At 41.9% G+C, this 121,896-nt stretch overlaps 2 protein-coding genes across 2 annotated transcripts; one reads left to right on the forward strand and one right to left on the reverse strand.

Annotated features, from left to right (window-relative positions):
* The first annotated feature begins 23,692 nt into the window (after positions 1 to 23,692).
* LOC106603007 (alpha-2Db adrenergic receptor-like) lies at positions 23,693 to 25,497 on the forward strand. Its single transcript, XM_014196107.2, has one exon. It carries the CDS (start codon positions 24,086 to 24,088, stop codon positions 25,373 to 25,375), a length of 1,290 nt encoding a protein of 429 aa, XP_014051582.1. The 5' UTR covers positions 23,693 to 24,085; the 3' UTR covers positions 25,376 to 25,497.
* Positions 25,498 to 59,208: 33,711 nt separating this feature from the next.
* Positions 59,209 to 117,903, reverse strand: LOC106602812 (sodium-dependent phosphate transport protein 2A-like). The gene is made up of 9 exons (XM_045716242.1): positions 117,834 to 117,903; positions 111,059 to 111,231; positions 110,795 to 110,898; positions 104,354 to 104,500; positions 99,598 to 99,620; positions 98,380 to 98,496; positions 97,423 to 97,551; positions 96,923 to 97,292; positions 59,209 to 59,497 (listed from the first exon to the last, which is right to left on the reverse strand). The coding sequence occupies exons 1-9, from the start codon at positions 117,901 to 117,903 to the stop codon at positions 59,209 to 59,211; spliced, it is 1,422 nt and encodes a 473-aa protein (XP_045572198.1).
* Positions 117,904 to 121,896: the final 3,993 nt, after the last annotated feature.

The raw sequence follows: 121,896 nt of genomic DNA on the forward strand, positions 1-121,896 counted from the left end.
GAAGCTGCTCTCGCAGGGCTCGAGAGAGAAGAGAGTCAGTCATATTTCCATAAAATGGAAAACAAAGCCTGAAATTACATTTTTTTGTGTGAATTCAATAAAATCTGAGATTAAACCTGAGATTGCAATTACTCAGGAGGAAGATATGGCTGAGAAACGTCAGGTGTAGGGACATGTCTGCAGAAGTCCTTCGAGGACCTGAAGAAAGGGGGTTATAATTTGTGCGAGGAGCACTTTGAAGAGTGTTTTATTCTGATTAAAAGGTACAGCTAATCTTTGTCAATAAAAATAGTTTTCTGGTAAAAATGTATCTTTCAACAGGGTTCAGTCCTCCGAGGCAGTACCTACCAGAATAAATTGCATGAATCCACCCCCTCAATCTGCAACAGATGTACAGCATAGTAGAAAGAGAAGTAAGCCAACTACAAAGTTTGTCGCAATTATAGATGCGTCATTGTTTTAAATCAATACAACAGCTTTAAAGTCTTGAATTTTCTATTTTTGAAGGAGAGGACAGGGAAGCAGATGTAGGAGTTTTAGATGAGAAAGACAGAGAGAACAAGAGAGTGAAGGAGAGCGTAGACCCAGCTCGATGCAGAAGATGCCGACTTTAGTTCAGGTGGCCTGCAGGAGATGGTTTGTCAGGTGACAGAGGTGGCAGTAGGCTTCCTCACAAGCATACAGGAGGGGGCTCAGTTGACAGAGGTAGCGGAGGGAGGCTTCCTCACGAGCATACAGGAAGCAGCATGTAGCAGAGATGTCATGCAGTAGGAGGCCATCATCCAATTTGAAGGTGGTCTATAGTAAAACAATAATAAGCCTACAGGGATTAATTGCACAGACACTGAAAGAAAAATATTAAAGCTAATCTCATAAAGATGTTACTTTAAGAGAATGCAGCGCCTGGAAAAGAAGCTGTCAAAAATCACACAAAAAAAACCAGACAAATGCAAAGCAAGACTAAAACCCATGAAAACCAAGTACGTAGTCATTTTATAGATTGCAATAACACATATGTTGACTTCTAATAGACAACATTAGGATTGATTATACAATTATATGGTGATTTCATCATCATGCATCTATCCATTTTGTAATTTGTAGAACAAAACAAGATTCAATGTTGGAGGCCATAGAGTCACTACCTCCACCTCTAATGGACTTCTTCAAACTACAGTGCAGATAAATAGAGGGTGGAGATTCTCTGTTGAGATAAAAACAACTTGGAGTACAGCTGTACCACCACAGTCCTTCCACTTACAGATTTCTGCGAAATAATTGTATCCTGCCATCCCTAAGTACCTTTGCCGCACCAATGGTTTCTTTTCTGTAAGAATAAATATAGCATTTTGCTCTTACAAAATGATTAATTTGTTGGACTGCATGTTTTCAGAAATTATCTAAAAGGTGGTATTAATTATTTTATTTTGAAGCCCGGATTCCTCGACTATTATCGAGAAGATGGAACTCCTGGTCAGAATTATGAAAGAAACGTGTCCCTAATGTTTGACGAAATGGCAATAAAAAAAAACATATAGATTTCAATCACGTTAAACATCAGCGGCTTAACCGTCAAGGGCGATGTTGCCAATCAGGCAATGGTTGTTATGGTTAGGTGTGTCACATCGAAATGGAAACAGGTAATTATGTGACTGAGCTATCAGACATTTACTGTTTAACTTTCCTAAAATTCCACTCCCTAATAAGACTTAAATTTACTTAACCCCTGCCTTGTTTACGTCTTCCACGCAGGCACTTAGCTATTCCCTGGCTAAATCTGCAACGCCAGCCCAAGAGACTGCTGATATTGTGGCTGAGGCAAGAAAGACTAAAAAGCAAAGAACTGACTGTAAGTAACAATGTCTATATACAGTGGCAAGAAAAAGTATGTGAACCCTTTGGAATGACCTGGATTTCTGCATAAATTCATCATCAAATTTGATCTGATCTTCATCTAAGTCACAATAGACAAACAGTCTTCTTAAACTAATAACACACCAGCAAGTATATGTTTGTCTTTATTGAACACACTGTGTAAACATTCACAGTGCAGGGTGGGAAAAGTATGCAAATCATTGGATTTAATAACTGGTTGACCCTCCTTTGGCAGCAATAACCTCAACCAAATGTTTTCTGTAGTTGCGGATCAGACCTGCACAATGATCAGGAGGAATTTTGGACCATTTTGCTTTACAAAACTGTTTCAGCTCAGTAATATTCTTGGGATGTCTGGTGTGAACCGCTTCCTTGAGGTCCTGCTGCAGCATCTCAATTGGTTGATTCTCCTGCAAAATGTCTTGATAAACTTGGGAATTCATTTTTCCATTGATGATAGCAAGCTGTCCAGGCCCTGAGGCAGCAAAGCAGCCCCAAACCATGATGCTCCCTCCATCATACTTTATAGTTGGGTTGAGGTTTTGATGTTCGTGTGCTGTGCATTTTTTTCTCCACACATTGTGTTGTGCATTCCTTCCAAACAACTCAACTTCAGTTTAATCTATCCACAGAATATTTTGGCAGAAGTGCTGTGGAACATCCAGGCGCTCTTTTGCGAACTTCAGACATGCAACAATGTTTTATTATTGGACAGCAGTGGCTTCCCATGAACACCATTCTTGTTTAGTGTTTTACGTATCGTAGACTCACCAACAGAGATGTTAGCATGTACCAGGTATTTCCGTATGTCTTTAGCTGACACTCTAGAATTCTTCTTAACCTCATTGAGCATTCTGCACTGTGCTCTTGCAGTCATCTTTGCAGGACGGCCAATCCTAGGGAGAGTAACAACAGTGCTGAACTTTCTCCATTTATATACAATTCGTCTTACCGTGGACTGATGAACATAAAGGCTTTTAGAGATACTTTTGTAATCCTTTGCAGCTTTATGCAAGTCAACAATTCTTAATCTTAGATCTTCTGAGATCTCTTTTGTTCGAGGCATGGTTCATATCAGGCAATGCTTCTTGTCAATAGTAAACTCAGATTTCGTGAGTGTTTTTTATAGGGCAGCTCTAACCAACGTCTCCAATCTCGTCTCATTGATTGGACTCCAGGTTAGCTGACTCCTGACTCCAATTAGCTTTTGGAGAAGTCATTAGCTTAGGGGTTCACATACTTTTTCCAACCTACACTGTGAATGTTTAAATTATGTATTCAGTATAGACAACAAAAATGGAGTATTTTGTGTGTTTAAGCACACTGTCAATGTCTATTGTTGTGACTTAGATGAAGATCAGATCAAAACGTATGGCCAATTTATGCAAAAATCAAGGTAATTCCAGGTACATCCATGTACATACTACCTCAATTGGCCTAACCAACCAGTGGTCCTGCACATTGGCTAACCAGGCTATCTGCATTGTGTCCCGCCACCCTCCACCCGCCAACCCCTCTTTTACGCTACTGCCACTCTGTTCATCATATATGCATAGTCACTTTAACCATATCTACATGTACATACTACTGTACCTCAATCAGCCCGACTAACCAGTGTCTGTTTGTAGCCTCGCTACTTTTATAGCCTCGCTACTATTATTTTTCCCTCTTTTTACTGTTGTTTTTATTTCTTTATTTACCCATTGTTCACCTAATACCTTTTTTTTGCACTATTGGTTAGAGCCTGTAAGTAAGCACCTGTTGTATTCGGTGTACGTGACAAATAAACTTTGATTTGATTTAATTCCAAAGGGTTCACATACTTTTTCTTGCCACTGTACAATAGTCCAGTTTCATCACTACTATATATTTGGAATTTACAGTAATTACTTTAAATGTGATAGGTCATCAATGTGGTGTGTAACCAGTCACCCTGTAATATGAAGTCCATGAAACTCCTTGGAGCAAGTCTAAATGCTGAGGACCACACTGACGGGGCACACTGCATCACAGTTGAAGACCACAGAATCCCCATCATCTTTGATGTTCCCCACTTGGTACATTTTTTTTATATACATAATAATAATAAATGGAAAAAAATATAGGACAAAACACACATCACGACAAGAGAGACGACACACACGACACAAAGAGAGACCTAAGAAAATGCAATCAGTACAGGGTGGATTACACAGTTGAAAACCTTGCACATAGATATCACTATCAAACCAACATAGGCTTTTTCCTTCTAGATCTTGCTGGGATAGAAATCCATGGAGGAGGGCTCTCAGACAAGAGAACAGCTTCAAGCTGGATTTCCTTCAGGAAGCAGTAAGATGGATTGACACATGGGCATTTAAGTAAGTTGATTTAAAATGGACTAGGACCCACTTACAGACACGCTATGCAGAAACCAAGATTATATTACTACTATAATGCAGGACTATTTGGACTCCCATTCTTTCCACTAGACACACTATTTGACCAGTGGAGGCTGCTGAGGGGAGGACGGCTCATAATAATTGCTTGAACGGAGCAAACGGAATGGCATCGAACACACGGAAACCACGCTTTTAATGTATTTGATACCATTTCACTTATTTCGCTCTAACCATTACCACGAGCCCGTCCTCCCCAGATCAACACTGCCGAAGGGGATGCAAATGGTGATTGTTTGAAGAATGTCTTGCACATGAGGTGCAGAAAGAGCCAATCCTTCATGACTGCAAGGCATGCGAGTGGCTGCTGGTCCATATCAGTTCTGAGCATAACTATGCTAAAGGATCTTCTGATGCAACAACCTTTATCAAAAGGAAGCGCTACATTGAGGACGCTAGGCTGGTGGAGCCATCTCAACTGCTGAGGGTGATGGTAACAAAAATGGAGGATATAATTGACCAAAACCTTAACCTGTTGGGGCTAGGGGGCAGTATTTAAAAAACGTACCCGATTTAAACTGGTTACTACTCTTACCCAGAAACAAGAATATGCATATAATTAGTAGATTTGGATAGAAAACTCTAAAGTTTCTAAAACTGTTTGAATGGTGTCTGTGAGTATAACAGAACTCATATGGCAGGCCAAAACCTGAGAAGATTCCATGCAGGAAGTGCCCTGTGACAATTTGTTGTCATTCTAGGGCATCTCTATCAAAAATACAGCATCTCTGCTGTAACGTGACATTTTCTAAGGCTTCCATTGGCTCTCAGAAGGCGCCAGAAAGTGGAATGAGAGCTCTGCAGTCTCTGGGCGAAAAAAAGCTTTTTTTGTGAGTGGTCAGGCAGGGAACACTGACACTGGAGCGCGCATGCACGAGACGACTCCATGTTTTTCTTTCTCTCTTTGAACGAATACAACGTCGCCCGGTTGGAATATTATCGCTATTTTACGAGAAAAATCGCAGAAAAATGGATTTTAAACAGCGTTTGACATGCTTCGAAGTACGGTAATGGAATATTTTGAATTTTTGTCACGAAATGCGCCCGCGCGTCACCCTTCGGATACTGACCTCAACGCACGAACAAAACGGAGCTATTTCAATATAACTATGGATTATTTCGAACCAAAACAACATTTGTTGTTGAAGTAGAAGTCCTGGGAGTGCATTCTGACGAAGAACAGCAAAGGTAATCCAATTTTTCTTATAGTAAATCTGAGTTTGGTGAGGGCCAAACTTGGTGGGTGTCAAATTAGCTAGCCGTGATATCTACTCAGAATATTGCAAAATGTGCTTTCGCCGAAAAGCTATTTTAAAATCTGACATCGCAATTGCATAAAGGAGTTTTGTATCTATAATTCTTAAAATAATTATGTATTTTGTGAATGTTAATCGTGAGTAATTAAGTAAATTCACCGGAAGTTTGCGGTGTGTATGCTAGTTGCTAGTTCTGAACATCACATGCTAATGTAAAAAGCTGGTTTTTGATATAAATATGAACTTGATTGAACAAAACATGCATGTATTGTATAACATAATGTCCTAGGAGTGTCATCTGATGAAGATCAAAGGTTAGTGCTGCATTTAGCTGTGTTTTAGGTTTTTGTGACATATATGCTTGCTTGAAAAATGGCTGTGTGGTTATTTCAGACTATGTACTCTCCTAACATAATCTAATGTTTTGCTTTCGCTGTAAAGCCTTTTTGAAATCGGACAGTGTGGTTAGATTAACGTGAGTCTTATCTTTCAAATGGTGTAAAATAGTCCTATGTTTGAGAACTTTGAATTATGACATTTTGTGGTTTAAAATTTGGCGCTCTGATGTGTCACTGGCTGTTGAATAGTGCGGGACGATTTCGTCCCACCTACCCTAGAGAGGTTTTAACAGTCTCCTGGTAAAAACTTGCACTGTGTCAGGACTAAGAGTCCTCTTACTTAGATCTAGTGCCTTCGCATCCAGGAAGGCCATGTCGAGCATGCCTACCCCCTCATAGAAAAATGTATAAAGAAATACACCATGTGTAGCATGCGAGCGCAGCTTAGAAAAATAAATCGTGAAGTTAACGACCCAAAAACCACAGCACAGCGAAAACTGAAGTGTTTCACCGGATAGTTATTTTTTTAGTAACTGGACTTCCCCCTGTCTCACTATCCTGGTGAAGAGAACAAAACAAACAGAGATCCCAGGTATCATCAACTAGATTCAGCTGCGTGCCAATTTTTTTTTGAGAGGATGGTTGGGTGGCCGGAATATAATTACAAATAATTTGTAGACTGCAAATTGACCGCAAGAAGCCCGAACAGATATAATGTTTGACTAAAATATAATCATAAAAATCTTGCTTACATTTGTATTCGATCAGGTACCTCTATTATGCAGGGGAATTCTTGAACAGATTTCTTAAATAAAAATTACTCGAAGCTAATTTCCTGATGTTTTTCCAGTCTTTTATGTCCAACAAGAAAAATTATGTAATTTAAAAATTGTTTTGACTCAGAAAACTTGGGAGGGCCAAATAAAACTACTCATGGGCCCAATTTGGCCTGCGAGTTGGGGGAACCCTGCTTTGTCCTCACTGTCACTCAGAAACAAATTCCAATGTCCGCCTGCTAATGGTTCTGTTCAAAATAAAACGATTGTAAAATAATTTCGGTTCCAACACCTGGTTCTAGCTCTTTTGAGGTGTAACAATGCAGTACTGCAGAGTGTTCATCCATGTTGTAGCTGTTTCTAACTCTTCGAGTAAACATATACGTCCTGTGCTCTCTCAGATGTGCGGTCCTGAATGATTATCTAGTTAAGCTAGCTACTGTTTGCTATTTTTCTGGCACATGCAGAATCTGCAGAATTTATTACTCTACAGTAGCTAGCTAACATTAATCACCATTTTGCAGAGAAATATATAGTATACTGTATATATCAAGCTAGCTATTATTTCTCTCTTCTTGCCCATGTGAAATTCTAAAATTTATTAAGAGAAGAGTAATGGGTTAGCTATAGTTAACCTCCCTCAATTATATTTTACCAATAATCTCCAGTATTGATCAGCAAACTAATGACAACTGTTTACTAGCTGACTAACGTTAGCTAGTTTCTTGCATGTTCTATCTGCCTTAGCTACCTACAAACAGTAACATTACTTTAACTAACGCCAAACATTTAACGGCCACTACAAAACTTTTTAATATCTAATTTCTATAAAATGTATAACATTAAACTATATAGTTGTAACTTGCTTTTCTATCTTGGTAGTGTTATAAAAGTCTTCAACAATGAATAGTTACTTAACGTTAGCTACATCAAAACAAGTGTTGAAGTCCCTCTTCTCCAAATCTCCAGTCCAACATCTCATTTGAAATTAATTTGAATACGATGACGATTTATTTTATTTACGTTACTAAGCCATCTGACTGACATCTAAGCCATCTGACTGACCAATAAACACGACTTTGAAAAACCCATCTCCACACTTGATCCCACCTACTCGGCTCACTTGCCTCCCATTGGAAACGACAGGATGTGGTCTATCTTATTAGAACATCTTTGATGACAGAATAGCCCAAAATACTTATTTAGACCTGCCCTAGTTGTGTGTGCAATTTGGTGACAATCAAAAAAAGCCCCAAAAAATGTTTGCTTAGCCTCTGGACTATACACGGAAAGATGAGTTTCCCCCTTTTTAATAGGAACAAAGACAAAAGGTCAAGAGCGAAATGGAAAGATTTGCTTTAAAAAGAAACCAGGTAAAGTTAAAATTACTCTTGCTTATTTAACTACAACTTTCTCACTCTCTTTCACTAAAACTTTTTCCATCTGTGTCAAAGATCTTTGTCATATCTCTTTGAACAAAGACATAAGGTCATAGACAATCTGGACCCTCTCTTTCTAAAATTATCTGCTGAAATTGTTGCAACCCCTATTACTAGCCTGTTCAACCTCTCTTTCGTATCGTCTGAGATTCCCAAAGATTGGAACATCACTGGGGACAAGCTTCCTGCCATCCAGGACCTATAAAATTGTCAGACTCCAGTCACCCAAGTCATAGACTGTTTTCTCTGCTACCGCACAGCAAGCAGTACCAGAGTGCCAAGTCTAGGACCAAAAGGCTCCTTAACAGCTTCTACCACCAAGTCATAAGACTGCTGAACAGTTTATCAAATGTACACTGCTGCTATTCACTGTTTATTATCTATGCATAGTCACTTCTCCCCTACCTACATGTACAAATTACCTCAACTAACCTGTACCCCCACACACTGACTCGGTACCGGTACCCCCTGTATATAGCCTCGTTGTTATGTTATTGTGTATTTTTTACTTTAGTTTATTTGGTAAATATTTTGTTAACTCTTCTTGAACTGCTCTGTTGGTTAAGGGCTTGTAAGTAAGCATTTCACAGTAAGGTCTACACTAGTTGTATTCAGCGCATGTGACAAATAAAGTTTGATTTGTTTTGATTTGATAAGCATGCTGAAAGTCTGTTAATTTGTTTACAGAGAAATAGCACTGTATTTGGTCAAATACATTTTTTTCCAACAGTTTGCTAAGAGCTGGTGTTAAGCTGATAGGTTTGCTGTTAGAACCAGTAAAGCCTGCTTTACCACTCTTGGGTAGTGGAATGACTTTGGCTTCCCTCCAGGCCTAAAGACAAACACTTTCCTCTAGGCTCAGATTAAATATATGACAGATAGGAGCAACTATAGAGTCAGCTACCATCCCCAGTAGCTTTTCATCTAAGTTGTCAATGCCAGGAGGTTTGTCATTATCGATCGATAAGAATACGTTTTCCACCTCTCCCAAATTCTAACTTACAATGCTTTTCTTTCATAATTGTTTAAAATGCATGATTATGATGGCTCACAATAATTGGCAACATGAAATGTTATGATTTATAAGCCATCTGATTTGATGAAAAATGGAGTTGAATTTGCTTTTCCCCCCATAATTTTATTTGAAGTACTTCAAATATCATTGGTATTGGCTTCATAACACTATTTTTTTATTTTTGTTGAGTTTAGTCACATCATTTCTCAATTTGCAGTAAGTGTGCTCTGGCAGCTTTGTGTTGCGGGGTTGAAGCTACGAACCCATAGGCTTGGCATTTTCATCCTTTCGGGATGGAGGGTGAACAATGAGCCTGTCATGGAGGATTTCAGGAATGTCGTGCTCTGGCAGCTTTTATGGATGGGATAAGTTCTTTCCTCTTCTGGAGCACAGCTTCAGGATAGACCTCATTGAGGAAGATGCACGTTCCTCTCAAGTTTATTTAATTACTTTTTTTATTGAATATTAAAACATAAAATCTACTGGCAGTGAAGCGGCTCAACACTTACATTCAGTCATCTAACAGACGCCCATCCAGAGAGACCCACAGAAGCAACCAGGGTCAATGCCATGCTCAAGGTCAAAAACAGGAACCCGAACTATCAGCCACTGGCCCAAGCTCCCAACCGCCAGGCCACCAGTCCTCCAAGATCCCCTCCACAGTTCCCCGTGAGCCACCCCCACACCACGTTCCCATCCCCCAATGCACCAACAAAATTGGTGCATTGGGGGAACTGTGGACCAAAACAACATGGCAAGAAACAAAAGACATCAAGGACAACAATAATCATAACAGCAAGGCCAACTGAATATGTTTTGAGTACATGCATGGCACTATTTACATTGAATGAGTGTCTGTACATGCAAATGTACAAACAGCTGCAAGGCATTAGCCTCAGGCAAACAGGCATTAACTGTAAAAATGTTGCCCCTCAGTGTCATTCAAACTTACTTTTTGTTTTTTTAACTTTGAGCGTCGCTCCACGCCCACTTGTCTCCAATTCCAACCCTCAGCCCATCCCACCGGTCTCATCTTGTGTCATGATACATCTCTGAACCTGAGACCAGAAACAGGCTACCTGAAAGGAGAAAACTGAAACAAGTGGTCTATTGATTTTGTATCCTCACAACAAAATCTGCAGAAGTACAATGATTATATGCCCCAAATATTAAACATTTTGTTGGAGTTTATTCCTTCACACAGTAAGGGGCTGGACAGAACCAAAGCAAAGAAAGTAAAAGTTAAGGAGCCCCCTCTCCTACCTTAACTACAACTTGCCTGACTAGCACCACCTGGCGTACTAACCAAAATACAGTGGACAGTGTGCCCAGGTCTTACCTAGTGTGCATAGACAGAGTACATACTACGGGTATATGTATGCCCGCAGGCCTCTTGCCTAAGCACTTCCAAGGTGCCTTTCCCTTCTCCCCTGGGAACAAAAACAGAATAATACTAACATAATAAGAACAATTTCAGTCATCAAAACACAGTCCTTGTGACAAATGCATACCTCAGCAGGACCGGCTACAAAATACTTCACAACAACCAGGACATATCAATAAGCTCCCTGTCTTAACAAAGGAACACTCGCTTTTATACAGCTGGAGAAGGAGTCTGTAATTACAAACAGCTGTATCCCCTGACGAGAGGGCGGGGTCAGCTCCAATCTGTCATGGGGCCGACCAATCAGCTGCTTGGGGGAATCCAGGAAGCCATTTCCTGAAATGCATACACATACATACAAACCCACAACAACATAGAAACTGGGGAACGTAACAGTGTCAATAATTCTGTACAATAATTTTAGCTGAAAAGCACAAAGTCTTTCATCTTGCAGCTTTTTATATATCAACTCGTACACCCTGTAGCATGGAATCGGTACATCAAATATCTCTTCCCAACTATTTTGCAATCTGTATGGCACAGCTGTCAACATCCTGGTCCTCAAATGAAACTGGCATACTTACCTATTTATGCTATTTTTATTCCTCCTCCAGTTTGGATCCTTTAAATTGGGTAGACAGACCAGTTCCCTGCTGCCACCTGCCTCCATTTTTGGGGTAATGCTGTAATCAATTCGTTGTAATCTTGGATTGAGCAGACCTTCCAATACAATTCTGATAACTCCATGAAAGACATAACTCTACCATTCCAATTTACAATATAATTTAAAAACAAAATACCCTTTTCAAACATATTTTCCATAAATACAGGTATTTTATCAACCAGCACATTCGAGTTCAACCATAATAATTATTATATCTTTTCAGGGGGATAAAATTGTAACCAGCTCTGCAATACTTGTTTGAAAAAGATACTTTGAAAAAGGTTTCATTTTCAATTAATTGAGAATGAGACATGGCAATCTGCACAAAAGCAAAAAGGCAATTTTTAAACATTGGATGAGCTTTTCTTAGTAATCTACTTGAGAACCATTTAGGATTCAAGTAAAACTTTTGTATAAGTGAAGCTTTTAGAGAGGTTTAGTGCTTTTATATTTAATAATCTCAACACACATATAGATAGATATGCACGATGTATCTTGTCTGGTTTAGCATCCCAGATAAAGCAAAATATTTTTTGCTCATATGATTTGAAATTCAAAAGGCACTCGCACATCTATCTTTGTTGCAGGTGCATGGTAACAAATCAAATCAAAATCAAACAGTTGAATAAGATGAGAAAAAAGAAGAAACCTGCACACTGCTCTTGCTAGTATTACTGCTCTTTATTAAGCTTTATGTATCGGCCTCAAGGCCTTCGTCAGAGCTTTTGTGAGTGTTCACAACCTGCAACCCTATGTAGACACTGCTCCACCCACATCCGTTCAATGCATCCAATGGGGTTGGAGTCGAGGGAAAATAAGCAAGTGTTACCAAATATAACAATGTTCATTTCGTAAGTATTCTAAAAGTGTGTACATAATGTATCAAACAAGACTAAACCTCAATGAGGAAAGTTGAGTGAAGTTCAATCTTGTGCTTCTCTCTGTGGGCTGATATTTCTTCTGTGTGGCAGTCCTGGGGCAGCTGCAGGCAGTCTCGGAGCTACTGAGCGCCAACCCACACGCGCAGCTTAGAGGGAACATTGCTCCCTATTCTTATGTAGCAACATTTTGAAATTGTGTTTTTTACATTAGATAAAATCAAAGACTCAGAGCTTTAAAATGGTATATCATACACTTCAGTTGAGGAACAATGGGAAAGTAATTCTGCTTTTAAAGTTGATAAAGTTTTGAATGTTTTGGTACGGTAACTGGAGAGCTCTTCTTTGTCTACACCTATTCACATTGTTCACATCTACTTAAGCTGTAGCCCCACCCATCTCTTTAAGGATTCACATGAGGCCATGTACTAAACAACCAAAGATTTTAAGACTAAAGGCTGGTTTATACTACAGATGTGTTTGTAAATTTAATCAGAGTGTTTTCTGGGTGTTCGTTAACTCAAGAGGGTTCTCTGATTGTCCGTTCATAAATTCAGAGAGTTTCGCTTTCGGAGCGTTTAGAGTGCACACTGGATGCTCTGGCCGAGGACTAGGGTTGACTCGAGCATTCTGACCTAATAACAGCAGTCAAGCACCCAAGCTACCTGGCTAACATTAGCTAGCTTGCTAGCTACTTTGAGACACAAATGAGAGAACAGCTCACTCTAACCATTTTACTCACCCTAGCAGAGCTGGTTAGGCTGTTTTATGTTATCCAGAGCGTTGGTGACTGCAACTGTGCTGTTGGCAACAATTTAATTAGACTTTTTTGCCAACATTTACTGACACTGGCATTCGTAAATTTGTCAGTTATTCTGCGCTCTACGAGCTATGTCTATCGACAGTTGTCGCAGTGACATCATTACCATTCTATTGAAAGCGTTAGTTGCATAGTGAAATATTTTGTTTAGACACGTAGCTAGCTAGCTAAACAATTAACCATAATCCCAACTCATAACGTTACTACCCTATTTGAATCTGCAGGTAGCAAACCAACCAGGTTCAATGTTAGCTAGCTATGCAAATTACATACGAATAATATTACATGTAACGTTAGCTAGTGACCCAGCCAGCTAACGTTAGCTAGCTAGCTAACAGTACACTTTAACTTGAAATTAAAACAACTTTCTGACAAAATTAGAAACGTGTAATATCTGAATATGTAGCTAGCTAGACTCTCTTACCCGTATACATGGATGGACACTTCTCCCTCTCTGTCACGGATGCTATGGTTACCCTTAGTTTGAAGATGTAATCCGGAGACCGGTGTTTTATACAACAGCCGTCTGTGTTCTCTTTTCGACTCCGTCTCCATGTTTGCAATCAAACCCCAGATTTTTTCTCCATCTCCTTAGCTATAATACTCTAATTCCACTGATCTCAAAACTCGGTCCTCCAGAAAGTGGAGAGCAACACTTATGCAGTTCTACTACGTGATATCTTTTAAGAAGGCTGCATTAGAAAGGATGACCTACACATACTGACCAGCTCATGTTATAGAAAGAAGAGTGCTACATGGCAGACCAATCCGAACTCATCTCTTGGCTTGTCCAGCCCACTAATTATCTCAGCCAATCATGGCTAGAGGGAAGGTTGCTGGCTTATTCCATGGCTAAACCAACTAGGCTCTTCATTTAACAAATGGCTCTCCTGTGAAGTTTAGACCCTTTGACTTTTTCCACATTTTGTTACGTTAGAGCCTTATTCTAAAATTGATTAAATAGTTTTTCCCCTTCATCAGTCCACACACAAAACTCCATAATGACAAAGCAAAAACTGTTTTTTTGAAATTTGTGAAAATGTATTAAAAATAAATATAAATTGAATCAAATTTACATTAGTATTCAGACCCTTTACTCAGTACTTTGTTGAAGCATCTTTGGCAGCGATTCCAGCCTCGAGTCTTGGGTAGGACGCTACAAGCTTGGCACACCTGTATTTATGGAGTTTCTCCCATTCCACGCTGCAGATCCTCTCAAGCTCTGTCAAGTTGGATGAGGAGCGTCGCTGCAGAGCTATTTTCAGGTTTCTCCAGAGATGTTAGATCGGGTTCAAGTCCGGGCTCTGGCTGGGCCACTCATGGACTTTAAGAAACTTGTCCTGAAGCCACTCCTGTATTGTTTTGGCTGTGTGCTTAGGGTCGTTGTCCAATTGGAAGGTGAAGATTTTGCCCCAGTCTGAGGTCCTGAGCGCCCTAGAGCAGGTTTTCATTAAGAATCTCTCTGTACTTTGCCCCTTTCATCTTTCCCTCAATCCTGACTAGTCTCCAAGTCCCTGCCGCTGAAAAACATTCCAACATTATGATGCTGCCACCACCATGCTTCACTGTAGGGATGGTGCCAGGTTTCCTCCAGACATGACTCTTGGCATTCAGGCCAAAGAGTTCAATCTTGCTTTCATCAGACCAGAGAATCTTGTTTCTCATGGCCTTAGTCCTTTAGGTGCCTTTTGGCAAACTCCAAGCTGGCTGTCTTGTGCCTTTTACCGAGGAGTGGCTTCTGTCTGGCCACTCTACCATAAAGTCCTAATTGGTGGAGTGCTGCAGAGATGGTTGTCCTTCTGGAAGGTTATCCCATCTCCACAGAGAAACTCTGGAGCTCTGTCAGAGTGACCGTTGGGTTCTTGGTCACCTCCATGACAAAGACCCTTCTCCCACGATTGCTCAGTTTGGCCGTGGTTACAAACTTCTTCCATTTAAGAATGATAGAGGCCACTGTGTTCTTGGCGACCTTCAATGCTGCGGACATTTTTTGGTATGCTTCCCCAGATCTGTGCCTCAGCACAACCCTGTCTCGGAGCTCTACAGACAATTCCTTCAACCTCATGGCTTGGTTTTTGCTCTGACATGCGCTGACAACTGTGGGACCTTATATAGATAGGTGTGTGCCTTTCCAAATCATATCCAATCAATTGATTTTACCACAGGTGGACTCCAATCAAGTTGTAGAAACATTTCAAGGATGATCAATGGAAACAGGATGCACCTGAGCTAAATTTTGAGTCTCATAGCAAAGGGTCTCAATACTTATGTAAATAAGGTATTTCCGTTTTTTTTTATAAATGCGCAAACATTTCTAAAAACCTGTTTCCGCTTTGTCATTACGGGATATTGTGGGTAGATTGATGAGGAAAACATTTCATTTAATCAATTTTAGAATAAGGCTGTAACATAACAACATTTGAAAAAAGTCAAAGGGTCTAAATACTTTCTGAATGTACTGTATAGGTCATGCTCTCTTTGAAGTGTAAAATACCATCTTACAACAACAAAAAACACAGGGATTGGCATCTTTAACTTTACCACATGATATCAAGCAGCCAACGTGAGGCACAATGAAGAGCATTTTTAGAAGGAGCAAAGAGAGGATGGGAAGAGAGGAGTGGGATGAGAGTAATCCAGTCGATTGGTAATACTGGCTCCAGCACACACAACATCCCCTTCAGCTCTCTCTGTCTCTGGCTGTTTGATCATCCACATTACAAGAGTAATTACAGGCACACAACTCTGACAGGGACAGCTTGCCTCCACCAGCAGTGCTTTACACGCACAAAGGACATTAACGTCCCTCCCATTCTCTGCACAATCTCCCAGATCCACCATACGTGCCCAACTCATGCAGATAGCATAGGACCCATGCAATCCCCGATAGAATAATCATGATCTATATGAAGAGGCAGTTTTGTTTGAATCTTATTTTGTTTTGTAAAATGATATCTCTCGGTCCTCGAGCTCTGTATAGAAAAGCATTCCTTGACATCCGAATGCGAATGAAATTACCAACAAGGCCAACAATAACCAATATTTGGTCTTTAAAAATTATACAATTCAAGGGCTTTCCAGTTAACACATAACGTTCTGAGAACCACATGTTTCTTAGAGCTTGGTGAGAGCGTGGTTGTTCTATGGTTACTTTGAACACAACCTTCTCACAATTTTCTGTTAATGTTGCAGGATAGTTGCTTGGCTTTAAGACATTCTCAGCACATTTAAGGAACTTCACAATTATAATTTTTTCTTGGTATTTTAGTACTTTAACAGAACATTTTCTAAATGTTCAAAGATGGTTACATTTCATTTCAATTTTGGTAATGTTCTAGGAATGTTCTCCAACTGGTTTGACATTCGGGAATGTTCTCAAATAATTCAGAAAACGTTAAGAAACAACGTTCTTCTGTGGGAATTACAGTACTTCAGCATAATGTTTCCTACAGGTTTCCTAATGGTTCTATTTAAAGTCATGTTCTCAAATTGTTCCGAGAACATTAAGAAACAACGTTCTTCTTTGGGAATTTCAGCATAATGTTTCCCACAAGTTTCCTCATGGTTCTATTTAAAGTCATGTTCTCAAATTGTTCCGAGATCATTAAGAAAACTTTCCATAAAAACCACAAGAAAACTTTTGTAACATTCAGAGAAGGGCACAGCAATGGGTGGGCCTGGGAGTGCATAGGCCCACCCACGTGGGAGCCAGGCCCAGCCAATCGGAATGAGCTTTTCCCAACAAAAGGACTTTATTACAGACAGAAATACTCCTCAACACCCCCCTCCCCTCCTCTGACGATATTGCAGGTGAAGAAGCCGGATGTGGAGGTCCTGGGCTGGTGTGGTTACATGTGGTCTGAAGTTGAGAGGCCGGTTGGACGTACTGCCAAACTCTTATCATAGAGAAATTAACATTAAATTCTCTGACAACAGCTCTGTTGGACATTCCTACAGTCATCATGCCAATTGCACGCTCCTTCAAAACATTGTGTTGTGTGACAAAACTGCACATTTTAGAGTGGCTTTTTATTGTCCCTAGTACAAAATCCACCTGTGTAATGATATTGCTGTTTAATCAGCTCCTTGATATGCCACACCAGTCAGGTGGATGGATTATTTTGACAAAGGAAAAATGCTCACTAACAGGGATGTAAACAAATTTGTGCACAACATTTGAGAGAAATAAGCTTTTTGTGTGTATGGAACATTTCTTGGATCTTTCATGAAACACTTTATATGTTGAGTTCATATTTTTGTTCAGTGTACAGTCTATCTGAATCTAAATGAAATTATACAAATCTAAAAGTAACTTAATGCCATTGCCAACTATGTAAAAATAGTCTACATAAAGCCAACACAGAAAAACATTGCAGCCTGCAGGTAGAAAATATCTTTTTTTTAAATGCTGTAAATCACATTGGCTACGCATGGCCTGTCTGCAACGAACTTGAAATATTTTTAGCAACTATCAACTGGGTTGCCTGAAACTCGAGCGAGAAAACTTGAAATAAAATATATAAAGTATATAAAATATTCTGGGCCCTCAGAGTTTCCCATGCCAGTGACCTCGGGACAGACACAGCTGTAGGCTATTGTAAAAACCGACTTTGTTAACTTGCTGTTTGAGATGAAGAAAAATGACTTTGAGAAACTCCACAGCTCATTAGCGGTGGTGAGTTAAGACAATCAGAAATACTATCAGACATCCCCAAATGGGCACATTTATAGGCCTACATTAGCGAGCAGGCCATGTAGACGAGTCCTACTTCTATATGCATAATCAGGTGCGCATCCTTACTCAACATTGACAGCAGCTTTTCAAACAAAAGATGAATAAATTGACAACTCATAAATGGAAAGAAATAAACAAAAACTTGTTTCTCACCAATGTAGCATAGGTTGTGAGTTCTGCAAAACACATGTCCTCTCCAACTATGAGAACTGTAGTCCTAAATGACTATAATAGTTATACAGGGTGTAAAATGTACTGAACACGACCCTGGACTAGCCTTCCCTGTGGCTCAGTTGGTAGAGCATGGTGTTTGCAATGTCAGGGTTGTGGGTTCGATTCCCACGGGGGTACAGTACAAAAAGAAATGTATGCATTCACTACTGTACAGTCGCTCTGGATAAGAGCGTCTGCTAAATGACTAAAATGTAAATGTAAAATGGACACCTGCGGGTAGATTTTGGCATTGGCAGGTAAAATGTCAATTTCACCAGCCACATTGGCAGGTGGTCTGGGCTCCACAGTGCGAGCACTTCACTCACATTTCTGAATAACAACGTATGATCACATTTATAGCACAGTAAATGCTGCAGTAGCTGTTTCCAAATGATTTCTGCACTTTGTTTCATAGCTGGTAAATAAATCGCACAAAGTCAAAGAACTACAAATCCTATAGCCTATCCTACCTACCTTGAGCTGTAACACTGCCTGGCTAGGGGCTGTGCACAGTGCACGTGAAGAGCTGACTGTCCACAGGCATAACAGTTGGTCTAATTTACTTGAAACAAAAGTCTACTGAAGTGAAACTTTGTCCTTGTGTTTCTTGGCTATTTGCATTGTTTTGTTCACAAGCTAAGTTGTTTTTCAATGGTTGAGTTTCAATTGCTAGAGAAGAGAAGAGAACGCAGCTATTAGTCAGACTCTCAATCTCACAGGCACATGACTTTCAAGTCACATTAACATGGTAACCTGCCGCCTTAAAGGGGCAGGTGAACATTTTTAAAGGTTCAGGTGCAGTGGCTACCCATCATTCAGGTAAGGTGGGGCAGAGCCCCACATGTTTTGAGCCCCACCTGTTTAGCTTAACAAAATCATGAATAAAGCTGCATACAAACATGGTCTCTTTTTTGCTATCTTGAGTAAGGCAGCTCCAAAATACATGTGTTTCAGCCTAGCTTAGTGCTTTCTGTGGTGGTGGTGGGGCAGCCACCACCACAGGGGTTGGTAATGTTCTCTAGTTGCGCAGTGATTGGCTCAGTGTTCTGTCACTCATTGGGACACTATGTCACTGCCAAATCTAAGGGTAGAACTAAAAAATTCAAGCCCCTTGGGTGCTGGCATAGTTACATTAGAAGTGCCCATCCAAAAAGTCTCAAGGTCATTGGTCACAGATAAAATGACTTCAAATCCCGTTATATCAGCTTTGATTGGATTGATCATGTCAACATCATACTTTCAAAATCTTAGCTAGCAAGTTAGCAGTCATCATCATGAATTAAGTCAACAATCTACTGGCAAATCCTTTTCAATCCTTGTCATGTGAAGAAATTATAGATAAAACGTATCGGTGCTCTTGGCCATTGGACATAAACATTACACCTCAAGTTGGAAATCGCAAATTCAACAATGAGTGGTTTGTAAGGAATAAGTGGCTAACTGCAAGCATTGCAAAGCAATCACTAGCCTACTATTCAGTGGAGTGGATGTATGGTCCAAGTCTGGGTTTAAGGGTCTCTTTTCCAAGCTTAAAAGGATAAACATTCAACATTGGCCATGCTGTCAATCCAGCATGACTTCTGCCGCGTTCAAAACAACTGGAAACTCGGAAGTGGGAAATCTCAGACTTCAGTGAGTTCAAAACAACTGGGAACTCGTAACTGGGAAATCTGACTTCAGTGAGTTCAAGACAACTGGGAACTCAGAAAAAAACTAGCTCCGACTGGGAAAATATGTTTTGAACGGTCATCCAACTCGGAATTCCAAGTCGGGAACTCTGGCCTCTTTCTAGAGCTCCGACCCGAAGATCACTAACGTCATGATTTGACCTTGTTTTTTTCCGAGTTCCCAGTTGTCTTGAAAGCACCATAAATCCAGAGAATGCCAGACTTTGATGATAAAGTTTCATGACAAAATCTGCCTACAAAGGACCGCCATGCCACCTTCCCGTTCAAGTGAGCGCAGAACAACAAGATGAGTCCAAAAATGTCTCATATGCTGCTGCATAAATGTAATATGCCAGGAGATATGTATACTGTAGCTAAGAAAGTAATACTAAGTTTATCTTGAGTAGTAAGCTGTTAGTAGCCCATGTGCCTCATCCTAATAATTTGGTCCCTTTTCCCCTCATAATTTAGCCGACTGTTCTGACTTGTACATATTGCCTATAGCCTGTTTTAGAGAAATGTCATCATCGAATATTATAAGAGCTTTCATTGTCTGTTTATGTGCCCCATTTAATTATCCGATGATAATATATTGAATGCATTAACAGAAATTACCGTAACCAAACAAACATTGCAGATTATAACAGTACATGTTGGCTACTGCTGGTGATATATGTAATGGGGAATTGATAGACACAGCAAACAATGCGTACAATTAAGTTATGAAACAATGAATACCTATGAAATGGCGGGAGAGAGCGCATTCTGGAGAGAGACATGCCTTGTTCATCTGAGCCACATTCCCCATTCTCTTGGATTGTATCATCCCTACGGCCTCCTCAACAGATTGGTCCACTAAGACAGGCGCAAATCAGACAGGTGTCTTGTGTGCAATAAAAAAAAATCAATGTTTTCAATAAAGACGCCTTTTGTCATACAGTATTCCATTTAAGGCACCCAGACCTTATAAAAGTTGCACAGTATACCCTTAATCTTGTAATAAATCAAATCTAGTGATACATAGCATTTCTGCCATCCATTGTGACATTGTGGGAGGATAACCAACCTTCCAATTAATGGCAATGCATTTCTTAGCCGCTATCAATGCTAGGTTACTGAGTTTCTTCTGATAACAGCCTCCAGTATCAGCTTTTCCAAGCAAACAAAAACAGGGAGAATCTGTAGACATGCTGAGATAAAAGAACATACTCTTTGCCAGAATTCAGCCAGCGTTCACAAGATCATAACATTTGCAAATATGTCCCCTTTTGTGTTTTACACCTCCAGCAGAATAATTACATTTCTGAGTGCATGATATTCAGTTTAACTGGTATATAGTTAGTTCTATGGATGGTCTTAAACTGCAGTAATTTACGTCTGAGATTATATGAATATGACTGGGTATTCAAACATATCTGTATCCATTCTTCATCATCGATAGTGTCTCCCAGGTCTTCCTAACATTTTTTCTTTGACATGTTTTGTGTCTGTCACGCCCTGATCTGTCTCACCTGTTCTCGTGATTGTCTTCACCTCCTCCACCTCCAGGTGTCGCTTATTTTCCCCAGTGTATTTATCCCTGTGTTTCCTGTCTCTCTGTGCCAGTTCGTCTTGTATGTTTTCAAGTCAATCACCGTGTTTTTTCCGTGCTCCTGTTTTCTATTCTCTTTTTCTAGTCTTCCCGGTTTTGACCCTTGCCTGTTTTTTCTGGATTCCGTACCCGCCTGCCTGACCCTTCTGCCTGCCCTGACATCGAGCCTGTCTGCCACTCTGTACCTCTTGGACTCAGAATCTGGTTTTGACCTTTTGCCTGTCCACGACCATTCTCTTGCCTACTCCTTTTGGATATAAATAAACAACTAAGACTCTAACCATCTGCCTCCTGTGTCTGCATCTGGGTCTCGCCTTGTGCCCTGATAGTGTCATCAGGAAAAGCCTCTATCAACCTTTAATACAGTTTGGAAATCCACTTGAGATTTGTCAGCCTGCCTTAAAATAGTTGAAATCTTTTAAGTTTCTGGCTTGTCCAGTCTTTGCTGCACTGAGAGAATCAAGTGTTGTAGAGTATCTGCAAAGGTTCACCTCAGCGCTGTCACAGACTGGTCTTCCCTGGTTGCCTGACCCTGCTGAGACCCATGTCACCATCTGATCCTGCTCAGACGAGGCATGACAAAGAATTAACTTGGTGTACATATATACGTTATATTATCCAAGAATAGAATCAATGGTTCAATAATTGAAATTATCATTATTCCCAGATCCCAGACTGTAGCAGGTATACCCATCAACTCAAGATGGAACTTGTTATTCAGTCACTGATTGTTATAATAAACTGCAAAAATGCACCTGAGCTCTGTAGACTGGTCTTCACTGGCTGTCTTGACCCTGCTGGGACACCTTTTATCATCTGATTCTGCTAAGACATGATGAGCATAGTGTTGTGTACTGATTGTGCATCATGACAGTGTAGCCTGTAGGGCTGTTCATACCGTATCAGTGTGAAAAGTAGGGAATTACATAGGGACAGATCAATGCTATATTGACTCTAATAAAAACTCACATTGCGCTGACAAAAAATGTCAGAATATTAGTCTTCAATCGTTTGGCTGCTGGTTGTCATCGTTGATTCAGGTCTAGTGTGATTGGGGCAAAAATAATAGCTAAAGTTAGTAAGCTAGCTAGCTGATGTTAGCCAACTTTTGGCTAGCTCCAATGGTACATCAACTGACAAAAACAAACCATGTTAAATGCCTTCTGTTGAAATGAGACAAAAAGGCTACAAAACATTTCCATAGACACAACCACTGTTAGATACTGCTACTTGACAGATAGCTAGAGGCTAGAGCTGATCCGGCTGTGTTAGCTACTAGCTAGTTCATTCTCTTCAGACATAACTTCAGTCGAGAGGGGATGAAATATTACTGTAGCTAACGTTACATGTCAGTTACACTACTAGTTCAGAACTTTTTCTGTTAAGTAAAACAGAAGTTACCTTGCCAGCTACATCAGTCAAATAAAGAGTAGCCGGTTTCTGCTCTGCTTGCTTTTACAGCCTGGAGGAAAGCGCAACACACACAGAGACAGCAGCTACAGAGAGCAGCACCGTGTCTTTCAGAAGCTTTGCCTTCACACAGCCTTTCTGCGCGCTCTGTAGTTTCCGCATGGTCGGTCCTAAAGCACACCGATGCCGCTTTTATTATCACAGTACAATGATAAAACTGGTGGGGACAAAATGCACTTTTAGAATGTGGAGGGGTCATGTCCCCCCGTCTCCAGTGAACATTGTGCCCCTGGTTTTGACATATAAAATGATCAGGTGCTGTTGGTCATCATGTTTCACAGGGATTTACATTAAGGTCTGAAAAGCAAAGTAGCTATTTTCACCTACTTAGAGGGGAGGAACCAGAAAGACCAGACTGGAATTCTTAGCGTTTTTGGTTGTTATCAAGTACTTAAAGAAAGCACCTGTCCAATGGGGCAGCCACCTTTATGTCAATCCCTGAAACAGATGTCATAGTTTGTCAGTTGAGTTTAAGTTGACAGGGATGTATACAATATATTACTGTCATGATGATAATAATACATTAACTGCAAGGCTGTGAGTGTGTGTGTGTGTGTGTGTGTGTGTGTGTGTGTGTGTGTGTGTGTGTGTGTGTGTGTGTGTGTGTGTGTGTGTGTGTGTGTGTGTGTGTGTGACAACAAACTAATCCTTTGAGCCTCCAGGCTTCAGACATGAGATATCAAAAACGTCACCCCCACAGAACCCGTGTCTATTACCAGCCTGCTATTGTATATTACGACTTGACATGTTTATGGACTAAAAGTTAATGCCATTCTAATTAAATGTGGATTTTTAATTGATTCAATACCATGAAACTGCACGCACCCGCGTTTGTCAATTATCGTTATGTTAGCCTAGCCTTATAAAGATAACTAGAACATTGATAGCCTGTCACAGATTGTCAAAAAGTGATGTTGTATTCCTTTGACAATTAATACGATTCAAAAATCATACTAATAATAACAGGCCTATAAATATTCAATGTTTTATTTTTCACCCGTCTTTACTGCCATTATTACATTATTCCAAAGTTTAATCATGTGCATAATTCCGCAGTATCTCTCTCTCTCTCGCTCTCCTTCTCTCGATCTTTCACTCTCTCTGGCTCCCTCTCCCTTTCTCTCTCTGAAATGATACCCCTCTCCACTCCCACACTACTCTAGTAGGGAACACGGTAGGGAACACGGCCAATGCGCATCAACCAGATTAAAGTGGGAACTTCAGGCTGCCATCTGACCCTGGTTTCTTGGAGTGCCGTCGTACTCAAGGGAACCATGCATAACAAACATTAGTCTTTCCTTGCACAAATACAAACTTTAGTGTGGCCAGGAATCGCCGGCAACTTGTGCGCTTGCACTGAAAACAAAACACTGGAAGGATGTTACTTTTCCTGGTAATTTCGTCTGTGATTTCGATTGAACTGTGATGTTTCCACATGATGGGTCATCTGTACAGCGGTTAGATGAAAGTTTACTTTGATCAAACTGCGCAATTTGCGATCCTCGCCCTGTTTATCCCTGATTGGAATGCGAGAGGAGAATGGGGAGGAACAGACTTGTCTATCCAGAATGGATATAACCCCAACAACTTTTGCTGCGCCGAACTCATCAGAGGATATGAATTGCACGAGTGCCCCGAGACCTCCGCCTCACTCCCAGAGCGCGGCCGTCTTCATCGTGCTCATGGTCACTGTTATCATTCTGGTGACGATCGTGGGGAATGTACTGGTTGTGGTGGCCGTTTTCACCAGCCGTGCGCTCCGTGCGCCGCAGAATCTCTTCCTTGTCTCCTTGGCATCGGCAGATATCTTAGTGGCTACCTTGGTCATACCTTTCTCCCTCGCCAACGAGGTCATGGGTTACTGGTACTTTGGGAGCACCTGGTGTGCCTTCTACCTGGCCCTTGACGTCCTCTTCTGCACGTCCTCCATTGTGCACCTCTGCGCCATAAGCCTGGACAGGTACTGGTCTGTAACCAAAGCTGTTAGCTATAACCTGAAGAGGACGCCAAAGCGTATTAAGTGTATGATCACCGTGGTCTGGGTCATATCAGCGGTCATCTCTTTCCCACCCTTGCTTATGACCAAACACGACGAGCACGAGTGTTTGCTCAACAACGAAACATGGTATATTCTCTCGTCTTGCCTGGTCTCATTTTTCGCCCCTGGACTAATCATGATTCTGGTGTATTGTAAAATATATAGAGTGGCCAAGCAGCGCGCATCGACCGTGTTCGCGGCCAAGAACGGGATGGAGAGACAGCCTTTGGAGTCCGAAACTTGCTTTGTGCCCAGGGGGAAATTTGAGGTGGAGAGCCCCAGCAGCCCCAGTTTAGGTGGCCACCCACAGAAAGGAGAGCTGGACGATATAGACCTGGAAGAGACCTGTACCCCCGATAGAAAACCCAAGAAATGCCACTTCTCCAAGAGAGGGAAAGTGGAGGGTGCGAACACGTTCACAAAACAGAGTTGCAGCGCGCCATCGGCTTCGAACTGCAACGCACAGCTCTCTCAGGACCAAAGAACGAGACAGATGTCACTGTCAAAGACAAAACTGGCACAGATGCGTGAAAAGCGCTTTACATTTGTCCTTGCAGTGGTGATGGGGGTGTTTGTACTCTGCTGGTTCCCATTCTTTTTCACATACAGTCTGCACGCAATATGCAGAGATAGTTGCCCGATTCCGGATGCTCTCTTCAATCTGTTTTTCTGGATTGGTTACTGTAACAGTTCAGTAAACCCTATCATTTATACAATATTTAATCGCGATTTTCGGAGATCTTTTAAGAAGATCATATGCCAGACTTCACACACATAACGTTTATTCAATTTCTCCCCCCCGTGTGTGTGTGTGTGTGTGTGTGTGTGTGTGTGTGTGTGTGTGTCTGTCTGTCTGTCTGTCTGTCTGTCTGTCTGTCTGAAGGAATGAATAAAATAGAGAGAGAGGGTGTGAGTGCCTGCTTACGTTCTGTTGCGTTTAATATCTGTCAATTGATTAGCCTACTTAAGAGATGTGTAACACGTGTTTGTAGAATACTGCAATACTATTTATATATATATATATATATATAATCTAATTTTTATGTCTTGTAACATGGACTTCAAATTTGAAGAAGTGAGTTTGTAACCTTCAGATGATGTTTCTGTGTACTTAAATGTATCAGGTTGAAAATCCTAATTGGCATATTTGATAACTTCAAGCAAATATGGTACCAGTATCTGATCTACATATTAGGGAAGCATGAGTCAGCCTGCACTACTATGCTTCTAGGTGTTGTTAATCACATTTCGTAGTGTGCTGTTAATAATACATTAAAGCGTGAGAAGGGCTTACCAAGAAACATTTCCAAAAGGTCTAATTCGAGGTGAAAAGGAGTTGGAGTACTCAACAAAAAAAGCGAGAGATTTATTTTATTTTTGCTCACTTTGGATGCAAGCAGGTGACTGACGTTTCGACATCAAGCTGACATCTTCCTCAGAGTGACCTGATCATTGCACTTAGCTCCTATTTATAGCCTAATGGCCTATTGAGACACAACAATGTAAAAAATAACAATGAGAATATGTTTGAAGTTAAATGGCAAATTATAACACAAAATAATATGAGAAATAGTGTGTCTCGTTAATCATAGGCCATGTCAAAATATACATAGGTGATATTTGCAATGCCTCTAGTTTGTTTTTGTTTACATATGATGTCAGGCTCCCGAGTGGCACAGCCGTCTAAGGCACTGCATCTCAGTGCAGTTCCTGTGATAAATCCCAGGCTGTATCACAACCGGCCGTGATTGGGAGTCCCATAGGGCGGGGCACAATTGGCCCAGCGTCGTCCGGGTTAGGGTATGGCCGGTGTAGGCCGTCATTGTAAATAAGAATCTGTTCTTAACTGACTTGCGTAGTTAAATAAAGGTTAAATAAATAAAAGAAAAAATATCTTGGTGAAAGTTGGACGTGTTCTATGGCGCAGGGAGGAAGGTGAGCCATTGTTGTATATGATATCTGTGGTGCTACAATTAATGAAGCTTTGGATTTTGTATTTACCTGTTCTCTGGTGGTAAAAACTTTAGTATTGGTTGTATTGTCACAATTAACAACAGTAGTCACACTTGTAATTGCCATTGGGCGGGCCTGGGAGCCATAACTGAATAGGCTAGATTGCGCGCACGGCGAAAACAAATGCGAGGAGGCGATGTTGTGAACTCTCAGTAGATTTGAATCACTTTTGAGGATCTTCCAGTGTTTCAATACCATGGATTTTACACAACCAGCAAATGCGCTCCACTGTACTCCCTGGAAAAACACAAAAATGGGGGCCTTTTGTTCTGGTTTCTATAGAGTACCACAATATTAGTCATAATACCCATAAAACCTAGCAGTCAAACAAGGAAATGGTTCCAATCGTTTTTCCACCATTCATTTTCCCCATTGGGCCAGTAACCGAAAGGTTTCTAGATCGAATCCCCGAGCTGACAAGGTAAACATCTGTTGTTCTGCCCCTGAACAAGGCAGTTAACCCACTGTTCCTAGGCCGTCATTGTAAATAAGAATTTGTTCTTAACTGACTTGCCTTGTTAAATAAAAAAATTAAACAGGGGATTTTAGAAACACTTAAAATAAGAGCTGTGTTCTGTGTATGCTTAACCTGGCGTGACATTTTGATAACCATGTTAATCTCTCTAGGACAAGGTGACTTTTATCAATATATTCTCCTATATTTAGCTGCTAATGTGGCTATCATAAAGGACTATAAATGCCATGATGATCTGGATGAGACTGCCGAATTGAGGCAAAGGTAAGAATCTCTGGATTAACTATCTAATGTCAGCTAAATATAGTAATGAATAAATTGTCTACATTTATTTAAATGGACAATTCTGTGAACTGTCGTGTGCAAGTTTTAAATTGACACAATATCTGTTGGCAAAGGTGTCAGCTAGAGATTACGTGCAGGAGCGGGCAGGGATATGTAGTCTTGCATGAAGTCTACTTTGATGCCAATTAGGATTTTGTAATCTGAAAGTCAATAGAGCCGAGTATATTGATAAATCACCTTGTCCGAGAGAGATTTACATTGTTATCAAAACGTCATGCCAGGGTGAGCCTACACGAAACACAAACCTTATTTTAAGTGTTTCTAAAATTCCCATTGGGAAAAATGAATGGTGGAAAAAAGCAATTGGAACCATTTCCCTGTTTGACCGCTAGGTTTTTTGGGTATTATGACACTTCCACTGTGGGGCTCTATTAGAGCCAGTGAGTAAGCTTGACTTTCAGTCTCTCTAGCATGGGTATTGATAGGCCTGTTCATTGACACTCTTATAATAACCGCGTTGCACGAACCTGGTGCGCATATCATTACGTTTGCGTTTGAAATCTAAGTCTGTACTACAGTTACATCGGAGTCTTAGGAATTGACCCACCGGTATACCGGGTGGTTGGTTACTGTCTGGGAATGAAAGTGTATTCCTACTCTGCGGCTTGCAGAAGATAGTAGATTCTCCGACTTCTCTCTGCTGTTAATTTGAAATAAATTAATATAAGAAATTAACTCTGAGACGAGAGCGTCAGTACCGTTCCATACCAGTAGGATGTCGTCTATGTACACTACATGACGAAAAGTATATGGACACCTGCTCGTCAAACATCTCATTCCAAAATCATGTGCATTGATATGGAGTTGGTCCCCCCTTTGCTGCTATAACAGACTCCACTCTGCTGGGAAGGCTTTCCATTAGACGTTGGAACAATGCTGCGGGGACTTGCTTCCATTCAGCCACAAGGCTGAGACAAAAAGGCTGAGACAAAAAGAAGACACAGTTGCTGAATAAATTAAACAGACATTTTTGGACTTCTAAACAAGTATTGATTTAGAACAACAGAGAGTTACTGCAAATCGCAAATAAAATAGGAGCTGCCTTCTCTATTCCAGCACCATTTCAACTACAACATTTCAACATTATCTAATGCTTGCTCGCTAGCCTAACTTCCTTTCATGGACAACGATGCGCCAGGCCAGCTAGTTAACATTAGCATACTGCATCTAGCTACATGTTGAACTTCCATCCTCTTAGGCCAGGGCACAATGTATCAATTTATGATTGGATCAGAATCAGTTATAATCATTGGCCAGTACGGAGAATTAAGTAAAACCACAAGTCCAAATCCCTATCTTCAGCCATGGCTGTTGGCTAATTTAGGAAAGGGACGATTTTAGCTAGTTAGCTAGCCATCGTAGGACAATGACACAACGAGATGCAACAATTCAAGTTTTTTTCTGTCAATGATGTTTGGCTTCTGATGTGTTGTGATTGGTCTGAAGCCAAATCCAAACTGGCTTTCCTTTCGTTGAATGCTACAGGCGGCAACAATGTCATGCTCTATTTGACCAGACAGCATCAGATAAATACACTACACATACTGAGACAGGGGGGCGCTGTTTTGTTTACTCGGATGCTTTCTCCGGTGAGATACATTCAGCTTCTTGCGTATTGAAGGACATTTATGAAATAGAGAGAGACGAAAGATCAATTATTTAGTTTTTTTTTTTCTTGGTACATTTTATTGTGAAGCCTGGCTTCCCTTGGCATCCACAAATACATGCCACTGATTAGTCTTTATGTCAACATTATTGTGTTTTGATGTATTTCTGCTACATTTTAAGACTTTTCTGGCAGATGTTTTTTTGAAGACACCTTTTTCCATCTGTTTATCCAGATATCGAAGCCTATACTTATGCCTAATGTTAAGATGGAAAATGTTTGAAAAAATATATCTATGCCTTCATTTCCCTTATTTGACACCCAATTTGATATGCTCCTATGAACTTCATGTTGGTGCTCATGGGTCATTTTCGATGGAAAATGCCCCTTGGCTAAAGCCATATTGGTCCAATATCATATGTTTTGTCACATCTCTTTGCGAACAAAAATCCTACCCAATAGTTGATCCACAGCTGCCTATTTACACTCTGTATCAATTGTTTGCAATTGCAAATTGAACCCACATAGGATATTTACTAGCATTAATTGCGAAAATTACTTTGCTTCACTTGCAATATTCACAGAGGCAATGTGTCTGACAGTGTTGACCTATAATCTGTTTATTATGAAGCATTCATCCATCCCTTGAAATTTCTCTCTGCATCAAATGACATGAATAAATAAGATGGGCAATGTTATGTCCCTGAACCCCAATGTTTTCACATCTCCTCCATCCATACTCAGACATTCCTGCATTCTCTATTCTCTTTTGAACCAGTCAGCCGGTCAGCCCCCAAGCCAGCTAGCCAGCCTGTCAATAAGCTTTTTACTTCCTGCAATTCAAGGCAGCCGTATAGAGTAAAGCACCACACGATATCAGACAGACAGGAGAGACTGTAACCAGGTGACTTTTTAGGCTCCCAAGGTTTACATTCTGTCTGAAATAACACAGGAAGATCAAATGCTCTCATTTCATTCAATCTGGGTACAGCAATGACGTTTCTTTTGAGAAATATTAAAATGAAGCTCAGGATCAATTTTCCATCTGACATATGATTTATTTAAAAGTGTAGAATAATAAGAACTAGGTTGGTTTGTGGTATGACCCTCTGTAGTGCCCTGTGTTTTGGTTGATCATGACCTTTAATTTAAGACTTCCAGAAATGAGATTTAAAAAAAAATATATATAAATTTTTTTACAGTTGTCTGAGGATGGTGCTAGCCCATCTGACATAAAAAGAAAAGGGGAAAGTGTGATGAAAAGCTTTAAATAAATGTTAAAAATCCAGGTCATGTGACATGATCAACCAAAACACAGAGCCCTAGGTATGTGAACAATTGCTCGCAAGTCTTCAAAACTGTTATTACAAAGCCCCAAAGTCTATTGACGCACTGGTGCGTCAATCTAAGTAACAGAACAAAAGTAATAAAAACGTTGCCCTTCCGCATCTGCTGTGGGAAGTGGCAGAGCTACAGCACTGTTTGTCAGACCAGGAGACATCCCGAAAATCGGTAGAAAGGGGAGACTCTCACAAAAATTATGGTGTTCTCCGTTTTGCTCTACGACCCCCACAAGCCACACGGGACTCATGGAGTAACTTTTGTCTGTAACGTCCGAACCGTTTGGGCTAAAAGTAATATGACCCCAATGTAGAAAAGTGGGACTCATGAACACAATTGTGTTCTCCATTTTGCTCTACGCCCCCCAGAAGTGTCACTGGACTTCTCTTAATGTAATCCATACAAATGAATGGAAGTATGACTAGTTTTGTGCCAACAAAAATAAGGGGTTAAATATGTGTAACAAAATATATTTCCTGACATTTCTTATATCTCCTAGACAGACACTTCAAAGTCTTATTCCTTATGATTTACTTTTAGACTTTTTTTTGCCAATTATGAATGTGTTATTCAATGCGTTTCTATAGTCTATAGTAGTAAAGGCCAGATTCAATATTTCATAAAATAAAATACATTTTAAAAAAGTACCTAAAAGGATCCTAAAATTCTAAATGAAATAGCTAAATGATCCATGGTATGACCTTTTGAAAACAATTCCATATGTAAGTTTAGAACCCCCCCCCCCCAACTCAATTCTGGACCACTGCTTTTTTGTCATTGTTCCCCTGTCCTGTATTCACGGACTGAGTGCAATTAACTATCAGGTAGAACAGAAAACTAGCAGGCTCCGGAGCTCGTAAGGTAAGGCTTGAATACCCCTGATGTATGGTTACCAATACCATGTAGCATAAGGTTCATTTTTAGAACTCATTCTCATTAAACAATTTTAAATAATTACATTGGTTTGGATATATTCTAAAATTAGCTATGTTGTGGGTTGTTAATATAATAATTCATAATTCCCATGTCTTTAAATATCAGATAGAAATTGTTTCCCAGAATACATTAGATCAAACACTGTAGTATTGAAAGGAACAATCTAACATCTCATGACCAAGATAAATACTGTAAAATGGTATGCATATAGTATTAGTGATGTGTATTCATTCTTTGCCTTAATAAGTCGAATATCCTTTTGAGAAAAGATATATCAAATGAAAAGAGGCTTTCATGTTTCATGTCTCAGTTGAATAGTTTTGAATTGCTTTGAATTATACTGAACAAGTATATAAATGCAAAATGTATCAATTTCAAAGATTTTACTGGGTTACAGTTCATATGAGGAAATCAGTCAATTGAAATCATTTAAGTAGGCTCTAATATATGGATTTCGCATGACTGGGAATACAGATATGTATCTGTTGGTCACAGATACCTTAAAAAATAATGGGCGTCACAATGTGCCTCAGGATCTCGTCACTGTATTTTTGTGCATTAAAATTGCCATCGATAAAATGTAATTGTGTTCATTGTTGTCACGTCTACTCCCGCTCTTCCCCTCCGGCATTTGACGTCGCCGGTTTACTAACCACTGGTCCTGCGAACCATCATTAAGCGCACCTGGCTTTCATCATTACGCACACCTGCGCTTCATCATTAAGCACACCTGGATTCCATTACCTTACTCATTACCTCCCCTTTATCCCCTAGGTTCCTTCCACAGGCAGTATTGCTTCTGTTGTTCATGTCTAGACGATACTCCTACGTTGTATCGTTCCATGTTATTTGTTATATTAAACTTACCACCTGCACCTGCTTCTCGACTCCCAGTGTCTATGTTGCAGTTGTCTGTAGCTTATGCCTGCCCATAGCATAACTCCACCGCCACCATGGTGCACTCTGTTCACAATGTTAACATCCGCAAACCGCTCTGCAGTTGTGAGGCCAGTTGGACGTACTGCCAAATTCTCTAAAATGACATTGGAGGCGGCTTATGGTAGAGAAATTAACATTACATTTTCTGGCAACAGCTCTGGTTGACATTCCAGCATTCCACATACCAATTGTACACTCCCTCAAAACTTGAGACATCTGTGGCATTGTGTTGTGTGACAAAACTGTGCACAAATTTTAAGAGAAAGAAGCTTTTTTTGAGTATGGATAATTTCTGGGATCTTTTATTTCAGTTCATGAAACACGGGACCCACATTTTACATGTTGTGTTTATATTTTTATTCAGTGTAAATTCTACTTCCTTCAATTCAAATTCAGTCTAAATTTGCTTCCTGTGGAACATACATATACTTCACAACTATCCAACAACTAATTCAGTGCACTCAACTCAGATACAGTAGCTATAACACTGGCACCACAAACTCTTTGAATACTATGCACCATTCGATGACAGAAAACCTTCAAGCTGTGAATCTACAGACAGTTTTTCATTGCACAGGGCCGGATAGTTCAAAGGGGTTCTACCTGGAAAAACAAAATGACCCGTACAACCGAGAACAGACAAATCTGGTCCTGTCTATGTGTTGTTCTCGTACACCAGGGAAAGGCTGCTTTTTTTTTGTCTCAGCACATTCATTTTTAATTGACAGAATGTTCATCACAAAGCCAGTGTGTGCTTGTTTGTCTGTTTTTGTGAGTTGAATACCTAACCGGTGAGATACAGTACAAAGTTAGCCTTTACGCCACAGCATGCTTGATAATTGTGCAGAGACTCTGTGCTGTCCTCTGAGGATGGTAAGCTAGCTGTGATCCACAAGCCCACTCCATAACACTCCCACTGAATCATCGCTCTCACCGCTCTTAATGATAGAAATGCTTCTCTGTTTACCAGGAAGCAATGGGAGTGGGAGGCTGGCTGCCTGGCTGGGGGCACCAATCAGGTTCATCAAATAGAATTTTAGTGGAGCGAACGGGTACGCACTCTACCTTTTGAAGGTTTTGCTTGCTGGGAAAATAGACAGCATAAGAGACTGATTTCATCACCACCACCACCAGAGAGGGTAAGGGTTACACAAACTATGTTTGACTCACCTTTGAAAACACTTTTTTTTGAGAGAAGGCGAGAGAGCTGAAGATCAGCTTGTTTTTCTCATTTTATTTTCTGCTATTTGATATTATTGGCCTATTCTCTTGCAAATACATAAAAACACTACGTCTTTGTGCCTGATAAGGTTGCACTAGATAGACAAATGCTATGTAAAATCCTGCTTACTGTAGGTCCAAGTGACTCATCACTACTAACCATTATGCATTTTCATTTGGAATCATAAAATGCTTCTGAATGCTTTATGATAATATACAGTATGCCCCCAACAAAAGTGTTACCTAGACTCACACTCCAATGCAGGGCATAATGATTTAGCTGTAATTGTGATTTTTTTGGGCTGACTGATGCTTAATATTTGTTAAATGTAACAGCATGTGACATGTACAGATGTTGGATCTTAATTTGGTCCAGTTTGCTACAGCAGGAAAATAATCCTGCAGAAACAGGAAATGTGAATTATGATGTGGATTATAATTAATGGACATTTGTTTATGGGTTGATACATTCTTCTAAATGGAAAATCAGTCTGCTGTTTTTAAGTGCAAATTACAAACTTCAGAAGCCTTTTTAAACCTCAAAAACAACACAAGTTTTAAATGTCCTGCATTGCAGGGAAGTTCTCTTGCAACAGGGAAACATTAATATCCTACATCTGTAGAGGACCATCATGCCCATAGGGGGCACAGGGGCACGTGCCCCAACAGATTTATCCTGTTCAAAAAATACCTATATGAAGCTGTTGTTGTTGTTGTCGTTTCTCTGTAATAGTACTAGCCACCTAGAAATGCTATGAAGTTGGCTTTAGCTAGCCCAGATAGGTTCCAAATCTTCCAACCTCATAACTAGCTACCAATAAGCCATTTCAGGCTTTCAAGTTAGAGTAGCTAACTTGTCTAACTACAGCCAATTGCCAAAACAAAGGAAACATAAAGTGTCTTAAAAGGGCGTTGGGCCACTAAAAGCCAGAACAGCTTCAATGCACTTTGGCATAGATTCTACAAGTGTCTGGAACTCTATTGGAGGGATGCGACACCATTTTTCCACTAGAAATTCCATAATTTGGGGTTTTGTTTTTATCTCCCAGAAGTGTTCAATTGGGTTGAGATCTGGTGACTGAGACCACCATGGCATATGGCTTACATTGTTTTCATTCTCATCAAACCCTTTAGTGACCACTCGTATCCTGTAGATGGGGGCATCGTCATCCTATGGCGGCATAGCCACGGCAGCCAAAATAATGGCCTGGTCAACATTTTTATACATGACCCTAAGCATGATCGATTGTTAATTGCTTAATTAACTCAGGAACCATGTGTGGAAGCAGCTGCTTTGAGTATACACTGTGGGTACAAACAATAAGAACACCTTCCTACTATTGAGTTGCCTTCCTTTTGTAGCTCTTTCCTGCAGTCAATGACCAAAAGCGCCCTCTTTGGCCTCATGGGTGGAATGTTATAAAACAAAATCATAATTTCATAATTAAACGAAAATCCTGTGTTTCTATGTCAAACAGTTTTGTTATATTTCAGTGTTCTGTGATGCATATAAAGTGTAACATTGGGATGCAAACTCAAAATTGAATACATTTCAACTATCTGGTAGAGTGGTACATGTGTCTTCTTTTTTAAAGCCCATAACCATGTGTTGTAGGTGTAAAGGTGCATCCCATTATCATGTGAGTTGTTAAATTATTCCCCAATAAATAATTTTTACATAAATCATATCACGCACTCTGATCTGTGATTTAATTTCAGAGGATCAGCTGACCTTTCAGAAGCAGAAAAGTTCACTTTGGCCCAACCTGACTTAGTTAATACAGAATGGCCTGGCATATCATTGGACTATTAAATCATTAATGAGCCATGTAATGAGAGAGAGAGTGTGTGTGTGTGTAGGAAGGGAGGTCAGATGCCATTGTAACAGTGATTGGTTGGCCCATGGCAGGAAAGTGATGTAAGGTGGAGGAAGCGAGTGAGACAGAACAGGACAGGACTGTGCAGCCTTCATCCATACATAAGCTGAGCTACCAGCCTCTGATGTACGTCAGAGATGGCTCAACTTGGGCAAGAAACTGAGTTAAGCCTTCCTACATTTTAGTCATTTAGCAGACACTCTTATCCAGAGTGACTTACAGCAGCGAGTGCATACATTTTCACATACTGGTCCCTATGGGAATCAAACCCACAACCCTGGCGCTGCATGCACCATGCCCTACCAACTGAATTATACGGGACCGCACCTATGCATGCACACACTGATGTTTAGTAATGTTTGTTAATTTTACTTTGTACAGACAAAACAAAACATGATTAAAAAATGCTGTCACTTTGAATAGATTCCATTCCAACCACACCTTATGTTTTCCTATTCGTTACCCTCTCAAAAACTCTGTGAATTTACGAGACACTCTGACAGTGTACAGTATATTACACTCAGACGGAAAGCAATCTGAAACACAATCTCTCTGTTGCCACGAATTCCCTTTTGGCTGTTAGAAAAGAAAGACAGAGAAGCTGCAAATGGAGTGTGAATATAAGCTTGATTTGGTTACTAAAAGCTGTCTATACTTCCAGACTGCTATGTGAGATGGCAATGCTGTCGGGAATAGTTTGTCTTGCACTGCAGCTCTGACTGTTTCTATTGGGCACCGGACCCCAGAGAGTGTTGACTAATCCTGGATTGTTGTCTCACAGTTACCTTTCTTGTTTAGGGGATATGTTTGGTGTTGGGGTTGGATTGTGCTTCTGAGTCCAATTAGATTGTAATAATTTGTTCATGTCTAAGTGTTCTAAAAAAATTGACAAAAAATACTGACTGTTACAACCCTTTACTCACTCCCTCATGGAAAAAAACACAATATAATTTTCCTCCTTTTCTTCCCTCTATCGAACAATTAGAGAATAGAGAGATGCCCATGATATAACCTGTCTTAGATACTGTGCTTTTGAAAAGGTTACAACTGTCATCTGCACTGTTTCACAAGTCCTCTATCTGTGGATGTAACTTCAGGGGCCACCAGGCAGGAAGCCATACATACAAAGATAAATGTGAGTCACAAAAACCCATTTGTTGGAGTAACACAGGTACACAGTCCCAGTCAAAAGTTTGGACACACTTACTCATTCAAGGGTTTTTCTTTATTTGTACTAATTTCTACATTAAGTAATAATAGTGAAGACATCAAAACTATGAAATAACAAATATCATGTAGGAACCGAAAAAAGTGTTAAACAAATCAAAATATATTTTATATGTTAGATTCTTCAAAGTAGCCACCCTTTGCCTTGATGGCAGCTTTGCACACCCTTGAATGAGTAGGTGTGTCCAAACTTTTGACTGGTACTGTATAAAAACACAATCAAAGGGAGCTAGGGATGTACCTTAGGGAAGGGCTGGACAACATTCAAGGTGTCTTTCAACCTCAACAATACAAATCTGCAACCAATCTACCAAGGAGCACAAAACAAGTAGCGAGGTACCAGCAGAAAGTGTAGTCTCATCATGTTAAAGGCATGCCTATCAGTCCCTAGCTGCTCCTCAGACGAGCACATTTACACACCCAGCTGTGGAACCTAATCGCCCCCACCAATACAGAGCTAGTGTCCAGCTGGGTCTAGTACGAAATGACATGCTGTCAGAGTGGAGGGCTGCTACAGAGGCATCTGGAGGAACTGAACTTCCCTCCACCACAACTCAGACCCAGTTTAGGAGTGGAAAACTAAGAGATGCTTGAGAGGCAGTTCAAATACAACAAATGGGGGGGAGGGGGGGGGGGGCCAATGTAAATAATCCGGTGGCTATTTGGTTAACATTTCAGCAGTCTTATGGCTTGGGGGTATAAGCTGTTAAGGAGCCTTTTGGTCCTATAGCAGCAAGAAGCATAGGAAGATGTGAATAAAAAATATTTTAATAACAAATGTTGGTGTACTCAGTGTGCATATGTTGATGCATGAATTCCAAATGTCAAATACACTACCGGTCAAATGTTTAAGAACACCAACTCATTCAAGGGTTTTCTTTCTTTTTACTATTTTCTACATTGTAGAATAATAGTGAAAACATCAGACTATGAAATAACACATATCATGTGATGTAGTAACCAAAAAAGTGTTAAACATATCAAAATATATTTTACATTTGAGATTCTTCAAATAGCCACCCTTTGCCTTGATGACAGCTTTGCACACTCTTGGCATTCTCTCAACCAGCTTCACCTGGAATGCTTTTCCAGCAGTCTTGAAGGAGTTCCCACATCTGCTGAGCACTTGTTGGCTGCTTTTCCTTCACTCTGCGGTCTGACTCATCCCAAGCCATCTCAATTTGATTGATGTCGGGGGATTGTGAAGGCCAGGTCATCTGATGCATCACTCCATCACTCTCCTTCTTGGTAAAATAGCCCTTACACAGTCTGGAGGTGTGCTGGGTCATTGTCCTGTTGAAAAACAAATGATAGTCCCACTAAGCCCAAACCAGATGGGATGGCGTACCGCTGCAGAATGCTGTGGAAGCTATGCTGGTTAAGTGTGCCTTGAATTCTAAATAAATCACAGAGAGTGTCACCAGCAAAGCGCCCCACACCATAACACCTCCTCTTCCATGCTTTACGGTGGGAAATACACATGCGGAGATCATCCGTTCACCCACACCGCGTCTCACAAAAACACGGTGGTTGGAACCAAAAAGTTCAAATTTGGACTCCAGACCAAAGGACACATTTCCACCAGTCTAATGTCCATTGCTCGTGTTTCTTGGCCCAAGCAAGTCCCTTCTTCTTATCTTCTTCTTATTTGTGCCCTTAAGTAGTAGTTTCTTTGCGACAACTCAACCATGAAGGCCTGATTCACACAGTCTCCACTGAACAGTTGATGTTGAGATGTATCTGTTACTTGAACAATGTGAAGCAGTTATTTGGGCTGCAATTTCTGAGGCTGGTAACTCTAATGAACTTATTCTCTGCCCTTCCCTCAATATAATGTTTGAACCATTTACCTCTTTCTTCATTTCCCCCAGAGAATTTCACCAGATCCATAAATCTCCTCTCTGTCTCCCACGTCTGAAAACATTAACTATACAAAGAGCCTGTGCCACCGTTAATCTTAAGTCTCTCCCTCTCCCTCACCCTGTATCTTTCTCTCTCTCTCTCTCTATTCTCTCTCTCTATTTCTCTCCCTCTCTTTCTTTCTCTCTCTGCGAGCTTAGTTCTCTCAGGCCACACATGAATGCAGTTGATCTTGATATAATATTCCCTGTTATTCTGGCAATGACCCAGAATAAAAAGGCCAACAAAACAAACAGACTCTCACCTAATGATACAGTGTACATGGAAACTTGATCTGCAGTGTACCGGACAGCATTTCCTGACCTAGTTTCTGGATGATACATTTTTTGCCTGAAGCATATAGAAAATCCAACACTCAAATGTTATCAGTGAAGCAGATAAAACAACAATGCATTCACAACATGCATTCAAAATGTATTCAACTGTGCACTCATAACACATCACACAACACATGACACAACACATGACATGCACTCAGAACACATGACACATGACAAAGAATGCCCATGGTGTCTCTAAGGACTATGCTTGCAGAACGCACACATTTTCAAACAAAGCAACAACTTTTCTGACATTATGAGAATATCTAGGCTCTCTTTAAATTGGGTCTAGTCTCAGTCCCGGTCCATTTGATTTGAGTCACACGCTACTGTGCCTTACAATGTCAGTTTTAAAGGCTTCATTTCCATCTCAGTTTGATTAAATCACAGTACAGTTCCCAAAACACAAAATCTGTCCAGTTGTGCTGACATTCATAAAATGTTTGTATTAGGGTGCAGAGAGAGGATATCTATGTTCTCTATTATTTCTTCACCAATTATCTTCATATACCATACAGTTGGGATGTTTAGACTTTTATTTTCCCTATGGACTTGGTTTCAGAAATCATGTTAAATTATTGCCTGATAGATTGTGGTGAAGGGCACATAGACGTGCATACGTACTAAGACATACATAGCCATAGATAGAATCATAATGCAAGGATTTAGTGAAAAGGGAAATCGACTGGAAACATGAGGATCCTGGTGGTGCAGCAGACTAAGTAACCTACAGGGCTGGAAGATTGCAGGTTCAAATCTATGTTTGGACAATACCCTAATAAATATTGAAGATTGAAATGCCATTTATTTAAAAGTTTGTCAATTTCATATAAAATGTAAAGGTATTCGTATGTTCCAAAGAACATAAAGTATGTTACAGTGCACATTGATAATAGAAGTACATCGCAGCAATGTTTTCAGAACTACTGAAGTATGTTTTTAAAACATTTTTGGAACATCATGTCATAACATTAAGGAAAACTTTATGAGAGTGTTTCTTGTTTGAGGTTATAGGTGTTTGTAGTCATATCTCCATCAACATTAATTGAATGTCCAGGAATGTTTTCTCAGAACAACTTCAATTGATCCAACATTTTATTGCTGAGGTAGGTTCAGGGAATGTTATTGGAACAATTATGTCATAGCATCACATTATAATTATATGAGAGTCTTGCGGGAATGTTCTCAGCATGTTGTGTTGGGTGTTTTGGATGACGTCTTCACGAAAATTGGCAGAACATTCCTGAAATGTTTTCACAGAACCAATTTAATTGAATCCAGACATAATTGCCCGAAGTATGTTCAGGGAACGTTTTTGGAACATCATGTCATAACGTCACACTATAACTTTATGAGACCATGGTAGGAATATTCCCTGCTTGTTGTTATGGGTGTTTTTAATAATATAACCATCAACATTAGTAGAATATTCCTGTAATCTTTCCTCAGAACCACTTCTATGACTCCAACATTTTGTTGTGGCAGTTTGTTCTAAGAACATTACCTGAACATTGTGTAATTACATTCCCTGACAACCTTAGGAGAATCTTAGGAGAATGCTCTGCCGTTGTTGTTTTGAACAACATTTTAGTGAATGTTAGGAGAACATTCCAAGGATATTACATTTTAAACATTTTCTTATAAGAAATAGTTGGTAATCAAAAACATTTGAATGTTTGTGGGATGGTATCATCCTGATGTTAGCTCAAACCAGAATTAGAACTCAATGGGAATGTTAGCTAATATTCTGGGAATGTTCCCGGTTTGCTGGGTCCAGAGATGGGCAGTATTTCTGTTACTTCTGAGTATGTTAAATATGTATTTCAATTACTTCTGAGTATTTTGTCATTTGTATTACACTGGGCTGAACTACACTTCAATGTATTTTGTAGCAAGATACTTTCAGAGCTGTAATTAGCTTCTTTTTTTTTAAAATAATTTTCTATACCCTTTTTTATAGCGGTTGTGCCACCATTTAAACATGCATTGGAATATTAAGTCTGAAGGCACTATGGTGTGATAAGAGCATCTGCTAAATGAACTAAATATAAATGTATGTGTAAAAAGTAGCAATTGCAAAGCATGCTGAGTATTATTCGAATGAACTCCATCCCGGAACAAGGCCAATAATAATACCGAGTGTGCTTTGCCGTTCATTTTGGCATGTTCATTTTCACATATCAAGTTTCAGGTTGTAATGTCACATGCACAAGTACAGTAAAATGCCTTTCTTGAAAACGTACATTTTGGTAATTTAGTAAACACTCTTTTCCAGAGTGACTTACATTACAGTCAGTGTATTCAACTAAGGTAAATAAACAACAACATATCACAGTCATAGGAAGTAAAACATTTCCGTGACCATTGTTGAGAATGTTGTTGCTGTTCGGACCGGCTACTTGCAAATATATTTTTGTTAAATACATTTCAAAATACACGTTTTTTGTAGTTTATTTTGATACATTGATCTTTATGGTATTTTATAATTTGGTATTTTATAATTTGCCCAGGCCTGGTTGGGTCATTACTAAGACATTATAATTAGAAAGTGAAATGTCTCATTCTGCTATCATCAATAAAAGCAAAGCCCAACAATATATACAGTGAGGGAAAAATTATTTGATCCCCTGCTGATTTTGTACGTTTGCCCACTGACAAAGAAATGATCAGTCTATAATTTTAATGGTAGGTTTATTTGAACAGTGAGAGACAGAATAACAACTAAAAAATCCAGAAAAACGCATGTCAAAAATGTTATAAAAGGATTTGCATTTTCATGAGGGAAATAAGAATTTGACCCCTCTGCAAAACATGACTTAGTACTTGGTGGCAAAACCCTTGTTGCCAATCACAGAGGTCAGACATTTCTTGTAGTTGGCCACCAGGTTTGCACACATCTCAGGAGGGATTTTGTCCCACTCCTCTTTGCAGATCTTCTCCAAGTCATTAAGGTTTCTGTCACGTCCTGACCCTAGTAAGATGTAATTTTCTATAGTAGAGTAGGGCAGGGCGTGACAGGGGGTGTTTTGAGTTGTTCTATATTTTCTATTTCTTATGTTTAAGTTCTAGTTTGTCTATTTCTATGTTGGGATTGTTTGGGGTTGATCTCTAATTGGAGGCAGCTGATCCTCATTGCCTCTGATTAGAGATCATATTTAAGTAGGGGTTTTTCCTCATTGTTGTTTGTGGGTTATTATCTTTTGAGTAGTGTGTTTTCCTCTCTGCATCACGGTTTGTTGTTTTTTGTATATTCAAGTATTTGGTGTTTTGCAACGTTTCACAATAAATATAAGATGTGGAACTACGAACCCGCTACATTTTGGTCCGATCCTTGGAACAGCCGTGACAGAATCACCCACCACCAAGGGACCAAGCAGCGTGATATGGAGCTATGGACAATTAAGGAGATAAGGAGGAGTATATCTTGGGTTTTGGAGGAGTTAGGGGCAGGAGAGGATCGCCTTCCATGGGAACAGGTGGAGGCAGCAAGAGCAGAGCGGCGACGAGAGGAGGCACGATACCAACGAAGAGGCAAGTGCGAGAGGCAGCCCCAAACTTTTTTTGGGGGGGGGGGAACACGAGGAGTTGGGCAGAGTCAGGGTGGAGTCCTGAGCCAACTTCCCGTGCTTACTGTGGGGAGCAAGTGCCGGGGCAGGCACCGTGTTGTGTGGTGATGCGCACTGTGTCGTCAGGGCGCATTCTCAGGCCGGTGCGATCTGTGCCCGCACCCTGCAGTTGTCGAGTTGAGTTGAGTATCCAGCCAGGGCGGGTTGTGCAAGCCATACGCTCCAGACCTCCAGTGCGCATCCGCGGCCCAGTACGTCCTGTCCCTGCTCCTCGCACTCTCCCTCCAGTGCACCTACATAGCCCAGTACGTCCTGTGCCTGCTCCCCGCAATACTCCTCCAGTGTGCAGCTATAACCCGGTACAGCCAGTGCCTGCTGTGAGCACTCGGCCCTTAGTGCGTCTCCCCTGTCCGGTGAGACCGATTCCTGCTCCTCGCACTCTCCCTCCAGTGCGCCTCCATAGTCCAGTACGTCCTGTGCCTGCTCCTTGCACTCTCCATCCAGTGCGCCTCCATAGTCCAGTACGTCCTGTGCCTGCTCCTCGCACTCTCCATCCAGTGCACCTCCATAGCCCAGTTCATCCTGTGCCTGCTCCCCGCACTATTCCTCCAGTGCGCAGCCATAACCGGTACAGCCAGAGTCTTCAGCGACGGTCTGCAACCCAGAGTCTTCAGTGGCGGTCTGCAACCCAGAGTCTTCAGCAGCGGTCTGCAACCCAGAGCCTTCAGCGGTGGTCTGCAACCCAAAGCCTTCAGCGGCGGCCTTCAGCCCAGAGTCTTCAGCGGCAGTTGGTGGTCCGAAGCCTCCGGCGATGATCAATGGTCTGGTTCCTCCGGACATACAGAAGCGGGGGGATCAGCGGGCGGTGGGGGTACTATGCCCAGAACCAGAGCCGCCGCCATAGACATTAGTCACCCATCCCTTTGTGTTTTGTGGTTGTTTTTTAAATATTTTTTTTTCATTCAGATTCTGCACCTTTGGGGGGGGTACTGTCACGTCCTGACCCTAGTAAGATGTCATTTTCTATAGTAGAGTAGGGCAGGGCGTGACAGGGGGTGTTTTGGGTTGTTCTATGTTTTCTATGTTTAAGTTCTAGTTTGTCTATTTCTATGTTGGGATTGTTTGGGGTTGATCTCTAATTGGAGGCAGCTGATCCTCATTGCCTCTGATTAGAGATCATATTTAAGTAGGGTTTTTCTCATTGTTGTTTATGGGTCATTATCTTTTGAGTAGTGTGTTTTCCTCTCTGCGTCACGGTTTGTTGTTTTTGTATATTCAAGTATTTGGTGTTTTGCAACGTTTCACAATAAATATAAGATGTGGAACTACGAACCCGCTGCATTTTGGTCCGATCCTTGGAACAGCTGTGACAGTTTCGAGGCTGACGTTTGGCAACTCGAACCTTCAGCTCCCTCCACAGATTTTCTATGGGATTAAGGTCTGGAGACTGGCTAGGCAACTCCAGGACCTTAACGTGCTTCTTCTTGATTGATAGGCCGTGTGTTTTGGGTCATTGTCATGCTGGAATACCCATCCACGACCCATTTTCAATGCCCTGGCTGAGGGAAGGAGGTTCTCACCCAAGATTTGACGGTACATGGCCCCGTCCATCGTCCCTTTGATGCGGTGAAGTTGTCCTGTCCCCTTAGCATAAAAACACCCCCAAAGCATGTTTCCACCTCCATGTTTGACGGTGGGGATGGTGTTCTTGGGGTCATAGGCAGCATTCCTCCTCCTCCAAACACGGCGAGTTGAGTTGATGCCAAAGAGCTCCATTTTGGTCTCATCTGACCACAACACTTTCACCCAGTTGTCTTCTGAATCATTCAGATGTTCATTGGCAAACTTCAGACGGGCATGTATATGTGCTTTCTTGAGCAGGGGGACCTTGCGGGCGCTACAGGATTTCAGTCCTTCACGGCGTAGTGTGTTACCAATTGTTTTCTTGGTGACTATGGTCCCAGCTGCCTTGAGATCATTGACAAGATCCTCCCGTGTAGTTCTGGGCTGATTCCTCACCGTTCTCATGATCATTGCAACTCCGCGAGGTGAGATCTTGCATGGAGCCTCAGGTCGAGGGAGATTGACAGTTCTTTTGTGTTTCATCCATTTGCGAATAATCGCACCAAATGTTGTCACCTTCTCACCAAGCTGCTTGGCGATGGTCTTGTAGCCCATTCCAGCCTTGTGTAGGTCTACAATCTTGTCCCTGACATCCTCGGTGAGCTCTTTGGTCTTGGCCATGGTGGAGAGTTTGGAATCTGATTGATTGCTTCTGTGGACAGGTGTCTTTTATACAGGTAACAAGCTGAGATTAGGAGCACTCCCTTTACAACCTCTCTAGGGTATGTGGGACGAAATCGTCCCACCTACTCAACAGCCAGTGGAATCCCGTGGCGCGATATTCAAATACCTTAGAAATGTTATTACTTCAATTTCTCAAACATATGACTATTTTACACCATTTTAAAGACAAGACTCTCGTTAATCTAACCACACTGTCCGATTTCAAAAGGCTTTACAACGAAAGCAAAACATTAGATTATGTCAGCAGAGTACCCAGCCAGAAATAATCAGACACCCATTTTTCAAGCTAGCATATAATGTCACATAAACCCAAACCACAGCTAAATGCAGCACTAACCTTTGATGATCTTCATCAGATGACACTCCTAGGACATTATGTTATACATTACATGCCTGTTTTGTTCAATCAAGTTCATATTTATATCAAAAACCAGATTTTTACATTAGCATGTGACGTTCAGAACTAGCATACCCACCGCAAACTTCCGGTGAATTTACTAAATTACTCACGATAAACGTTATTAATTATTTAAAGAATTATAGATACAGAACTCCTTTATGCAATCGCTATGTCCGATTTTAAAATAGCTTTTTGGCAAAAGCACATTTTGCAATATTCTGAGTAGATAGCTCGCCATCACGGGCTAGCTATTTTGACACCCACCAAGTTTGGCCCTCACCAAACTCCGATTTACTATAAGAAAAATTTGATTACCTTTGCTGTTCTTCGTCAGAATGTACTCTCAGGACTTCTACTTCAATAACAAATGTTGGTTTGGTTCAAAATAATCCATAGTTATGTTCAAATATCCTCTGTTTTGTTCGTGCGTTCAAGACACAATCCGAAGGGTGACGAAGGGTTACGCGCCCGACGCGTTTCGTGACAAATAATTTCTAAATATTCCATCACCGTACTTTGAAGCATGTCAACCGCTGTTTAAAATCAATTTTTATGCGATTTTTCTCGTAAAAAAAGCGATAATATTCTGACCGGGAAACCCTGTTTTCGTTCAAAGACGAAGAAATAAAAACATGGTGTCGGCTCGTGCACGCGCCTCCAGTCTCATTGTTCTCTGATCGACCCCTTACCAAATGCGCTACTGTTTTTCAGCCTGGGCCTGCAAAGGCATCATTCAACGTTTTGCCGCTTTCTGAGAGCCTATGGGAGCCGTAGGAAGTGTCACGTTACAGCAAAGATCCTCAGTTTTCAATAAAGAGAGTGTAGAAGGCCAAGAAATGGTCAGAGAGGGCACTTCCTGTAAGGAATCTTCTCAGGTTTTTGCCTGCCATATGAGTTCCGTTATACTCACAGACACCATTCAAACAGTTTTAGAAACTTTAGGGTGTTTTCTATCCAAATCAAACAATTATATGCATATTCTAGTTTCTGTGCAGTAGTAATAACCAGATTAAATCGGGTACGTTTTTTATCCGGCCGTGCAAATACTGCCCCCTACCCTAGAGAGGTTAAGAGTGTGCTCCTAATCTCAGCTCGTTACCTGTATAAAAGACACCTGGGAGACAGAAATCTTTCTGATTGAGAGGGGGTCAAATACTTATTTCCCTCATTAAAATGCAAATCAATTTATAACATTTTTGACATGCGTTTTTCTGGATTTTTTTGTTGTTATTCTGTCTCTCACTGTTCAAATAAACCTACCATTAAAATTATAGACTGATCATTTCTTTGTCAGTGGGCAAACATACAAACTCAGCAGGGGATCAAATACTTTTTCCCCTCTCTGTATGGGCTGACACTACACTAAAATAGATTCTCATAAGAAGGCAGGGATGAGGAGAGTGATTTGTGATGATTCTACTGATTTATATTTTTCAGTTTGGAGAGCAAAAGAGCCTATCAATCAAACCTGTAGGATGCATTTCAATGGTGTCATATTTTCTTTTCAGGCTGTAAAGCATCTCAACTGACAATTGGAGACATTTTAAGGTAACCAAAGGTGTCTCTCCTATGCCATGTCTCTGTCATTGTGTCTCTAGTCACAGAGCTAATTGTGGGGGCACCCGAGCCAATTAAAAAGAAACTCCATAAACTTCTGCTGATTGCAGCAGGTGGCATATTGCAATAATGGAGTAGGTGACAGGCCAAGAAGGTCATATGGAAATGAAATACCACTGCACACTTATAGTTCCCAGAGACACCAAACAAAACAAAACAAAACAAAAGGCAACAGCAACTCTCTTAGACACCCATATGAATATTCCATTTTGACCATTGTGCTGCTATGGATCCTGTCTCTATCTCTTTCTCTCTCTCTCTCTACACAGTATTCTTTATCGGCTACAGGGAACTGAACCTGGAGGCTGTGGACCAAAGGCATCATGGAAAAAGCAAGGCTGCACTTCTCGCACACAAACCCCAAGGGCTCCAAGTCCCTGGAGAATTGTAGAATGCTGGGGAAAGGAGGGTACATTACATAAGTACAGTTGCGGCCAAATATATTGGCAACCTTAGACTTTCCTTAAATAACCTCACTTGGGATTTGAACTCACAACCTCTCAGTTGCCAGTGACCTGAATTTCCTGCTACACCACTGGCTTTGTGGGTTTGATTAAGATTGTTAAAAGATTAGAACGAATAGACATTGTGATTTGTCCCTATGGGGGTACACTTTTGGGTGCCACGTAGAACACTTAGATACTTTTTTTTTATCCTGTAGGGGAATAATTTGGGATATACACAGAACCCTGTCATGAAAAACCCTCTGGTTACAGAGTTATGCAATTTGTCCCTGTGGGGGAACCCTTATGTGTGCCATGTAGAACCCTTTGATTTGTCCCTGTAGGGGAACCCTTTTGAGTTTTATTTAGAACCCGATCATTAAGAACCCTCTGGTTCCAGGTAGAAGTAATAACAGCTTCTATTGTTATGCTCATAGGATACTTCATATGTGCTTATGGCACACAGTTAAAAATTACCTGTAAAATGACATGTTGTTTACCTTACATGCACTGCACTTTGTTTGAAATGAAGGTGAGGGCAATGTGCTGGTGGGGGCTCATTAGCATATTTGGGGCCATGGTCTAAAATATGTTGTATTAGTGCCAACCATTAGTGGAAGTGTTGAACCACTTTAATTTTATTGTTATGTTGATGAAGGTTGAGGGCTACAGCGAGGCGCAACGGTGGTATGTACTGGGAGTTGCTGGTGCCGCTGCTGCTGCACATTTGTCCACGCCCAGTGCATACCACCATTGCTCCTCGCCTTTGCCCTCGACCTTCATCAACATAACAATATGCTGAAAGGTGCATACACTGCCACCTATGGTACTGGAACAGAACAGCTACCACTAACTGTATCGCCCTGGCCATAGAGAGGGTTTTTTTGTTCTTTATTTTGGTTAGGCCAGGGTGTTACATTGGGTGGGCGTTCCATGTTCCTTTTTCTATGTTTTTGTATTTCTTTGTTTTGGGCCGTGTGTGGCTCCCAATCAGGCACAGCTGAAACTCGTTGTTGCTGATTGGGAGTCACACATAAGGAGCATGTTTTTCCTTTGGGTTTTGTGGGTAATTGTTTCTGTTAGTGTTTGCACCGGACATGACTGTTGGCTGTCGGTTTTCTCGTTTCTTGTTTTTGTATAGTGTTCACGTTGTTCAATTAAATATTAAATGATGAACACTAACTCTGCTGCGTTTTGGTCCACTCTCTCTTCAGACAGCCCTTACACTAACATAGATTTGGTGTAGTATGATTTGATCTTTGTCCTGTATTGAAGCTTTGCCTGTTTGATGCTTCATCAGTGGGGGTAGCCAGATTTCTTATAAGCGTCCGGATTAGTATCCCACTCATTGAAAGCGGCAGCTCTAGCCTTTAGCGCAGTGCGGATATTTCCTGTAATCCACGGCTTCACTGTGGGACAACGTTGTCGATTCACTTGTTAATGAAGCCGTTGACTGATGTGGTCTATTCCTCAATGCCATCGGATGAATCCCGGAAAATGTTCAAGTCTGTGCTAGCGAAACAGTCCTGTAGCTTAGCATCCGTTTCATCAGACCTCTTCCGTATTGAGCACATCACTGTTACTTTTTGTTTGAGTTTTTGCTTGTAAGCAGGAATCAGGAGGATAGAGTTATGGTCAGATTTGCCAAATGGAGGGCGAAGAAGAGCTTTTTATGCATTTCTGTATGGAGTAAAATTGATCTAGAGTTTTTTGTCTCTAGTTGCACAGGTGTGTCGTGACTATCATTAATGTGATGACTGCAATTCATCGAATAATGACCGACTATGTTTAATTATTACTTGATTAAATGAATCATGTAACAATTAACTCATTAGGAATTTGGGGCACCACGGCAAAAGTTTATTTAATGAGTTACAGTTTCCCGAATTAACTCAAGAATATATCGATATCATGCCAGTCATCAATTAATCATTTCCTAATATCAGTCTCATTCTGAACGTCATTGACTTCATAAATCTGCATGAACCCTAACCTGAGTGATGAATCAGCGATACACAAATTGGCTTAATTATTTATTTAACTAACTAAATAATCACAAAGATATACATTAACACACACACACACACACACACGGTACAGATTATTGATTACTAACATAATGCAATGAAAAGTCCCTAGTGGACTAACCCGATATGATGGCTTGTTACACAATGGAAAGTGGGTGGGGAAAGATAAAGAGCGGGAGAGACAAAGAAAGTGGACTTATCATACATACATTTGGAAACTACGCTCACCGTAAATATGAATATTTATCACCCTAACAACCGCTCATTCCGATTAGAAATGCAACATATATTTACGTGTAGATGTCTTTCTCTGTCATCTCACTGTTGAAACCACTCGGTCTGTATATGGGAAGTAGTTCGATGCAAGTCTCTGGTTGTCCACCAGAGATCACAATGTCCTTCTTAGTTGTAGGCTGCTTTTGTTCTGGAGTGTTCTTAGAATGGATACATCAGGTGTACCACACGGTGATGATAGGGATCTATCTTCCCTCCCGTCTTGGTATATTGTCCTAGGCTACTTTACATGCAGACCTGTAGACGGTGCATGTTTTGTTGTAGTCTTCAACTTCTTCAGTCGTCGAGAGTTTCAGAGGGTCTTACCATTTTCTGATCTTGTAGTTTTAACCATTTCAACGTGTGGACCACATCCTCACGTTCTCTGGTCTGTATTTAAATTCTCAGCGAGTCCTTATAAGCACTCTGGCCTGAAAGGCGGTTCCATCATGTAGACACAAACTCTGACCTCATTAGGGGCGTGGCTTAGTTAGTGCGCAACAGACATGAAAAAACATTATCTCATTAGAAGACTAAAATCACATTTCTATCTTTTCACAAATAGTTTCATATTTAATCATGTAACTTTTAAAACATTTAGATGTAAATCTGATATATACCGTATAAAAGCTCTTAAAGTTATAATGTTCCCGTTATAACGTCTTTCTGATCATTTCAATCACAAAATAGACATTCATTTCCCATATTCCATTTCTCATCATTATCAACATTCAGAAGATTGAATATATTGTCCCAGTGTCCATTGTTTGATGTTGAAGTTCTTGGGCGGTAAAATCTTCATAAGGCATACAGACATTCCGATCACCCAAACTAGGCCACAAAGGGAATTGTCTGCTGCCTATGGTTTACGATCAAGTGAGGTGCCATAAAACCCCTACATCCATCCCTCTCCCCCTCTGCGGGAGAGAGAGCGCTGTAGAGCTGATCCACTGTAACCTGATCATTTGGATCCTCACAGGATCCTCACAGGAGAGTCATGACAGGTGACATGCTGGTAGAAATGAGGTCAAATGGATTTCAGTTTTCCTGCGTTATAGTCACCGACCAGTAGGACCACCGACTCTGGGTGAACATGTTCTTGTTTGATTATGGCCCTATACCAGCCTTTCTTAAAGTATGGGTCGCGACCTATTAATGGTGGGTCGCGACGTGTTAGAGTAAATGTAAAATTATTTCATGAATTACTGGAATATTTTTGGCCAAGTGCAACAGCGCTCTGTGTTCAGTGCACTCTCTGCTTAGCGGTGTCAGTTTGGCAGGTGCATGAGTGGGAGGGAGATAGCCATGTGATTTGTGGTTTACCAGATCTTTTATAACGAGGAGCGAGGAGCGTCCACAATGTGTTTTGTGTGGAGAAGTGCTTAGTAATGAGTCTCTCAAAATGAACAAATGACAGTTTTTCTCAATTGCTAAAACACTAAAACCCATTGGCTGAACAAAGTTCGCAGTTGCCTGGACTCATTTAGCTAATTATGCAGTCTGTTGTCAATACCTTAAACCATTTCACATGGTAAAACACAATTTGCAGATCTCACTTAGACTTTTCAGCAAAACTCTAAACACATTCTCATTCTCAAAACACATTCTGCACTCTAATGCACATGTCATCCATACTGGTAAACACAAGTGGCAACAATCAAATACAAATAGAGAACACATGTCATTGAACACAACCACTCAAAATGTATTTAACCTGTTTCAAATGATCCGACACAACCAATATAAGCCAGTTCAGAGAGCAAACAGGTTGTTGAAGGTGGGAAGGAGAAAGTCTGAGAATGGATAGAAGAAACAATGTGAGAGGACGAGGACGAGTGCGTATGCGAGGTGGGCGACGAGGAGGAAGAGGAGGAGGAGGGCAAGAAAGAGGAAGAAGAGGATGAAGAGGAAGAGGAAGACAAAGAGTGGAAATATCTGATGAAATTCGAGCAACAGTTATAGACCATGTTCTTGTCCATGGACTGACAATAAGGGAAGCAGGACTTAGAGTGCAACCCAATTTGAGCCAATTTTCTGTGTCCACCATAGTAAGGACATTCAGAGAAGAGAACAGGTACAGTATACTACTGTATTTTTGTAATTGCAAATTTACTGTTCTACACTATATGCAGCTGTTTCAATAGACATTTGTAAAGTTAATCACTGTATGTATTGTACTGCATGAATATGATTTGTAACTGCACAACTACTTTTTGTAGAATTGCAAGGCTGCAACATGCAGGTGGAAGGACAGCTATATTCACTTGGGAGCAAGAGACCGTTATAGTTGGCATGGTCCTTCAAGATAATGCAATACAACTCTGAGAAATCCAGGAACGAGTGATACAAGCCAACACACACTTCCAGGGAATCGACAGTGAAAGCATTTCCACAATTGACCGTGTCCTCCATCGTAACAGGATGCGAATGAAACAAGTATACAGAGTACCTTTTGAGCGCAACTCACCAAGGGTGAAAGAATTGGGAGCTCAGTATGTGCAAGTAAGTGTACATTCAGAAACATTTACTGTAATCCAGATTGTCTACTAACACATACTATGTGAATTACATTACTCTTCAGTACATACAATGTATGTGAATCAGAAGTGCATACAGTAGGCCTAATTGTACTCTACAGTATAGCACTGTCTCTGTACAACTTACAAAATCCTACATACAGTATATTGTATTTCTACACACACAATATTTGAGGTGGAATCCTTGGACAGACCCCATGAGTTCATCTTTGTCGATGAAGCAGGCTTCAATCTAACAAAGAGGAGAAGGAGAGGCCGAAACATGATTGGACAGTGGGCCATTGTTGAAGTCCCTGGTCAACGAGGTGGCAATGTCACAATCTGTGCTGCTGTCAGCAACCATGGTTTTCTACATCACCATGTTACACTCGGACCATATAACACCCAGCACCTTCTAACATTTAGTGCCAATCTAAGAGATATTTTATTTGAGCAGCAGGTTCAAGAGCAGCAGGGTCAAGAGCTAAATGAGAATCCCATTCCCACCTATGTGATAGTGTGGGACAATGTCAGGTTTCCACCGAGCTGCTCAGGTAAGGGAATGGTTTAACATCAATGGGCAGTTTCTGAACTTGTACCTCCCTCCATACTCGGCTTTCCTGAATCCGATTGAGGAGTTTTTCTCCTCTTGGAGATGGAAAGTGTATGATAGACAACCCTACACCAGAGTAAATCTGCTGCAAGCCATGGATTTAGCCTGTGGTGATATAGGTGAGGAATCATGACAGGGCTGGATACGGCACACAAGAGGCTTCTTCCCCCGTTGCCTCAGGAGGGACAATATTGCTTGTGATGTCGACGAAGTGCTCTGGCCTGACCCAGCCCAAAGACAAGAAGATGCACATTGATCACATGTTTACTCCTTTGATTTTTGTCCCTTTTAGTATTGTATACTGTAGTACAGTGCATTGTAGGCTGTATACTGTACAATGGACAAATTGTATGGCCCTGAACATTGTGCATTCCATTTATTAACAGTACTGACTGCTCAATAGATTTTGACTGGTTGCAGGTTCATATCAACAAAGAACAAGAATTACAGTATCACAGAGACAAAGGACAAGTTTGAGAGATGCAGGGTACAGTACTGTATAAATAGGGGTACAAGGAGGAGGAAGAACAAAAAACAAAAGAGCAAAGCAGAGTAGTAATTTCTGATCAATTTTGAGCTACTATGATAGAACATGTTTTCGTTCATCAAAGGACGATGACGGAAAAATATGAATATTTTTTTAGATTACAAATTTACTTCTCCCTGAGATTTGTATGTTTTGAACAATGTGTTTTCTATTTTTCGGTGTATTGTTTACTGACTGCTTGAGAGTGTATATCATTTTGATCACTTTGTTTATGATTTGAGAGCAGTGTCTGAATTTGAACACAGGTAAACTGTTTTGAGGCGAATGTTTCATTTTGCGAGAGGAGTGAGAGGTTATGTAAATAGTGCTTGAAGATGAGGTTTTGTGTTTAATGTTTTCAGGAAATGGAGCAAGGTTTCAGAAATTGTGTTTTAGCAATTGAGAAAAAACTGTAAAATGACACGTCCTGACCAAACATCCACAGCATGACCAGTGTTGGCATGTTTGCGGTTTTCTCGCAAAATTGGGCACTTTGAAAACGATGTCATGGGTGAAAATTGCACCGCGCCCGTCATGGCATTTCTCTTAAAAAAACGTGATATATAATGAACTATCAGGCAGTGAGCAGGTTGTGAGTGAGTGAGTGAGTGAGTGAGTGAGTGAGTGAGTGAGTGAGTGAGTGAGTGAGTGAGTGAGTGAGTGAGTGAGTGAGTGAGTGAGTGAGTGAGTGAGTGAGTGAGTGAGTGGGGCCAGAGGGGTGTGTGCATTGAGAGCACTGGTTAAGAGAGTGCTGCAGCAGAGGCAGCTGTGTCAAGGAGTAGTAGTAGCACATCGTGACAACTTTTTACCATTTGTTGGTAGGCTATTTAGATTGGTCATTATGGAGACACCCTTTTTCCATATAACATTAACGCGCTAGAACCGATAAGGGCAACAAATCATTGGAAAATTACTTTTGGCGCACTAGAGCTCTTTAGATAAATTCGCTCTGAAATGAGATGTTGGCCTTTTCAGGGGCTGTAGGCTACCTGCATCTAGCTCAGCAAACCATGGCAAAGTTGAATTACAATTTTAAACCCAGATTTTAGTCAGTATGCCTAGCCTATGTCTACTGAAATAAGTCAATCTAGCAATGAGACAATTCATAACGGTTTGTTGTCTTAACATCGGGCACAATTACCAGAAAATAACCTAACATTCGTTTTTTGAAGTTTATCCAAGTGTTTCTTGCACAGAGATTGAGATCCTCTGTCCAACTTTTATCTATAGTTATGCACATTTATTTAAGCAATAAGGCCAGAGGAGGTGTGATATAAGGCCAATATAACCACGGCTAAGGGCTGTTCTTATGCATGACGCAACGCAGAGTTTCTGGACACAGCCCTTAGCCGTGGTCTATTGGCCATATATCACAAACCCCCGAGGTGCCTTATTGCTATTATATACTGGCTACCAACGTAATTAGAGCAGTAAAAATAAATGTTTTGTCATATCCGTGGTATACGGTCTAATATACCACAGCTGTCAGCCAATCAGCATTCAGGGCTCCACCCACCCAGTTTATAATTACAATTATAAACTGGGTGGTTTGAGACCTGAATGCTGGGAATGAGAAAAAAATCACTTTTTACTATTCTAATGACATTGTTAACCAGTTTATAATAGCAATAAGGCTCCTCAGGGTTTTGTGGTATATGGCCAATATACCATGGCTAAGGGCTGTGTCCAGGCACTCTGTGTTGGGTGGTGCATAAGAACAGCCCTTAGCCGTGGTATATTGGCCATATACCACACCTCCTTATTGTTTAATCATTGCACTTAAAACAAGTTAAATCAACATCCATTGAGAAAAAAAAAAAATCTGGAGAGTTTAAGGGCGATTTATCTTTTGTCTTGCAACATATTCTTAACCATACAATAATTATTACTTTGATGGAAAAAACTAATTTTGCTTCTTAGCCTACGTCGTTAAAAATCATCTAGATATTCGTTAATTCGCTCGATAACATTATGGAAAAAGGGTTTCATGGATAAATGTGGCAACTCCTCTCTTGCTGTGATTTTTTTGGGGGGGGCTAGATTTCAGGCCTTGTGTGCAGCTTTTCAGAGGTCATTGGTCTAGAAATTTTAGCTGGACCTGGCAACACTGAGCATGACAGTAAACCCAGAGAGTTCTTTCAGAACAGGGCAGAATGCTTCAGGAAACAGTGCTTTGACAGTGGAAAAGTAAGTCAGCTAGAAAGGCATTGTTGTCATTTTATAGCAGGTGATGATCAGCAGAAATAAAGGAGTACTCTCTCATAGCAGTAGATGTTTCTCTTTCAAACAATCCCCTTGTACACAGATAATAGCTAGCTAGCTAGCTAAAGTTAGCCAAAGCAAGCTAGGTAACTACTGATAGTGCTGCCCTAAGTAACAGTACATATGAAGATGAAACATGATTAGGTCTACTGTACATCTTACTGTAGAAATTATTGTTGAAAACAAGTCTAGGTTGGAACTATTGCTGTTAAAATACAAGTAAAAAAATGTATTCTGAAGTGGAATAAACAGATTGAAGCGAGATGCTTTTTGAGGAAAACCCACAGTTCTGGAACTCATCTACAGCAGGAAGTGGTATCCTGCCTGACTGAGAAAGCAATAGTTGTTCTGATCCAGTTTGGCAACACATACCTATGAGTCAGGGTTCTCAACTCTGGCATACTTAAAAAACAAATACAGAAACAGACTCCGTGCTGAGCATGACCTCAGGGTTGCACTGTCAACAAATGAGCCCAGAATAGAAATGCTTGTTGAAGCTTCAACCAGCCACACACCTCTCATTAGAGCTTTGTGTGTGTTTTCTGGTTTTCATCTGTGTGATGTGATCAATCAGTTTATTTCAGTTCAGAATGAAAATTATCTATTGTATTTTAACAGTTTCAACCTAGACAGTGTTTTAATGGGGAAAAAATAAACATGAATAGCTATTTATATTTAATTTCATTGTTATTTGACTGTATTGCATTTGTTTTAGGGTGGCATAAGGGCAATTAAATGTACCAATATTTACGTGTAGTTACATGTTTTCATAAGCTTGGGTCCCAGGAAACCACAGAATTTCTATTTTGGGTCCCACGATGAAAAAGTTTAAGAACCCCTGCCCTATACAGCTCATTGAGTGCGGTCTTAGTGCCTGTATCAGTTTGTGGGGGTAAATAGACAGCTACAAAATATAGATGAATACTCTCTTTATCACATTTCAGGGAAGACCCAGATGCAGACAGTGTCGAAGTAACAAAAGGTTATTACTAGAACAGGGGTAGGCAAAATGACACATGAAAGGGTGATGTATATGGAGGGTACGGGGCAACAGAAGACGAACAGCAGAGGGGCTAATGATTTTGGAGATGGGAAAGGGCCGATAAACCGGGGGGAAAGTTTGCAGGACTCCACCCGGAGGGGCAGATCACAGGTGGCCAGCCATACCTTCTGCTCGAGATGATACTGGGGAAACAGGGTCCGGTGGCGGTCCGCTTGTCATCAATACGACCGGGCTCTCTTCCAGGTACGGCGACAGCGGCGGACAAACATCTGGGCCAAGAGTATGCCGACCTCTTCCTCTTAACCCGGAAACAGCTGGGGCTGATAACCCATGGAACACTCAAAGGGCAAGAGACACGTGGCAGAGCAGGGAAGGGTGTTGTGGCCGTTTTTGACCGACACTAGTTGCTTGCTCCAGGTGGTGAGGTTGGCGGAGACCACTGTCATGACGTTGCCCTCTTTGGGTTTTCTATGAACCATCCCCCTACCTCTGTCTCCCACACCCAGGCTGCTGTGGTCAGAAGAGGTCGTAAATTCCTATGAGAAGATCCTGCTTCATGGCCCCAGTATAGAGAGAGAGAGTGAGTTTTCATAGACCAAACAAAGGAATTCTTCTACCTCACAGAACTTGACAACTGAACAATATTCAGGTTCTGGAGAAGGTATAAAAGATCGGTGAAGAATCCAGCTACGAACTGGTCCATTTGGTACAATTTTGTGACACTCATGAGAGACAATACGGCCACATTACCATAATCATGTTTATAGAAGAGTCTCAGGTATGAGACTTACATTTAAATGGTTGTATAAAATGAATGAATAAGGATGGAACTGTTTGTGAAATTGTGTAATGTGATTTTGGACTGTTTAATGAAGGAAACTCCAATTCCCTTTGGAGTCTTAACTAAATTCGAGGACCGCCCATGAGCACAGTTATGGTCTGGCGTCATGGGACAGGCCCTTTTCTGAATAAAACCCGAATAAAACCCCCACCGAGGTTTTCTATCACCAGACCGAGCTTACCTCAATTACGAGATGGCTAAAGGATGGAGACCAGCTTACCTCTTGCTAAACTTTTAACCATACCACGTGGTTAAACTCTTAGACTATCGATACCAACAGAATAAGAATAAGTCTTTGATATTAATTACTAATCTGCAGCTAGGAATTCGGTATCATTGAACGCGAAGACCGACAACCTCTGAAAACAGCTATTCTATAACGACATGAATGAATGTCACTCTGAACTATCCATTCTAACCACGACAGAGAGAGAGAGGGCGGACAGACTCTCCAACAGAAATAAACTTTTCAACAGAGATCCCGACAACACTGAGCGTAAATATATATATTGATTGCAGTTGTTCCCGAATGAGTGAGCGTTCATGTGCAAAGGATTAGCATTTCAATTGTTATAATTATCAACTCTGTAGTGCCTTCTCAGTTGATCCCTCTTTTGTCTAACAAGCCGCCATGCCGGTTTAGCCCACTAGGGCACATTCCTCTATCATTTCTTTGTAACGATATCTACTGTTTGTTATGCATTTCTGTGAATTACTTAGTTAGTAAATAAATGATTTTAAGACAATTGATGTATGGATGACTCATAGTGAAGACTGTGTTCGTGCAGATAACCAACAATTTACGACGTTTAGAATGAGACTGACATGAGGTAAATAATACGTCATTAATCAGAAGACTAATTGTTCAGATAGTAAAATATCTGAAAGTTATATTATGAAAATTATAACTTTGTAATCTGAATATTTTCCTTGGTGCCCCGACTTCCTAGTTAATTACAGTTACATGATTAATCAGGTTAATCGCGTAATAATAATTACAGAGAGTTATTTGATAAATATGTCTTCAGTTTTAATGATGCCAAAGACACGACACCAGACAGCAAAGAGTAGTCTCCAGGTCTTGGTTGGCTCGCTCCGACTGGCCATTGGACTGAGGGTGGAAACCGGAGGACAGGCTGGCCGACGACTCAATGAGTGTGCCTTCCAGAACTGGGACGAGAACTGAGGACCCCGGTCAGAGACCATGTCCACTGGGAGTCCATGGATCCGTAAGACATGCTGCACCATGAGCTGGTCCGTCTCTTTGGTGGAGGGTAGCTTGGGAGAGGAACGAAGTGGGCGGCTTTGGAAAACCGGTCCACAACTGTCAGGATGGCGGTGTTGCCATCAGATGGGGGAAGACCCGTGACAAAGTTCAGGAATATGTGAGACCAGGGACGGTGAGGAACAGGCAGAAGTTGGAGTAGACCAGTCGGAGCTTGCAGTGGTGTCTTGTTCTGCGCACAAATCGTGCAGGAGGTGATGAACGCGGAGACATCAGGAATCATGGTAGGCCACCAAAAGCATTGTCGCACAAAGGCCAGGGTCTGACGGGAGCCTGGGTGGCAGGCAAGCCTGGAGGAGTGCGCCCACTCCAGGACCGAGGAGTGGATAGTGTCCGGAACAAACAGCCGGTTGTTTGGGTCCCCCCCCCCCCCGAGGTTCGGCTGGGAACTCTGCGCCTCCCGGACCTGCTTCCCTATTCCCCAACTGAGTGCCGTCACCAAGCACGAGGTGGGAAGGATGGTCTCGGATTCCGGGGGTGTAGCCGTGGGGCTGACAGTGCATCCGGCTTGAGTTTCTTGGATCCCGGTTGGGATGAGAGGGAGAAGTTGAACCAGGTGGAAAACAGAGCCCACCTAGCTTGCCTGGAATTGAGCCGCTTGGTGGTGCAGAGATATTCCAAGTTCTTGTGGTCTGTCCACATAATGAACTGATGTTCTGCCCCCTCCAGCCAGTGCCTCCACTCCTCCAATGCCATCTTCACAGCGAGATGCTCACAATTCCCCACATCGTAATTCCTCTCCGTGACGATTGGAGAAGAAGGCACAGGGATGTAACTTCAGGTCCAGGGCCGAAAGCTGGGACAGAACCGCCACCACTCCAACATCCAATGCATCGGCCCCCAGCACAAACTGGCGGGACGTGTCAGGATGAACTTGTTTGAGGTCCCGGAATGCCCGGTCAGCAGCTGGGTACCATGTGAAAGGAACCTTCAGAGAGGTGAGTTCAGACAGGGGGAAAGCTAGGGTGCTGGCTTCCCCCCTGCCTGGAGCGGCTCGAAGGCTGAGGAGATGATTGGTAGCGGGTAGAGGTTCTTCACTGTGATGTCATTGAGGCCCGTTAGTTGATGCCAGTGAAGCTGCCAGTATGTTACCGGCAGTTAATTGCCAATGAGTTACTAGCAGTTAATTGCCAGTGAGTTACTAGCAGTTACTGGTTATTAAGTTAGTCTGAATTATACAATAACTTACTGACAGTTGATTGGTAGTTAGGTAACCAAATTTCACAGTAACTTCCAGACAACTTCAATTAAGTTACTGTGAAATGCACAACGAATTCTTATCAGTGCAGCTCTTTAAAATAGCATGCCCAACATAACCATCAACCACTTAAACTGATACAACACTTCCACTGATGGTTGGCACAATCATATATTATTAGATCATGCCCCTAAACATGCAAATGCACCCCACCTACATTTAAAAAGCGCAGTGACCTTATGTTTAAAATATTTGCCAAAATGTTTTACCATTATACTAGATTGTCCACACATGTGCCCTAAAAGGAACCGACCAGTACCATGTGAGTTCCTATGTGTACCTCTGAAGGTACCTTATGTGTACCTTTGAACTTTTTGTACCACGGTGAACAACACTGTACCCTAACTGTACCCTAATTTTGAGAATGTGTAGATATACACTGAGTGTATAAAACATTAGGAACAGCTGCTCTTTCCATGACATAGACTGACCAGGTGAATCCAGTTAAAAACTGTAGTCTATTATTGATGTCACTTAAATCCACTTATATTGGTGTAGATGAAGGGGATGAGACAGGTTAAAGAAGAATGTTTAAGCCTTGAGTCAATAGAGACATGGATTGTGTATGTGTGCTGTTCAGAGGGTGAATGGGTAAGACAAAATATTTAAGTGCCTTTGAACGGGGTATGGTAGTACATTACCAGTCAAAAGTTTGGACACACCTACTCATTCAAGGGTTTCTGTATTTTACTATTTTCTACACTGTGAATTATAGTGAAGACATTAAAACTATGAAATAATACATATGAAATCATGTAGTAACCAAAGCTGTCATCAAGGCAAAGGGTGTCTACTTTCAAGAATCTCAAATATAACATCTATTTAGATGTAACAATTTTTTGGTTACAACATTATTCCATATGTTTTCTTTCATAGTTTCGATGTCTACAATGTAGAAAATAGTACAAATAAAGAAAAATCCTTTAATGAGTAAATGTGTCCAAACTTTTGACTGGTAATGTAGCTGCCAAGCTCACTGGTTTGGGTGTGTCAAGAACTGCAACACTGCTGGGTTTTTCACACTCAACAGTTTCCAGTGTGTATCAAGAATGGTCCTCCACCCAAAGGACATCGAGCCAACTTGACACAACTGTGGGAAACATTGGAGTCAACATGGTCCAGCTGTCACGCCCTGACCTTAGAGAGACGTTTATTTTCCTCTAGTTTGGTTAGGTCAGGGTGTGATGTGGGGTGGGCAATCTAGTTCGCCTATTTCTTTGTGTTGAGCCGAGTATGGTTCCTAATCAGAGGCAGCTGTCTATCGTTGTCTCTGATTAGGAATCATACTTAGGCAGCCTTTTTTTTCCACCTTTAGTTGTGGGATATTGTTTTTGTGTAGCTGCCTTTGAGGAGCCCCAGAACGTCATGGTTTCCTCCTGTTTTGTTGTTTTGGTGAGTTTTATTTTCATTAAAAAGATGTGTAATTCCATGCACGCTGCGCCTTGGTTTATTTATGATCGGGAGTTTGAAGATAGCGATCTTGACACCAGTGCCCCTGTAGAATACTTTTGACACCTTGTAGAGTCCATGCCTTGATGAATTGAGGCTGTTCTGGGGGTAAAAGGGAGTGCAACTCAATATTAGGAAGGTGTACCTAATGTTTTATACACTGTGTATGTTCTTGCTAATAAAGCTGTACCTAGTGGCACTACTGAAACATTAATGCACTTCTGCCCAAAATCTGACAATTATTTACTTGATTCTGGACAACTTTTAGCAAAGTGAAGAAATGTATTCGTGCCTTTAAATCTGTGGCCAATCTGTCATGCCCACAGACCTTGTGGGGTAGCAGGAAATTCAGTTAATTAGGAACCAAGAAGTTGTGAGTTCAAATCCCAAGTGAGGTATATGCTATAGTAACCAGCATTCAGCAACAAAGTCTCCTATTCAGGGCTCAAGCTGATACCAAAACAAATGTTTTTGTGAAAAAAGTTACCTGAATGTCAACAGCATGCTAATTTAAAAGATGGCCAGTCATTACTAGCCTGGTTCTGTATGGAATACAGGTACATTATGGGACATAGGTCAGGTCATATGGGACACGGGTCAGGTCATTCGTGCGACCAAATCATGTGCTGGTTCCATCAACCGAAAAGGTTGGTAGCATGAGTGGAAAAAGTTTGTCTAGAGCCCTGCTTTTAAACCAACAACACCTTAATTCAGCTAACAATGTAACATTTCATGGCAGAAAAGGAAAACCTGGTGGATCACAGCAGTAAAGAACCCTTCCTGATATGCAAAATAAAATTGTTACACACATCACCCTCACCCCTGACAAAGAAGCCCTGAATAAATAAAGAATAATTGGGGGGGGGGGGTATGCTGGTCCAGCATGGTCTTCTAGCTGGTCAAGCTGGTCTGCAAAACCACACTCATGATTATCATAGTTCCCAGCATGCTCTATACACAAAGATAAATAATCTAAAATGTTCTAAACTAATTCAAACTTATTTGGATTTATTGCACCAGCTACTAAAACGATTGTTCCTGTTTCAATGGTTTACATACAGTAGTCTCATTTATTCATCTTTCTAACTCTGGTAGTCATTCTGAATGCAGATTGTAGAATGCAGATTGTGGGTGAATAAAAGTTAAAATTGTTGGATATCTACACTCAGGCTGGATTCCAATAGGATTTTGACATCACCTTGCAAATTGGCATAATGACTTTATGTTGGTTTTGCAGGATTCAGATTAAATGATGGATTGCCTGTGTTACCACAGAAGGGGTTAATTTGTCTGTCCCATTCCCAGCTAGTTTACAAAGTGCTTTGTCGTCCGTACCTGCGACTGCTGGGTAGGGTAACCTCCATGATAATGTTTTTTATTTTTATTGCATATGGTCCCGTGCTGGGTGCCACCCGGTTGCTAGGATGCCTTTTACCACATAAACCAATTGAGGCTCGTTGTAACAACATTACCTCAAAGTGGTGCTGCCAATCGGGGTACGTCACTGATTGCCGGAGTTCTTGTACCCAGTGGGCTTTCAAACTTTTTGACCCGTGTGTAACGTTCGTCGCCTGGTGACGAGGAAGCGGACCAAAACGCAGCTGGGAGCGAACACATGTTTATTCAACACACTGGAATTAAACATGTACACAAAAATCAAGAAAAATACAGATACGTTACGTGCTCAAACAAAGAGACAACACCCCACAAACAGCGTGGGGAAAACAGCAACTTAAATGTGATCCCAATCAGAGACAATTAGCGACAGCTGTCTCTGATTGGGAATCGACAGAACCCAACATAGAAATAACCCACCTAGAGCCTACACAAGGCTAAAACGTAAACCAAACACAAACCAATGAAAAATACCTAACATGACACACCCTGACCCAATATACCCGAGTTCACCTGGTCAGGGCGTGACAGAACCCCCCCCCCAACGGTGCGTACTCCCGGCGCACCAAACTTAAGTCTATTAGGGGGGGGGACCCGGGTGGGCGCCTCACCCTCGGTGGAGGCTCTGGCCCCGGGCGTGTTCTCTCCCCCGCCTTCACCTTAACCCTACCCCTCTGGCCCGGACTGGACCACTGTGGAGCGGCATGCTCAGGCTCCGGTGCGGAGCCGTCGACCGGAACAGGATTGGGGACACGCACCACTAACCTGGTGCGGGGAGCAGGGACGGGCCGGACAGGACTGGGGACACGCACCACTGACTTGGTGCGGGGAGCAGGGACGGGCCGGATAGGACTGGGGACACGCACCACTGACTTGGTGCGGGGAGCAGGGACGGGCCGGACAGGACTGGGGACACGCACCACTGACTTGGTGCGGGGAGCAGGAACGGGCCGAGCCGGACTGGGGACACGCACCACCAACCTGGTGCGGGGAACAGGGACGGGCCGGACAGGACTGGGGACACGCACCACTAACCTGGTGCGGGGAGCAGGGACGGGCCGGACAGGACTGGGGACACGCACCACTAACCTGATGCGGGGAGCAGGAACGGGCCGGACAGGACTGGGGACACGCACCACTAACCTGGTGCGGGGAGCAGGGACGGGCCGGACAGGACTGGGGACACGCACCACTGACTTGGTGCGGGGAGCAGGGACGGGCCGGACAGGACTGGGGACACGCACCACTAACCTGGTGCGGGGAGCAGGAACGGGCCGGACAGGACTGGGGACACGCACCACTGACTTGGTGCGGGGAGCAGGAACGGGCCGGGCCGGACTGGGGACACACACCACCAACCTGGTGCGGGGAGCAGGGACGGGCCAGACAGGACTGTGAACACGTACTGGTGACCTGAAGCGTGGAGCCGGTTTAGCCACTCGTCCTGGCTGGATGCCCATCCTAGCACGGCATGTGCTGGGCATGTCCACCGGACGCACCGGGCTGTGCGGACGCATTGGCGACACAGCGCGCAACTCCGCATACCATGGCTTGGTGCGGGGAGCAGGGACGGGCCGGGCAGGACTGTGGACACGCACCACTAGCCTGGTGCGGGGAGCAGGGACGGGCCGGACAGGACCGGGGACACGCACCACCAACCTGGTGCGGGGAGCAGGGACGGGCCAGACAGGACTGTGAACACGTACTGGTGACCTGAAGCGTGGAGCCGGTTTAGCCACTTGTCCTGGCTGAATGCCCATCCTAGCACGGCATGTGCTGGGCATGTCCACCGGACGCACCGGGCTGTGCGGGCGCACTGGCGACACAGCGCGCAACTCCGCATACCATGGCTCCTCCTCCAGATCTTCCCTCTGCAGGTCCTCAATCAACTGCCTCATCATCTTCGTCTCTTCCTCCGCCGTCATCCCCACGAGAGCAGTGGTCTGGGCTCTTCCTCTGCCCTTCCGGACCACCCCATTAGCCCCCCCCAAAAAATGTATTGGGGGTGTTTTCCGGGCCTCCTCGACCGCCGCCTGCGACTCCGTCTACCGGCTGGCTTTACCTCCTCGACCTGGGAATCCTTCCGCCAGGGTCCTTTCCCCGACATGATCTCCTCCCAGGTCCAGAACTCCTTCCCCTCGCGAGCCCATCTCTCGCGCTCCTTTTCCTCCCGCTGCTTGGTCCTGGTTCGGTGGGGTGTTCTGTAACGTTCGTCGCCTGGTGACGAGGAAGCAGACCAAAACGCAGCTGGGAGCGAACACATGTTTATTCAACACACTGGAATTAAACATGTACACAAAAATCAAGAAAAATGCAGATACGTTACGTGCTCAAACAAAGAGACAACACCCCACAAACAGCGTGGGGAAAACAGCAACTTAAATGTGATCCCAATCAGAGACAATTAGCGACAGCTGTCTCTGATTGGGAATCGACAGAACCCAACATAGAAATAACCCACCTAGAGCCTACACAAGGCTAAAACGTAAACCAAACACAAACCAATGAAAAATACCTAACATGACACACCCTGACCCAATATACCCGAGTTCACCTGGTCAGGGCGTGACACCGTGACCCCCAAAAAGGAGTGGTACAAAACCTGTGACCTCCGCTCACACACATGCACGCGCGAACATGCTCGCACAATTGCTGCACAAATGTAGCCTGTCATTACAGATATAAATGGTGATGCACTTTCAAAATGCAAGATAGTATACAGAAATAAACTGCGTTGTATACCTGCATTTGGAGCTGAAAGTCATTCATGTTAGCTGACATATCAACTAGGGTTGTATCATGTCACTTCTCTGCAGTCCAGAGCAAGCTAAATCATATGGCCTACTTGTAGAGGTGGTTGCAGGATCAGTTGGAAAGTATGTTCTGTCTGCATCGCACCGTCACTTTGGAGGGCAGCCTGCCTGCAGAGTGCTCATTGCCAGCCGGGTAGCCCTGTTCTTCCTCACAAATATCTTAATAAATTCGACAGACTATGTTACACCTTCATCCCATAATATTGAAGGCAGTGCTATGTTACAGCTGCTTATCTTTAGACGTATAGGCCTAGTTTGGATGGCTACTGGCTATCTGAAAATGATCAGGCAAAACTGGAGGAAAGGAAGTTATTTCTGGTGTAGATATGCGTGCCCACCCAATTCTGATGACTGGTCATTGGTCAACAATCAAGAATAGCACATTGTTGTTTCTGAAGCATAGATATGAAATGAACTACAACTTGAGGGCAGTTGGTTCAGAACAATAACAAATTAAAATATGTATATACACTGCTCAAAAATAAAGGGAACACTTAAACAACACAATGTAACTCCAAGTCAATCACACTTCTGTGAAATCAAACTGTCCACTTAGGAAGCAACACTGATTGACAATAAATTTCACATGCTGTTGTGCAAATGGAATAGACAACAGGTGGAAATTATAGGCAATTAGCAAAACACCCCCAATAAAGGAGTGGTTCTGCAGGTGGGGACCACAGACCACTTCTCAGTTCCTATGCTTCCTGGCTGATGTTTTGGTCACTTTTGAATGCTGGCGGTGCTTTCACTCTAGTGGTAGCATGAGACAGAGTCTACAACCCACACAAGTGGCTCAGGTAGTGCAGCTCATCCAGGATGGCACATCAATGCGAGCTGTGGCAAGAAGGTTTGCTGTGTCTGTCAGCGTAGTGTCCAGAGCATGGAGGCGCTACCAGGAGACAGGCCAGTACATCAGGAGACGTGGAGGAGGCCGTAGGAGGGCAACAACCCAGCAGCAGGACCGCTACCTCCGCCTTTGTGCAAGGAGGAGCAGGAGAAGCACTGCCAGAGCCCTGCAAAATGACCTCCAGCAGGCCACAAATGTGCATGTGTCTGCTCAAACGGTCAGAAACAGACTCCATGAGGGTGGTATGAGGGCCCGCGTCCACAGGTGGGGGTTGTGCTTACAGCCCAACACCGTGCAGGACGTTTGGCATTTGCCAGAGAACACCAAGATTGGCAAATGATCCGTATCCATAGCCAGCCCTGTGCTCTTCACAGATGAAAGCAGGTTCACACTGAGCACGTGACAGACGTGACAGAGTCTGGAGACGCCGTGGAGAACGTTCTGCTGCCTGCAACATCCTCCAGCATGACCGGTTTGGCAGTGGGTCAGTCATGGTGTGGGGTGGCATTTCTTTGGGGGGCCGCACAGCCCTCCATGTGCTCACCAGAGGTAGCCTGACTGCCATTAGGTACCGAGATGAGATCCTCAGACCCCTTGTGAGACCATATGCTGGTGCGGTTGGCCCTGGGTTCCTCCTAATGCAAGACAATGCTAGACCTCATGTGGCTGGAGTGTGTCAGCAGTTCCTGCAAGAGGAAGGCACTGATGCTATGGACTGGCCCGCCCGTTCCCCAGACCTGAATCCAATTGAGCACATCTGGGACATCATGTCTCGCATCATGTCAGAGCCCCAAGTCCAATGGGTATACCCTCTGGTGTGTTGATGTTAATGTGTTGATGTTCTCCGTATTCATAGCCAGAATGATTTTGCAGTGTATGGTGATGGAACAGGTTTCCTGTTATATTCATCAGAGGTGTTGGGAGGGTGAAGTCTGTGAATCCCCCAAATAGTCATTACACAGATGTTTAACAAAACATGCACACGACAGTATTCATACTTTGGTTTTAGTGGTGAATGTGAATGAACAAAAACTGAAAATGGGATTTTCATTGATGAGGTAAGGGAGGAGGATGGTTCATGTGATCTGCATTACATACCAATACCAATTGACATACCTTTGTATGCCTCCTTGTCTGTATACCTGCAGGCACAGACACAAAAGTGAGCAGTTCAGTCATCTGCACCCAATACAGCTAGCCTTCAACATATTATTATAGCATACATATTGTTCCCTCTTTGTTGATTTGATATCCATTTAATTTGTGTCCATCATTTCTTTTATTTAACCTTTATTTAACTAGGCAAGTCAGTTAAGAACAAATTCTTATTTACAATGACGGCCTACCCCGGCCAAACCCGGACGACACTGGGCCAATTGTGCGCCGCCCTATGGGACTCCCAATCACGGCCGGATGTGATACAGCCTGGATACGAACCAGGGACTGTAGTGACGCCTCTTGCACTGAGATGTCGTGCCTTAGACAGCTGCACCCCTCATAAAACAATATCAATTTAGATCATACAAGGGACAAACCTTACCTTAAATTGAGAAGATCTCTCATTTTCTTTGTTAAGTGTCTGCACCTGCTGTCCTTTCAAATTCAAATCCAAATGTTTCAGTTGGGCAGTTAGATTCCTGCATGAACCCCCAACAACTAAGTAAGTCTCTCGATGAACCCCACCTTCTATGGGGTTCTTGGAAGAACCTTTTGGGGGCAATTTTCAGTGCCAAGAACCCTTAGGTTCTTCAAAGAACTTTGTTCTTGCATAATCGCATTTGCCGTCACTTTCGAAAAAGTGTTTTCCCGCTAATTGATTGCATTTTGGAACATTCACGCTTATAGCCTACTGCCATGTGCACATTGCTGCACTTATAATGTGAAGAAATAGCCTAATAGTTTATCAACATTTTAAGCTAAACCTTATGATCTGTTGTATAAGCTTTTTTTTTTTATTGACTCTAATGTTCGTATTAATTTGGGATCTATCACATCCCACACTGTCCCAGAGTATGTTTGGAACATTTATTTATTGCACAGAAGGCCAAGTTGACAAATAGAATAGGTAAACTTTTGTACTATGGGGGATAGTAGATTGACATAGGCTAGTGCTTTTACTGTTCGTTAGGGCTAATCATTTTGTTGGCTGACGAAAGGTAAATGTGGACAGTTCTAACATCTTCAATATGCGCCTCAGAATTCGATGAGGGACGCGTAGTTGCGTCCCTGATGTGTCTGTCTTCATTCACTTGTAGCCTACTTCTTAGCTGAGATGCCTGTGAGAAGGACCCGATCACTTGACAGGTATTGGCTACGTCTGAGAGAGCCATGTGAGGAAGAGGTGCTTCGGAGCAAGGTAGCCAGGAATTATAATGATTATTTTCAGCCCAAGGGCACAAAGGCCACTTTGGCCGCAAAAGGCATTCATTTTTTTAGGGGGCATTACGGCCACACAAGGGGGATGCCACTGGGAAATTCGAGGCCTGGTGAGAATATTATCAAGTGCTTGTCAAATTGTAAATGAGAGACTGAGGAAGTGTGTGCAGCTTGCAACTTTTTTCAAATCATCATTAGAGTCTCATCATTCAGCCTTAGAATGTATTACGAATCAAAACATATTGCCCAATAATTGTATCACAACTAAAGTTGCATAAATAACTAAATTATGCATATTGGAGGACCAGTTTCATAACCGCTCAACACAGAAAAGCCACGTGTGCACTTCCTATGAAATCGTTTGGAGAAAATATCCTTTCTATTTTTAAGCTCTGTTCAATTGTATTCTTCATATTATAAAATAATATAAAAAACAATGCCACAAAATTCTAAGCAAATCTTGTCTGCTAAATGAACTAGTGTAGCCCACAGCCATATGGCATAGCCAGATCAGGACCTAACATAAGGATTACTCATTGTTCTACTCTGTTCTTCTGAAATAGACTACATTTTCTTCATATCATGCTTCTTTAGACCTGTCTAAAATAAATAATGGATATATTGTGATGCTGTAGGCTACATTAAATGGAATTATTAGACTTTTTAAAATGTAAATGTTCCAAAGGTCTGCATCAGTGGCTTGTAGGCTATGCGTGGAGGCCAGGAGATGCTAAATGTGTTTATGTTAATTAACGGTCAATTACCGTTAGACCGACAGTTATTTGCTTGACAATCACCGGTTGATTAAATGTTCTGACCGCACAACATAACAAATACTTCAGCACACAACAAGTCTGTCCATTGTGTCGCTTCAAGCACAGACAGTATAGGAGGAATAGTGAACAATTATGGGCACTAGCCTTGTGAGTGTTGGTTCCAATGACAAATCCAATGTGCCACTATATGAGGAATCTCATTAAAGTCGAGGATGCTTGAACAAATAGCACAGACCACAAAACTTACCTCAGTAATTAGAGAGTATTATGGAGTGCTGAGTAAAGTGTTCAGTTCTGTATGAAGCTATATAAGATTAATACAGTCATATTGCAGCTGTAAAACACTGCGAGATGAAGACAGCTGAGAAAGGTTCATCTAATTATGTTGACAGGGTCGTAATGAAAAGACAGCCAGCATGAGATTCTTCCAGATTGGAGGTTTGAATTCAAAGTCCACTTAAATTGATCTGTCACTGGACATTCAAAGTATGTCGAATGCAATTGAAGGGCTTTATTTTTGACTGCCTTTCAGTCAATTGAGTGTAATTACGTAATTTATGTTATGTTTTTCCATGCGCAGCAGCAGGTGAGAACGTTTAATGAGAGCTGAATCAAACCTCGAAACCAGCATCACTTCATTCATATGGGATCATCCTTTTGATAGCCTTTTGATTCTGGGGATTTGCAGCCGGAAAACGTCATGCTCTGAAACGTGTAAATGTTGCACACAAGGACGTGCTCCATCCACAAGCATTGCACATAGACTTGTGTACAGGAAATCAATAGCATTCATCTGTGACTGGGGGGGGATGAAGCCATTAGAGAGAATGTACACTGGGGAAAGCTTCTCACTTATGGGCAATTACTATACTGCTGGCTCCATAGCATTGCTCTGACTCGACTGAAGCCTCATATCATGATGGCCACTGAATTATTTTCCATTACAGGCAATGACACCAGTTGAGAGCTGTGAGAGGTACTAGCATGTGTATGGTATGCAGCATGTACAAGCGCTATCCCCTAAGGGACAACCATTGTGCCTTGACCTTCACTGCCAAATTCTCTTACAAAATGGCTTTTCCCTCATACACAAGCAAAGTCCCTTCTAAATCTCTAAAATCACAATACAAAACCAAAAGCCTTTGGCTCAGTGGTGTAGATAGTTTGAGTATATTCATTCTTGCTCAGAGATAAAACTGAAGAAATGCGGAATATTTGTGCCTGCCTATGCAAGCAAACAGTATTTCAACCACATAAAATATGCACCCAAGATAAACTGAGGTCTTATCAGAAATCGTTTTCTCAGCTTTTAATTTCCTTAAAACCGGTCAAACTGATGACATTTGGACATTTTGCACAGGACCAATCTTTCCACTGTTTTGGAGTTATTGCATAATCTCCCCAGTTCCTAAATGAAACCGACAACTTTACCGGTGTTAACTAGATTACTAATGCATTAATTCTATCAATGTAAGACATTACTCTGGTGAATACTACTTTATAGTCTTCTGGGGCAGCAAGTTATGACAGAAGAGAAGCTGCATGTATCTAACTATAGCTGACAAACAAATGCCTTACCAAATGTCGGAATTTAGAATATGGCCCACCAAATGTCGGAAATTATAAGCAGAAACGTGTCTAAATTAGGTGTGAAAGTAGCCAGTAGACTATACGGTCCAGTACGGAGTATCAGCAAAATAAATGATTATGGAATTATGCTGGATCCAATTGCGCACCTAGCCTACTTTTTGAAGTGATTTGTTTGACAATCAGATGAAAACATCATCACACAACTCCCATGATATGCGAAACTGAGCCGGCGCAATACGGCAAAATGTGAACGGGATAAGATGTTTACATGCCACAATACCCCATCTAAGATCAGCATATCCCAGGCATCATATCCAGGTTTCTCATAACCGGGATTCAAGCTTTTTCGGGTTATTGTAAACAGTATATGATGTTTATATGAGACATCTCAAAGACAGAATACTTCAGTATCCTGAATAATAGCGGGATATTGGTGTGCATGTAAACGTGGTCACTGTAACTTGTCAGCCATAGTCAGACCAGGCAGGTTTAATAAAGGCTGAATGAAAAACAATTCCCTGGTGGATCTCAATTACCATGTGCCAGCAGGACTCATTATCACACATACTGTATATCCATGAATTTACACACCCCTCGCCACGATTACTGAACCTGCTTGGCCACAAATGATATGCAAAGCCCAAAAGCCTTGACATTAAATAAGTGATTCCATTTGACCTTTTTGACAGTAAATGAGAACTCTTGTCCAAGACAGTGACATGGCCAGCTGCTTCTTTGATTCAAGTATCAGAATATTCTCTGGGTATGTCTTGAGTTCTTGTCAGCGTGAAGCAATTCCACTAGGTGGCCCTAGTATCAACCAGGTTGTGATTAAAAAGCAATTGCTAAACCTTATCATAATGACTGGAACCAGGTAAAGGTAAAGGCACTTATTTTGCAACAATTTATTTTGTTAAAATGCTTCCTTTTTTTGCTAGTATGCTAGGCTAGCTAATGCTAAAGCAGCCCACTGGATTCCACAACACTTCCGGCAGCAACTAACCCCAATGCTAGGGACACATTTTCATGTAATTCAGAAAAAAAAAAAAATCTTATACTGGTGTTGTGATATCCGTTTGATCCGTTGATATCCATTTGATCGGTAATGCAATCAAACAGGCAAAACGTTAGTATAGAGACAAAGTGGAGTCGCAATTCAACGTCTCAGACACGAGACGCATGTGGCAGGGACTACAGACAATCAGGGACGAAAAAGGGAAAACCAGCCACGTCGCGGACACTGATGTCTTGCTTCCGGGCAAGCTAAACACCTTCTTCGCCCGCTTTGAAGATAACACAGTGCCACCGACGCAACACCCTACCAAGGACTGTGGGCTGTCCTTCTCTGTGGCCGATGTGAGTAAGACATTTAAGAGGGTTAACCCTCGCAAGGCTGAAGGCCCAGACGGCATCCCTAGCCGCGTCCTCAGAGCATGCGTAGACCAGCTGGCCGGAGTGTTTACAGACATTTTCAAATATTCAATCTCTCCCTAGCCCAGTCTGCAATCCCCACATACTTCAAGATGTCCACCATTTTTCCCGTACCAAAGAAAGCAAAGGTAACTGAACTAAATTACTATCACCCGTAGCACTCACTTCTGTCATCATGAAGTGCTTTAAGAAACTAGTCAAGGATCATATCACCTCCACCTTACCTGACACCCTAGACCCACTTCAATTTGTTTACCGCCCCAATAGATCCACAGACGATGCCATCGCCATTGCACTGCACACTGCCCTATCCCATCTGGACAAGAGGAATACCTATATATGAATGCTGGTCATTGACTATAGCTCAGCATTCAATACCTTAGTACCCTCCAAGCTCACCATTAAGCTTGAGGTCCTGGGTCTGAACCCCGCCCTGTGCAACTGGGATCTAGACTTCCGACCTTCACCGAGGTGGTGAAGGTAGGAAACAACACCTCCACTTTACTGATCCTCGACACTGGGGCCCCAAAAGGATGTGTACTCAGCCCTCTCCTGTACTCCCTGTTCACCCATAACTGCGTGGCCACACACGCCTCCAACTCAATCATCAAGTTTGCAAATGACACAACATTAGTAGGCCTGATTACCAACAATGACAGCCTACAGGGAGAAGGTGAGGGTGCCAGGAAAATAGGAGCTGATCGTGGACTTCAGGTAACAGCAGAGGGAGCACGCCCCTATCCACATTGATGGTACCGCAGTGGAGCAGGTGAAAAGCTTCAAGTTCCTCACTGACGATCTGAAATGGACCACCCACACAGACAGTGTGGAGAAGAAGGAGCAACAGCGCCTCTTCAACCTCAGGTGGCTGAAGAAATTTGGCTTGGCACCTAAAACCTTCACAAACTTTTACAGGTGGACAATTGAGAGAATCCTGTCAGGCTGTATCATCGCCAGGTACAGCAACTGCACCACCCATAACCGCAGGGCTCTCCAGAAGGTGGTGCGGTCTGCCCAACTCATCAGCGGGGGCAAACTCCCTCCCCTCCCTGACACTTTCAGCACCCGATGTCACAGGAAGGCCAAAACGATCACCAAGGACCCGAGCCACTGCCTGTTCACCCTGCTATCATCCCGAAGGCGAAGTCAGTACAGGTGCATCAAAGCTGGGACCTGAGAGACTGAAAAAAAGCTTCTATCTCAAGGCCATTAGACTGCTATACAGCAATCACTAACTCAGAGAGGCTGCTGCCAACACTGAGACCCAATCACTAGCCACTTTAATAAATAGATCACTAGTCACTTCAACTTCTTGGTGACAGGGGGCAGTATTCAGAAATTCAGATTAATAACATGCCCAAATTAAACTGCCTGCTACTCGGGCCCAGAAGGTAGGATATGCATATTATTAGTAGATTTGGATAGAAAACACTCTGAAGTTTCTAAAACTGTTTGAATGATGTCTGTGAGTATAACAGAACTCATATGGCAGGCAAACACCTGAGAAGAAATCCAACCAGGAAGTGGGTTGTAGTTTTTCAACTGATTGTCTTTACAAACTACAGTGTCTGTGGGGTCATTTTGCACTTCCTAAGGCTTCCACTAGATGTCAAGTATTTAGAACCTTGTATCATGCTTCTACTGTTACTGGGCAGAGAATAAGAGCTGTCTCAAGCCAGGGACCAGTGAGTTGTTTACTGCGCCCTCACGCAGGCGCGCCGTTCCTTCTTTTTCCTCTGTAATGAATACGCTATTGTCCGGTTGGAATATTATCGAAGATTTATGTTAAAAAGACCCTAAGGATTGATTGTAAACATCATTTGACATGTTTCTACGAACGGTAATGGAACTATTTGACTTTTCGTCTCAGGTTTTGCGCTCATGCATTATGCCTTTGCATTAGTGATCTGAACGAGCGAACAAGACGGAGGTATTTGGACATAAATATGGAGTTTATCGAACAAAACAAACATTTCTTGTGGGAGTCCTGGGAGTGCATTCCGATGAAGATCAGCAAAGGTAAGTGAAGATTTATAATACTATTTCTGAGTTTAGTTGACTCCAGAACTTGGCGGGTAACTGTATAGCTTGCTTTGATGGCTGAGCTCTGTACTCAGAATATTGAACAATGTGCTTTCGCCGTAAAGCTATTTTGAAATCTGACACAGAGGTTGCATTAAGGAGAAGTGTATCTATAATTCTTTCAATAACTGTTGTAAATTTTATCAACGTTTATGATGAGTATTTTTGTAAATTGATGTGCTCATTCACCGGGAGTTTTGGAGGCAATACATTTTCTGAACAGCACGCACCAATGTAAAATGGGGTTTATGGATATAAATAATACCTTTATCAAACAAAACATACATGTATTGTGTAACATTGAGTCCTGGGAGTGTCATCTGATGAAGATCATTAAAGGTTAGTGATTCATTTTAGCTGTATTTCTGTTTTTTGTGACGCCTTTCCTTGCTTGGAAAATGGCTGTGTGGTTTTTCTTGTTTAGGCGCTGTCGTAACATAATCTATGTTATGCTTTCGCCGTAAAGCCTTTTTGAAATCGGACAATGTGGTTGGATTAATGAGAAGATTATCTTTAAAATGGGATATAATAGTTGTATGTTTGAGAAATTTGAATTATGAGATTTTTGTTGTTTTGAATTTGCCGCCCTGCTATTTCACTGGCTGTTGAATAGTGTGTCCCGCGGGTGGGACGCTAGCGTCCCACATGTCCCAGTTAAACAATGTCACTTTAACCTCTTACATCTAGACGTTCCGCTAGCGGAACTCCTGCTCCAAAATCCAATGATGGGCGTGGCGCGAAATACAAACTCTTCTAAAATCCGAAAACTTCAATTTTTCAAACATATGACTATTTTACAGCATTTTAAAAGACTCTCGTTAATCTAACCACACTGTCCGATTTCAAAAAGGCTTTACAGCGAAAGCAAAACATTAGATTATGTCAGCAGAGTACCCAGCCAGAAATAATCAGACACCCATTTTTGAAGCTAGCATATAATGTCACAAAAAACAAAACCACAGCTAAATGCAGCACTAACCTTTGATGATCTTCATCAGATGACAACCCTAGGACATTATGTTATACAATGCATGCATGTTTTGTTCAATCAAGTTCATATTTATATCAAAAACCAGCTTTTTTTACATTAGCATACCCCCCGCAAACATCCGGTGAATTTACTAAATTACTCACGATAAACGTTCACAAAAAACATAACAATTATTTTAAGAATTATAGATACAGAACTCCTCTATGCACTCGATATGTCCGATTTTAAAATAGCTTTTCGGTGAAAGCACATTTTGCAATATTCTCAGTAGATAGCCCAGCCATCACGGCTAGCCATTTAGACACCGAACAAGTTTAGCCCTGACCAAACTCCGATTTACTATTACAAAAGTTTGATTACCTTTGGTGTTCTTCGTCAGAATGCACTCCCAGGACTGCTACTTCAATAACAAATGTTGGTTTGGTTCAAAATAATCCATAGTTATATCCAAACAGCGGCGTTTTGTTTGTGCGTTCAAGACACTATCCGAAGTGTAAATAAGGGTCACGAGCATGGCGCAATTCGTGACAAAAGATTTCTAAATATTCCATTACCGTACTTCGAAGCATGTCAACCACTGTTTAAAATCATTTTTATGCCATTTTTCTCGTAAAAAAGCGATAATATTCCGACCGGGAATCTGCGTTTAGGTAAACAGACGAAAGAAAACAAAGCATTCGGTCGACGCGGGCATGAGCCTGAGTCTCACAGTACTGTAACCAGCCACTACCCAAACGCGCTACTTTTTTTCAGCCAGAGCCTGCAAAGCCACGATTCAGCTTTTTGCCGCCTTCTGAGAGCCCATGGGAGCCGTAGGAAGTGTCACGTAACAGCAGAGATCCTCTGTAATGGATAGAGATAATCAAGAAGGGCAAGAAATTGTCAGACAGGGCACTTCCTGCATGGAATCTTCTCAGGTTTTGGCCTGCCAAATGAGTTCTGTTATACTCACAGACACCATTCAAACAGTTTTAGAAACTTTGGAGTGTTTTCTATCCAAAGCTAATAATTATATGCATATTCTAGTTTCTGGGCAGGAGTAATAATCAGATTAAATCGGGTACTTTTTTTATCCGGCTGTGAAAATACTGCCCCCTAGCCATAACAGGTTAAATAATGCCACTTTAACTTGTTATGGATAGGGGGCAGTATTTTCACGGCCGGATAAAAAACGTTTGGTTTTGATCAGACTATTAAATAGCCATCTCTAGCACCTTAGAGGCTGCTGCCCTATATACATAGACTTGAAATCACTGGCCACTTTAAAAATGGAACACTATCACTTTAATAATGTTTACATATTTTGCATTAACTTCTCTAGGGCCAGTGGGACGATTTCGTCCCACCTACGTAACAGCCAGTGGAATCCCGTGGCGCGTTATTCAAATACCTTAGAAATGCTATTACTTCAATTTCTCAAACATATGACTATTTTACATCATTTTAAAGACAAGACTCTCGTTAATCTAACCACACTGTCCGATTTCAAAAAGGCTTTACAACGAAAGCAAAACATTAGATTATGACAGCAGAGTACCAGGCCAGAAATAATCAGACACCCATTTTTCAAGCTAGCATATAATGTCACAAAAACCCAGAAGACAGCTAAATGCAGCACTAACCTTTGATGATCTTCATCAGATGACACACCTAGGACATTATGTTATACAATACATGCATGTTTTGTTCAATCAAGTTCATATTTATATCAAAAACCAGCTTTTTACATTAGCATGTGACGTTCAGAACTAGCATACTTCCGGTGAATTTACAAAAAATTTACTAAATTACTCACGATAAACGTTCACAAAAAGCATAACAATTATTTTAAGAATTATAGATACAGAACTCCTCTATGCACTCGATATGTCCGATTTTAAAATAGCTTTTCGGTGAAAGCACATTTTGCAATATTCTAAGTAGATAGCCCGGCATCACAGGGCTAGCTATTTAGACACCCAGCAAGTTTAGCACTCACCAAAGTCAGATTTACTATAACAAAAATGTTATTACCTTTGCTGTTCTTCGTCAGAATGCACTCCCAGGACATCTACTTCAATAACAAATGTTGGTTTGGTCCCAAATAATCCATTGTTATATCCAAATAGCGGCATTTTGTTCGTGCGTTCAAGACACTATCCGAAAGGGTAAAGAAGGGTGACGAGCATGGCGCATTTCGTGACAAAAAAGGTCTAAATATTCCATTACCGTACTTCGAAGCATGTCAACCGCTGTTTAAAATCAATTTTTATGCCATTTTTCTCGTAAAAAAGCGATAATATTCCAACCGGGAATCTGCATTTAGGTAAACAGACGAAAGAAAATAAAGCATGGGGTCACGTCGGGCACGCGCCTAAGCCCATTGTCCTCTGATCGGCCACTTGCCAAAAGCGATAATGTGTTTCAGCCTGGGGCTGCCTCGATATCATTCAGCTTTTTCCCGGGCTCTGAGAGCCTATGGAGGCCGTAGGAAGTGTCACGTTACAGCAAAGATCCTCAGTCTTCAATAAAAAGAGCCAAGATGAACAACAACTTGTCAGACAGGCCACTTCCTGTTCAGAATCCTCTCAGGTTTTTGCCTGCCATATGAGTTCTGTTATACTCACAGACACCATTCAAACAGTTTTAGAAACTTTAGGGTGTTTTCTATCCAAAGCCAATAATTGTATGCATATTCTAGTTACTGGGCAGGAGTAGTAACCAGATTAAATCAGGTACGTTTTCTATCCGGCCGTGTCAATACTGCCCCCTACCCCCAACAGGTTAATCATCTCACATGTATATACTGTATTCTATTTTATTCTACTGTATCTTATTCTATGCCGCTATGACATTGTTCGTCCAAATATTTACATTTTCTTAATTACATTCCTTTACTTAGATGTGTGTGTATTGTGTGTACTGTTGTGAAATTGTTAGATATTACTGCACTGTTGGAGCTAGAAACACAAGAATTTTGCTACTCCCGCAATAACATCTGCTAAACATATCTATGTGATATTTTGGGCCATTGAAGGAGAATCAGGTACTGTCTACTAACACAAGATGGCGCCAAAAGAGAAGGTCTATATCTTATGAGATCCAACCCGACTTCGCTATTTAGTGACTTATTTTGTGCTTATCTTTACTTTTTTGTATAAAAAGTTCATACTATTTTCTCGTATGACCGCAAAGCACTTTTGGACATCAGATCATTTACTATCCTCAATTTCGACTTACTCCAGCTGTTCCCTTGTTCACACCAGACCATACTCCTTTGTTACATGGGCTACCAAAATGTTGCAGGTGTAGACGAAGTCGATGGGCTGGAGTACTGGTCTGAGACGAAGAGAAAAATCGACCGGCACTCCCCTCCATTTTATTGGCAAATGTCCAGTCACTCGAGAATAAGATGGATGAGTTTCGTTTGAACGTCTCCTTTCAACCTCTTCCCCCTCAAGAGGCTGAAAAGATTTGGCATAGGCCCTTGGATCCTGAAAAAGTTATTCAGCTGCACAATCGAGAGCATCTTGACTGGCTGCATCCCCGCTTGATATGGCAAATGCACCACCCTCAACCGCACAGCACAACAGAGGGTGGTGCGGACAGCCCAATACATCTAGGACCTCTATTTTAGGCGGTGTCAGAGGAAGGCCTGAAAAATTGCAAAAGATTTCAGCCACCCAAGCCATAGACCATTCACTCTACTAGAATCTGTCAAATGGTACCCGAAAATTATATCTTGGACCAACAGGCTCAGCGACAGCTTCTACCCCCAATTCATAAGATACAGCAGGCAAGCTAGTTATTTACATGCATGATGGACAAACAAGTGTAGCCTATGGTGCAAGATGTGACTGAAATTTTTCAGGTTGGGGAGAGCAAGAGAGGGTTGAGGAGGAGGCTTGAAGTGCTGGTTATCTTGTTATGACATGCAATATATAAATTAGGTCCACAGAATTATACCTAGGAGGAGAGGATTCTATGGAGGAACTTTGAATGTCCTTTGAGCTAGCTAGCTAAAAAGCTTGTGTGTGTGCAGAGTGGCACTAGAATTAAAAACATGTCTTACCTTTTTGTAGTTAATAAATCCAACATTAAATGTGATAACTAAGCCTGTAGTATCCTTAACTAGCAATGAAAAAGTTAATCAAACATCTCAGGGCAGGTAGCCTAAACAGGCACAGACAAAGATTTTCAGCTTGCAGGCAGACACTGGAATGAGTGTCTGAGTGATAAAGTAAGGGCTTTACATAGGCGCTTTGTTGCATTTCAATGTGGGACAAAAAAGAAAATGCCTGGAACATAAAATGACGTTATTAACCGGATCCCATGCTTTTAAAATAACAGTTCTGTGGATCACTTTCATTCTAGGTTCCGTTTTTGTTCCTTGATAAATGTTTTCTGGTTCCAACCTCTGACTGGTACTGGTACTCCTTGTATATAGCTTAATTATTGTCTATTTTGTTACTATTTGAAATGTTCTTATATTTTTTTACTCTGCATCGTTGGGAAGGGCTTGTAAGTTGTCACGGTTGTTGTATGGATCAGACCAAAACGCAGCGGGAATATGTATACTCATCTTCTTTTTATTTTGAAGAAGGAGAAACAAATAAATACGTATACAAAAAAAGAACAAAACGAAACAGTCCTGTCAGGTGCACAAACACTAAACAAGGAACAACTACCCACAAATCCCATAGAAAACACACCCCTCTTAAATAGGACCTTCAATTAGAAGCAACTAGGAGCAGCTGCTTCCAATTGAAGGTCAACCCCATAAACTAAACATACTAGATAAACATAGAAATATGCTAACATAGAACATAGCCCAACAAACCCCGAAACACTCTAAACAAACACACCCCTGCCACGTCCTGATCAAACTACAATAACAAATAACCCCTTTACTGGTCAGGACATGACAGTAAGTATGCATTTCACAAGTCTACAAACGTTGTATTCGGTGCATGTGACAAATACATTTTAATTTGATTTAATTTAATGTGGCCAGATTTTGGGGAGTAACAAATAACAAAATGTTTTGTTTTTTTTGTGAGGGACTCAGATCACAGACAACCAATAATATTCAAAAGTATATAGACAAAGAATCGAAAGATAGTATAAAATAAAAACTTGCATTCAAGACTAAACAACAAACATCACAATTTAAAAAAATTATAATCATGAATTAAGAAGTCAATAATTGTTCTGTTCATCAATTTCCCCTTTCTCTCCCCCTTCTCTGTAGGTGTGAACCATTCCTACTCCCCCACTCCCTCTATCCACCCCCTCCCTTCCTAAAATGCCTCCTTCCCTCCCTCCCTTCCTACCTGCCTGCCCCCATGGGCTGATAATGTGGACACATCATAGATAACTCATCTTATGTTTTTAGATTTGTTTGTGGAACCAAGGTAAACCTGGTTCTGAAAACATAGAGAGACTGAATACACTGGACTGAGCTCATGCATTAATAACCCTCAACTCAATATGCAAATAAATTCCTCTTACCCAATACTCTTTTGTGTCTTCGTAATATATGAGAAACCAGTGGAAAGGACAAAAGGAAACCAGATCCTTCCTCGTGGGCCCTATACTGTAACGGTTAACCCAATCAATACCCACAGAGAGACAGTATAGTCTCAGGTACATGCTCTGGAGCTGGATGGACGGCTAATGAAGTGTGAAGAGATTTGGATTAATCCACACAGAAATAGTTTCAAAATGTGTGTGAAAATAACATGCAGGGAAATATACATTTATGTGGCCAAGAGTGAAAATATCTAGTTTTTTTTTTTTTCTCCCCCATCAACATAAAAGACATAATATAAAAAAATGAGACCTTAGTTGATGTAACATAGCCATGGTTTTAAACCTGGAAATATGTTTCTCTGTGGGAATGGGGAATACATAGAAAACATACAGTGCCTTCAGAAAGTATTCATATCCCTTGACTTATTCTATATTTCTTTGTGTTACAGCGTGAATTCAAAATGTATTAATATTTTTTTTTCAGGCAGTACCCCATACACATAGTACCCCATAATGACAGTGAAAACATGTTTTTAGAGATTTTTGCTAATTTATTGAAGATGAAATACTGAAATATCTCATTTACATAAATATTCACACCCCTGAGAAGATACTGTATAGAAACACCTTTGGCAGCGATTACAGCTGTGAGTCTTTTTGGGTAAGTCTCTAAGTGCTTTCCACACCTGGACTGCACATTATTCTTTTCAAAATTCTTCAATCTCTGTCAAATTGGTTGTTGATCATTGCTAGACAACCCTTTTTAGGTCTTGCCATAGATTTTCAAGTAGATTTAAGTCAAAACTGTGGCTTGGCCACTCAGGAACATTCACTGTCTTCTTGGTAAGCAACTCCAGTGTAGATTTGGCCTTGTGTTTTAGGTTATTGTCTTGCTGAAAGGTGAATTCGTCTCCCAGTGTCTGGTGGAAGGCTTACTGAACCATGTTTTCCTCTAGGATTTTGCCTCTGCTAACCACCATTCTGTTTGTTTTATCCTGAAGAACTCCCAGTCCTTAACGATTACAAGCATACCCATAACATGATGCAGCTACTACTACACTTGAAAATATGGAGAGTGCTACTCAGTGATGTGTTGTATTGGATTTGCCTCAAACATAACATTCAGGGAAAAAAATCTTGTTTTGTCACATTTTTTTGCAGTATTACTTTAGTGTCTTGTTGAAAACAGGATGCATTTTAAAAAATATTTTTTCCCTGTACTGTACTTTACTCCATCAATTAGATAAGTTTTGTTTAGTAACTACAATTTGTTGATCCATCCTCAGTTTTCTCCTATCACAGCCATTCAACTCTGTAACTGTTTTAAAGTCACCATTGGCCTCATGGTGAAATCCCTGAGCGATTTCCTTCCTCTCCATCATCTGAGTTAGGAAGGACGCCTGTATCTTTGTAGTGACTGGGTGTATTGTTACACCATTCAAAGTTTAATTAATAACTTCACCATGCTCAAAGGGATATTCAATGTCTGCTTTTTTTTACCCATCTAGCAATAGGTGCCCTTCTTCGGGAGGCATTGGAAAACCTCCCTGGTCTTTGTGGTTGAATCTGTGTTTGAAATTCACTGCTCGACTGAGCAGTTGTATGTGTGAGGTACAGAGATGAGGTAGTCATTCAAAAATTATGTTAAGAACCATTATTGCACACAGAGTGAGTGCATGCAACTTATGTGACTTGTTAAGCAAATGTTTACTCCTGAACTTATTTAGGTGTGCCATGACAAAGGAGTTGAGTACTTCGTGACTCAAGACATTTCAGCTTTTCATTTTTATTAATTTCTAAACATTTAGAAAAACATATTTGCACATTTTTGGGGCATTGCGTGTAGGTCAGTTACAAAAAAAATCTCTATTTAATCCATTTTAAATTCAGGCAGTTACACAACAAAATGTGGAGAAAGTCAAGGGGTGTGAATACTTTCTGAAGGCACTGTAGGTATAGCAGAAAAAAAGAAAAGGAAATTGGGGGTGGGGAAGTAATACTCTATTAGGAAACTATTAGAATGGGGAAATTACATAAATACTGCACATTTTTCTAATGTAATTCAAAACGTCCAGAATTCATAGCTCGCATGCCTGCATGAATGGCTAATGAACAGTTTAAGGTGAATTAATTCATTTAAAAACATTTTTATACACAGACGGAATAGACGATTTGCATGTCAAACTGAAAGTTCTAAGGTCAATTTCATTTTCAAAACCTGGGGGCATTTTGTAACTTTCTAATGGAATTCATTTAATATATGCTATGGAGGAGTTTGGGAATAAGTTGCAGCGGATTTCTTTCCACACACCTCTTCTGACCCCAGTGAATATTGTTGTGTGGGAGAGGATGACTACCTTCAGCTCTCCTCATAAATACTGTATTCTACACCATTTAGTACTCCAGTAGGGGACTCCTAAATAAGTGAGATGTAGATTAGTTGTGATTTAAGGCGCTAAGTGTATTCAGTGCCAGGAAAAACCAACTTGGAATGTTTTTGTCATAAATTCAGTAGATTTGGAAACAACATCTACATATTTACAGAGGTTGATGCCTTATGGCGATAAGGAAAAGGTTCTGAAATATTTAAGTATATTTACAAATAGCCACGCTCTCACATGACTGCCACACAAATCTCACTGTGTCATACTCACATTAATCAAATAAAAATGAAGATAACACTTTATATTAAGGTCCCTCATTAATCCATTTAGTAACCATTTGTAAAGAGTTTACTTACCATTTATAAATCATTGTTCCTAAATGTCAATAAACAATCTTTAAATAGTGTTTATAAATGAGCAAAGGACTATTTTTTATGATTTATTAATGATTTGTAAGGTAATTAAAAAGGTGTTTGATCATAGTATATTCACCATTTGTAAATTGTTAATGTACTACTAATATACTTATAAACTACATATAAAGGAGTTATTGTCAACTCAAATTATTATTTATAAGGCATTTGTTAATGGTTCGGTAAATGCTTTGTCTCACAATTGACATACATATTTATAAATGTATTTAAATATGTCATGAATGGGATATTTATTAATTGTTAATGAGTGCATTTGTAAATGTGAGTACATGCACTTAATAATACATCAGTTGATAATTAATGTACATCCTTATTCATTTACTAATTATTAATAAACTATTTTGCAGCCCCTAATCTAAAATGTGCACTATATATACTTTAGATATGTTTATAAATGACTTGTTACTCGTCGGACATCTTTGCACGTGCGATAGAACAGCAGAGTATGTACTATTCTTTTTTTTACCACGACACTGGAGCTCATATTCTCCGGCGTTGTTTCCCCTAATGCAGATCTCAGCTTTAAGAAACATTTTTATCAAGAAAATATCATTCAGAATAACAGATTAGCATATTTTGAGTTTAATTACGTTACTGTGCTTAGTTAGCCGAAGTTCGACTTGAAGTTCAGTCTGCCTTCAAGTCGAATATGCCAATATGTTTTCACCGTGGTGACGGGTGAGGGATATGGCTTGAGAACATATCTCAATCCTGGGATGGAAGGAGTCGCTGTATTCCTAATTATCCAAGCCGCAAAATCGAGAAGATTGAAATACTGCTCGTTTTTTATTAAACTGCCTTTTTTCATCAGCATGCTAGGCTAGCTAATGCTAAACCAGCCCATTGGATTCCACAACACTTCTGGCAGCAACTCACCCGAAACGCTAGGCATCACATATTTCATGGAACCCCCACAACTTCTTTGTGTTGTGTACTTCTTTTACCATTGCATTTTTTAGGTACTTTTTTTGCCATTTGGTGGAGAATCAGGTATTTTTTTTTTAAATAAAGGAGAGCCGCACACCCTAGGAGCTCAGAAGCAAAAATGTAATGTCCAACGTTTCGACAGACAAGCTGCCTTCATCAGGGTATAATGACAAACACTGCGGGGTGACTCGTTTATATAGTGTCAAAAGACACACACAGGTGTCTGTAATCATGGCCGGGTGTGGCCTGATATCATTGGTTAATTCTCATATATTAAAATAGCATACAAAAAACATAAATGGATAGCGTACGATCATAGATACAATTTGGCTACATAGGCCGACAAACATTTACAATAGCAAAATCACAATAATCACAAGAATGGCTTCAAATCAAAGTCTACGTTGAGACCGAAGGGAGCAAGGGTCTTTAAATTCTCTCGGAGAATCAGGTATTGTCTACTGTGGTCAGCTTTTGGGAAGTAACAAATCATTTATAAAGTATATATAGTGCACACTTTAGATTAGGGGGATGCAAAATTGTTTATTAATAATTAGTAAATTGTTTATAAGGAGCTATATTAACCATCAACTGATGTATTAGTAAGTGCATACACTCACATCTACAAAAGCTTTTAATTAATAAATTTATGAAACTATTTACAATGAATAAATATCCTATTCATGACAAAATATAAATCCATGTAGAAATATGTATATAAATGGTCAAACCATTAATCAATCATTAACAAATAACTTAGAAAGAACTGGTTTATAAGTACATTAGTAGTACATTATACATACTATGATCAAGCACCTTATTACTTATCATATAAAAATTGTTCATAATTTAAAAAATTATAAACAACAAACAGGTTTCCAATCCACATATCAACACTATCAGATGTATCTAGTGGTTCAAGGTGTCCTAAATACATCCCCTATCCTGCTCCCTTCAGGAGAAGGGCTTGTTGTTTCTGTCTGAGTGTAGGTGGCTGGAGTTTAGACACTTCATGCTGGAGAGTGTGTGGGAGGAGCTCAGCAACAGCAAGCCCACTGATCTCACCAAGTTAAAAAGGCTTAAAAGATAACATTTGACTCTGTTAAAATAGCAATATAGAGTCAGAGTGTCTGAAAGAGAAATTGAATGCAAATGGCTAGCCAAAGAGGAAATGTAATTATGGCTGTTTTGTTTGACATGTTTAAATCCACAGCCTGTTTTTGGGGAATGGCACAATGTGTGATTTTGAAATGGGTAGAAGCTCAAGGTACTTGGACATAACACAGGAGGAATGGTGGAAAACTACAAGTGTGGTATCTCAATTTGATCACTCTGTTGTCAATGAGAATTTCAAATGAGTGTTGTGATTTACATAAATTCACTGAAAACCTGCAGTTCTATTTCTCTCTCGCTGGTTCAAACGCTAATGCAACAGACATAATACATGTCATACTACTGTAGGTCCTACTACTGCGACATTCAAATGTACAACAACCTTTGTTTTATATAGCTTAATAACACAAGATAGATATTGGTCTCCACTATGACACACAAGTGTATCCGAAATGCAGCCGTAGGTCACACCTAAACAAAGCAGACGGTAGCCTATGAAAACTAATTTCCTGTAAAAAATGATTACCTTTTTGAAAATAATCTAATTCTTCTTCTGCAGGATTATTTTACTCCTGAAATGAAACTGGATCCGATATCTGTACACTGTGTTGTTTTTGTCTCATGTTTGAACATGAGCAGTCTAAAACTGCTACAGTGTGCTGCATATGACATGGAAACCTATGACTATTGACATATTTCAACTAATCCAAGCTGACTGCATTGACTCTAGGTCCCGTCTTCTCCTCTGCTGTGATGGTAGGATGGGAGCGTCATGGGGATGTCATCCAGACAGGACAGGTAAGCATCCCTGGGCTGATGAGGAGAGGAGGCGGGCATTTTGATTTCTCACTCTGCAGCACGCTATAATTCAACGCTTCACATGCTAATCCTTCAGCCGTGCCTTTTTCAGCTTCAAGACTGATACAGCTTCTGGCTTCAAGACATGCCCCTTGACAAGGGATATGTGACAGTTTGAGGTTATATTTGGTTTACTGTATACTCCCTCCCTCAGCATACTCCTATACTGATGTGAATAATACATGGTGAAATTAACAAATGTACAGCTCTCCTGCTATCTCTCTCAGAATGACCTTCTCGATCCAAATCAGTCAGGTTTCAAGGCTGGTCATTCAACTGAGACTGCTCTTCTCTGTTTCACGGAGGCTCTCCGCACTGCTAAAGCTACCTCTCTCTCCTCTGCTCTCATCCTTCTAGACCTATCTGCTGCCTTTGATATTGTGAACCATCAGATCCTCCTCTCCACCCTCTCCGAGTTGGGTATCTCCAGCGCGGCTCACTCTTGGATTGCGTCCTACCTGACAGGGCACTCCTACCAGGTGGCGTGGCGTGAATCCGTCTCTGCACCACGTGCTCTCACCACTGGTGTCCCCCAGGGCTCAGTTCTAGGCCCTCTCCTATTCTCGCTATACACCAAGTCACTTGGCTCTGTCATATCCTCACATGGTCTCTCCTATCATTGCTACGCAGACGACACACAATTAATCTTCTCCTTTCCCCCTTCTGATAACCAGGTGGCGAATCGCATCTCTGCATGTCTGGCAGACATATCAGTGTGGATGACGGATCACCACCTCAAGCTGAACCTCGGCAAGACGGATCTGCTCTTCCTCCCGGGGAAGGACTGCCCGTTCCATGATCTCGCCATCACGGTTGACAACTCCATTGTGTCCTCCTCCCAGAGTGCTAAGAGCCTTGGCGTGACCCTGGACAACACCCTGTCGTTCTCCGCTAACATCAAGGCGGTGACCCGATCCTGTAGGTTCATGCTATACAACATTCGCAGAGTACGACTCTGCCTTACACAGGAAGCGGCGCAGGTCCTAATCCAGTCATCTCCCGTCTGGATTACTGCAACTCCCTGTTGGCGGGGCTCCCTGCCTGTGCCATTAAACCCCTACAACTCATCCAGAACGCCGCAGCCCGTCTGTGTTCAACCTTCCCAAGTTCTCTCACGTCACCCCGCTCCTCCGCACACTCCACTGGCTTCCAGTTGAAGCTCGCATCTGCTACAAGACCATGGTGCTTGCCTACGGTACTGTGAGGGGAACGACACCTCCGTACCTTCAGGCTCTGATCAGGCCCTACACCCAAACAAGGGCACTGCGTTCATCCACCTCTGGCCTGCTGGCCCCCCTACCTCTGCGGAAGCACAGTTCCCGCTCAGCCCAGTCAAAACTGTTCGCTGCCCTGGCACCCCAATGGTGGAACAAGCTCCCTCACGACGCCAGGACAGCGGAGTCAATCACCACCTTCCGTAGACACCTGAAACCCCACCTCTTTAAGGAATACCTGGGACAGGATATAGTAATCCTTCTAACCCCCCCCCCCAAAAAAAGATAGATGTACTATTGTAAAGTGGTTGTTCCACTGGATATCATAAGGTGAATGCACCAATTTGTAAGTCGCTCTGGATAAGAGTGTCTGCTAAATGACGTAAATGTAAATGTAAATGTATACACCTGGGCAAGTGATGACAAAAATCATCCATGCGATATAGATGGTGGAACTGGAATGCTGACACCACTCCACTGATATCCAGGACAACCACAGACATAGCCTGATAAACATCAGAATTCAATTAAGCAAAAATAATCAACAAAGTCAGTCCTTGAGGTCATTCCTTAATTCAATGCTATGTTACTACCACAATTAAGACACATACAGTGGGGGAAAAAAGTATTTGATCCCCTGCTGATTTTGTATGTTTGCCCACTGACAAAGAAATGATCAGTCTATAATTTTAATGTTAGGTTTATATGAACAGTGAGAGACAGAATAACAACAAAAATATCGAGAAAAACGCATGTCAAAAATGTTATAAATTGATTTGCATTTTAATGAGGGAAATAAGTATTTGACCCCCTCTCAATCAGAAAGATTTCTGGCTCCCAGGTGTCTTTTATACAGGTAACGAGCTGAGATTAGGAGCACACTCTTAAAGGGAGTGCTCCTAACCGCAGCTTGTTACCTGTAAAAAAGACACCTGTCCACAGAAGCAATCAATCAATCAGATTCCAAACTCTCCACCATGACCAAGACCAAAGAGCTCTCCAAGGATGTCAGGGACAAGATTGTAGACCTACACAAGGCTGGAATTGGCTACAAGACCATCGCCAAGCAGCTTGGTGAGAAGGTGACAACATTTGGTGCGATTATTCGCAAATGGAAGAAACACAAAAGAACTGTCAATATCCCTCGGCCTGGGGCTCCATGCAAGATCTCACCTCGTGGAGTTGCAATGATCATGAGAACGGTGAGGAATCAGCCCAGAACTACACGGGAGGATCTTGTCAATGATCTCAAGGCAGCTGGGACCATAGTCACCAAGAAAACAATTGGTAACACACTACGCAGTGAAGGACTGAAATCCTGCAGCGCCCGCAAGGTCCCACTGCTCAAGAAAGCACATATACATGCCCGTCTGAAGTTTGCCAATGAACATCTGAATGATTCAGAGGACAACTGGTGAAAGTGTTGTGGTCAGATGAGACCAATATGGAGCTCTTTGGCATCAACTCAACTCACCGTGTTTGGAGGAGGAGGAATGCTGCCTATGACCCCAAGAACACCATCTCCACGGTCAAACATGGAGGTGGAAACATTATGCTTTGGGGGTGTTTTTCTGCTAGGGGGACAGGACAACTTCACCACATCATTTGACGGGGCCATGTACTGTCAAATCTTGGGTGAGAACCTCCTTCCCTCAACCAGGGCATTGAAAATGTGTCGTGGATGGGTATTCCAGCATGACAATGACCCAAAACACACGGCCAAGGCAACAAAGGAGTGGCTCAAGAAGAAGCACATTAAGGTCCTGGAGTGGCCTAGCCAGTCTCCAGACCTTAATCCCATAGAATATCTGTGGAGGGAGCTGAAGGTTCAAGTTGCCAAACGTCAGCCTTGAAACCTTAATGACTTGGAGAAGATCTGCAAAGAGGAGTGGGACAAAATCCCTCCTGAGATGTGTGCAAACCTGGTGGCCAACTACAAGAAACGTCTGACCTCTGTGATTGCCAACAAGGGTTTTGCTACCAAGTACTAAGTCATGTTTTGCAGAGGGGTCAAATACTTATTTCCCTCATTAAAATGCAAATTTATAACATTTTTGACATGCATTTTTCTGGATTTTTTTGTTGTTATTCTGCGTCTCACTGTTCATATAAACCTACCATTAAAATTATAGACTGATCATTTCTTTGTAAGTGGGCAAACGTACAAAAACTTTTTTCCCCCACTGTACCTAATTAAAGCACAGAATTAAGGCACACTTAAGGCAAAGAACAAATGTGGGTTAAATACCACATCTTAAAGGCTACTCATGTAAAATTCATTTAAAGTGAGTTTTTTGCTTCTTCTGTTTCCCTTTAGATTTAGTCTGTCTAGTTTTCTTCTGGGGAGGAAATGCGGGGAATACGCCTATATTTTGGGAAGAAACTTGATTTCACTGAAAGAACTTTGGTGTACTTTGCCTCAAGCTAAACTGGCAAAATGATCTACATTTTTAAGAGTAGAGAGCAAAGACTGGTATCCTCTTCAACTTTGCACAACTGCTCACGTAAGCTGTACTGTCGGGCTCTGTCGGGAAAAAGGTTGCCTACGCTAAAATAAGTCTGCCTCATCAACTTCTTATCATCTTATGCAAGAAAACATATCATCCCATGGCTGCTCTTATCTACACTGAACAAAAATATAAACGCAACATGCAACATTTTACTGGGTTACAGTTCATATGAGGAAACCAATCAATTGAAATTAATTCATTAGGCCCTAATCTATGGATTTCCCATGACTGGGAATACAGATATGCATCTGTTTGTCACAGATACCTTTAATAAAAAGTAGGGGCGTGGATAAGAAAACCAGTCAGTATCTGGTGTGGCAACGATTTATTTGCCTCATGCAGCATGACACATCTCCTTCGCATAGAGTTGATCAGGCTGTTGACTGTGGCCTGTGGAATGTTGTTCCACTCCTCTTCAATAGCTGTGTGAAGTTGCTGGATATGAGTGAGTTTGCAGCCCATGGAAGAACTGGGATATTTTCAGCTTACAGGAATTGTGTACAGATCCTTGCAACATGGGGCCATTCATTGGGCTCCCGAGTGGCGCTGCTGTCTAAGGCACTGCATCTCAGTGCTAGAGGCATCACTACAGACCCTGGTTCGATTCCAGGCTGTTCCAGGCGGATGAATGGCACGACAATGGAACTCAAGATCTTATCGGGGTACCTCTGTGCATTCAAATTGCCATAGATAAAATGCAATTCTGTCCATAGCTTATGGTTGCCCATACCCCACTGCCACCATGGAGCACTCTGTTAACAACGTTGGCATCAGCAAACCGCTCGCCCATACAACGCCATACACAATGTCTGCCATTTGCCTAGTACAGTTTAAATCGAGATTCATCCATGAAGAGCACACTTCTCCAGCATGCCAGTGGCCATCGAAGGTGAGAATTTGCCCACTGAAGTTGGTCACGACGCCAAACTGCAGTCAGGTCAAGACCCTAGTGAGAATGACAAGCACGCAGATGAGCTTCCCTGAGACAGTTTGTGCAGAAATGTTTGGTTGTGCAAACCCACAACTGTTCGGATGGTTGGTCTCAGACAATCCGCAGGTGAAGAAGCCAGATGTGAAGGTCCTAGACTCGTGTGGTTACATGCGGTCTGCGGTTGTGAGGCAGGTTGGGCGTACTGCCAAATTCTCTAGAATGACGTTGGAGTCGGCTCATGGTAGAGAAACGAACATTCATTTATTGACCCCAGCACAAGGTGCACGTGTGTAATGATCATGCTGTTTAATCAGTTTCTTGATATTCCACACCTGTCAAATTGATGGATTATCTTGGAAAGGAGAAATGCTCACTAACAGGGATGTAACCAATTTGTGTACAACATTTGAGAGAAAGTTGCTTTTTGTATGTAAAAATTCAGGGATATTTATTTCAGCTCATGAAACATGGGACCAACACTTTACATATTGCGTTTATATTTTTTTCAGTGAATAATCTTTGTCTATCATGGATTATATCAAACACCCTCCCTGACACTGGCAACTCTTGTCTGAACCCTTGGTTGGAAAAACTACTACTGGTTTGATCTGGTGAAAAGCCATTTGCCCTGCTCTATTGTGTCTTGAAATAGGAAGGACAGATTCATATTTTACGTTGTTACACGCAGTTGACTTGACACATTTAGCCTCATGATTGCTTCCCATCTTGTACCAAATATGAAACTCCTGCTCTTTCCATGACATAGACTAAGCAGGTGAATCCAGGTGAAAGCTATGATCCCTTATTGATGTAACCTGTTAAATCCATCTCAAACAGTGTAGATGAAGGGGAGGAGACAGGTTAAAGAGGGAATTTTAAGCCTTGAGACAATTGAGACATGGATTGTGTATGTTTGCCATTCAGACGGTGAATGGAGAAGACAAAAGATTTAAGTGCCTTTGCATCGGGTGTTGCAGTAGGTGCCAGGCTCACCGGTTTGAGTGTGTCAAGAACTGCAACACTGCTGGGTTTTTCACTCTCAACAGTTTCCAGTGTGTATCAAGAATGGTCCACCACCTGAAGGACATTCAGACAACTTGACACAACTGTGGGAAGTATTGCAGTCAACATGAGCCAGCATCCCTGTGGAACGCTTTGACACCATGTAGAGTCCATGCCCCGACGAGTTGAAGCTGTTCTTAGGGCAAAAGGGGTGCAACTCAATATTAGAAAGGTGTTCCTTATGTTTAGTACACTCAGTGTATATACGATAATTGGGATTTTTAGCAAATTACAAAATCATCACATTTTTACTGTCTAGAATTGGCATGTGGTTGGGGCTGATATTTAAAAGTTCCAATTGTTCACTGAGAAACAAGGAGACGTAACGTCTAAAATGTATTGAAACTGTGGAAATCACTTGCCGTAATGTCACCAAATGGATTTAATAACTATTCAAACCCCCGTTGCTATATAATTAGCGAGTGGCTGTGCCCATTGCCTCCTGAATAGCATGAATCAATTAGTCAGTCATTTATATGCATAACTTGTATGATTTTTCAAGGCCTTCTACTTGGCTGAGTGAGTTTTTTTGGTTCTATTCAATCAGACATCCTGCATTCTCAGCAAAGAGACACACATTTACTGCCGCTAATGAGGACTGATAGCAAACTTTTAACATACTTTTGATATCTGCACTGTTTTTCAGAGGAAGAAAGTTTGGGAACCCCTGGTGTAAAGTAACTAAGTAAAAATGCTTTGAGGTGCTTTAGTAGTAGGTTTTCTGGGTATATGTACATTACTATTTTTAATGGTCCAATTCACGCACTTATCAAGAGAACATGTAGTCATCCCTACTGCCTCTGATCTGGTTCACTCACGAAACACAAATGCTTCATTTGTAAATGATGCGTGAGTGTTGGAATGTGCCACTGGCTATCTATAAATAAATGAAAAACAAGAAAATCGTGCCATCTGGTTCGCTTAATATTCGTATTTTTAAATGATTTATAGCATTTACTTTTCTTTTTGATATTTAAGTACAGTTTGGCAACTACATTTACCTTTGATACGTAAGTATATGTCACGTCCTGACCAGCAGATGGAGCTATTGTATTAGTTTTGGGGTCAGGACGTGGCAGTTTTTGTGTATGTGAATGATTGTGTTGTTGATTGGGACTTCCAATTGAAGGCAGGTGTGTTGAGTTGCCTTTGATTGGAAGTCCTATATAGGTGTGTGTGTTTTTCTTTGGGGTTGTGGGTGGTTGTTTTTGCACTGCGTTTAATAGCCCGAAGAACTGTTGCTGTTGTCACCTTTATTGTTTTGTCAAGTGGATGCTTTACTCCTTTTTTTAAATTAAATATGAGTATTCACATACCTGCTGTGCCTTGGTCTTCTCTCCATGACAACTTCTGTTACAGTATATTTACAACCAAATACTTTTAAACTTTTACTCAAGCAATATTTTCCTGGGTGACTTTCACTTTTTCTCGAGTCTTTTTCTATTAAAGGGCAACTCCACCATTTATCATTTTCGTTATCGCCAGCACAATACCATTGTCTACATATGTGAAAATGGCATATTTCTAGGTTTTGTAGGGGGGAATATAATTAAAAAGTTATACCCTATGACAGATTTGCGCATAGCTGCAGGAAGTAGGGGTGCTGAGGGTGCTGAAGCACCCTCTGATAAATCACAATACATTTTAAAAAATCATGTAAAGAATTTATTAAATAATAGAACAAATTTTTTTTGCATTAGGCTTTTATTACTGTTGACAAAAAAAAATAGACCTCAGCAAAGCACCCCACCCCTCACCCACCAAAATAATACTGCAAAAATGTGTTTAAGAAGAAAACATTTTGGCCTGATTACAAATCATTATGTTTGGGGCAAATCAAACACAACACATCACTGAGGCTCCCTCTTCGTATTTTCAAGCATGGGGGTGGCTGCCACTCATGTTATGAGTAGGTTTGGTATCGGCAAGGACCAGGGAGTATTTTTTTGAATTAAAAGAAACGGAATAGAGCTAAGCACAGGCAAAATCTTACAGGGAATCTTGTTTCAGTCTGGTTTCCAGCAGGCACTGAGAGAAAAATGCGTCTTTCAGCAGGACAATTAGCTAAAACACAAAGCCAAATATACACTGGAGTTGCTTACGACATTGAATGTTCCTGAGTGTCCTAGTTACAGTTTTGACTTAAATCAACTTGAAAATCTATGACAATACTTGAAAATGGTTGTCTAGCAATGATCAACAACCAACTTGACAGAGCTTGAATGTTTTAAAGAATAATGTTCAAATATTGTACAATCCAGGTGTGGAAAGCTCATAGAGACTTAACCAGAAAGACTCACAGCTGTAATCGCTGCTAATGCTAATGACGATTCTAACATGTACTCAGGGGGTTGAATACTTAAATAGATTAGTGTTTTATTTTCCATTAACCTCTTATGGCTAGGGGGCAGTATTTTCACGGCTGGATAAAAAACGTACCCGATTTAATCTGGTTACTAATCCTACCCAGTAACTAGAATATGCATATACTTATTATATATGGATAGAAAACACCCGAAAGTTTCTAAAACTGTTTGAATGGTGTCTGTGAGTATAACAGAACTCAAATGGCAGGTCAAAACCTGAGAGATTCCTTTACAGGAAGTGGCCTGTCTGACCATTTCTGGAACTTCTTTGCCATCTCTATCTTTTACTAAGGATCTCTGCTCTAACGTGACACTTCCTACGTCGTCCATAGGCGCTCAGAGCCCGGGAAAAACCTGAACGTCGTCATCCCAGCCCCAGGCTGAAACACATTATCGCCTTTCTCAAGTGGCCGATCAAGGTACTCTGGGCTTAGGCGCGTGACCTGGTCGCCCCCGTCTTTGTGATTTTTTCCTCTGTTTGCCGAAAAGGAGATTCCCGGTCGGAATATTATCGCTTTTCTACGAGAAAAATGGCATAAAAATTGATTTTAAACAGCGGTTGACATGCTTCGAAGTACGGTAATGGAATATTTAGAATTTTTTTGTCACGAATTGCGCCATGCGCCCGACCCTTCTTTACCATTTCGGATAGTGTCTGGAACGCACGAACAAAACGCCGCTATTCGGATATAACGATGGATTATTTTGGACCAAACCAACATTTGTTATTGAAGTAGCAGTCCTGGGAGTGCATTCTGATGAAGACAACAAAGGTAATGAAACTTTTGTAATAGTAAATCGGAGTTTGATCAGGGCTAAACTTGCCGGGTGTCTAAATGGCTAGCCGTGATGGCTGGGCTATCTACTGAGAATATTGCAAAATGTGCTTTCACCGAAAAGCTATTTTAAAATCGGACATATCGAGTGCATAGAGGAGTTCTGTATCTATAATACTTAAAATAATTGTTATGTTTTTTGTGAACGTTTATCGTGAGTAATTTAGTAAATTCACCGGATGTTTGCGGGGGGTATGCTAGTTCTGAACGTCACATGCTAATGTAAAAAGCTGGTTTTTGATATAAATATGAACTTGATTGAACAAAACATGCATGCATTGTATAACATAATGTCCTAGGGTTGTCATCTGATGAAGATCATCAAAGGTTAGTGCTGCATTTAGCTGTGGTTTTGTTTTTTGTGACATTATATGCTACCTTGAAAAATGGGTGTCTGATTATTTCTGGCTTGGTACTCTGCTGACATAATCTAATGTTTTGCTTTCGTTGTAAAGCCTTTTGGAAATCGGACAGTGTGGTTAGATAAAGGAGAGTCTTGTCTTTAAAATGCTGTGAAATAGTCATATGTTTGAAAAATTGAAGTTTTCGGATTTTAGAGGAGTTTGTATTTCGCGCCACGCCCATCATTGGATATTGGAGCAGGTGTTCCGCTAGCGGAACGTCTAGATGTAAGAGGTTTTAATTAAAAAATAAATGTTCGAATTTTTACTTCCACTTTGACATTACAAAGTATTTTGTGTAGATCGTTGACAAAAAATTACAATGAAATCCATTTAATCCCACTTTGTAGCACAACAAAATGTGGAAAGTCAAGGGATGTGAATACTTTCTGAAGGCACTGTAGACACTGGTATGGTGCTGTTGATAATGAATATGATGTTGAAACGTGCCAGAAATGTCCTCTCTTAGATATTAAGCAGTTCTGGATGGGTTTCGACTAACATTTTGGTGTACAAAGCAATCTGTGAATGCTGTAGGGTCCCGTGCCGTATAGTGCCAAAAAGCCCCATCTGTCTGCCATGAAGGTCGGTAGTGTATGAGTTTATTCTTATTCAACAAAAGTGGTGCAAAATTGGTTTGGAAATTAATCAAATGCTTTCTAAATGTAGTAACAATCCCATTTTAAACAACTTACTATAAGATTTCAAATGTCTTATAACTGTAAAATAAATATGATCATACTTGGTGACAGTACCATATTGGCACTGTTTCATATTACTGAAGGACAGAGAAATTTCTCCTAAATGTCCACTGAGCGGTGCAGAGACACCCTTTAATGAAATGTGTGCAGACACTTTAGGGCAGCACAGGGTCACCTTCACCTTGGTGATGAGTGTATCCAGAGGTTGAAGGGAATGCATCCAGACAGGCAGGAAGTCCCAGCTCCACAGACTCACTGGCAGACAGCCTGCCCTGTGTATCTGCAGCATGTTCGCCACAGACACCAAGTGGAGGGTCACCTTGAAGGGCACTCCCACCCCTGCCATCACCTGCCAGGGTGAAACAGAGAGGGCAAAGATGAGTGAGGGCAGGAGCAGGTAGAGCACAGCGAACCAGCGGTACATGGTCATGCACTGCCCTAAAGTCCTGGCCATATGGGTGGGCAGGCGGGTGATGGGCGCAGGGTACCACAGCAAAATACCCAATATGTTGAAAAATAAATGACACAAGGCAACCTCTAGAACAGACCAGTGTAATATGAGAGCTATGACGAGATAATACTGGGACAGAAGACCCTGTAAACACACAAAGCCAGTAAAAAAAAGAATACAAAAACAACAGCTACGTGAAGGATTAGTTTTATGTACCTGGAAAACTGCAGCCAGCATGCCAATGCAGCCAGCTTGCCAATGCTGCCAGGATAGCTGTGGGGGTTGTCCCAATGTTTGACCCCAGTGTCAAAGAGTATGCACGCTCAATGCTGATAACACCACTACCTGAGAGCACAAGAAATCACAGTACAATGTCTTGTCATCACAGAGCCATCTAATGGGACTGAAACTCTATAGAGTAGATATTTGTTTAGTATAGAAATCAGATGGTAAATTATCTAGTTCTAGTTAGGGAATTGCATTGGCTCCCGCTGTGAAACAACTGTCAATTCTGAGATGAGATTCTTAGTGATTTGCTGTCTGAGAAAGACCTGCACAGCGGATCCCAAACTCCAGTGGATTAACCAGCCCAGTAATTGGGATTCCATGGAGCCACAGCTCCCTACCATGCTCCACTGGAGAGTCCAGCAACTGTGCAGTTATTATTGCTGATCTCAGAACGCTGAGGCAGATGTGTCCCCCAGAGAGTGTCGGATTAGAAAAAAAGCATGACTAAAAGCATGAAATGGATCCTCCACTCTCTGAAGTCACCAGACGCACATTATTAATTCATATTAATATGACCGCTTGTTTCTCCTGTAAGCATTTCATCACCAGAATATTCTTATAAACAAAAAGAGCCAAACAAGAACTGCATTTTTCAATTGGGTGAATGTCCCACTGACTTTGAGAGGTCTGAGAAAGCTTTGCCATGCCAAAGCTTGAAGATTAAGTACTGCCACACTTCTTCAGGAACTCAAATGTGTGTCACCACCTCAGAGGAATTAGTTATTTAGTAATAGAATACCATAGTAGCTTTGAAGATTCCAGGGCACATATTATTAAAGCATCTCAGAGTAGGAGTGCTGATCTAGGATCAGTTTTGTATTTTAGATCATAATGAATAAGATCTGTGAGTCAGTATGTTAGTGTGTCAGTATTTGTAGCTCTCACCTATGAGAGGAGTGATGGCAGAGGAGAACACTGAACTCCTCTGGACCATGAAGGTCATGCCAGCCCCCACCAGGATGGCCGGGTAACCTGCCCGCCAGCCAAACGGGTAGGGGGAGTCTGGAGAGGGGGAGAGAAGGGGATTCATATTACTTTCTGTATGTGAAGTTTCTGTAATGAACTTTCAGGGGAAATATGTGGGATGCTGGTGTTGTTGTTATTTTGCATCCTGTATTATCTAGCTCTGTGTTTACAGATTTATTTAAGCTTTGCTTATACTTAAGAGATTTCCCCATACAACTTAAATGTAGCTATGCTTACTAAATTAGTATGTCAGCTATATTGTAGTGCTTATGTAAAAGCTCTGCAGAGCCTCAAATAAGCTTTGCAGAGCCAATCAACGCCACCTCAAATCGGCACCATGTCAAATAGATATTCACTGCAATCATACACCACAGTGATTCCAAAAAAAAGGCAATGCTTCAGTGCCTTCGGGAAGCATTCATATTCCTTGACTTATTCCACATTTTGTTGTGTTACAGGCTGAATTAAAAATGGACTGAATAGATTTTTTTCCTCACCCATCTACACCAGTGGCGGTCGGTGACGTTTAAGATGAGGGAAGATGATTATTTATTTTTTATGAGCATTGCCTTCTTTCTATTACAGCATGTTGGATGACTGTCATTCATATTCCATTCACCCAGCTCAATGGAACATGTTTCCCTATTTTTATTTTTATGAAATTCAATGAGGAGTATGGTCCTCCCGTTCCTCCTCTGAGGAACCTCCACTGATTGACACACAATACCCCATAATGACAAAATTAATACATGTTTTTCGAAATTTTAGCAAATGTATTGAAAATGAAATTTACATAAGTATTTACACGCCTGAGTCAATACTTTGTATAAGCACAGTTGGCAGTGATTATAGCTGTGAGTCTTTCTGGGTAAGTCTCTAAGAGCTTTCCACACCTGGATTGTGAAATATTAATTAGAGCTCTGTCAAATTGGTTGTTGATCCTTGCTAGGCAACCAATTTCAGGTCTTGCCATAGATTTTCAAGTAGATTTAAGTCACAACTGTTACACGACCACTCAGGAACATTCACTCTCTTCTTGGTAAGCAACTCCAGTGTAGATTTGGCCTTGTGTTATAGGTTATTGTTCTGCTGAAAGGTGAATTCCTCCCAGTGTCTGGTTTTCCTCTAGGATTTTGCCTGTGCTGAGCACCATTTTTATACTGGAAAATTCCCCAGTCTTTAAAGCATACCCATAACATGATGCAGCCACCACTATGCTTGAAAATATGGAGAGTGGTACTCAGTAATGTGTTTTATTAGATTTGCCCCAAATCTTATACTTTGTACTCAATTCAAAAGTGAATTGCTTTGCCTCATTTTTTGCAAACAGGACGCATGTTTTTGATTTTTGTTCATTCTGTACAGGCTTCCTTCTTTTCACTCTGTCAATTAGGTTAGTATTGTGGAATAACTACAATGTTGTTGATCCATCCTCAGTTTTTTTCTATTACAGCCTTTAAACTCTGCAATTGTTTTAAAGCCAACATTGGCCTCATGGTGAAATCCCTGTGCGGTTTCCTTACTCTCTGGCAACTGTTAGGAAGGACGCCTGTATCTTTGTAGTGACTGGGTGTATTGATACACCATCCAAATTGTAATTAATAACTTCACCATGCTCAAAGTGATATTCAATGTCTGCTTTTTCAATAGGTGCCGTTCTTTGCAAGGCATTGGAAAACCTCACTGGTCTTTGTGGTTGAATCTGTGTTTGAAATTCACTGCTTGACGGAGGGACCTTACAGACGATTGTATGTATGGGGTACAGAGATGAGGTAGTCATTCAAAAACCATGTTAAGGGATCGGTGTCCCTAAACAGGGACGGTTGTTGCTAACGTGCGCTAATGTGACTAGAATTACGTTGTAAGTAACAGCCAACTTTCCAGGACATAGACATGTCTTATATGGGCAGAAAGCTGAAATTCTTGTTAATCTAACTGTAGTGTCCAATTAACAGTAGCTATTACAGGAGAAAAATACCATGCTATTGTTTGAGGACAGTGCACAACAACAAAACACGGCAACTGGTTTGATATATTCACCTCTGAAGGTAAATAATGTACTTACATTCAGTAATCTTGCTCTGATTTGTCATCCTGAGGGTCCCAGAGATAAAATGTAACAGTGTTGTTTGATAAAATACATTTTTATATTCAAATGTAGGAACTGGGTTCTACAGTTTGAACCCTTGCTGTCTCTGAGACAGGGGACTGGAACTGACAGGTTTGATCAGGGATATGTGGAAGGTAGGGTGGCTCTTGAGAGAGGCTGGGAGTGTCAGGCGCACAGCAGAGGGGTTCATGATACTCTCAATTTCAAAGGGACCAATGAATCGGGGGAAAAGTTCTTAGAAGTCCCCTTCAATGGCATGTCCTTTGATGAGAGCCATATATTTTGGCCTGGAGTGTAAACTGGCACTGAGGCATGGCGACAGTTGGCTTTGGACTGGGTCCTGGTGGAGGCACTAAGAAGGGCAGCCCGGGCCTTCCTCCAGGTGCGATGACAACAGCATGTATGGTCATGGACTGAGGGAACCGCCACCTCGATCTCTTGGGCGGGGAATAAGGGGGTTATCCGGTGGAGGATAGGGGGCAGTATTTTCACGGCCCAAATTAAACTGCCTACTACTCGGGCCCAGAAACTAGAATATGCATATTATTAGTAGATTTGGATAGAAAGCACTCTGAAGTTTCTAAAACTGTTTGAATGATGTCTGTGAGTATAACAGAACCCATATGGCAGGCACAAACCTGAGAAAAATCCAACCAGGAAGTGGGAAATTTGAGAATTGTAGTTCTTCTTTTGAATCCCTATCGAAACTACAGTGTCTGTGGGTTCACGTTGCACTTCCTAAGGCTTCCATTGGCTGTCAACGGCCTTTAGAAAGTTTTTTTCATCCTTCTCCTGTTACTGGGCAGAGAATAGTAGCTCAGTCAATGAGTGGACTGCCTGAGGACAAAGGGCTTGGTTATGCGCGAGCCTGCGAGCGCGCCGTTCCTTCTTTTTCTCCTGGAATGAATACGCTATTGTCCGGTTGGAATATTATCGCATTTTTACATTAAAAATACCCTAAAGATTGATTGTAAACAACGTTTGTCATGTTTCTACGAACGGTATTGGAACATTTTGACTTTTCGTGTCTTGAATTACGCTCGCGCATTATGCCTTTCGATAGTGATCTAAACGCACGAACAAAACGGAGGTATTTGGACATAAATATGGAGTATTTCGAACAAAAATAACATTTCTTGTGGAAGTAGGAGTCCTTGGAGTGCATTCCGCCGAAGATCAGCAAAGGTAAGGAATGATTTATAACACTAATTCAGAGTTTTGTTGATGCCAGAACTTGTCGGGTAGCTGTATAGCTTGCATTGATGGTTGAGCTATGTACTCAGAATATTGAACAATGTGCTTTCTCCGTAAAGCTATTTTACAATCTGACACAGCGGTTGCATCAAGGAGTAGTGTATCTATAATTCTTTAAGTAATTGTTATATATTTTGTCAACGTTTATGATGAGTATTTTTGTAAATTGATGTGCTCATTCACCGGGAGTTTTGGTGGGAATAAATTTTTTTAACATCACGCGCCAATGTAAAATGCTGTTTTTGGATATAAATATGAACTTGATCGAACAAAACATACATGTATTGTGTAACATGATGTCCCAGGAGTGTCATCTGATGAAGATCGTCAAAGGTTAGTGCTTCATTTTAGCTGTATTTTGGGTTTCTGTGACACATCTCCTTGCTTGGAAAATGGCTATGTGGTTATTGTTTGTCTATGTACTGTCCTAACATAATCTAATGTTTTGCTTTCGCTGTAAAGCCTTTTTGAAATCGGACAACGTGGTTACATTAAGGAGAAGTGTATCTTTAAAATGGTGTAAAATAGTCGTATGTTTGAGAAATTGAAATTATTCGATTTTTGATGTTTTGTATTTCGCACCCTGCTGTTCCAATGGATGTTGGCTAGGCGTTCCGCTAGCGGAACGTCTGTCCTCAACAGGATAACCCAGAGCACACTCGAAGGGTGACATACCTGACGAGGCATTGGTGAGGGTGTGGGCATATTCCACCCAGGGTAGCTGAGCACTACAGGAGGAAGGGTTAGTCGAGGTTGTGCAGCTAAGGGCAGTCTCCATCTCCTGGTTGGCCTGTTCGGTCTGGCCGTTGATCTGGGGATGATATGCAGATGAAAGACTGACATTGATACCCAGTGCTGAACAGAAGGGGTCCCCTGTCAGAAATGATGTCAGTAGGAATGCCATGCAGACAAAACACATGGGACAGCAGCAGGTCTGCAGTCTCCCTAGAGGACGGAAGCTTGGAGAGGGGAATGAAGTGAGTCGCTTTGGAAAATCTGTCAATTATGGTGAGGATGACTAAGTTACCGTTGGATGGGGGAAGGCCAGGGACGAAGTCCAGAGCTGTGTGACCAAAGCTGTTTCTCGTATACTAGTGAAAAGGCCCTGCAAGCTCCGAGGTTGCCATTGTAACGCTCGGGGGTCAGAACAAACAGCTCACGGGGCAGAGGAGAGGGACTCGGGGCTGGTTGCAAGCTCTGGGCGAAGGTTCGACCCTGCAGGTCCGAAAGGCTCTGTGAAAACTCCTTGATGTGCTCCAGAAGGGTTTTCAGGGCTTGGTCATGTTGCTTGAGCTGGGTGCCTTGGCTGGCGAGGGTTTGGTGGAGAGGATCTGTGTCTGTTGGGTTCATATCTAGGCCAGATCGTACTGTCACGCGGAGCAGAACATGTGAACCCAAGAGCAGACTCAGACGAGGAGACTGGGATGAGGTAACCAAGGTATTTATTGAAACGGGGAAGATGGGGTGCAGACCAGGGCAAGCTCGGGCAGGTTGCAGGAAGCCAGGTGTGAAGGCTGAGGCTGGAGTGAGGGGAGTATGGACTGAGTAAGCAGGTCCGGAGAGGTCCGGAGTTCCGGAGAGGAATCCAAGGACGCAGTGGAGTGGGGGGTCCAGGACAAAGTAGCAGGACTGACGAGACATGGGACTGGAGACGGGCCAAAGTCAGAGCGAGCAGAATGAGCAGAGATTACTTTCTGGCAGCATGGAAGTGGCAGGGCTGAGTATTTGTAGAGGTCTTGATTATGGAACAGATTGCAGCTGGTTGGGATCTTCTCTGCCTCCAGCAAACCTGTTGCCGCCCATACAATCACACACACACCGAGAGGAAGAGGGAGAGAGCACTGGGGGAGTGGCAGGATGAGAAGTAGAGGGCGTGGCAGGAGCAGATATAACAATCTGGTTGTATGGCCTTTCTCTTGCATTACGAAGATGATGGCAACATTTTATTTTTGAAAAAATATGTTTTTTTGTTTATATTATCTTTTACCAGATCTATTGTGTTAAAGTCTCCTACATTAATTTCACATTTCCACAAACTTCAAAGTGTTTCCTTTCAAATGGTGCTGTATCAAGAATATGCATATACTTGCTTCAGGTCCTGAGCTACAGGCAGATTGATTTGGGTATGTCATTTTAGGCGGAAATTGAAAAAAAGGGTCTGATCCTTAAGAGGTTATTAACACTATTATTGCACATAAAGTGAGTCCATGCAACTTATGTGACTTATGTGCAAAAATATACTCCTGAACTTAGGTTTAGGTTTGAAATAACAAATGGGTTGAATACTTATTGACTCAAGACATTTCAGCTTTTCATTTTTTATTAATTTGTAACAATTTCAAAAAACATATGTAATTCCACTATGACATTATGGTGTATTGTATGTAGGACAGTGACCAAAAATCTCAATTTAAATTCAGGCAGTAAAACTACAAAGTGTGGATAAAATCAAGGGGTGTGAATAATTTCTGAAGGCAATGTATGTTTTCTAAGATCAATCTTCCAGTCACACTTGATCATCTGGAAGACATTGGCACCTGGCCTTGGACCAGAGAGTTGAGTAGCTTGACCAACAGCACCAGACAGGTACACAGGAGCAGCAGAGAGCAGGCCAGCAGAAAGAGGCCTACTGCCAGTTCTGACAACGGCGATTCCACTAACGCAGGTATTCCTAAACTGGGGTATGGGCAATGCCGTCAGGGATACGCCAAATAAAAATGTGATTCACATAAAAAATAAAAAATAATTAATTTAAAAAAAATATTAAAAATACAATTCTTGATGTTTTCAAACAGTCCGTTTATATTTTCCAACGGGGCTATACATTTTGGTGAGGTTTTTTACTCGCCTAGCCTCGTTTCACTGCCCAATTTTTTTTTTTAACAATCTAGTGTTCAGCGAAATAACAACACAATGTCAAATAGAGGTAGCCTATTCAAATAATTAACATCCAATCACATTAACAGTTGGTTTAATTTAATTTTCACTCTAGACCTTGATTTGACGAACATGTCAAGACTGTTTCAAGGACAGGTTTTTTTCCATCTACGTGACATTGCAAAAATCAGAAACTTTCTGTCCAAAAATGATGAGGAAAAATGTATCCATGCTTTTGTCACTTCTAGGTTAGACTACTGCAATGCTCTAAAGCACTAAATAAACTTCAGTTAGTGCTAAAAACGACTGCTAGAATCTTGACTAGATCCAAAACATTTGATCATATTACTCCAGTGCTAGCCTCTCTACACTGGCTTCCTGTTAAGGCTAGGGCTGATTTCAAGGTGTTACTGCTAACCTACAAAGCATTACATGGGCTTGCTCCTACCTATATTTCTGATTTGGTCCTGCCGTACATATCTACACATATGGTACAAGACGCAGGCCTCCTTACTGTCCCTATAATTTCTAAGAAAACAGCTGGAGGCAGGTCTTTCTCCAAAAGAGCTCAATTTTTATGGAATGGTCTGCCTATCCATGTGAGAGACGCAGACTCAGTCTTGACCTTTAAGTCTTTATTGAAGACTCGTCTCTTCAGTAGGTCCTATGATTGAGTGTAGTCTGGCCCAGGAGTGTGAAGGGGAACGGAAAGGCACTGGAGCAACGAACTGCCCTTGCTGTCTCTGCCTGGCCGGTTCCCCACTCTCCACTGGGATTCTCTGCCTCAAACCCTATTACAGGGGCTGAGTCACTGGCTTACTGGTGCTCTTCCATGCCGTCCCTAGGAGGGGTGCGTCACTTGAGTGAGTTGAGTCAGTGACGTGATCTTGCTTTCCAGGTTGGCACCCACGAAGATCTCCACCACGGCACGAACTCGAGGGGGTCGGGTTCGTGCCGTGGTGGAGATCTTCGTGGGCTATACACGGCCTTGTCTCAGGATAGTAAGTTGGTGGTTGAAGGTATCCCTTTAGTGGTGTGGGGGCTGTGCTTTGGCAAAGTGGGTGGGGTTATATCCTGCCTGTTTGGCCCTGTCCGGGGGTATCGTCGAACGGGGCCACAGTGTCTCCCGAACCCTCCTGTCTCAGCCTCCAGTAATTATGTTGCAATATGTATGTCGGGGGGCTAGGGGGGCTAGGGTCAGTCTGTTATATTCGGTGTCTTGTGTGAATTTAACCTCCCTGGGCAAGGTGGGACGCAAGTCAACAGCCAGTGGAATTGCGTGGCGCGAAATACAAATACCTCATAAATGCTATTACTTCAATTTCTCAAACATATGACTATTTTACACCATTTTAAAGACAAGACTCTCGTTAATCTAACCACACTGTCCAATTTCAAAAAGGCTTTACAGCGAAAGCAAAACATTAGATTATGTCAGGAAAGTACCCTGCCAAAAATAATCACACAGCCATTTTCAAAGCAAGCCTATATGTCACAAAAACCAAAACCACAGCTAAATGCAGCACTAACCTTTGATGATCTTCATCAGATGACACTCCTAGGACATTATGTTAAACAATACATGCATGTTTTGTTCAATCAAGTTCATATTTATATAAAAAAACTGCTTTTTTTACATTAGCATGTGATGTTCAGAACTAGCATACCCACCGCAAACTTCCGGTGAATTTACTTAATTACTCACGATTAACGTTCACAAAATACATAACAATTATTTTAAGAATTATAGATACAGAACTGCTTTATGCAATCGCGGTATCAGATTTTAAAATAGCTTTTCGGCGAAAGCACATTTTGCAACATTCTGTGTAGATAGCCCGGCCATCACGGCTAGCTAATTTGACACCCACCAAGTTTGGCCCTCACCAAACTCAGATTTACTATAAGAAAAATTGGATTACCTTTGCTGTTCTTCGTCAGAATGCACTCCCAGGACTTCTACTTCAACAACAAATGTTGTTTTGGTTCCAAATAATCCATAGTTATATTGAAATAGCTCCGTTTTGTTCGTGCGTTCAGGTAACTATCCGAAGGGTGACGCGCGAGCGCATTTCGTGACAAAAAAAAATCAAAATATTTATTACCATAATTCGAAGCATGTCAAACGCTGTTTAAAATCAATTTTTATGCGATTTTTCTCGTAAAATAGCGATAATATTCCAACTGGGCGACATTGTATTCATTCAAAGAGAGAAAGAAAAACATGGAGAATTCACATGAATGCACATCTCCAGTGTCCATGTTCTCAGCCGGACCACTCACAAAAACCCCTGCTGTTTTTCGCCCAGAGACTGGAGAGACGTCATTCCACTTTCTGGCGCCTTCTGAGAGCCAATGGAAGCCTTAGAAAATGTTATGTAACAGCAGAGATGCTGTATTTTTGATAGAGATACCAATAAAGGAGAACAAATTGTCAGACAGGGCACTTCCTGTATGGAATCTTCTCAGGTTTTGGCCTGCCATATGAGTTCTGTTATACTCACAGACACCATTCAAACAGTTTTAGAAACTTTAGAGTGTTTTCTATCCAAATCTACTAATTATATGCATATTCTCGTTTCTGGGCAAGAGTAGTAACCAGTTTAAATCGGGTACGTTTTTTATCCGGCCGTGGAAATACTGCCCCCTAGCCCCAACAGGTTTTAAGTATGCTCTCTCTAATTATCTCTCTCTCTCTCTCTTTTTCTCTCTTTCTCTCTCTCTTTCTCTCTCTTTCTCTCGGAGGACCTGATCCCTAGGACCATGCCTCAGGACTACCTGGCCTGATGACTCCTTGCTGTCCCCAGTCCACCTGGTTGTGCTGCTGCTCCAGTTTCAACTGTTCTGCCTGTGGCTATGGAGCCCTGACCTGTTCACCGGACATGCTACCTTGTCCCAGACCTGCTGTTTTCAACTCTCTAGAGACAACTCTCTAAAGCCAACTGACATTTACTCCTGAGGTGCTGCCCTGTTGCACCATCTACAACCACTGTGATTATTATTATTTGACCCTGCTGGTCATCTATGAACATTTGAACATCTTGGCCATGTTCTGTTATAATCTCCACCCGGCACAGCCAGAAGAGGACTGTTCACCCCTCATAGACTGCTTCCTCTCTAGGTTTCTTCCTAGGTTCTTGCCTTTCTAGGGAGTGTTTCCCAGCCACTGTGCTTCTACACATGCATTGCTTGCTGTTTGGGGTTTTAGGCTGGGTTTCTGTACAGCACTTTGTGACATCAGCTGATGTAAGAAGGACTTTATAAATATTTTATTTTATTTTATTTGATACTCCTCGCGGGAATTCCACTAGCGGTCCGTATGTAGCCAAACGTAGCTGCTGCTCATTTCGTTTGCTAGAAAATTGATAAATGCTAAAAAAAAAAAGTAAGGCCCACGTCCATAGAGACACATACCAGCTGTCACGCTTGTGTGTAGGAACAGACCAAGGCGCAGCGTGAGTATCGTTCCACATCTTTTATTTGAATGTGAAACTTTGCAAGACAAACAATAAACTAGAAACAAAACACAAACCGTGACGACAGAGGTGTAACATGCGCTAACTCAAAAATAATCTCCCACAAACACAGGTGGGGAAAAAAACTACTTAAATATGATCCCCAATTAGAGACAACGATGACCAGCTGCCTCTATTTGGGAATCATACAAACCCTCAACATAGAAAAAAGAAACTAGAACACAACATAGAAAAAATAAACTAGATAAACCCCCCAGGCACGCCCTGACCTACTCCACCATAGAAAATAAGAGCACTCTATGGTCAGGCTGTGACAACTGCTACTACCTGTCTACGACACAAGTTGTTCTGCTTCCACGAGCACAGCCAATGCTAGCATAAGTAATTCTACATTTGTTGTTAGCCCAGCTGGCATGGACACTGACAGTTGTGAATCTGATGCAGCCGAAGAGCTACTGCCCCGTTACCAAGGAAAGCACCAAACAACAGACAGGGACGTTACACGACGGAAGAGGCGCAATTATGATGAGAACTACATTGATTTGGGCTTCTCTTATATTGGGAGTAGTGCCTTTCCTCAGCCACGGTGTGTTATGTGTAAAAGTACTACCTCACAACTCGATGAAACCTTCACTCTTACGCAGACATTTAGAAACAAAACATGCAAATTTGAAAAATAAGCAACAGGAGTTTTTTGAGCAGAATTAAGACGATTTTTGAGTAGTAAGACATGTATAAAAGCAACAGATACCATTAATAAGAAGGGGCTAGAAGCATATTATATGGTGAGCTATCGAGTGGCTAGGACAGGCAAGCCCCATACTATTGTGGAGGACTTAATTCTTCCTGCTGCCGCACACATGGCTGGGACAATGCTGGGGGAAAAAGGCAAAAAAAACTATACAGACAATGCAGTTATCAAACAACACTGTTTCATGACGCATCAGTGACATGGCAGGAGATGTTTTGAAACAATTACTGCTTCGCATACAAGCCAGTGAATTCTATGCATTACAGCTGGATGAGTCAACAGACATGGCGGGCCTGGCACAGCTCCTGATATATGTCCGTTACGTTTATGGGGGGTCAATTAAGGAGGACATCCTCTTCTGCAAACCACTGGAAAACAGGACAAGAGGAGAGGGTATTTTTTAAGTACTGGACAGCTTTGTGACATCAAATGGACTTTGGTGGTCAAGATGTATTGGTATCTGTACTGATGGCGCAAAAGCCATGACAGGGAGACATAGTGGAGTGGTAACGTGCGTGCAAGCAGTTGCTCCCGACGCCACTAGGTACACTGCAGCATCCACAGTGAGGCTCTTGCTGCCAAGAGAATGCCTGACAGCTTGAAAGATGTTTTTGACACTCCAGTGAAATGGTTAACTTTGTTAAAGCAAGGCCCCTAAACTCTAATTTATTTTCTGCATTATGCAATGATATGGGTAGCAACCATGTAACGCTTTTACAACATACAGAAGTGCGCTGGTTATCAAGGGGCAAAGTATTGACACGTTTTTTTTAATTGAGAGGCGAGCTTAAAGTTTTCTTTACTGACCATCATTTTCACTTGTCTGACCGCCTGCACGATGACGAGTTTTTCACACGACTGGCCTATCTGGGAGATGTTTTTTCTCGCCTGAATGATCAGAATCTAGGATTACAGAGACTCCACAACAATGTTCAATATGCGGGACAAAATTGAGGCTATGATTAAGAAGTTGGAGCTCTTCTCTGTCTGCATTAACAAGGACAACACACAGGTCTTTCCATCATTGTATGAGTTTTTGTGTGCAAATGAACTCAAGCTTACGGATAATGTCAAATGTGATATAGCAAAGCACCTGAGTGAGTTGGGTGCGCAATTACGCAGGTACTTTCCCAAAATGTATGACACAAACATCTGGATTCGTTTAAATAAAGAGCAAAATTATTATATTATTATTTGTGCCCTGGTCCTATAAGAGCTCTTTGTCACTTCCCATGAGCCGGGTTGTGACAAAAACTCACACTCATTGTTATGTTTAATACATTTATCGTACAGTGTGTCTGAATGGCTCTTGCGGAGCAGAAAGCACACAGCTTGAAATAATACTTTTTAAATGTTTGTTCATGTTTTGAAAATAACTTTTTAGTTATCAGATTTGATTTTTACAATGATGGCAAAAAACAACATTTAAGAGTGCACTGACCCTGATGCTAGAGGGGGTACGCAGCTGGAGGTTGAATGTTTGAAGGGGTATGGGACTATAAAATGTTTGGGAACCACTACACTAACAGATGCCTGCCTTGGGGCATCAGCAGAGCAGAGAACTGGGTCAGTCATTCTATTCTGCTACTTTCTTCTGTAAAGACCGTCACTAGGGCCCCCAGCCCCAGGACTGTACTGGAATCAGCATGACTTTCACATATTTCCATGTGATAGTACTTTGACACTCGATCAATTCTAAGAATTAAATTGCATTGACCTGCATTTTCCTATATTTACAAGTAGTCACTTTCTGTGTTGCCCAGGTTGCTGCATTGCTTTGTATTGATGTACAGTTGAGGGATTAAGGAGGAGAGAAACATCTGTCTTTGAAACCAGCTGGTGACTTCAAGTATATTACACATCAACAGAGGCCATTGGCTAACCGTAAGGATGTGGTTCTTAGACCGCACCCTCACCAGACTCATGCCCTCGTCTCCCGTGGCGATGCCTGTGATGACAAACTTATCCAACTGCAAGGAAGAATAGGAATAAAACATATTGCAAAGTGATCAAAGGATGCAGGAGTGATTCACAGCCAAGCTCATTACTCAAGTCATTACTCAAGTCTAGTTTCCTGGACATTTGAGCAAAGTACAGACTGTTTGGCCCACACATTAACCCCTGCAATACCTGGATGATGAGTTTGCTGAGTGGTTCAGTGATGACCTTGAACAGCTCCTGGGACTCCTCTCCAGAGCTGATGTGGAAGGTGTCCACCATGGCCTGAGACAGTCTCCTCAGCAGGCCTGTGGCTGCCTCTAGTGGCAGTAGGACCAAAACTTTTAAACAGCCATGCAAATGCCCTGCAATGAGCAGACCATGTTACTGCACATCATGCATGATGCCAAACTGTAGAGGTACTTGATTCAGGGTTTTTCTAAGGCAGGGCTCGCCAATCCTGTTCCCGGAGAGCTACCGTCCTGTGGGTTTTTGCTCCAAATCTAATCTAACATTTTGATGAGCTGAATCAGGTTAGCCACAACTGGGGTTGAAGTCAAAACCTACAGGAGGGTAGCACTCCAGGAACAGATCTAACACCTAAGGCATTATGGGACAGGAGGATACACAACCATTTCCGGTGGTGGAAAAAGTACCCAATTGTCATACTTGAGTAAAAGTAAAAATATCTTAATCAGTTGCGATTTTAGCATGTCAATTTTGGTGGGGCAAAACAAATCTTTGGGGGCGATGCATGCCAGCAAAGCCACAACACAACACAACACTAAGCAATACATTAGTTGCATTGTAATGGTGACAAAACAGTGCCCACAAACTGTTAGGGCCTACATAAAGCTGTCCCAACAGCAGAGCTTTTTTTTCAGCACCACGGAGTGAATCCTTACCACTGCTACACCTGGCAATCAGCGGAGCCTTGTTTGGCAGAAAAACTGTTCATTCAGCCTCATTTACTGCCTTTTTTAAAAACATAGCTGATATGGCTGACTTGCTTAAACAAATGGGGTTTCTATTGACAGTTGAGATTTACAAACTATGGCATAAGGGAACGATGACCGGATAAGAGGCAATCCATTTTGATTAAACATTAATGAGCGAGCTAAGAAGGACGTAGCCAATATGCATGCTCTTCAACCGATCGCTGCCCGCACCCGCCCGCCCGACTAGCATCACTACTCTGGACGGTTCTGACTTGTGGACAACTATAAATACCTAGGTGTCTGGCTAGACCCTAAACTCTCCTTCCAGACTCACATTAAGCATCTCCAATCCAAAGTTAAATCTGCCATCCGTTTTGTCACCAAAGCCCCATATACTACCCACCACTGCAACCTTTATGCTCTCGTTGGCTGGTCCTCGCTACACATTCGTCGCCAAACCCACTGGCTCCAGGTCATCTATAAGTCTTTGCTAGGTAAAGCCCCGCCTTATCTCAGCTCACTGGTCACCATAGCAACACCAACCCATAGCAAGCGCTCCAGCAGGTATATTTCACTGGTCATCCTCAAAGCCAACACCTACTTTGGCCACCTTTCCTTCCAGTTCTCTGCTGCCAATGACTGGAACGAATTGCAAAAATCACTGAAGCTGGAGACCTATATCTTCCTCACTAACTTTAAGCATCAGCTGTCAGAGCAGCTTACCGATTGCTGCAGCTGTACACAGCCCATCTGTAAATATGTCACGCCCTGACCTGAGAGAGCCTTTTTATGTCTCTATTTAGGTTTGGTCAGGGTGTGATTTGGGTGGGCATTCTTTGTCCTTTTTTCTATGTTTTTGTATTTCTTTGTTTTGGCCTGGTATGGCTCTCAATCAGGGACAGCTGTACATTGTTGTCGCTGATTGGGAGCCAAACTTAGGCAGCCTGTTTTCCTTTGGGGTTTTGTGGGTAGTTGTTTCTGTTGTGTGGTTTGCACCTGACAGAACTGTTGGCGTTCGTTTGGTTCTTATGTTCAAGTGTTTTGTATTATTAAAACTTCAATATGAACACTCACCACGCTGCATCTTGGTCTCCTCTTTCAGACGATCGTTACAGAACTACCCACCACAACTGGATCAAGCAGCGTGCTCGGGAGGAGATGGACACCTGGTCTCATCAGGAGTGGATTGGGAGGAGAGACTGGACTTGGGGCCAGGTGATCGACAGATATCGGAGCCTACCCGGGAAGAACGAGAGGCAGCTCCCAACAAAATGTTTGGGGGGGGGCACACGGGTAGTTTGGTTGGACCAGGGGTGAGGCCTGAGTCAACTACCCGTGCTTATTGTGGTAAGCATGTGCCTGCCTCTCGCACTCTCTCTCCAGTGCGCCTGCCCAGCCCAGTACGTCCTGTTCCTGCTCCTCGCACTAGCCTTGTAGTGCGCACTCCCAGTCCAGAGCCTCCGGCGACAGTTCCCCATCCTGAGCCTCCGGCGACAGTTCCCAGTCCTGAGCCTCCGGCGACAGTTCCCCGTCCAGAGCTTCCGGCGACGTTTTACAGTCCGGAGCCTGCAGAGACGGCCTACAGTCCGGAGCCTGCAGAGACGGCCTAGTGTCCGGAGCCTGCAGAGACGGCCTACAGTCCGGAGCCTGCAGAGACGGCCTACAGTCCGGAGCCTGCAGAGACGGCCTACAGTCCGGAGCCTGCAGAGACGGCCTACAGTCCGGAGCCTGCAGAGACGGCCTACAGTCCGGAGCCTACAGAGACGGCCTACAGCCCTGAGCCTCCAGTGCTCCCCCACAGCCCGGTCTATCCTGTGCCTCTTCCATGGATCAGACCTCCAGTAGGTCTCTCCAGCCTGTTGAGTCCTGTGCCTGCTCCCAGAGCCAGGTCTCCTGCATGTCTCCCCAGCCTGGTGAATCCTGTGCCTGCGCCCAGAGCCAGGCCTACTGCAAGTCCCGCCAGTCCGGCGCAGCTAGAGCGGCCCCCCTGTCCGGCGCTGCCAGAGTCGCCCTCCAGTCCGGGGCCCGCGGCGAGGACCCCACTCTAGAGGAGCCACCAAAGTGGGGTGAGCCAGTGGTGGAGCGGGGTCTGCGTCCCGCTCCAGAGCCGCCACCGCGGAGAAATGCCCAAACAGACCCTCCCCTATAGGTTCAGGTTTTGCGGCCGGAGTCCACACCTTTGGGGGGGGTACTGTCACGCCCTGACCTGAGAGAGCCTTTTTATGTCTCTATTTAGGTTTGGTCAGGGTGTGATTTGGGTGGGCATTCTATGTCCTTTTTTCTATGTTTTTGTATTTCTTTGTTTTGGCCTGGTATGGCTCTCAATCAGGGACAGCTGTACATTGTTGTCGCTGATTGGGAGCCATACTTAGGCAGCCTGTTTTCCTTTGGGGTTTTGTGGGTAGTTGTTTCTTTTGTGTGGTTTGCACCTGACAGAACTGTTGGCCTTCGTTTGTTTCTTATGTTCAAGTGTTTTGTATTATTAAAACTTCAATATGAACACTCACCACGCTGCATCTTGGTCCCCTCTTTCAGACGATCGTTACAAAATAGCCCATTCAACCAACTACCTACCTCATCCCCATATTTGTTTTAGTTTTTCTGCTCTTTTGCACCCCAGTATCTCTACTTGCACATCATGATCTGCACATCTATCACTCCAGTGTTAATTCTAAATTGTAATTATTACGCCTCTATGGCCTATTTATTGCCTTACCTCCCTAATATTCTACATTTGCACACACTGTACATAGATTTTTCTATTGTGTTATTGACTGTACGTTTGTTTATGTGTAACTCTGTGTTGTTGTTTTTGTCGCACTGCTTTGCTTTATTTTGGCCAGGTTGCAGTTGTAAATTAGAACTTGTTCTCAACTGGACTACCTGGTTAAATAAAGGTGAAATAAAAAAATAAAAATATATAAACATTTTGTTAAGGTACAGCCTTATTCTAAAATGTATTTTTTTTAAATCCTTATCAATCTTCACACAACACTCCAGAGTGAAAACAGGTTTTTAGAAGTTTTTGCGAATTTGTTTAAAATAAAAAACAGAAATAACTTATTTTCATAAGTATTCAGACCCTTTGCTATGAGCTCAGTTGCATCCTGTTTCCATTGATCATCCTTGAGATGTTTCTACAAGTTTTGGAGTCCGCCTGTGGTAAATTCAATTGATTGGACATTATTTGGAAAGGCACACACCTGTCTATATAAGGTCCCACAGTTGACAGTGCATGTCAGAGCAAAAGCTTGAGAAAAAAGCTCCGAAACAGGATTGTGTTGAGTCACAGATTTGGTGAAGGGTACCACAACTTTTCTGCAGCATTGAAGGTCCCTAAGAACACAGTGGCCTCCATCATTCTTAAATGGAAGAAGTTTGGAACCACCAAAACTCTTCCTAGAGCTGGCCGCTCAGCCAAACTGATCAATCGGGGAAGAAGGGCCTTGGTCAGGGTGGTGACCAAGAACCCAATAGTCACTCTGACAGAGATCCAGAGTTCCTCTGTGGAGATGGGAGAACCTTCCAGAAGGACAACCATCTCCATCAATCAAGCCTTTATGAATGAGTGGCCAGACAGAAGCCACTACTCAGGAAAAGGCTCATGACAGCCCGATTGGAGTTTGCCGAAAGACACCTAAAGGAGTATCAGACCCTGAGAAACAAGATTCTCTGGTCCAATGAAACCAAGATTGAACTCTTTGGCCTGAATTTCAGGCGTCACGTCTGGAGGAAACTTGACACCATAACTATAGTGAAGCATGGTGGTGACAGCATCATGCTGTGGGGATGTTTTTCAGTGGCAGGGACTGGGAGACTAGTCAGGATCGAGGGAAAATGAACGGAGCTATGTAAAGAGAGATCCTTGATTAAAACCTGCTCCAGAGTGCTCAGGACCTTGAACTGAGGCAAAGGTTCACCTTCCAGCAGGATAACAACCCTAAGCACACAGCCAAGACAACACAGAAGTGGCTTTGGGACAGGCCTCTAAATGTCCTTGAGTGGCCCAGGCAGATCCCGGATCTCTGGAGAGACTTAAAAATAGCTGTGCAGCGACGCTCCCCTTCCAACCTGACAGAGCTTTAGAGGATCTGCAGAGAATAATGGGAGAAACTCCACAAATACAGGTGTGCCAAGCTTGTTGTGTCATACCCAAGAAGACGCAAGGCTGTAATTGCTGCCAAAGGTACATCAACAAAGTACTGAGTAAAAGGTCTGAATACTTATGTAAATGTGATTTTTCCGGGGGTTTAAAAAAAAATACTTTTGCAAAAATGTGTAAAACCCTTTTTTTGCTTTGTCATTATGGGGTATTGTGTGTAGATTGAGGGGGAGGGAATATTTAATACATTTTAGAATAAGGCTATAACGTGACAAAATGTGAAAAAAGTCAAGGGGTCTGAATACTTTCCGAATGCACTGTAAACCCAAACATTGACCACACACCCTCTCCACGGATAGCAGGCTAGGGATTACTTTGCAACACTTGCAGTTAAGCACTGATTCCTTCCAAACCACTCATTGTTGAATTTGTGATTTCCAACTTGTTGTGAAATGTTAATGTCCAATGGCCGATAATCACCAATAGTTGTATCTATAATTTATCTTGATAATATGACAAGGATTGAAAAGGATTTGCCAGTAGATTGCTAACTTGAAGCATAATGATGACTGCTTGTCTAGCTTGCTAGCTAAGATTTTGAAGGCATGATGTTTACATGATCAGTCCAATCACAGCTACAGTAGATATAACGTGATTTGATGTCATTTTATTTGTGGCCAATGACCTTGAGCCTTCTTGGATGGGCACTTCTAATGTCAGTCTATGGCAGCACCCAAGGGGCTTGAATATTTTAACTCTCCCTGTAGATTTTGTGGTGACGTAGTGTCCCCATGAGTGACAGAACACTGAGCCAATCACGACGCAACTAGAGAACATTACCAACCCCTACGCTCTGTATTTTCTGCTGGCTGCCCCACCACCACAGAAAGCACTGAGCTAGGCTGAAACACCTGCATTTTGGAGCTACCTTACTCAAGAAAGCAAAAATGAGACCATGTTTGTATGCGGCTTTATTAACTCAATTATTAAAAAATGTACACTGTTTGCAAACTGATACGTGAAACATGTTTTTTTTTTTGCTAAACAGGTGTGGCTCAAAATAGGTGGGGCTCTGCTCCAGCTGCCCTGAATGATGGGTCGCCACTGACTCAAGTAAAAGTGAAAGTCACCCAGCAAAATACTACTTGAGTAAAAGTGTTTGGTTTTAAATATACTTCAGTTTCAAAAGTCAATGCAATTGTTAAAATATACTTAGGTATCAAAGGTAAAAGCGAAAGAATAAATTATTTCACATTCCTTACATTAAGCAAACCAGACTGCACTATTGTTTACATGCGTTTTTTTACAGATAGCCAGGGGCACACTCCAAAACACGGACATAATTCTCAAACAAAGCATTTGTGTCCCAAAATTCCAATCCCATGATGATCGAGATGGCGGACCTCACATTGAGTACTGCACAAGCGAGTAGTACAATAAACCACTATTCATCTATATTACAAAGTATATTTTTCAAAGGCAACACATCAACAAATACGCTTTCATCTTGTATTGACTTAGGTCAGTTGCTCCTCCTGAAATCCAGACCTATTGTGCAGTAGAGTGCAAGTTTGCAGTATAGTACAGTTGAGGTTGCGCACGCGCGTGTGTGTGTGTGTGTGTGGTGTGTGTGTGCCACACAAAGCGCCCTCTCACTCTTAAAGGAGAAGTTTTATTTTTTTCTTGATGCAGGTCTTTAATGTTGTACACATGAAATAGTGTCATCTCAAATTTTATCCGCAATGTTATATTCCCTGTTTAACAAGTTTCTTCTCACTTAACCATGAAAACAAACAATCATTCTGAATGTTTAACTTTTCAACATTATGCCTGGAGTGTTGCAAGTGTAAATCCCTCTTTCACTTTCCATGTGCTTTTGTGAGTGGGGATTCAGGCCAGGTTTTTTCAGGGTCTGGAAGGATGTCACCTTCCAGGTGTGACTGTTGTCTCAGGTCTTTCCTCTCCACCAGAGCACATGATGAGTCCTGGAGGGGCATGCTGTCATGGACACGTCTGAGAGGCCTTTCCTATTATGGAAGAATCTCTTTCCAGTTCGAAATTAATAGAAATGACATTAGTGACCACAGTAAAGTCAAATTACATCTGCCTGTGAAAACTATTTCTCAAAGCATGGACCCAACAGAATCAAATCAAATCAAATGTATTTATATAGCCCTTCTTACATCAGCTGATATCTCAAAGTGCTGTACAGAAACCCAGCCTAAAACCCCAAACAGCAAGCAGTGCAGGTGTAGAAGCACGCTGGCTAGGAAAAACTCCCTAGAAAGAACATAACAAACATAACAAATATGATAATAAGCCATTTGGACTGAGGTCTGGTAAAATAATAGAAATGTGATTTTGTATACAGTAGCCTATGTGAGTCAGCATTGCATGCATTCTTGTACGAAGGAGATTTCCAGTCATTTAAAGGATATAGGTTTTTGTATCACATTCCTCCATTATGCTAATTGTTCTCATTAAGAAATCTTTCAGTGCAATATATGGTTGCATTTGCTCTTAACTTTAAAAATAAGTTTTCATGAATGTCTACCTCAATTAGGAGGCCCCTATACAGGAAGGAGCATGTTGTATGGATCTACCGCTTTTGAAATGCAGATTAAAACGCTGCCACAAAACTGTTTTTGCAAGCGTAGAGGCATTATAAAGCCTGGTGGTCCATGAAAGGGTTAGAGCCTGTCGTCACTGTCTTTATTGCTGCTGAGGAGGCTGATCATCAAGCCGTTAGTCTTCCACTTAAATAATTCAAAGGCTTTACATCTGTGGGTACAAAAAGTACTCTCCAATGCCACTCAAACTCTCTCTAATCCCTTTGATTCAAAATAAATATCTACATAGCCCATGCTAGCTTAGATCCAAAAAAGAACAGGGGCCACAGAGTTGACAGGGGCCACAGAGAGAGAATCTAACATTGGTTAGATTAGTGACAGCTAGTAGGTAGACTTGTCTTACCGTCTTATTCTCAACACTTTACCACCAAACAATTACAGAACACTCCTCTATTGACAGTGTGTGAAGGAGAAAGACCTGGCTTTGTATGTCTCCACCTGGGGTGCAAAGTCTAAAAGTAGCACCTCTCAAGTGGTTAACCACAAACCCTTAATGTGTTCCAGGTGGTTAAATAATAATTAGTGGAATATGAGGGTAGAGTTCATTGATCATGTGTGAAATGCCTAAAGGCTGCAACTCTCTTGAGGAAAGACAGTGTACCAGGGATGGGAAGCATTCTCATCTTTGCTCTGGCTTTTGAATGTTGACATTGAATGTAAAGTGTGACACCTTCTGGTCAGACTTGGAGAGGCAGGCGAACGTTGATCTCTATTGAGACAAATGGCTGCCCACTACTTGTAAGGTCACTCCTTACAGAAATAGTTTGTGGTGAATGATGTCATAGCCCTGGTGAATCTGCTTCCTGGAGAGAAACGTCCCATTTCTGTCACACAGAGGACAACCATGATGAGTCACATACAAATCTAACCCAGATAACAGACATCATTGATCACACACACACATTTATTTTATTTTATTGAACTAGGCGAGTCAGTTAAGAACAAATTCTTATTTACAATGACGGCCTACCAAAAGGCAAATGGCCTCCTGCGTTGACGGCGGCTGGGATAAAAATATATATATATAGGACAAACACACATCACGACAAGAGAGACACCACAACACTACATAAAGAGAGACCTAAGACATGGCAGAAACACATGACAACACAGCATGGTAGCGACACCACATGACAACAACATGGTAGCAACACAACATGGCAGAAGCACAAAATGGTAGCAGCACAAAACATGGTACAAACATTATTGGGCACAGACAACAGCACAAAGGGCAAGAAGGTAGAGACAACAATACATCACGTGAAGCAGCCACAACTGTCAGTAAGAGTGTCCATGATTGAGTGTTTGAATGAAGACATTGAGATAAAACTGTCCAGTTTGAGTGTTTTTTGCAGCTCGTTCCACTTGCTAGCTGCAGTGAACTGAAAATAGGAGCTTCCCAGGGATGTGTGTGCTTTGGGGACCTTTAACAGAATGTGACTGGCAGAACGGGTGTTGTATGTGGAGGATGAGGGCTGCAGTAAGTATCTCAGATAGGGGGGAGTGAGGCCTAAGAGGGTTTCATAAATAAGCATCAACCAGTGGGTCTTGTGACGGGTATACAGAGATGACCAGTTTACAGAGGAGTATAGAGTGCAGTGATGTGTCGTATAAGGAGCATTGGTGGCAAATCTGATGGCCGAGTGGTAAAGAACATCTAGCGGCTCGAGAGCACCCTTACCTGCCGATCTATAAATTACGTCTCTGTAATCTAGCATGGGTAGGATTGTCATCTGAATCAGGATTAGTTTGGCAGCTGGGGTGAAAGAGGACCAATTACAATAGTGCAGGTATTCCCACCCAGGGGTACGCGCAATGCGTATCCCTGTTCATTTACAGGGGTACAGCACACATTTATATTTTCCAACGGGGATATACATTTGGGTGAGGTTATTTTCTCGCCTGAGTAGCCTCGTTTCACTGCCTAAAATAACATTAAACTATCTAGTGTTCACCGAAATAACAACACAATGTCAAATACAGGTAGCCTAGTCAAATAATGAACATCTAAACACATTAACCGTTACTCTCTTGCGGGAAACCTTCACTCTTGCGCAGACATTTAGAAACGGAACATGACCATTTGAAAAATAAGCCACGGGAGTTTTTGGAGCGAGAAGAAAGATGACTTTCGAGTAGTAAGATACCATTAATAAGAAGGGGCTAGAAGTGTCTTATATGGTGAGCTACCGAGTGGCTAGGACAGGCAAGCCCCATACTATTGTGGAGGACTTAATTCTCCCTGCTGTCGCGGATGTGGCTGGGAACAACGCTGGGGGAAAAGGCCAAAAGAACTATTCAAACAATGCATTCATCAAACAACACTGTTTCACGACGCATCAGTGACATGGCAGGAGATGTTTTGAAACAATTACTGCTTTGCAGACAAGCCAGTGAATTCTATGCATTACAGCTGGATGAGTCAACAGACGTGGCGGGCCTGGCACAGCTCCTGATATATGTCCGTTACGTTTATGGGGGTTCAGTTAAGGAAGACATCCTCTTTTGCAAACCACTGGAAACCAGGACAACAGGAGAGGATACTGGACAGCTTTGTGACATCAAATGGACTTTGGTGGTCAAAATGTATTGGTATCTGTACTGACGGCGCAAAAGCCATGACAGGGAGACATAGTGGAGTGGTAACGTGCGTGCAAGCAGTTGCTCCCGACACCACTTGGGTACACTGCAGCATCCACCTTGAGGCTCTTGCTGCCAAGAGAATGCCTGACAGCTTGAAAGACGTTTTGGACACTACACTGAAAATGGTTAACTTTGTTAAAGCAAAACCCCTGAACTCTCGTGTATTTTCTGCATTATGCAATGATATGGGCAGCGACCATGTAACGCTTTTACAATATGCAGAAGTGCGCTGGTTATCAAGGGGCAAAGTATTGACACTTTTTTTTAATTGAGAGACGAGCTTAAAGTTTTCACTTGTCTGTTGGCTTGCATGATGACAAGTTTCTCAAACGACTGACCTATCTGGGTGCTGTTTTTTTTCGCTTAATTGATCTGAATCTAGGATTACAGGGAATCTCTGCAACTATATTCCATGTGCGGGACAAAATTGAAGCTATGATTAAGAAGTTAGATCTCTTCTCTGTCTGCATTAACAAGGACAACACACAGGTCTTTCCATCATTGTATGATTTTTTGTGTGCAAAGAACTCAAGTTTATGGACAGTGTCAAATGTGATATAGCGAAGCACCTGAGTGAGCTGGGTGCGCAATTACGCATTACTGGATTCATTATCCCTTTCATGACCTGCCTCCAGTCCACTTACCGATATCTGAACAAGAGAGCCTCATCAAAATTGCAACAAGTGGTTCTGTGAAAATTGAATTTAATCAGAAGCC

Source organism: Salmo salar, chromosome ssa04 (genome assembly GCF_905237065.1).
Source record: "Salmo salar chromosome ssa04, Ssal_v3.1, whole genome shotgun sequence".
Lineage (NCBI taxonomy): Eukaryota > Metazoa > Chordata > Actinopteri > Salmoniformes > Salmonidae > Salmo > Salmo salar.

Excerpts from the sequence above, each read along its gene's own strand:
- LOC106602812 (XM_045716242.1), bottom strand. The coding sequence starts at position 117,903 with ATGCCCCTCCAGGACTCATCATGTGCTCTGGTGGAGAGGAAAGACCTG. Across the intron at positions 111,232-117,833 it reads ACAACAGTCACACCTGGAAG|GGCATTTGCATGGCTGTTTA; the intron begins GTGACATCCTTC and ends TGCTCATTGCAG. Across the intron at positions 59,498-96,922 it reads ACCAAGGTGAAGGTGACCCT|CCTTCGAGCCGCTCCAGGCA; the intron begins GTGCTGCCCTAA and ends TCATCTCCTCAG.
- LOC106603007 (XM_014196107.2), top strand. The coding sequence starts at position 24,086 with ATGCGAGAGGAGAATGGGGAGGAACAGACTTGTCTATCCAGAATGGAT.